The 105,159-nt window shown below is 34.6% G+C and overlaps 4 protein-coding genes across 7 annotated transcripts; 3 read left to right on the top strand and 1 right to left on the bottom strand.

Annotated features, from left to right (window-relative positions):
- The first annotated feature begins 6,670 nt into the window (after positions 1 to 6,670).
- LOC121407092 (copine-8-like) lies at positions 6,671 to 35,696 on the top strand. Of its 4 annotated transcripts, none has more exons than XM_041598021.1 (18): positions 6,671 to 6,690; positions 8,399 to 8,600; positions 10,128 to 10,168; positions 14,291 to 14,337; positions 14,832 to 14,935; positions 16,055 to 16,094; positions 17,637 to 17,710; positions 18,548 to 18,608; positions 21,081 to 21,184; positions 21,795 to 21,941; positions 25,046 to 25,121; positions 25,874 to 26,036; positions 26,618 to 26,799; positions 28,211 to 28,338; positions 30,592 to 30,694; positions 32,760 to 32,817; positions 34,377 to 34,450; positions 35,207 to 35,696. In XM_041598021.1, the coding sequence occupies exons 2-18, from the start codon at positions 8,512 to 8,514 to the stop codon at positions 35,405 to 35,407; spliced, it is 1,692 nt and encodes a 563-aa protein (XP_041453955.1). In that variant the 5' UTR covers positions 6,671 to 6,690; positions 8,399 to 8,511; the 3' UTR covers positions 35,408 to 35,696. The 4 variants fall into 4 exon arrangements, with proteins under 4 accessions (XP_041453955.1, XP_041453952.1, XP_041453953.1 ...); XM_041598018.1 differs by lacking the exons at positions 6,671 to 6,690; positions 10,128 to 10,168 and adding exons at positions 6,700 to 7,002; positions 10,983 to 11,023; XM_041598019.1 differs by lacking the exon at positions 6,671 to 6,690 and adding an exon at positions 6,700 to 7,002.
- Positions 35,697 to 44,090: 8,394 nt separating this feature from the next.
- On the bottom strand, positions 44,091 to 52,426 carry LOC121407091 (cytochrome b-245 light chain-like). Its single transcript, XM_041598017.1, has 5 exons — positions 51,916 to 52,426; positions 48,622 to 48,688; positions 47,093 to 47,167; positions 46,282 to 46,365; positions 44,091 to 45,555 (listed from the first exon to the last, which is right to left on the bottom strand). Exons 1-5 carry the CDS (start codon positions 51,986 to 51,988, stop codon positions 45,309 to 45,311), a joined length of 546 nt encoding a protein of 181 aa, XP_041453951.1. The 5' UTR covers positions 51,989 to 52,426; the 3' UTR covers positions 44,091 to 45,308.
- Positions 52,427 to 60,539: 8,113 nt separating this feature from the next.
- LOC121407090 (translocon-associated protein subunit alpha-like) lies at positions 60,540 to 77,189 on the top strand. Its single transcript, XM_041598016.1, has 9 exons — positions 60,540 to 60,752; positions 62,762 to 62,868; positions 66,369 to 66,519; positions 67,618 to 67,745; positions 68,288 to 68,419; positions 69,799 to 69,878; positions 71,273 to 71,351; positions 72,635 to 72,734; positions 75,506 to 77,189. Exons 1-9 carry the CDS (start codon positions 60,674 to 60,676, stop codon positions 75,574 to 75,576), a joined length of 927 nt encoding a protein of 308 aa, XP_041453950.1. The 5' UTR covers positions 60,540 to 60,673; the 3' UTR covers positions 75,577 to 77,189.
- A 5,521-nt stretch (positions 77,190 to 82,710) lies between these two features.
- Positions 82,711 to 101,321, top strand: LOC121407089 (cysteine and histidine-rich protein 1-like). The gene is made up of 5 exons (XM_041598015.1): positions 82,711 to 82,985; positions 86,662 to 86,900; positions 97,660 to 97,871; positions 98,759 to 98,997; positions 99,996 to 101,321. Exons 1-5 carry the CDS (start codon positions 82,779 to 82,781, stop codon positions 100,146 to 100,148), a joined length of 1,050 nt encoding a protein of 349 aa, XP_041453949.1. The 5' UTR covers positions 82,711 to 82,778; the 3' UTR covers positions 100,149 to 101,321.
- Positions 101,322 to 105,159: the final 3,838 nt, after the last annotated feature.

Here is a 105,159-nt window from a genome sequence, read left to right as displayed (position 1 = left end):
TGTGACGCGGTTTTTCGCTAATAATATTTTGCGAATGTGTAGAACCATATTTTCGCCAATTAAGTTAGTCAAAATGTTGCGTGGCAAATCGTCCCATTGTCTGCGTGATGAGTGGTATACACCAAGTCACGCATTTCACTAACATAGATACACGGGACTGTACATGCATCATGCATGTCGTATAGAAGCAAGTTTGCTTGCGACCAGTTGGGGCTACGAATCTCGCAGTGTCTCAATTGGATCGTTGTCCGTTTCATGATATTTTCCAGCACAAGTACCGAACTGTTAATCCCTTTTAGCCAATCAAAATCAAGCAAAGTTAAGATCTGACAACTTGGCAGACGGTAAGTGTTGATGAATCGCCTTAAAGACGTCGAGAGAATAGGGAGTTTTCGCTTGGCGGTGTACAGAGGATCCAAGAGAGCAAATATGTATTGAAAATGTCCGTCAAATGACTAAGATAGCTGGGAGGTCTTTTTAATCAACAAGAACAACAGTGTCGTCCTATAATTCAGAGTTGACGAAAATTGATTTTGATTCATCAACTTACGACAAAGACGTCTTGGCTGTTCTTTGTCATGGATATTTGACAATACATTTCCCTGTTCTGGAACCCTCCGTGCATCGCTGAACAAAAACCCTTTAATGTCTCTGCACCATGACGCCGAGCTGTGCAAAGAATATTGGATAGCATAATTGGCCAAACTGTTTTATTTTCATACAAAAATTGCCTTCCAGTCAGTTTCTCGATTTATTTTAGCACTATTGTTCTACTATCGCTTCGGAAATGAAGTTTTTCAGTGGGTTTTTTCCTCGAATCTACCTTTTTTTTTATTAATGCACCATGATTAGTTAATGTGACGTAATAACAGGTAAGATTGCATTGATGATTCCCCGGAAAGTGATAACCTCTATTGGTGCCAAGGTTTTATACTGTTCTTATTTTAGATGCTTGCTCTTGATTTAATGGTTATTATCAAAGAAATGATTTTGTTAGGGAAAAATGAAATCATCTTGAAACCTTAGATTTAGGGAGGAAATATTTTTTTTCATGACTTTGCAATTGTTAGTCTGTCGCTATGACTGGCTGTCATGGATATTTTCATCGTATCATTTCTACTTTTCTTCTTTTTACATCTGTAAAGCTTTCATTTGAAGTAACTCTTGATGCAATTTCATATTTTATCCGTAATTTTTGAAGGTGCACAAATATAATATGATTCCATAAATTATGCAACCGGTAAATGTGCGATATCATATGCACATATCGGTGAATATGTATATATCTTAGTTGATAGCAAAATTTGCTGAAAATGAAAATTAAGTAATATTTGGTCATTGTTTGATTATCTATACTAATGAATTTAAATTGATGTTTTATGACTGAAATATTGTTTTATTGTGCCTTGCCACCTTGCTTGTAGTTTGTGTTATGTGAACCACCGTTGATTCATTGTTATTTAATGTTCCATGAATGTATATTACGAATCAAAATAAATATTGGGAAGTGAAAGGTCACTCGAATCTTATCGATATTTGTCTTTTTGTGTCGTAGATTATTTTGGTATGAGAGTACTATTAATTTCAGATGTAACGATAGCGCAAAAGGATACCAACTAGCGATGACACAGTCTAGCTCAATCTAGTGAAAATCAAATAGATATCTGGCGTAATGAGCCAAAATCTTTGATATGGCGTATCGTGTAAAATCAATTTTCAAAACTTGCACGCGAGCAAGCAAAAATTTCGACCTTTTCATTACAAAAATCGATGTTTGTAATCGATTTTGACATAATGCTCAGAAAATAAAAGGCCTTATCTACTCCCTTTTGTCTATTCTTTTTGGGGACCTGAAAAAAATTGTAAAAAATATCAAAAGGACACTTATGAGAATTTCTATCTAAACATGGAAAGTTTCTTGTTAAAAAGATACTCTTTAATAATTAGAATATTCATTTGTATTTTGAAAAAGTTATATCTATTAGCCTTCTGATATGGTATCTAAATTTAATTGCATATTTTTTGGAGTGTACCGTACAACAGCTCGTGTCATTTCATTTTCTTTTTGGAAGTTTAGAAAGAACTCTAAATGGTAGTAAGTTCCCCAGAAATAATCAAAATTATTGATGAAATATTGAGCACAATAAGAGAGAGGGGGAGTGGGGTGGATCATAACAGTATGATGAGATATAATTTTGAAAGTAACTAGAAAGGCGACAAAGCATTGTGTCCCCCAAGCTCATATTCGGAGTGACGCTAAGTCTGCAATCACTGACGCATCATATTTGACACTTTCGCCAACAACAGGTCTAGAGTCAAGACTAGACGCGAAAGGCTCTGTGTGTGTCACTACTTAGACTGCATTATGCACTATGCGAATTGCGAAAACCCAAGGGTCTGAGCTTGCAGACTAAGTGACACCCCTATACACTCCGCCAAACCTATTTTCTCACGTTATTCCAAAAAATGTGAAAAATGTTCAGAGGTAATAGAATGGGGCTTTCCCTTCAATTTACCATAAGACGCAATGTAAACTTGATTCACAATGTAATTGTTCTCTAGCCTTTAGTTAATTTTCTTTTCGCTTAAGATTGGCGAATCTTTATGAAAGGGAAAAAATAGATAAAATGAAGAGGAATAAATTATATTTGAGTGTGTGTGTTTTAATCTAGCAATGCAGATTCGACTGTCATGGAAATGGCACAAAATCGTTGGTAGTTATTTAATAATATAGACAATAAAGGGGTTGAGCCCAACTGCTTGCTGTTCCACCCCCTCACTATCTTTCTTCCTTCCTCTTAAACATCGGGTTACACATGCTCGCTAAGAAAAATATATGATCATATATGATCATATTTGGACCTCATCACGTGTATACTGGTGCAGATCAATGTTAAACGGAGTGCATTTCAAAGAGCAATTTTACCTTAGGCCTTTATCTTTCTGAAAGGAAGCATCCTTAAAGGTCAAGTCCACCTCAGAAAAATGTTGATTTGAATCAATAGAGAAAAATCAGACAAGCACAATGCTGAAGATTTCATCAAAATCGGATGTAAAATAAGAAAGTTATGACATTTCAAAGTTTTGCTTATTTTTAACAAAATAGTTATATGAATGAGCCAGTTACATCCAAATGAGAGAATTGATGATGTCACTCACTCACTATTTCTTTTGTTTTTTATTGTTTGAATTATACAATATTTCAATTTTTACGAATTTGATGATTAGGACCTCCTTGCCTGAAGCACAAAATGTTAAAATAATGGAATTCTACGTGTTCAGGGAGGAATGAAACTTCATTTCACATGACAATGACGAGAAAATAAAAATATTTCATATTTCAAACAATAAAAAAAACAAAAGAAATATTGAGTGAATGACATCATGGACTCTCTCATTTGGATGTAGCTGGCTCGTTCATATAACTGTTTTTGTGAAATGAAGTGAAATTTTGAAATGTCATAACTTTCTTATTTTACATCCGATTTTGATGAAATTTTCATTGTTATACTTGTTGAATTTTTCTCTTTTTATTCAAATCAAGTTTTTGTTGGGGTGGACTTGTCCTTTAAAGTTGCCCCTATCAAGGTGCCTTTGTTGTTGTTGTTGTTCCTACAGTGTATTCTTATGAAGTTCGAGGCCCTATATACTTTTATTGTCCAATCGTGAAAACCGTTACTAAATTGTTTCGGTAAGATCATTTTAAAAAGTAATATGAGAAAACATTTGAATTATAATTCGCTACTGATGTTTATCAGCAGTACTTTCGTTCGTTTCCTCTTTCCTCCTGTCCTTTTTCCTTCCTGTCTTCCTGCCTTCCTAATTCTTCCCTCCCTCCCACCCTCTATTCCTTCCTTCCTCCCCCTCCCTCCCTCCTCCCTCCCTACCCCTCTCTCTCTCTCTTCCTTTCTTTTTTTTTCTTTCTTTCTCCCTTTCTATTTGGGGGCATCGTGGTCTAGTAATTAAGACTCTCGGCTTTCAATCTGAAGGATTCGGGTTCGATTCCAAGCCATGGTGTGTTTTCCTACAGCAAGAAATTTACCCACATTGTGCTGCACTCAACCCTGGTGAGGTAAATGGGTACCGGCAGGAAGTAATTCCTCAAAAAGCTGCGCGCACCGAAATTGGTAGAAAAAAATCAAGAAAAAAATAATAAAAATGTAGTAAAGGTTTGAGAAAATCTGTCAAATATAATAAGAAAGTTATCTTGAATTTCCTTTTTTTTTCATATTGAATGCATAAATTTTAATTTTCATGATGACTAAAAATGTTATGCTTTCAGGAACTATAGTGTGAAATAATTTGCCTGTTGATATATTAAACCCCATTTTCATTTTTCTGAAAATATACATGGGAAGCTGCTCGCATCTGACGTCACAAATCAAACAAATAACTTTTTAAATTTTCGATGGATTTCCTGAAAACTTCAACAATATTTTTTTATAATTTTTCTGCTATTTTACAATGAACTTGTTGTCAGTGTGAACTTCCCCTTTAAAGGTCAAGTCCACCCCAGAAGAATGTTGACTTGAATCAATACAGAAAAATCAAACAAGCATGTCGACATAATAAGATTATTATGTCGACATGGCAAGATAAAGTATCTCACCAAGTCGTCAAGTCGATGGCACTTTAAAGGCTCCGTTCATTCTAAATACCTTATTTTATCATGAAAATAAATATAATAAAGCGAGCGCGATGGTTCGATCTGAAAAAGGGTTGATTTAAGCTCTGTTTTCAAGCACTTTTTATGAGAATTGTGAGGTGGATATTGATCACAATTAAAAAGAGCTGATATGTTTTATCATTAATTTGAGTTTTGACATATTTCTCTTCCTTAGCGCGATATGAAACTTGTCGATATTCTATTCTGAAAAAAGGGACAATCTTATTATTACATCAATATCTTATATCCTAATCATAAAAAATAAGCAATAATGAGAGCGAGCAATCTGTTAATATTGAGAGCCTGAAAACTGGACATGTAAAGCACTTTTGTATTTGTAAATGAGATACATTATATATATTTCTAATAATCAAAATTTTTGAGAAACTGCCATGAAATGGGGATTTTAACTTTGTTATAATAATGATACATAACTCACCAATCAAAACGCGGGCGTGCTGCGATAGGTGATACGTTTTAAACATCTGACCTGAATAAGGATATTTTGAGAACTTTATGGAATGTAGGACAATAATAGGTACCTGACAAATCAGAACATTTTTTTTAAATCAATTTGTTAATCAAACAAAATAATGAAAGTTCAATTTCCAAGCTGAAATATGTTTTGTATATTAACTTCAAAATATATTTTAAGCTCCATACTGAGCAAGATATGTAAACCACCAATGCGAGTGCGAAGCGCGAGCGAAAATTTTATTTAGTGACATGAAAGATTTTCAAAAATTATTTTTAAAGTCTTCCCCCCCGGCCTCATCTTATCTTATTTACCCGTCTTCCTCCTCTTAAATTTATATTTCTCCTTCTTTTTCCCCTAAGTTTTTTCTTTCTTTCCCCCTTTTTTTGCTCCGTCAGTAGGGAGGGGAGCGCCCCCCCCCCTGGATCCGCCTAAGTATATTAGAGACCCCATAAAGACCATTCTTCACTGTCTCAAATGGGTGAAAGAAACACGGAAGTAAAGAAGAGAGAGATGAGAAATTGAGTAAATCTGAAAAAAAAGGAAGAGACGTCTGAGTCGTGAAAACATATTACACATATCGTTGAAAGATAGAAAGACAGGGGGGAAAAGAGGTTTCCCCTAGCTCCCAAATGATCAGTTTTGGTAATTTGACAAGGAAAAAAAGGGGGGGGGGTAACACAAAATGTTGATCGATCATTAATTATCCAGTACCTGAATTCCAGGGGGCGCTGCCTATGTAATATATATGCAGCATCCCCTGGGAAAATCTTGGGGGTGATGAAGCACCCCACTTCTAGACCCCCCCCCCAGGGATGGAAATCTCTCCCAAATGGGAAGGGGGACAAGGGGCTGGAAAATTTGACAAGCAAAAAAAAAAAATTATCATCCCAAAAGTATAAGGTCATATCTTGTCTTAAAATACATGTTTTATTTCAATTTTGAATGATGTATTTCTTACCATCATAAAAGACCACAAATAGTAGGGGGACATTTGATATTGTGTCCCCTCTATTATTTTGAGTAGGGGGACACGGTCCCCCTGTCTCCCTGGGATTTCCACCCATCCCCGCCCCCCCCCCCCCCCCGCTACTAAAAAAAACTGCACCGCCTTGAATTGGGATTCAAATGTTAGAAAACTGTATTCGATGCACATGAACTGTCTGCCCTTTTCTGTCTGTCGGCCTGACCTGACCCAATAACAGTAACAAATTTTGATGGGTTGAAAATTTAACTCGTTGAGTAAACTCTGTGATTGAACTATAGCCACACCCTTTTTGTGTATGTGTATGAGAAGCTTGTTATTACATATTTGATAGTAAATTTATTGTAATAGTTGTTTACATTTAACCCACTTCCCACGAAAGTGTCAGGCAGTTTTATTTAAAAAATGAAATATAAATATTTAGATGTGATGTATCAAGTTAACCTTGAAGCATTTGTAACTGGATGTTATTTACTGATAAAATATTTCTTAATATATTTTTTAAATCGTGGAGCGTGTCGTAATTTAATGTTTACAGTGGATGACCCAAGCCAAAAAAAAAAGGTGAGGAAAGGTTGCCAAATATTGTTGATAATCAATTTGTTAGTAGATCCACCGCTGTGTATGTCCCATTTACAAACTTGATAGCTTTCAATGTTTTCTACAAGGTGTAATGTATGTTTTGAAACCAGGACTGTCGTCATATTAACAATTTGTCGATGTTTGTCGACGACTCGGCGGTGTCGCTTTGCGCTTTGCTCTGACTACCCAAACGTGGAAGTGAACGAATGGGACTTTAAAATAAAGAATCCCCGTCTCTGTGCGTTGTTGGCGTTTTTAAGACAGTTTTGAAACTTGAGCTGAGTGATTTTAGAGGTAAGACATTCAGATTTTGATGTTGCAGTATGATTGAAGACGTCTGATCTTACATCCAAACGTTTAATAAGTATCAAATGATTCCAATCAATCCAGGGCAGGAGTCGGGCAGAAAATTTGGATGAGTGGAATGGAAGATTTCTTGGAGTTAAAAATAGCAAATGAGTCATGAATGGAAATCAACAATATTGCACGTTGCATGCAGGATGCATTTGGATGTGAGGCTAGTTCAGTGGATTTGCATTTCAACTTGGTAGCTACTCCTGTACTGAGTAAAGCCTTTGTAATAAAACCAAAGCCAAAGGTAGAGTATTAGAATTATAATTTACTGAGTTTTCAGATCCAAGTTTTTTAGAACTGATCTAGATATTCTAGGCCTACATCACTCATCAGTGTATGTACCATGTTCAAGTCAGTTGAGTGTATGTAGTCTATTTGTATCTAGTGAGTGATTAGACCAAAGGCTTCGGTCTGTGTTATGTTGGTTGTTCAACTGAACTCTGTTGGCTTCATTCACCAAATACAGAGACTGAAGTTCTAGCGCGATTTGGACAGGGGACTCAATGGCCATATGTTTACATACACGTACCAGGTATATTAAGTTTGGATATAACAGGGACTTGAAGTTGCGCGACAGCTGAGGTAAGTCTCTGTTTTGGTTCCTTTTAATTTGCCCTGTTTTTTGGCAATTAATGCCAAGAGGGAATATTAATTTGCATTTCAGTCGCGTTAATTTTCAAAAGTTTGATTCAATAAAGACGGGGGATTTTGCATTGTAAGTCCCCTAATGGTGGCTGCACGATAGCGAGCCATCTGTGTACGAGGAGAAATTAAAAAAATAAATGTTTAAAAACTCCTTGAAACAGACGGCTGTCAGCTGTCTCATGAGTGATTGTAATATTACCAGCTGGCCTTGTATTACCGAACGGGCGCATCATACGCATCAGAAAATAATTTTAAATGCTCCAAATTTTGCATAATCCTTCCAAAGGGAACTTGAATAGGAAGATGATGAAATTTGCAAAATGGTCAAAAATACATTATCAAAGTCTTTATATTTTCAATACAATAAAATAAGAGCTCACCAGTGATTTTGTTGTTTCTCAACTTTTTCCATAGAAAACACACTTTTAGTAATATACCTTTTTCAAGGGACCAAAATATTTCGCATGCGGAGAGGGGTATGATTGGAAGCTGATATCGTAAAAAATGAAAAACAATTTGTCAAATTTTTTACATATTTATATTCTGTAGGTATTTGTGTATTTATGGTGAAAATTTTGTGAATATTATGAGGATGATGTGTTTGATATGATTGAATTTATGAAAAGTGTTCGGTAATACAATCCACTACCATTCTTTTATTGAATTGTTCCCATTTTCTTTCTAATGACAGATATTTAATAAGAAGTTAGGGCTGAGCTACTGACTTTACCCTCTCTTTAGTCTAAGCCAATAGCAGAATCTTTATTTGACTGTGTATCAACAACGGGACACACGAATTGGGATATGGCTAACGTGGGAGACGCTAATTTCATGATGATGGACCCGGAACAGAGTATTCCTGCCACAAAGGTCGAGTTGACAGTTTCTGCGAGGTAAATACAAGATTGTTTTTGTCTTATACTTGTATAGAGGTATGCAAGGATGATAATCAACATGGAACATTATTTGGTTTGATTTTAAGACACAAGATGAAAACATTCTCTCTCTGGAATTCAACAAAGATACAGATAAAATAGCACTAGAATGACTGTAATCTGATTATCATCATTATAACATTATTGATATTATTTTCAAATAATTTATGATGTACAGACCTTCTTTGTAATATATTTCTAGATAATGGCATCTTTTTTCTGACAAATGACCAGTCTGAATATAAAACATATTCTGGGTATGTTTGTACCAGTTCTATACTTTGCATGTACATGTATATCACGGAGTCCATGTGCAGTTAGTTAGTTTGAATAAAATTAATCAAGAAATTACAAATTGTTTTCAATACAATCATTTTTGCCATGCATTCAAGAGGCAAAAAGCTTCAGTCTCGTACCTTCAGTTTTTCTGCTGATCTACATTGGCTCCATGGGGATGGTAGACATTTTGTATCATCAGTATCAAACATTTTGAAATAAATCCAGAGAAAGATGATTATTGTGAACAAAGCCTTACACTCTTACTTTCTTATTGTGGTACTGTTTGTAACACACATTTTTCTAAATCCTGTACATTATAGTCAAATGAATGATGATTTTTCCACCCTAACCCCTCTCCTTCCCCTCCCCGACCTCCTCCACTTTCCCGAATAAAAGAGATGAATGAAAAATATATGAATAAAATCATGTGATGAAAAAATGCTTATATTGCATTCTGGACTTGGTAGGTTGTGCCATTGAATTTATAAACTCTTCAAACGCTGAGATAGCTAATTGAAACACACAAGATTAAACAAGTTCAGTTTTCTCAAGCTAGTCAGAGTCGAGGTAGTTTGTCTCCTTTTCTCTTTGACCCTCTTCTCAGTATGCTTTCTTGAACTGGTTTTTAAACAAGCTTAGGAAACCAGTTTAGAAGATCACTTTGCTAGCATCCTTACCACCATCTCCTGAGCTGGTTTTTCAGAAGCACTTCACGAAAAGCAGTCTTGTTGCTACGGGAACGCTCTCAGTGTGCTTGAATGTTTTACACAAAATTTGAAAAACGTAGCGTAGACATTCTACTAACAGTGTACCCTGAATAGTGCGCCCAACACGTGCAAAGTTTGATTCCTAGGCTTACTAAGCAAAGCGATCTTGAAAACCTCATCGGGAGGTGGTTTTCCAAACTGTTTTGGATGACCCCTTTACATCGCATCCAAAACTGCTTCAAGTGTTTCCATTACATGTTAAACTTCCACTAAACTGGTTTCAATTAGAATGCAGATAAGAGCAGGGTATTTCTTGTTCCCAAAGTATGACAAAGTTATGATAACAGTCACAGTCAGTCAGTCTGTGAAACTAACACCAAAGCAACCAATATTCTATTCAATGACGTACCATTGGTTGGTTTGGTGTTGGCTTCTATGGTGCGACAGAAACATTACTTAGTTGATTTGTGAGAAACGTTGATTCATTTGTTTGTGACAGGAAAATACTTGACCTAGATGTAATCACCCAATCTGATCCTGGTAAGAAACATTGTCTGTGGAACATCATAGCCTATTTCTTGACTAAGGAATGTATTTACACTTAACATATTCTTAATGTTTTGTTATGGCACTTAAATGTGACTTTGATTTATATTGATTTGAAAATGTTGAATCATACATGAAATTTAATTTCATGGAATTCATTGAAATACTGTCATATTATTTGCCATATCAAAGAACGTACGGTAATGATAGCTGAACAATTTTTTTTTAAGAAGTGATTGATAGATTCTTAAGTCTGGAAATAGGCTGTGATTAATAAATGTGTCTGACAGTTCACATTGCATTAATCTCTTTAAACCATTAACATGATGGCTGATTCACTATCATCATTACTAAATCATTATCACAATTTTCTCCCCTCAGGTTGCACATTTAATGACAAGAACATTTAGTTGCCCGTAATTCCTTTGCTTAAACCACAATACCATGATTAATTTTCCTTAAAACAAAATGATTTAGATTTCCTCCTTATTGGAAGTATTTATATTATTTTCTGTAGTTTCATAAAAAAAATGTTCTTTCTATTATCGTTTTTCCAATAATGCTTTTTGCATTCTTGAATGGTATCAGACTAAAACTGTTTTGTAACTTTTTTCGTGAAAGAAACTGAATTGAAACCAGTGAATCAGCAATCATGATAATCTCCTCTCTCTTTACCTGTCCTACTCATGTGATACCACAAGAGACTTCTGCAATGATTAAAGGGATTCATCTTCATTATTCATAATACAAAATTCATACATCTATCTTATTTTTCCCTTTCTTTTTCATATTTGTTGTTGTCTTTCAGAAAAATCCTGGATATGGACATTTTTTCCAAAAGTGACCCACGTAAGGAAAATACACATGTACATGTAATTATGGAGTACGCCATGTGATTTTTTTATAAAATTGAAGCAAACCAATATTTTTGTCAAAAGAGCACTATTATTGAATCTACAATAAAACTATAACCAGTTGGTATTTCAAGGTGGCATACAAAACACGCTAGCAGAATGAAAATTTAAATGAATAGCATTGGGAAATTACTTTAAAATGGATTGATAAATTTCAGATGATTATACTGCTTTTTATACACTATTTTGTAAATATGTTTGGATTCAGTGGCATGGTTTTTAAGAAATTAGCAAGGACTTACTAACATTTATACCATTAATAACTTTTGCATGCATTAATGCTTGCATTTGATAGCTTTAATCTCTTGTGCGATGTGTACATATTTTGAAAGTTAATTTTAATGAGTTGCAAGTTTTTTTTCTGAAGGGGTGTCTTGGGAAAATGAATTAGAAAATTGAAATGAATGAGATCATTGTCAAATATTGACAAGCGAAAATCATTATTGTCCTCTTTGTGTATTAAAGTAGAGAATGGAAATATTTTTACCCCACCCCCCCCCCCCTTCAAAAAGCCCCAAAATATGATTTTGATGTTACACAAACCTTCTTTTTATTTAAATATTAATTTGATGGTACTTTTACTCCAAACTAAACAAATTGTGCTCATTTAATGAGAGAATTCTCATGAAATTAATTTGAGTAATGTACTGGTTATTATAATGAATAGAACAGTACATTTGGTTGTGATTTTGTTAGGCATAGCTGGACTTTGTATTGTTTGCTTTTATCTTGAGTAAATATACTTGACATCTTATACAATCATGTGTCTACTTTTTATTTCATTTGACAAGAAGACATAGAAAAGGTGTTTGGGGAATTGTACACTATATCATTTCATAGCTTTCCATTCACTGTTACTGGCACCTTCTGGTAATAGTATTTTCAATGAATAAACGAGTCTTAAGTAGTAAATTTTAAATGTTCATTTGAAGAAAAAAAATCAGCAGTTACATCACAATATTTGCTATAAAAAATATATTCAGCTTAACATGAATAGGTAACTTAGATATAGGGCCCATGAATTGTAGAATAATTCACTCATCGTTCACAGGAATTTATCACAGTAGTAGGCCTATGCCTAAATAGTAAGGAACAATCATTCAGCAAGTATATACATGTAGTCCTTTATTCAAAACTATTTTAAAATGAAGCAGCATGAATCCTAATATCCAGCATAATTCGTCAACTTTCTTATACCTTCTTTCTACACATGTTTATGTAGATCCTGATCTTTCTTGTGGTGTGTACAATTTTTATTCTATTGTCATGAAAATAGGTATTTGGGTGAATGATGAATGAAAAGTGAATTATTGGTATTCTCAGCTGCCTGATAATGCATGATTTTATTGAATGAAGATTATGCAAAAAAGACATACGGGATTTACATGTGAGTTGTTTGGGTTATGATTATTGGATCGCCTCACATTAGAAATTATATCAATAGCTGTTTTAGTTTCAAATCTTTTTTGCCCCCACCCCCAAAAAGAAAAGCAACAAGATGTATTCAAAAATTTACTGAAAAACAATGAAAAAAAATGTAAATAAGTCGGTAACATTTTTTTCAATGATATATAAAAAGAATCAGCAAATTATGGTATCAAGAAACAAATTTTACAAACAAAATTTAAAAATTTTTAAACAAAATTTAATCTATGAAACAGGCAGTTGTACATTTTCATAATTTGATTAATTACAGCGCCTTTCCATGATAATTTCTTATCCATGATTACAAAATGTTAATGAAATCTCCATTATTGGTTTATGATCTAAACTGACACCTTTTTTCAGGTTTTTTCTGAAAGTGCATCTCTATTTTCTCATACTTTCCAATTACATATATTTCTGATCATCTTTTTTTTGTTCTCTTTGCTAAAACATTAACATTGCCTTTCATTTGCTTTCTTTCATTTTGTCAAGTAATTATCATTTCAAACTAATTTGCATCCTGCACTTACATGTCTCTCTCTTTTTTTTTAGCATGATGACAAATATTGCAAAGTTTTGTCATGTGTATCTCTCAAACTTTTTCCTCTTTTCTTGAATATTTTAACACAATATTTGAATGTTAATCATATATGTCATTGCATTTGTTGCATTTTAATTGAAAGATTAATGCCATTTAAATTTGGAATATATATTTGGTAAATACTGTACTTTATTCCACATTTTTAATTTATCATAAAATGAAATGTATTTTGAAATATGTTGCATTAGAGATTTTGTATAAAAACTACATGTGCATTCATTAAATTGATGAATATTATAATCAAAACATCTCAAGTCAAAATATTTTTCCTAAAATAATACTTTTTGGTATTTTCTGAAATGGGAAGGTTACAGAAAGGTAGAGGGAGAGAGAGTACAGAACTCCTATCTCACATTCAGATTTATTTCTATCAAAGATTCAATAAATGAAAATATCACAGTTCATTTTAAAGAAATGAATAGTAGAATAATAGTCTGATATAATCCATATTATTAATGAATCTATACCAAAATATTACACTAGCTTGAGTGGCTTTATACCATTTCTGTCCGTTCTTGCAATTTACAATGAAAACACATAATTCACCAGCATGACCTGATGGTTTGAAAGATGGTACTCGGCAAAGAATGAGTGTTTTAGGTCTATCTTTATCACTGCCCACCCTTTTGAAAAATGAAAAAAAAAACATCAACCATGTCCATTTAACCTCATGTAAATTCCATGCTTATTCCATTATCGTTCCTCTGTCTCGGTTATAAAATTCATTTCTGAGAACAATAGAAATTTGAATGTAGAAAGCATAGCATAGTAGTAAACAAATCAAGCCAACACTAAGCTGTAAAAAGAAAGTGCTCAAGCTATCATTATTATGAGATCTTTTCTGAATCCTGAACAAAAAGTTTAATGTTTGGTTTGAGTTCATATAGGCTATAGCTATATACATGTACAACATTATTCTTCATTTGATGAACAAAGCACTCTAATTGGTTATTCATTTGCAAGTGTTCTTGATTTGAAATTTCCTGTCATTTTGAAAACTTGTGATGAGCAAAACCTCAATCTTGACCATGTACATGTACTTGCTTTTTGTGTGCGTGTTTGCCTTTCTCCATATTTATGTACATGTTATATTTAAATTATTCACCATGCTTTTCATTTGCATATTAATTTTTAAATGAAATTGTCAACCAATCTATGATATTTGTATTTCAACAGTATGTGTCCTCTTCATGAAAGCTCTTGGATCAAATGAATATCGAGAGGTAAGTATCATTTGATAACCAAATTTTTATACATGGTCATTACAAAATATGGCGCACATTGGTATTTTCATAATTATCTGTTTTTAGTATTTTTGAATAATATTATAGACCTGTATAACTGCTTCTGATAATAATACTTTCTTAAGAATATCCTTTAAGTCTCAAAGTGATAATTCATTGTTATATCACAGATAAGGTCCAAAATAATACACAATACAAGTTGCACATCAGTGCTCACAGTTGGAATTTAGGGATTACATAATTTTTTAAACCCCAAAATGCATTCAGGATTGATGTCTTATAGTTATATATATACTTCAGATGTTACTCGATTTTACGATATAGCAAGGAGAACATATCTAACCAATTAGAAACCTTATTCCAAATGGTTGATCTTGATAAAACAAATCATCAAAATTTGAAATAATATGCATTATCACCTTATATTGAGCTATTTAAATGTTATAACATTCACCCTTTGTTGTATTGCTTAGTATGGCCGTTCAGAAGTGATCATGAATACTCTAAACCCTGACTTTGTCAAGAAGTTCACCATGGATTATTTCTTTGAAGAGGTTCAACACCTGAAGTTTGAATTGTGAGTAAATTCTACTGAGCACTACTTTTCATCATGTTAAAGGTCAAATCCACCTCAGAAAAATGTTGATCTTAATCAACAGCCTATCAGACAAGCATAATGCTGACAATTTCGTCAAAATCCGATGTAATATAAGAAAGTTATGTCATTTTAAAGTTTAGCTACCGGTAGTTTTTTCACAAAATAGTTATGAACAAGCAAATGAGAGAATCTATGATGTCCCTCACTCACTATTTCTTTTGCTTTTTATTGTTTGAATTATACATTATTATTTCAATTTTTACAGATTTGACAATAAGGACAAACAATGGTAATTCCATATATTCAGGGAGGAATAAAACTTTGTTTCACAGGACAATGGGGAGAAAATTAGAATATCTCATATTTCATATCATAAAATAAAGAAGAAATAGTGAGTCATGTCATCAGTTCCCTCATTTGCATACCGACCGGGATGTGCATAGAACTGTTTTGTGAAATTAAGCGAAACTTTATAAAATTGTCATAACTATCTTATTTTACATCTGATTTTGATGAAATTTTCAGCACTATGCTTGTTGGATTTTCCTATTTTATTCAAATTAACTTGTACTTCCTCATTTCATGCTATCAATAAGTCCAAGAGAGAATAATATATGTTTTGATTAGATGCTTTGTGTGTTTGTAGTCATTGATCATCATTGCACGCATCCAAGATTATTGCACGCATCCAAGATTATTCTGTATGTAGATACTTGCCACACTCTGTCGATATCAAGACTGAAACCTCAAATGTAGGCATGGATCATTTTAGATCCTTCAGGAAATGGGTCCCCTCTCTTCCTCTCACCCCCTCCCCTCTCTCTCTCTCTCTCTATCTCTCTATCTGCTACATGTATCGCTACCCCATTGCATAATAGTTATTGTAATTGCTATCCAATGGTAATTACTATTACGGTAAGCGTGCTCAGTAGCCAGTCAAAAGTTTTTTAAATGTACCATAATAGACAACTTTTATGCAAGGGCCCAGATAAATAGCATAAAAGAGCTCATTGAAAAGTGATTCATCATAATTTTTCCTTGATTTATTTCTAACTCATTTTTTTAAATTTTCTATTTCTTTTGTAAATTTCTTTACAGGTACGATGTTGACTCTAAGAGCCATGATCTAAAGAAACATGTAAATATTCAGTTTCACAGAATTTTATAGCATAAAATGAGAAAGTAAATTCTTGTATCAGTAGAAAAGTTAGATTGAAAAAAATTATCACATAGTATTCACAAGGAATTATCATTATGTTATTTTATTTACCGTACTGGGGGGCTTTAATGGGTAGTTGACAATTTTGCTTTGATAAAAAGAAAAAAAAATGAGAAAAGATATTGGTGAAGGTTTGATGAAAATTGGTTTCGCACTAATGGATCATAAAACAATGGTTCGGATGACCACAACGACGTGTGTTGTAGCATTATCACACAGTCTTTAGAGTGCTAACTTTGCCATTGTTATTTTGTAACATTATAAGTACAGGTCTTTTCAATGTTCTATTAAATGCAAGGCCATTTTACAATAGGACACATTTCTTTAAAGGTCAAGTCCACCCCAGAAAATTATTGATTTGAATCGATAGAGAAAAATCAAACAAACATAATGCTGTGAATTTCATGGAAATCTGATGTAAAATAGGAAAGTTTTGACAATTTTATAGTTCGCTTATTTTTCACAAAAAACAGTTGAATGCCCAACTCAGCGAAATGCAAATGAGAGAGTCGATGATGTCCTTCACTCAATATTTCTTTTGTTTTTTATTGTTTGAATTATGCAATATTTCAATTTTTACAGATTTGACAATTAAGACCAACTTGACTTAAATATAAGCATGTTCAGGGAGGAATAAAATTTTGTTTCACATGGCAATGAGGAGAAAATTCGAATTTTTCATATTTCATATAATAAAATACAAAAGAAATAGTCAGTGGGTGACATGATCAGTCTGCCAATTTGCATACTGACCAGGATGTGAATATACATGTAACTGTTCTGTGAAATTTTCGATAGTAATGGGGATAATTGCCATGGTGCGATCACAAGGTCACCCTTTTCCAACGCGACCGCATCGGAGGGGGTGTGTTCGGTTGCCATGACGATTATCCGCCTTTTTCAGGACGGGCGCTCGTAAATATAGTGCAGATTATTTTCGGAGTTTTTGAACGCAATTTTCATTGAATTATCCGCATTATTCTTAGGCGGCTAATTGGAGGATTGGGTTTATGAAAGTGGTATTAGATCAGAATCAGAATATTTTCCCTCATGATCATAATTCTTTCCCTCAGCGCTGCGCACTTCAGAACATATAATCTATCTCTGAGGTAACATCAAAACCCAGAATATAAGAAATGTGATCCTCACAGCTATGGTCAAGTGATGGCGTATTGACCTATCACTGATTCGAATCTACATAACCTATGTTATATAAAGTAAAGAATCGGAATAGTGATAAATCCATTTTGGGGGATTTTGCTGAAGATAAGACAGACTATTGATATACTAGTAGCACAAATTGGGATAGAAATAAGATAAAAAAAAGTCTTCTAGTCCATTGAGAGTGGCATTAAGGTCAATCACCCTCATGAACTTCAATGGCATTGGAGTCTTTTGAGCCCTGAAAATAGAATGATTGTATAACTTATAAAATCTGAATAAATCTCCTGATTCTGACAGGACTTTTTAGGAAAGATGGAATGCACTATGGGTGAGATAATGGGAAGCGGTGGAAGACTTACCAGACCTCTCAAGTAAGTTCAACTCATTTTCATTTCATTTATTTTATTTCCAACAAAATACATATCAGAAAAATACTGTTTGATCAAAAGAATGAAGTCAATGCAATAACAAGATATGTGATAGGATTTTTTTTATTTGAAAATAGAGGGTCCCTCTAAAGAGCAATAGCTTGTATTTTGTGGGCCCCTCAAAATTGATACAGATGTGCTGGCAAGAATTGTCAAAAATGTTACGTTCTAAATTATGTAAATTCCAGTTTTCGTACCAATCAAAATGAATGCTAACACCCCCCAAAAAAAGAAAATTAATAAATATCAAGAAAAAAATATGATGATGCTTTCTCCTTGGCACCTATTTGGAATTCTAGTTTAAGTTAGTCCAGGGTCAAAATTTGTGTTAGAAATTATGGGAAACTGGAAAAGTTTGGTTGCGATTGTTTGTTTCTTATGTTTCCCAATGCATTAATTTTGAAGAATACAAGTTTAGGTTAGATTTTTGATAATTATGAATGATTTGAGTGTCAAACGAAGCTGATTAATTGGACTTGTAATGTTACAGAGATTCTGCTACAGTGGGCTATCCATATTCAACGCACAAATTTTATACCAGAGTTCAATTCAAAACCCAAGTTGCAATACGTGACCTCGAATTTAGTAACAACAAAAAGTGTGGTAATCACTCATGTAATGTAAACAACAAAAACATCTGAAAAGATTAATTCTGGAGAAGAATACGAGTCATTATCTTTATCAACTGATCTTCTTCTCTGAAACTGACGATATAGTGTCTTTATCGAGCAATTCTTTGTTATATTTTTGTTGAATTTCTTCCTTATTTTGCTGTGATAGAGGACCAAGGAAAGATTGTGGGAAGATCATTGTTAGAGGAGAGGAGATGAGCCAATGTAGGGTAAGAAATTTTAAAATTATGAATTATTTGCACCTTCAAAATTGATGAAATCAAATTCAAATCTTTATACGGTATGATGATGATGGTGATAATGATGAGATGGAGAAAGTGTGTCATTTATTAATACATGTAATAAAAAAAAAACTACAATACATGTGCAATAGTAAGAAAATAAGCATTCGTTATTCATATCTCCAGAATATTTCCAGGGGGCCGTTTCATAAAGCTATTGTTAAGTTAAGACCGACTTTAAGAACAACTGGTGATCATTTCTTACGCGCTTAACAATCGCCAATGAATATACCATTTACCACAAGAAAGGATCACTAGTCGTTCTTAAAAGTCACTCTTAACTTACGAACAGCTTTATGAAACACCCACCTGGTTTTTAAAAGATATATTCCCATAATGATTTTGTTGTTCAATTCAAAGATGTATGTTCTAGTTCAGTGCGGACATTAACCTGTGTGGTGCATGATAAATTATTCAAACAATCTCTACCTATGGATTTCAAGCATTCTCTGTTAAAATGAAATGTCATTAAAGGGGAAGATCACCCTGACAAAAAAGTTTATTGTAAAAATAGCAAAAAAAAATAATAAAAAGGGGTATGGTCGAAGGTTTGAGAAATATCCATCAAAGAATAAAAAAGTTATTAGAATTTTAATTATTTAGTTTGTGATATTATATGCAAGCAGCTTTCCTACATATTGTATGGCAAAATATTAATGAAATGTAATTTTCTCAGAAAATTGAATATAATTTTCAGTGTACATTTGGTATATCAATAGACAAATCATTTCACAACCATTTTTAAAAGGAAAACAAAATAAGCCATCATGAACCATTTAGAAAATGAAATTTATGCATTTTATATTATATAACATATGGGGCAGCTGCTCGTTAATGACGTCACAAATCCAAAACTTAAAATTTAATAGATTTTCTCAAACCTTCACTAATATTTTTTTTTATTTTTCTGCTATATGTTACAACAAACTTTTCATCAGGGTGAACTTTCCCTTTAACGATACTTGTGGCATTAACAATGTACTTTTACACCACTACTCATCCATGTCATGCCTATTTCCACTTAAACCACAATCCTGTGGGCTTATCTCTATGCATAATGTAGAGCTCTACTTATGATCAATTCAAAGATACAATATCTTTGTTTACTTGGTATAAAAAGTACACAATTGCGTGTTTGCATAATAGGCAACCATGCTAAATGCCAACTTGATAATATAAAGCAAACAATAAGCTATAATTTATGAATAAATTCTGTCGTGAAGACATTTGATATTGCTTACCATTTCATTCTTTACATTAAATGAAACACAAAATATTGTTTCTGTTGAAGAGAAAAAGCTGTCTCTTTTGACACATCCATACACAGTCTAATTTACCCAATAGGAAATTTGTTTAGTTTTTAAAACTACTACATGTAGATTTGTTTTGCAATGTGGAGGGGAGGGAAGGGAAGGGGATGTAATTTGTAATATAGCATTGACATTATATCCAATTTAAAAAAAAACTCACTTTAATCCTTAAACCTCAAGTCTTATTTCAATGATCCAAGTCAAACCAAAATATAGGTGGGTATCGAATGGTTAAACTTAACCCTAAAAGACTGGGCTATTTTGATGCCTAAGGAGACGGGGGGAGGGGGGTGCTGATCCCCCTTATGATCAATAGCTGTCAGTCGCGTGATTTCAACGAAAATTGGCAACCCATGGCATAATCTACAGAATTATAATAATCAAATTCTATGTAAAATCTCATTTGTAATTAATCATGCTAATTTATTCCAGAAATTTATTAGTTTGTACACAAATTCACGTTGTTAGGTCTGCATGAACTTATAAAATGTTGCACAATTCCCGAAACGCATTGCCGGGGGTTGCAATTTTGGTCTCAAAAGTCGCGCAAGGCTTTTACTTTAAACCAGTCTTATTATGGTTAAGGGTGTTCCACAGTTCGAATTAAATCTATGTCATTTTCACCATATAGTGCACAGAATTACTCTACCACCGAAATATTCCTCATATGCAAAGAGTAACGTGTGTGTTCATTTCTTGATTTTTGGCCATCGAGCTTTGAAGTTCACCAAATTGAAAGTTCTCAAATTTCTTGTGTCCTGGTCATAGTTAATGAGAACAATTAATGAATGCATTTCACATGGTTATCTACCTATCTGCATTTGCACTTGAATGTGTGTGTGTGTGAGACAAAATTTCTTATATTAGTAATTTTGCTTCCCACAATAACATCAATTGGTCAACCACTATTCAAACTATAACTTCCAAGTGGTACCAAAGTAGGCTAAAATTCATTATTTGGTGTGTGTTTTTCTTCCTCAACTGGAATTTACCTTTGTTAAACACCCCAAAACTCTGTTTTTGTTTTTTATTTTGTCCCTTTGTTTGAATTTTTTTCCCAATTATACCCTATTTGATTTGTTTTAAACAGGACCTGATGACACTTCATTTCAAAGGAGAACATCTAGACAAGAAAGATGTGTTTGGAAAGTCTGATCCATTCCTTCTATTCTATCGCTCAAATGAGGATGGAACGTAAGTTTGTCTTAATGACATTGTATGACAGTCATGAGATGGTTTTGAAGCCATCACAGGCTAAACGTAAACTATACCCCACATTGTTTACAGTTTGCATTGATGCTGATGATCAATAGTTTTGATGATAGTGGCATTAACAGTGTGATGGATAGTGTTAGTGATGATGATGATGATGATGATGATGATGATGGTGATGATGATGATGATGATGATGATGATGATGATGATGATGATGATGATGGTGGTGATGATGATGATGATGATGATGATGATGATGATGATGATGATGATGATGATGAAGATGATGATGATGATGATGATGATGATGGTGATGATGATGATGATGACAACGATGATGATGATGATGATGATGGTGATGATGATGAAGAGCATGATGATGAGAATTAAAAGATGAAAAAATATAAAAGATAATACTGTTATTTAAAGCTACATTTAATGCTGATAAATAACAGTATTATCTTTTTGTTGTTTTTCATCATTTCATTCTTATTCTCATCATAATCGTCGTCATCATCATCAACATTTTCATCATTGTCATCACCTTTTAACACAATTCCTTTTCAACTTTTAATCTTTCGTTGAATAGATTCACTGTCTGTCACAAGACCGAAGTGATTAAGAAGACGTTAGACCCGGTATGGAAGCCATTCAGTGTCATGCTAAGATCTTTTTGTAACGGTGATTATGATAGAACACTCAAGGTTGAATGCTATGACTGGGACAGAGATGGAGGGTAAGGCCATTATATCTCTCATCAGTTCTTAAAATCTGTTAAATCAATCAGTTGGTTCACAGTGTACTATATTATTAAAGGGTCAAGTCCACCCCCAAAAATGTTGATTTGAATCAATAGAGAAAAATCAAATAAGAATAATGCTGAAAAATTTGATGTAGAATAAGAAAGTTATGACATTTGAATCTTTCGCTTATTTTTCACAAAGCAGTTATACACAACTCAGTGATATGCAAATGAGAGAGTCAGTGATGTCCCTCACTCACTATTTTCTTTTTTATTGTTTGAATTATACAATGTATTAATTTTTACAGATTTGACAATAATGACCAACTTGACTAAACAAAAAAAATGTTAAAACAATGGTAGTTCCACATGTTCAGGGAGGAATAAAACCTATTTCACATGACAGGAGAAAATTTGAATATTTCAAATAATGAACTACAAAAAGAAAAATAAGTGAGTCAATTCAATTCAATTCAATTTATTATTTTTCATTTTCAACAGAAGAACAAAGTAATGTGATCAAAATAGTTACAATGAACTTATACAGATAAAATAAATTCAGGCATGTACAGTATTTGATATTTATCTATAAAACGAAGTAAAGCAAAACAGAATATATATAAGCAGCTATCATAACCATTTTAAAATAAAAATTCTGTGAAAATGGAGGGATCCACTAAAAAGCAGTGCTTGTATTTTGTGGACCCCTCTAAATAATTATTTTAGAATTGCCTACGAAGACAGACAAGTTTACAAAACAGAGAACAGCAGAACAAAGAACAAGAAACAATCAAACAATTGAAGCACACACAAAGGATATGAAAATAAAAATGAAAAGAGATAAAGAAAGATAACAGAGATAATACAGCAGGACTTCAACGCGCGGATAATTATACCAAAAAAAAATAATAATAATAAGTTAAGGAGGCATGAAATGGTGAATTTCATGATATAATTATTTAAAACTGAGTAAATGATGACCTGTATGATTTCAGAAAATTATTTTTAAGTTTCATTTTAAAAGAACAAAGGTATGGGCTTCTAATTATATCTTCACTAAGGGAGTTCCAGAATCTCGGGCCATCGTATATAAATGTTTTTTTAGCTAATAATGTTCTTAAAAGAGGTAAATGAAACTCATTAGACTGTCTTGTAGGGTAATGATGAATTGAACGATTTTGAGGGAACATTGAATCAAATACGTGAGGAAGTGAATTGTTATTATATTTATACATAAATTGGCCTAAGTGAAACAGATATAGATCATTTATTTTTAGCAGCTTGTTTTCGGCAAACAATGGATCTGTATGTGAAAGAAATGAAGAATGGTTAATTATACGGAGAGACTTCTTTTGTAATAAAAGAAGTCTGTTTAATAAAACTTGGTGGGTATTGCCCCAAACAAGAATGCCGTAGTTCAAATACGGTAAGATTAAAGAAGAATAAAGCATTAATAAGGTTTGTGGAGGAAAATGAAATTTCAGTTTATTTATTATGCCGATGTTGCGTGAAATCGCTCTGCAAATATTTTCAATGTGATATTTCCACGAAAGTTTATTATCGACAGTTATGCCTAAGAACTTTATGAACGAAACAACTTCTAAAGGGGTATCATCAAACATAATGTTTGCCGGCAGTGTGTCTATAGTATTACTAAATAACATGTATTTGGTTTTTTTTAGATTAAGGGATAGTTTGTTAGCTCTTATCCACTGAGTAACCTTTTCTAGCTCAGAATTTACTATATCTAGTAGTGTTTTTGGATTTTTATGAGAATAAAAAAGATTTGAATCGTCGGCAAAAAATATGAACGAAAGAATATCGGATGAATTACAAAAATCATTAATATAAATGATAAATAATAAAGGACCTAACAGACTGCCCTGTGGGACTCCGCAATTTATATTTTGCATATTGGATGTATAGCCATTTAATGTTACGTACTGACGTCTATTGGATAAGTAACTCCTGAACCACTCCAAGGCCTTCCCACGCACCCCATGGTGAGCGAGTTTATGTAATAATATATTGTGATTGATTGTGTCGAAGGCCTTGGAGAAGTCCAGGAAGATACCAACCATGTGTGAAGAGTTGTCGAGAGCATGTGCCACTTTGTCAATGAAATTTAATAAGGCATGTTCAGTATTATGTTTTTTTCTAAAACCAAACTGGTAATCGGAGAAAATATTGTGTGCTTTCAAAAAGTTAATAGTTCTATTGTAAACGACCTTTTCTAAAATTTTTGACATGGAGGATAGTAAGGAAATAGGTCTGTAATTATTGACATTAAGCTTATCATCTTTTTTGAAAAGAGGTATTATTTTACCTATTTTCATGTTGTCGGGGACTTGACCATTTTGCAAGTGATATCATCAGTCCCCTCATTTGAATGAAACTTAAAATGTCATAACTTTCTTATTTTACATCAAATTTTGATGAAATTTTCAGCATTATTACATTTTATATTATTTCAATGTATTTTATTTTCAATTTAACTTTTTGGGGGTGGACTTGCCCTATAAATACGTTTATCAGTAGTCTTGTGCAAATTATGTTGGACATTCTCTCTGCCAGATTATATTTAGCTGTAAATGGCGTTGGTATTTATTTCTTTACTAAATACTACATACTGACAGTCTAAGATATACGCAATATATGCAAATGTGAGGTCAAGTTTTTTGAAAGAAACTTTTGTAATTGTATCTGCATTCTAACTACAGTTCGAAGGCTTGATGTAGAGTGCATTGATTGGGAGATAAATTACTAATCTATTATCATTTTACTGCTGTACATATGCGTCAGTTCTTTGTTTGGTAATGTATTAATGAATAAGTTCTGCAGGAATTCAAGTAAATTTAATGATTCATATGTGATTGTAACCATACAAGCTGTAATGTGCCAACTGGTTAAACATGAATCAGATTTGGAATCTCAATATAAGCCAAAATATGTATTCAAAGAGAGTTGAAATTTCAAGGAATAACAGGTAAAATTATCCTTCATTTGATATTTGCGGCAGGAATTCTTCAGAAGAGAACAAGAGAAATTGTACAAGATTTTTTTTTCATATATTTTACCCTTTATTTATGCCGTTTCAGACATGATCTCATTGGAGTCTTTGAGACAACTGTAAGAGAACTATCAAGGGGACCAGGTCATTCTAATGTATACCATGTAAGTACAATTTCTGTATTTTTGATAAGTATTTATTTTTATGTTGTGGGTTTTTTCCTCCCATAGACATTAGATATACCATCGTGGTCTCATGGTTTTGATACTAAACTGTCAATCAGAGTGAAATTGGTTCAAATCCCAGCCATGGCGTGTTTTCTTTAAGCAAGCAATTTACCCACATTGTGCTGCACTCAACCCAGGTGAGGTGACTGGGTACCCGGCAGGATTAATTCCTTGCATGCACTGAGCACTGGAAATTTCAGCCCAAACTGATACGGGTTGAATAATAAGAGTGCATCTCGGAAGAGATTATAATCAGATGGCACTATACATGTATCAATTCCTGTTGTTGTTATTGTCATCATTATTCATTCATTCTTGGTCAGCACTTAGTGACAAGGGGTGATAAAATCGATCCCTTTTTCAAATTTGACAGACATTTAAGTTAAAGGGGAAAAAAATTTAACAGGAGATGGGGCAATTTAGCCCCCAAAATACTCAAAAGAGCCCTTGTAATAAAAGAAAAGAAGGGAGACCTGGAAACCCCCATTCATTGTAATGTTAAAGCTTATCCAATGTAGCAGATTTAGGCTGTAAAATGTGAAAAGTAGCCCACGAATATAACAGAATATCTTGGTGCCACTCACTATGTTATCATTACTGTCATTGAAAGTTGACCTCCATGGTAGGTGATCTTGCAGTGACATTGATGTATATGAATAACTTCAAGTTATGTCATATTTTCACTGCAGCTCATCCATCCTAAGAAGCAGAAGAAGAAGAAAAACTACAAGAACTCGGGTCTGATCTTCCTAACAGCAGCCAAAATTGAGCCTCAATTCACCTTCCTTGATTACATTCAAGGAGGATGCCAGCTAAACTTCACTGTAGCCATAGACTTCACCGCCTCAAATGGTAAGCTAATGTGCAAAATGCATCCATTCATGCAGTGCTTTTGATCATCTGTAGTCCCATGCATTGTTTTTTAAGTTTGCATCTTTCACAGGATCAGGTTTGTCTTTACCCTTGGTGAAGTTACAGCTGTTGTTGTGTATTGCAGTGAAGGTTTTCGTGCTCACTATCATCTTAAGTCAGTCCATGAAGAAAAAGTAATATCCTTAGAGAAAAGCACAATAACCGCCAGTATCATATTACAAGCCAGTCTAGTGATGTTAAAGATATAAAACATGAAAAACAATATTATAGCGCAATAGTTGCATATATGTTCTTCCTAACTTCATTACGCTATCTGGAGAGAAAAAGAATATTTGAATATGGAACAAAAATCTGTTATCAGGAAGATGGAGTCTTCTTGGTCTCGATCATCAATCTTTTGAAATGTATAATTTTCTCAGTCATTCATATTTAACAGTTGATTAGTAACCCACTCATTTGTTCGTAACATGAAATTCTGCATGGTGTCTTAGATGTGTTTGTAGTTGAACACCTCACTAACTATACCTGCATTTTGTTTGCACCTTCATTACATCTTGTAGGTGACCCTCGGACACCTAACTCCTTGCATTACATGAACCCTTATCAACCAAATCATTACCTGAGAGCATTGCGAGCGGTAGGGACAGTCATACAGGATTATGATGCTGATAAACTCTTCCCTGCCTTGGGTTTTGGGGCTAGATTGCCTCCTGCCGGGGTTGTATCCCATGAATTCTTCCTGGTAAGTTCATTCTTGGTTTCTGCGATACTACAAGTACTTGCTATTTTGTTCATCTGCTGTACTGTTTTGTGGTTCATTTGTCTTCTCTGTTTATGTTCATCTTCTTGGAATTCCTGTTACACCACTTTTTTTTTTTTTAAGCCATGTAGAATTCCCAAGTTTTCCGTTCCTTCCTCTTCATTGGTTGAATTGTAACTGCCTCATTTTTTAATTTCATTTTTTCTAAAATGCCTTGTCACATCTTGCCATCTAAAGAGACTACCTCAATTAGACAAAACATTGGATTTTTAGACATTGTTCTTCATTTGCATCTAAGTTCAAAGTTGAACTTTCCTCATTTTGGAACTTTGTGATATCATATAAATGATTGTTTATGGATGTGTAATTGAATGGGGGTATGTGGCAGGCCTTCATTAACCATTTTCTTCTCTTTTCTAGCAAATATCCAGAATTCTGAACTATTCACAACTTCTTTCCTATGTCAAAATAATTTTTGTTTTGTATTGTGTTTGATTTTATTTTTTCCAACTGATTCAATTTGTAGAACCTCATATTTATGATTTATTTTGTTTACTATTTTTTTACCATTCGTTTACCATTTACCATATGACAATTATATGGTTTTTAGTAGCTTAAAAATGTGTGATCAGGCCTGGAAATGATGCCAAAGTTTGGTCTGTAGATGGGTTTATTTGTTTTTATGAATGTCTTATTGTGCGTACAGATATATTTCTAGCCCAGTAATCAGATACTGGCTTGCCATCATACACTCTCTGGGGAATCCAGCAATACACATTTGACACATTGGTGGAAGATTGTATTATTGGATAAGATCAATATTCTTCAAAATTATAATAATACACAGTTCTTGTATAGCACATATTACATTATGATGTCTCTATGCACTTCCAATGAATTTGATTTTGATTTGATATCTCTTTATTGAAATCACAATAAAGGAAAGAAATTTACAAAGTCAATACAAACATAATAAAAATTAAGATAGGCCCAGGTCATGACGCATAACTGTCGATGCAAGGCAGTAGTGTAAAACTTAATGTACAATTTCGATGTAACAGGTACCTAACATAGACATAACATATTTAAGCACTAATATAATGACAAGACTTATACAAAACAGGATGAGCACAAATAAAAGTTAAAAGTAGCCTTGCTAGCGGAGAAAAGTTGCATGATTGGCAAAGGATAAGATGTCCCTTTTTCTCTCCGCCAACCAAAAAAAAAAATGTCATTACCCTGTCTTTAGCACAGCAGCCATTATACAACACCATAGCATATCAAGGAATGAATCCTGCTGGTTGCCTGATTACCTCATCCGTGTTGACTGCAGCACAGCATCATAGTTTATTATCATTCAAACCTACACTATTCTTTAAATTTCTTGTTTTAGAATGGCAGTCAGGATAACCCATATTGTGCTGGGATTGAGGGAGTAATAGATGCATACCAGAAAGCATTACATACGGTTCAACTCTATGGTCCTACCAACTTTGCACCAATCATCAACCATGTTGCAAGGTAAATGAGGAAATTCATTATGCACGGTGATGTGATTTTTTTTTCACATGACATGAATCTATCATATGAACAGAAAATTACAGAGAGAATTTTTGTAAATTCACAAATTTTGATATCTTCTGTTGCAAAGTACTGTACAGGCCAAAATGTTGGGACCACCCTCAGATTCAAAAGAAAATCATACAAAACACTGCATTCTGCATTCATTCAAATGTATTGATACTGAATGGGCTATGGTAGATCCATCATATCACACAAGCATGTTTCCAACCAATTTCGATTGCACTTCTGTGAACCCAAGTCAGTTTTCATGATATATTCAAATTTATGCAAACCTTTAAAATTTTAAAGGATGCATCATATTTTGAATAGATTTCAAGAAAAGGTTGTTTTTGACAACCTGAAAGCTTGTTAAGGCGCTGTCACACCTTGGTGTTTTAGACAGCGTATGCCCGACGTATCAAAATTTCTCTAAAACGTCGGCATACGCTGAACTTTGATTTTTTTTTTCAACTCTGGGCGTATACTTCGCGTATTCATAACGAGTTGGACGTATACATAACATATTAGTAACTTATATCGAACGCTTCGTTAACTTATAAGTAACACATTCCAACGAATGCTTAGCGTATTGCTGACGTACACAACTTATGCCCTACGATAGCCTAACTTACGCATAGCGTGCGGCAGCGTATCGCTGACGAACACGTGTCGTAGCCTATAAAAAGGCTGCCGCTCGACTATTCAAATCATAACCGCACGATACATCACCGTATCAACACCACCGCCATGCCGAAGAAAACTCCTGTGAACCCCACCTTTATATACCAATTCCTATAAACGTTGTCAATACGCCATTATACGGTAGCTGTAAGTTATAAACACGTTCAGTAAGTTTTGTGGTCGTCCGGAGCACGTCTTCATACGTCAATATATGTTGGAGTTAAGTTACACATACGTTCAAAGCACGTTACTCATAGGTTAGAAGTAAGTTTTAGGGTACGCCGAACATTATCTCGACGTACATCGACTTATGAGTAACTTACGAGTAACGTGTGTCAACGTGTATGCGGGACGTATGAGGCATACGCTGGCATACGTCGAAAAATTTTGTGCTTGCACAAAATTTTTCGACGACCTCGCCGTATGACGACGTATACCAGCGTGTTTTAGCGTACTCTTAACGTATGCAAAACTTACCCGTAACGTATTCGACGTACGCCAGCGTATTCGCCAAATTCCTCATACGTCGGGCATACGCTGTCTAAAACGCCAAGGTGTGACAGCGCCTTAAGAGGCTTGTCTGACATAGCAACACATAATAAATATGTTAACCTGCAGACAGTCTTGAAAGGGAGGTTTGCAAGACACATTATTTGCACGTGTTGGATTTTTGCCTTGCCATGGTTACGGCATATACACTTTGAATGACGTGGCTGAGGCAAGGTTGTGATTTTCATGCATACTCTAAGAATTGAACATTTAAAGGTCACATCCTCCCCAGAAAAAAAGTTGATTTAAATCAATAGAGAAAAAAAGACAAAGCTCTGAAAATGTAATCAAAATCAGATGTAAAATAAAGTTCTAACATTTTACAGTTTTGTGTACATAACTCAGTGATATGCAAATGAGACAGTTGTTGATTTCCCTCACTATTCCTTTTTGTTTTATTCTTTGTTTGAACTATACAAATATTTCAATATTTTCAATATTTTTACAGGTTTGACAATAAGGACCCTCTTTTTTTAACAACAAAACAATGATAATTCCATAAGTTCAGGAGGAGTGAAACTGTGTTTCACATGACAATGAGGAGAATATTATAATATTTCATATTCCATGTCATGAAAAAGAAAAGAAAATAGTGAGTGGATGATGTCATTGGTCTCCTCATTTGCATACCGACTAGGGCCTTTTAACACAAAGGTTAGTGATTAATCACAACACAACGGCCTGTCAAGATCATCGTTGCATGTGCATTTTGCTCAGGAACCAATCAGAATTGTTCTTTCAAATTAACAATTAATTGCTAAGCTTTGTGTTATGGGGAGCCCTGTGGATGTTAATAAAATTGTTTTGTGAAATTAAGCAAAAATTAAAAAGATCGTAACTTTCTTATTTCATATCTAATGTTTATAAAATTATCAGTGGTATGCTTGTTTGATTTATTATCTTTTTAATCAACTAACATTTTGTTGGGGCGGACTTGTCCTTTAACCTATAGATGATTTCTTCTCTTCTTCCATTTCATAGATTTGCTGCTGCTAAAAGAGATGGGTCAGAATACTTCATTCTTCTCATCATTACTGATGGTATCATCACAGATATGGAGAAAACAAAACAAGCTATTGTCAACGTAAGACTTCTAATTCTCCTTCATACATGTACAAATTTCCTCACCGCCCTAACCATTGCCTCTGGTATACTTCTCTTCTTCATCCTGCCTCATTCCTAATCCCTCTCTCTCCACTCGCAATAATCCTCTCCAAACTCACTTCCGAGGGTCCAACCACCTTTCATGTTTTCATTTCTCCCGTTGGCTTCACCACCTCTTCCCGACTGACTCTCAACTCAACAGCCTCTGACTTCTAATCTCACTCATTCATGATTCTCTCCATTTACTCTTTCCAGACTCTATCTTTTTCACTAAAATTCAACTTTCTTTCTTTTCCTCTCATATATCTTCCCCTTCAACATCTCTTCCAATCTTTTTGATTGCCTTTACCATCTTTATACACCTGGGGGCCATTTCATAAAGCTGTTTGTAAGTTAAGAGCAATGCTAAGAATGACTGTTGATCCTTTCTTACACGTTTAACAATCGCCAATGGATATACCATTTACCACAAGAAAGGATCACCAGTCGTTCTTAAAGTCGCTCTTAACTTACGAACAGCTTTATGAAATGCCCGCCAGGTGGGTGTTTCATAAAGCTACATTTCCAGTTTCCAGTTTCATTACGCATGACTGGAACATATTCTTAGGTCATAAATCAATTGCATAGGGATGTCACATAGTACAAGATAGGATCACCAGTCATGCGTAAAGTCATTCATAATTTACAAACAGCTTTATGAAACACCCGCTTTGATTGGGTTCTCTTTTAGCTCACTCAAACCCTTCTCAGCTTCTTCCTTCATAGTCATCACAACCTCGTTCTTTGCTCACATCTTTATCCTCTTATACCTCACCATATATTCTTCCATACCAGTACCATATTCTCTTTCAATTCTTGGATTGTGACAATTGAGTATAGCTTAAAGTTTAACCCTAATTCTCCCGGGGGGGGGGGGCATAATGGCCCCCCCTCAACAATTTTCGCGATATATCTGCTGCGCGAAATTTTTCACCTCGCAGCTCACTGACTTTTTACATTCAAGTCTCGCGCAAATTTTGAGACCAAATTTGTGACGCCCGGGTACGCGGTTACGACATTACGCAACATTATGCAAGTGCATGTCAGACCCAAAATTGCTCATAAACGTGATTTCATGTACAAATCCAATGCAAATTGCGTATTTAGCCAAAATTCATAAATGTATCATTATTTCTACTTTTACTGATTAAACTTAATTAATTTTGCCTTGTTTATGATCAGAATTATGTCTGGAACAATTTCCATTGAAAAACAATAAAAAACAAAGAAATACATAAGAAATTCATAAAACAATAAAATACATAAGAAATTTATTTCCAAACCAAAGTTTTTTTGAATTACGATTGTTAAGAATGCTACAAAGAAAATTTTTACCAAAAATTAGCATTCTAGGAGCTTTATTTAGTGAATTAGAGCAAAAAGTATGATTTATGCATAAATTAGCATAATTAATTCATATAAAATAAAATCTCATTATTTTGGAAAATTTTACCATACAGCCTTGTAGATTACATCGCACACTACCAGCGTGCAAATTTTTGCGTCGCTCGCGCGATCGGCGGCCGAGATCTTAAGGGGGGGCCATAATGGCCCCCCCCCCGGAATGACAAGAATCAAAATACCCCGGGAGATTTAGGGTTAAAATATTATTAATTGGCTATTGGGATATTGTTAATGACAATTATCTTGGTCTCAAATCATTTTAATGCCTCAATCAAATTTGATTTCCTTTTTATTCACTGAAATATGAGTGGAACCATAGTAAAATGTATTACAATACAAATCATAACTTGACGGCAACATTAAACAGTCTGTGTGCATTTTCAGGAGGGATTGTTGTTCTGGGATGTTTTTTTTTAGTTTCTTAATATCATTTGAGGTTTTGACATCTACATATCATCACCTCTCAGAGCACTGCTAATAGTTTATAAATGACATCTGAATAGTTTTGTCAACCATATGAATAATTCTATCTTGCTGACATAAGTCTTTTCTCATATTTTCACCTTCTAATACCATTTTCTTTTCTGAATATCCTTCCATAGGCTGCTACACTACCCTTGTCTATCATCATTGTTGGAGTCGGAAAAGAGGACTTTTCAAGTGAGTTTCCACATCAGCTGTTTTAAATCTGGGCCCTGTTGTACAAAGAGTTACGATTGATCCGATCAATCATAACTCTATGGAAATCCATTAGTGTCATAATATTTTTTACAAAAATTTTGCACTATGTCCTTTTTATGCAAAGAGAAGCGCAGTGAATTTTCAAGAAAACAATGAATATACATCAAATCTAGAAAATACTTTGAACAAACATGCATTATAAATGTTGACGTTGCTGGCCGTCCATAGTTGCGATTGATCAGATCAATCGTAACTCCTTGTACAACAGGGCCCTGGTCTTATTATTGATTGTCATGTAGTCTTTTTTGGGGAGGAGGTAATCTAAGTCATGTAATGTTTTGCTGTCATTGGTTTAGCTTCTCTTGAAAAACTTTCATTTATTTTGTAAAATAATCCTCATGTAGATTTATAAATTAAGTGATAATTACATTCTCTGCTTTTCAGTTTTACACTGAGTGAATTGCCCCTACAAAGGCTGTGTAAACTTGTCAAATCCTGAATAAAACAAAAATATTCATTTTCGGAAAGTGTTTGATGCTTGCTGTGTCAATAAAATTCAAAGAAGGGCAAAAAAGTTCTTGTTAGTTTACCTGTACTTTGGAATATCTATAATCAGGTATTTGCTGACCAATTATATTTTTTATTCTTCTGTTGTATAAAAATCAAGTTTATGTCAACGCAAGTAATTTCGGTGGGGTTAGAAGAAAGAATTATGAAGTCGGAAGTTTTAAGTGCATTTATTTAATTTCATTTCATTCATCCGTGTTTCTGAATTCTTGAAACAGTGTAAAAAAATGATATTATGATATTTATATTAGATATATAAGCTTAACTGGCCAGAGCTCAAAGCATGCTTGGTTCAAAGGTAGACTTAGCTTGATACATGTTGCAAGGTGAATCAAGAACATTCAGGAATAAGAAAAAAAAGTGATGGTCAAGGGACTTGGGTACATGGTTGTCTAGTGATTCTGACTCTTGTCTTTCACTCAGAGGGTTGTGGGTTTGAATCCAGCCATGGATTTTTTCCAGCAAAATTTATACCCAGATTTTGCTGCAGTCAACCCAGGTGGGGTGAAGATACCTGACAGGATTTATTCCTTAAACATAATGGCCTGTATACTGAAGTCAGGTTTAATTTAAACTCTGGTTTTAAGTTGTGGTTTAACTATGAAAAGCCAGTTGTTAAATAAATATCTAACAGTAGAGGTTCAATGTATCAGCTCATTTGACTCCCAAAACATTATAAACTGACTGGGAAGGATAAGTACATGTATGACAGTTGTCTTCACCATTAAAAAAATAATAAAGAGCACAGTAAACATGAGAAGCATTCACTGCAAACAAAATTTAGAAACGTTTGGCTTCCCATAATATTAGCACAGAGTTAATAGTCTAAGTTAAACCTCACTTCAAAATACAGGCCAATTAGTGCTTGAAGCAGCCAGGGTAAAGTCAAAAGTGCACCTTAGAAAAGATTATTTCTAGATTTCACTTTATATATTCCTCTTATTTATCCTCATTGTTTTGCCTTTTACTAGAAATGGAGGAGTTGGATGGTGATGATGTAAGATTATCATTCCAAGGAAGACAAGCCGCGAGGGATATTGTACAGGTGGGTCAATAACACTAAAATCATAAACTGACAATGGATATAGGGCTGTATAAGATGATGGATTCTTGCATGCATCATTGATTTGATCAGTCATCATGACTTTTTGTTGAGAGTTGTCACCAGGGAAATTTCAGTGCTGGAAATTTGGTAACCTATGCCTTGCCACTTTGGATCATGGTAACCAAAACTTTTTTGTTTTCAGGGGTTCAACATCAAATTTGTAATTGTTTTGTCTTTTTTTTGTCAGACACCAACAGTGGGAGATTTAGTGCCAGGTGGGCAGGTATGATATTGCAGGTTGATAGAACAGGTTGGAAATTTTGAGTGGTTAGAGGGTATGACCAGTGCCAACCACAGAAGTAACAATCCAGCTGATGTAGTTTGTTTACAAATGGAGGGATCATGTTCGATGCTGATGATTTGTAGTGATAGTGGCTTTCCATTGTCAATATTGATTTTAATTAATCACAGCCTCTTTATGAAACAGAGCCATGAAATGATATTAAAAGAAACGTATGTTAGCCTTAATCGCCTGTTTCCCCCATGAAACCATTTTTCAGCATTATCTTTTCACACAATTAGTAGTTCAGTATCATGAGGCCAAAAATTTAAACAAAAAAATGATACTTGTTTGTGGTGTTGAGCTGTGAAACAGATTATTGTTCAAGCTATGGAGAAAAAAAATATGAATAAGTTCTTTCTTTGCCATCTCATTCTTTCTTGTTCACTGTCTCATTTCTCCTAACATCTTTGCAGTTTGTTCCCTTCCGTGACTTTGAAAACTCGGACAACATCGTAATGAGCCAGGCTCAACTTGCCAAGGAAGTCCTGGCTGAGATTCCAGACCAGCTTGTCTCCTACATGAAGTCAGCAAAGATCCATCCAAAGCCTCGAAGGGCATCCATTGCTTCCACCATGTCATCTGTCTCTGCATCAGCGCCCCAACATGGGTATTGATGAAACTTGGGGGAAAATAATCATCCTGAGGTGATGACTTTGGAAGATTGATGAAATCTTGGTTGAGGTTTAATTCATGCTGTTATGGCAAATACCATGCTTCTAGTTTGAATTGGATTGGTGATGTGTAACCGCGGAAGGTGACCAGAAGCAGAGCAACTGAGGATTAGCACAGAGGTATGGTCTCAGATGTGAATCATGTGAGAGAGAGATTGGAGTTCCACAAGGAAAGTTTTTTCACCTGTTGTGTTTTGTATGCCATCAAGGCATTTATGCAAATATCACTGATTATGTGAAAAAGGATAACTCATAGTGGGCTAGGAGTGCCTTGCACGACCATGTTAGTGTAATTTTAATATCAATGCTATTTAGAGCACAATAATTGGTTTGTCTTTCAGCTGGTGTATTAAAATTTTGTTCATTTCAAGTTCTGTAGGACTCACAAGTTAATGAATGATTACCTATGCCAAGTTGTGTATTCATCATTTGTATTATGATTGTGTTTGTATGTTATGGGGAAGATGACCATAACAGTAATTAAATGATAAGAATTTAACAGAAGAAATCGGAGAGGCTGACATTATGAATAGCATTGAAGGATCAAGTATTTGTTTAGTGAAATATGCATAGAATCCATGTAGTGCATGATATTTTATATAGACATTTTTAGTACTCATGATATAGATATACTGTATAGATTTTATGTAAATAAACTAAATATATTTTGAGGTTGTGGAGGGGATACTGTACAATATCTCTTTTGAGCATTTTCACTTTCATTTGCAGCATTATTCCTAAGAACACCTAACTGTCAAATGTGCTCATAAAAAGATATGTGTGACAATTTTAGAGGGCATGGTTTCTTAACTTTATCTGAGTTTCATTACTAAAGATTACTACTAGTATATATGAAAGTGTCAGATTTTCAAACTTTAGATATATATGTGCATATATAGTGAACTGCTTTCCTGATTTCCATTTAACAGAAAAAGAAGGTTCCATGATGAGAGCATTGACGAGGCATGTACATGTACAATGTAGCCTATGAAAGAATTCCAATCATTCACTGGTTGTGAAATATTCAAATGAATTTGTGATCAAGTTTACATTTCCTTCCACCATTGTGGCAAGACTCTGTAACCTGTACAGAGATGCCAAGTTCAAAGACCAGCTATGCGTGATATTTTCTGTGAATCTGAGTGAGATCACAGACATTGTGTACAATGTATATGGGGATAGGCTGTGATAGTTGCGTGAGACAGAGATTTGAGGGGATGAACAAGAGTCCAAAATGCTCGAGTCTCACGCATAATGCGTGAGACTCATTTACTTTTTTTTCCGAAAGATTTTTACTTTCCAGAATTGTCTACTTTCTTTCAAAGCCTTAGATTGATTTACATTTCCTTCCATTCCAAAAAAAGTTTTTATACATGATCAAATGATATATCTTTCATATTTTTGATGTGCCTTTATACAGTGCATATCAAATGAAAGTTTACATTTAGAAATAATCCTGTGAAATTGAATATGCTGAAGCCTTTTCCACATTTAAACATTGGTACACATCTCTTTCAGCAAATTACAATATTAATGTCAAAAAATCTTTCCGCTAGAGTGAGCATCACTTACTTTTGAAAAGTTTTTGGAAAATGATTTGCACAGAACATAGAAATAGTTATAGAATAAAAGTAGATTTTAATCATGAAAAACACATAGACTTCAGCTAGTAAAATTGATTTGAAGATATCTTTTAGATTCTTCTTGTTTTTTTCCTTGCTCAAAACACTTCATCAAGTGCCACTGTACCCCTCCCCTCCCCCCCACACACACCGAAGCCATCATGATGATATCGGAGCTGTGATTCACATGAAATGGCTTAGGCTTGATTTTCCTTCTGTTAATTGATATAAATTATCGTGCTTGGGGAAATTGTGGAAAAACAAGTATTAAAAAGTTATTTTTTCGTGAAAAAATATTGGAGATATCTGAAATAAACTTTTATTAACATTCAGTTATGTTCTCAGATCCAGCTGGTACAAAAGGGTGAAGGATTGTGTTTACCTAGGGTTAAAATGTTAATTTGGGTGCCAAAGTTGTTACAAAATGCCCAAATGTATCTGTTTTATTTCAATTTGCTAAAAATGCAAAAGAAATGTACCACACAATCAGTTTTTTTTTTTTTTCTTTGAAACTGCATGAAAATGTGCATTTCTGCACAAACCGATTTCTGCGAGCTTTACAAAAATGGACAGAGTCACTCAAGTGTAACATTTTGTCAAAAATTTTACTTTCATTTGATAGATGAGACCGATACCCAAGAATATATGTGAAAACATTGTCCCCTTGTTGTATATTTTTTTATTCCCAGGACTTTTTCAAAGTGTAAACTTTTTATTGATACACACTTTAGAAGTACAACCTTTTGCTTGCTATTAGTGTGTGAATATATTCCATGATTTGATGAAGAAAAAAACAACTGGTTGGTTAATATCTTAGAAAATGTGCACATTGTTCACAGCAAGAAAATACCTCAACAGTTGTGAAAATCATGTTTTATACATTTTTTTTTATTGGTCTCCTTCCAATTTTTAATTTCCAAACTTCTTTTTTAACATTTTGTCAAAGATAAGGAGAAAAACTCATGAATAAAAAAAATAGATTGAACTTGAATTTAATTACTTTTTCAGAAAGAGTGACATTCATAGGCCTTGAATGTTTGTTCACATTTAGTAATGACAATTTTGAGTAGTTTGGATAGTTTGCTTGAATATTTGGCGTATGGCTTCTTTATAGGTTGTTTTCAGTCAATCAGGATATCTTGGGAAAACTATTTACCCTCTGTGTTAAATGGAGCAATGAAAATGTTTAGTATATTATGCCTACTTAAGGAAAGGTTTAGATACTTATTATGAAAAATGAAAGAGGAAAAGATGTTGCATGTAGTTTTTGTGTATTTGATATGAAATCAAGGTATCTCGGTTACTTATTTTTCTCTTAGTTTAGAATTTGCAGGAATTGGAAAATATGTTAAAGCCATATTAAAATATTGTATGAATAAAGGTCATTACTACCATCATTTTCACATTGTAAAAATATATATTCAGACATTCAACTACCACAAAGGCTAGATGTTATGATATTGTGTAGTATATTGGTCACAATTTGATTATATTCAATTATTTGTATAATTATTTTTATTCAAAATGACTAATGTGTGTGGTGTAAGGGTATTATTAGTGGTCTTAATTAAATCACTTCAGAATTTATATTTTGTATTACAGTATGTTGTATATGTATTATAGTTAGGGAATTGATTTATGTATGTATATTTGTAGATGACTCATATTTTTAGTATTTTTTTGTAAAATGTCTTTCATTCTTTCTAGATATGTGATTTAATGTGGATGGATCAGGCTTGCATTTTAACAAGTAAGGTATTAACTCATAAATTGTGTGTATAGTAAATATCATTTTATGATGTGAAATCTGTATATCAATCTGCATTATTGGAATATCAGTTATTGCCAATGCAAAGATTTCTTTCATATTACTTGCTGAGTTTCTATGTGTCATGCATCTGTATTGCATGTGGTTCTGTGTCATACCAAGTGTCATATATTACTTCATCACAACTTAATAAAATAATGCAGCATTCCATTGCACCTGACTTCAAAACCCTATATGCCGGTAGAGGGAGGCAAATGTCAATTATACCCCTTTCATAGTAAGAGCCGAAGTGGAGTTAGTCCGGAGTCCAGGAGGAGTTACTCCATTTTGGAGGGCAATATGAAAATTCTGAGATTAGTTCGATCCGGATTCAAAGTGGAGTACTCAACCCACTTCGAGAAGAGGGTTACAAACGGAGTTACTCCGCACTGGAAATGCGGTATGCGCTTATCGCTATGATCTCGCCACACGTATGGCGCGAACTCGCTTGGAAACCATGGCAACGACTGCGGATACACCGCTGCGGTGCTTGCCAATATGAAAGGGGGTTTAAAGTCGGTCCGCAGTACAAGCAGATCAACTCAACCCGGAGTTACTCCGGATCAACTCCACTTCGCCTTCACTATGAAAGCGGTATTAGTGTCCTTCCACACAGTACAAAATATACCAAACACATCAAAATAATGTTTGTACCACTTAACAGTTTCTCAGACATTCAATAATCAATTGTTTAGGAGCCAGCAATGAATCTTGTTGAGGTGATTATGGCTTAGTTCCACGTGAGCCAAGCCTATAAAAATGTTCATCACTCATATCTTTTGGTGCTACAGCAGGGGGAAAATGTGATTTAAAATCATAGGGAAGGGGTTACTCTGGGCTAAAAATATTTGTATCTGAATAAATAGAGTAAAATTAGCAGAGCAAAATGCTGAAAATTTATGAAAATCTGATAACAAAGTTATTGAATTTCGAAATTTGGCAATACTTTGTGAAAACAGTTATATGCATGTCATGAATATTCATTAGGTGGGCTAATGATGTCACATCCCCACTTTTTTTCCTTTGGTTATAACATGAAGTCATAATAGTTTCATTATTTCATATGTGCATGAATGATGTGTCTCCCGTGTAATGAAATAAGTTGCAGCAATGAATATCTAATTCACTTAATCAGCTGTCAATCAATTTGAGTAAACTTAATTTAATAAAATAGAATATAAAAGAACAAGTGGGGATATGACATCATCACTTTGCTCATTGAATATTCATGAAACATGCCTAGAAATATTTCACCGGAATAACACAAAATTTATATTGTCATAACTTTGTTATTCCCTGTCTGATTTTAATCAAATGTTCAGTGTTTAGTCTGATTTTTCTTTATTTGTTCAAATCATATTATTTTCAGCCTGGGGAGCATTTCATGAAAGGATTTTATCCAACAAGTCTTGTTTTATCCGACAATTACCATAGTAACAGTACCTGTCAGCCAATCAGAATCAGGGAAAGTTGTCAGATCTGACAACTTGTCGGACAAAAATGTTGATGAAACACCCCCCAGATGTATCCTTTTAATAGCTACTCTTGTGCAAATGGATAATTGAACACATAATTTTTTATAACCATACATTGTTCTCTTGTGATTTCTCTAAGTTTTTATTTATTTTAAGCAAAAACGTAAAGTGAGAATAAGACTTGATTTACTATTATTGTTTACTATTATTCATTAACCAATGAATTATATGCTTCCATGTGATTGAAAAATTGTTTGCATTAGCTGCGAACTTTTATTAATTAACCAAAAGAAACCAATGTACAATTAGTGTTTATGCAACTTTGTATCTTTACTACTTTTCTGCACTTCCATCGAAGAGTGGATACCATGTGCGAAAGCACCCTAAACAAGTATTTTCCATTTTCTGAAAATGCACCCTTGAACAAGTATTGGCATGTGAAACCCTACCTTTAACAAGTATTGGAAACAAAACGATACTCTTGGCAAGTATTCCCTGAATTGAACTCTAAACAAGTACAGCGATATTTTAGTTGTTATGTCGCGGACGTCAGTCTTCGGCTTTACCTTTACCTACATCATTGGGTTTAGTATGGCCCCACCTCCCACTGCAAACCTTGCGCAAATCATACTCTGAACAGGTAGTGTTGCCGGTTGGGGCAAAAGGACAACCTTAAAATTTAACATTTTATCCTTTTTTATTCCCTTGCCAATTTGACCCCAAGCCCGTAGCTTTCCTAGCAAAATAGATACCTTTTTTCATTATTTTTGTGTTTTTGACACCCTTCTTACGTTACATGCGTAACGTGCCCTATCTTGAAAAAGACATCCTTTTTATGTGTTTTTTGGTCACGCATAGTATCCACTCGTCAATGTAAGTGCCCCCCCACCCCCAGGGGATGTTATCTTATATTTTGTGCTAAATTTCACCTATGCTAAAGCTTGTATTCACTGCAGTTGACTCTGTTATCTAACATGTGTTATTCTTTATGATGATTTTTTTCATTTGATTTTAATGTGCATCTTCTACTTATTTTGTTTAGAATTTATTTTTCTGGAAATTAATATTTAGTTCTTTGTATTGGTTAAAATGAATGTGATTGATTTCAAATCTGATTTTGGATTGGTCATTATATTTACAATGATATTGGATCAGGGATATTAACAGGTCTGTTTTCATAAAGCTCATTAATTATCTGTGCAAGTAACCGGCTAATATAAGCTACTGAAATGACACCATTTGAAAGGCTGAGAGCATGTTTATCATGGAACACTCATACTTTCTTTTAAATTAATATTAACATTTTATGAAAGGGGGCCCATAACACAAAGCTTAGCAATCCATCGTAGAACATTATTCTACAATTAATTGCACAGACTACAATGTACAATTATTTGTAAAAATCAAGCATGCGATCAATCGCTAACCTTTGTGTTACCGGACCCAGATCAGTGAATCTATAGAATGTCAGTAATGTAAAACAATTTGCCGAGCCTTATACTCAGACCAATGCCTGGGAACCATAGTCTTCACCTTTTTCTTTAATTTTTTTACAAATTTTTTGACAGGATTGTTTAATTTTAACTACGCATAGAAACTCTACTTATGTAATGTATTATGCATCATTCAAATATAATTATTTTTACTGCATGCCTAACAATGATGAATAAAAATCGTGTTTTACTAAAATGAATTGTTTTTAATGTTTCTTTTCTGTTCTTAATAACATCTGACTAAATGATATAAGGTTGTATCATGATCTACATGTAGGTTGGAAATAAAGAATACAGTCCAAATGGCAAGTTCTGAAAGTAGATGTATAATGTAAAAGCATATTTGCAAGTTCAAACAAACTGGATAATCATTAAGAAAGTTGATGGATAGGTGAAATGTTATTTAGATAAGCTTCTGGGAATTGTTTCATAAAATCCACTATTAACAAAAAACAAACACATAAATGCATGGAACTAGTATACAACACACCAGCCTATAGCCCCTTTTACACCCGTGTACATGAAAACAATACACTTTGTTCATGGCCATGTAAGTGTATGCTTCAGAAGTTGCAAAAAAGGAAAGAAGCCTCAATCTTGGCCAATGCTCTTGAGATATCCCAGTAGAGACCAAAAGCCATCATAAAGGTCCGTGTAAGGACCCTGTAAAATCTGTGTCTACTCAAGCAGATCTGTAGTGCTACCTTGTCTACCCTTGTACATGTAGAAACTGCACTTTTCAGTATACTTCCATGTAAATACCCAGTTAAATCCGTATTCACGCCGACAATGCTACAAAAATATCAATTTGGTACCCCATGTCACCACAGACTGAGATCAGAGTTGCATCCTTTTAGGAATGAAAGGGTTTCAACAGTCTCATTTTGCCTGGTATTTCCCCCAGGAATTCCCTTTCTTATAAACTCATACAATGATCTGCATGTTTCAATGAAATTGAAACTCTCTTCCTCTCTCTTTTCCTCACCGTTTGCCCGTCTCTCAATTTCTCTTTATCCCCCCCCCTCTGTCTGTCCTAAGTTTTCTCTGTCTCGTCTCTTTTTTTTCCCATTTTCCTTTTATTTTCAATCCCCACCTTCCACATATACCAATTTTTTTGCAATCTTATTTACTCTGAACCACAAATAAATTCGTACTAGTACACACAAATAAAATTCATGTGTAATTTTTTTATTTCTACTGAAGGATCTTATCATAGGCAATCTTTCAAAAAATTGTTAAATTGATATCATCTGACTGAATAATGCCACTTATTCAAGATTACGGGAGTGCAATTATTTAAAAAAAACATGTAAATGACAATTTCATATGCATTCTGAAAAAAAAATTAGTTTAGTGTAGGCTTTAATAACCCTGTCCAGTGAGGACACTATAACTTGATTAAATTTTCTTCTGAAGACAATGAAAAATATATAACCATAACATTTTCAAAAAGATTTGAATCATTGAAATTTTAGACCATTTACACAAAATTAATTTAACATACCTTTTTTCCCTGCACCAATCTTAATTATGCTGTATTAGTCTTTACAGAAGGAATATTTACATATTACTTTTTATCATCTTATGTTAGAAAGAGAAAACTTTGAATTTGTCTCATGTATATTATTACCTTGCACCACATTGTGCTAACAGCCTAACATTATAATTCAGAAGTAACTAAAAACAAAATTAAAAGTGAATAAACAAATTGTTTTTTCTTCTTCTTAATAAACAATTTATTATTACTATTTACCCAAAAGTTGATTTTCTTGTAAATGAGTCTGCTGTCACCTAGCATAATGATTGCATGTAATTTCCAATTTCCTAGTTTTCTCCCAAGTCGTTGAAAATTTCAAGCATTACTTGTTAGCGAAAAAAAATCTTATTTTGTCACATTATTTAACACACCTTTCCCAAGAAATATTTTTGAAAAACCCATTTATTAAGGTTTATATAAATTGATGTTTCCATGATATAAATCTTGTTAATTCTTTAATATACTATTATGCAATTTATTCAATGTTATGTGATTTCCTTTATGCTTTTTAGTAAACATACTCTTGATATCTGATCTTTTTTCTTAAAAAAAAAAGAAATTGTACCTGATCAACATGACAATAGAGACGGTTGATCATCATTACACCATTTTGTCAATTGTTAGGACAGTTAAGTTTGAAATAATGATATGTACCTTCATTTCATATGATACAATAAATCATTGCATTTGTCTCTTAAATGGACCAGCCATTAAATAAAACAAACAGAATGTAAAGCAAATTCATATTGAAAATATAAAAAAAGGATTTAAAATGAAAGCACTTATGGTAAACTTCTTATCATGAATGTACATATTACATGTCTGTCTTTGGTTCTTTGTTAGAAAAATATCAGTTCTGTTGATGGTGCATAATCAGTACATGGACTTTTTATTATCATAGTAATTAAGGAGGATACACACAAAACTATGCATATTCCAACAAAAGGAGAATGAACAATAAGACGATTATCAATCATTTTCTTTCATAAAATATAAAATCTACTTTGTACATTTTACAAATTTTTTCCACAATCTATGTCTCCTTGTGGTAAAAATTATACACTGTAATAAAAGTACATTATTTCCCATTACTGCATTCCTATATACCCTCTTAACTTTTCTTCCGTTAGAAAAGATTTTCTGAAAATTCATGTTTAACCCTAAAAGAAATGGCCTATTTGAGATGTATTAAGAACAGGGGGGGTATGATGCACGGCTCCTTCCCCACTGAGCTTGGCTGCTATTTGTAAAATCATGCTGAAATTCTGCATGCATACTTTTTTCAACATACATTACAATCTTGACAAAATACAAAAATTGCAAAAGTACTTATTGTATCATCATTTTTAATAAACTAAGCAAATTTATTTATGAAAAACATTATTTGCATATTCAACACCCAATAATTTGTAAGAATTTCTTCTCTTTTTCCAGATGTTATGTTTGTCACAACATTTTGCCACACTATCCTTGTCTCTTCCGAAATGATCGCACTAATTGTTGAGGAGGGGCATGACTGCCCCCAGACCTATTAGGGTTAAGATCCTATTCATATAAAAATTGTTAATAAATTCTTTAAGATAGCATAAAGAGAATTAATTAAAAGAAGTTAAAAAGTAGAACTTAATAATAGTAGGGCAGGCCCTAATTGATGGTGACATAATTTCAATAATGGACAAAAGTAAATTGAAATAATAAAATGAAAACTTGTAAATTTTACATAATGATAAATGAACAACAATATCATCGAGCACATCCAATACAAAATGGTATATGAAATATTACATACTAAATACAAAGGCAGAAAAAAAAAATCATACTTAAAGATGAGTGCGAGTCATTTGGTGAGAGATATATGAGAAGAATCAGAAAGCAATTTTCGGTTTTATACAGGTAGCTGAGTAGCTCCTCTACTGTGCAGGGATCTGTTCAAGAGGAACCTCGGTGAAGCCTTCATTGGGGGCTCCCTGTGGTGGTGGGCGTGGTGGAGGGTTTTCTGGAGGTCTGTTAGTAAGAGTCTTAGCTCTCTGGACTTTGGCCTTGCTTGCTTGCCAGCTCTCACCGCCAAGAGCAGCCTTGAAGTAGATGAGAGATGCAATAAAGAGACAGATGCCTCCAAGGAGAGTAGGGAACTGGAAAATGCATGGAACACTCATCCTGTATTAGAAATATACAAAATACCTCATTAGTATCCACACAATGGGTGATTTCAAGTACGGTGTTGACCTTTTGGTGTTGGTGTTAGGTCAATTTTTACACCATTATAACACCAAACATAAAATGAAGATGGTCCTAAAAAGTAAGTCACTAGTTTTTGAGGTGTTAATAATGTGAACTGGATCGGTTTTGCAAACTCTGAATAAGTTTTGGAGCCAGGGGAAGCAATCCAAATGTCAACACCAACACCAAGGCCAACACCGGACTTGAAATCACCCAATGACTATTTCAAAATTGTGTTGCCTTTAAAACATTCTTCATTTATTTCGTTCTGGAGGAGACACTTTATAATTGAGAGGATACACGTTGCAAAAAATATGCAATTTCGAAAGTCTTAAAACCCTCTGCTAATGATGCCTTATTGACCCTACCCCAAAAAATGTTTCATTCTGACCAGCTTGTGTAGCCAAATCATGCACGAGCAGCACCATATCCAGATGACAATACTGTACAGCAACGTCCATATGAGATCATGTGTATACACAGTCAGCCCTTTTTATTACCTTCTAAAAATATTCAATTTCACTTGGTTTAAATGGAATAGAATTGGATGCATCAAACTTGTGTACAGTTCTGAAAGAGTCTTGTGTATTTCTACAAGTTAAAAAGCAGAAGAAAAAAAAATCATTTTCAATACCTATTGAGCTGAATCTGCATTATACTTACAGGAGATACAAGATGAATCTGATGAAATAATTGGTTGTAACTGGAGATAAGGTTAGCAAAACAGGATGAAAGATGGTCTGAAATCTATACAATATAATGCAGAATAGGAAGTAGAGTTAAACACAACCTCAAGTCTTCATCAAGCATGCACTGTCACTCTGCCAGCACATTGCCCAGAAATTCCACTTTAGCTTTACTTGACAAGTTACTATATCTGGATTATTTTTACAACTACATGTACAAGGTACCGAGTACATGTATCATCGAGTCAAAACACAATGAAGTTTCTAATTAGCCATTTCTACCAGATGAAGAGGGGATGATAAGGGAGAGTGAGAAGAGGGGGGAGAGGGAAGATGGAGAATGGTAGGAGTGGAGAAAGAAGGGAAGGGAGTGAGAGAAGGAAGAACAGAAGATAGAAAGGGGATGGGGAACTTCGTCAGGAGGTGGGAGCCAGGAGGATGGAGCAAGGAGGGAACAAGGAAGAGGGAGCCACGGGGAGACGGGAGGAGAGAGGTGGGGAAGAAAGGATAAGAAGGGAAGAAAAGGGAGTGGAGAAGACTAGTTGATAAATTTTGCCCACAACTACATACCTGTATGTATATCAATTAGTAAAATACTTTAACAAGCTGTTATGTATTTTATGTTCTTTTTCAGTAAAAACTATAAGTAATCTTCAAATATATTCCTTCTTGGTTATTGTAAAAGAAATGTATATTATTGTCCTTTGTGACCTGTCTGAGCCTTTGGAATGAACACATCTACTAAAAATAACATATTAAGAATGCTTTATTTCTAGAATCATATTTACCTTCTTTCAACTGTACTTCCCTTTCTCCTCATTCCTCTAGGGTATTCAATAATGATAACAAGTACACTGGCAACTCTGATATTAATTAGTCAAGGATCAGTAGAATTTAACGAAAAAAAAATCACAAAATGATTGTGACCACACTCCTAAAAATGCAGATTATGCAGGCAAAAATTTTTCAACAAATTTTTTCACAAAATTAGAAAAGAAAATTTTTTTAGAATAATTTATTAATCCAATGTGTGAAATATTTTCCTGCAACTAACATTTAAAACCTGTGATATATATATTGCAATGTCTGTTCGTTTGGATTCGATTAGAGTGAAAATTAGGAAAAGGAGTTCACAAACCCATGTTGTATAGTGGTTAAAGGCACATTTAATTTATATAAAAAAATACAATATAATTATAAAGCCTGAAATGGGAGGTTGTCAGAGCCTGATGCTAGGCATTTGCCTAAAGAATTGCATCTTTACAGTAATAAAACTTAAATCAATTTCAAGCTACATGTATCCAAGATTATGCTCATAAATGTCATTTCACTGACCCCAATGGCCTTGGAAATTATTTGTCATTTTCTTATTTTTCATAATTATGCTGTAATATGAATGTTTAGGATATGCAGTTAGTTTAAAATTAGAAGAGACTTTCCCTAAAAATGACAAAATCTACAATAATGACACAGGAATAGGATCATTAAAGGTGTACTAGTGGTAAAATTTACACGAGCCCAAAACAAACTTGATATTTTTTTAAGATACACCATTCATTTCCTAATAATACCTCCATTTATCATTAAAATCTATATTTCCCACTATTAATAAATACCTTTTTTATCAAATTTTCTTTATTTTTGTTTTAAAATTTGGAAAAAACGCACACAAACCCATGCTTTGATAATAATTGTGCAAAATATCTCTACGTGCAAACATTCATTTACCCAATGGACAATGTAAATTTTATTTGATCTCATTTCCTCAAACCAATATCAAAATAGCCCAATCATTTCCTGACATCAGTGACAGGGCATTGGTGTATATAGTGTATCACTGTATCCAGTAGGCATTTTATACACCTTTGACCCCGGTAATCACAGAACCAGGAAATAATGTTCCACTTTTACAAAAGAAAATGAGTCGTCTTCATGGCATCTTTACCAAACATTATATTTTTTCTTCTCTGCTGTCAGAGGTTTCAGTATCACAGAATTACCAGGAAGTTGTGTATCACATGCATGTACTGTAAAAGGTTTCAATATCGATTATTGGTAGAATTAACACATTTGGTGGAAATTCAGAATTTTTATCCCCAAATTACACTAAAATATCATTAATTTCAAGGATGATTGACTGGATCCCATATTTATATTTCTGAAAGAATTAAAAACAAGAGTGTCACAAAGGCAAGCATGAAAATAAGCAATGATGCAACTGTGTTTTGAACTAATCAAATGTAATTATTTCTGTTTTTACGTCACAGCTATTACAAGAGAAGGTGAACTTTACATGTATATCAGTAAGAAAGGATACATGGTGTAGTAGGCAAATGCTGCTCCATCAAATCCAAACACTCCAACTATTCCACCCATCAGCATAACTGAAATTGAAAAAAAAAACATGAGAAATGTTTTTGGATGCCATGTTACTCCAATAATACTCTACATATTCAACAGATTATCAGTTACAATAATATTGAATTATAAGGTTCTGAAATATAATGTTCGGTTCCATAATGTGCTTTTGCCTGTACCAGGGGCCGCGGAACAGGGGGGGGGCAAAACCATGTACAAAAACGTAAAAGTGACCATATGATTGTGATTTTTAGCATGCTCAGCGCCCCACTTTGAAAACCGTTCCGCTGCCCCTGTGTACCAAGCAATTCAGCTCATGTGCAATTTTGATCAGAGTAATGTGCTATCAAGAGCCTATATGCATCATACTGGCATGAAATATATGACTGCAATGGCAAAGGGTTTATGTGTGCTACATGTAGTTCAAACATTAACAACTGATAAGAAGTGTTTCATGCAGCTCCTGCATCATACTTTTCATATTTTTTCAGTTGAAAAGGGGCATGAAATTTACCAATGCTTCTCTTTGCTTGTCCAATACTTTTTTAATTACAGATTTAATAAGAAATCATTATAAAGACACAACACAATGAATAGAACTGAACTTGATGAAGTCTGGGAGTGCACTGATTCATTAAGATGGCTTCTTTGCCTCAGTTAAACTATTATATATCAACCAATGAAAATAAAAATGGAGAAGAAAATTGAAAGTGTAGGAGTCTAATTTATAAAAATAACCAATAAGAGATAGTGGATAGAAATTAATAACATGTTGGGAGGATTATGTAAGGATGTAGAACAAAAGAATCAGATGTAAGAATATAATGAACAAGCACATCTGAATAGGAAAAGAATGACAAAAGAAGCAGATTGAAAGTCAAAAGGGAATTATGACAGCAGAAGCATCGAGAATGTAAACAAAGCTGAACTACACATAACAAAGCTGGAACTGTATAAATATCTTTACTATAAAAGAAAATCAAATGTCAAAATAACAGACAGCAAACTGTTGCTGTGATTCCATTTTGTGATTTAGGGTACTACTAATAAGATACGAGTTCCAACCTTGACAATTTATATGACTGGTTCTGGTTTACAGGTTAACAAATTGGGCAAACTTTGTTACTATGGCTTAGTTTATGCCCACTGCCGAGCCACCACAAAATCTGCAGGACCATTTTATAGTCAAGTTTCTTGTTTTTATCGTTGAAATTTACTACTGTCAGGCAAAATATAAACGGTATAGATTTATCAAATTATAAAACATTTAATATCAGCCATTCAGACAGTGTGGGCCGAGTGTGACAACCAACCATGAGCAATTGTCGGCAGAATATGTGTTGAATGGCCTTTGTACCTCTGCTCTATAGAAATTCTATACCTTGGCATTGGCATTTCTTTATATTTTTTTCATATCTTAAGTACCGCTTAGTAGGCTTCTTTGAGGCCGATTTGATGAATGCTGGGTAAAGTGCTCTAGCTAGATTTTAGTGCCTGGCAAATCAAAATAGAGAACGTGTACGCTTTGTCTGATGATATTTATTCTCCCTTGTCACTATATCACTGAAATTACACTTCCCTGGTGGACCCTGAGGCCCCATTTCTCAAGATTACAGTTTTTAAATTTCGAAAAGCTTTTGCATGTCATACATGTAGTCTACCACATGTGATGCCACATCATTACGAAAGAAGTTATTACGGGATCAGAGGTCTTCTTATACTTCTTCCTCTGCTGATCCCAGAGATCTAAAGCTGGTTGCTGCATTGTTGAATAAATACAGTTATTAGAGCACAAAACAGTTCCTCCCTCTGAGTTGATGATTAAAGACACTCATTCTATGAACAAGGTTATATCTTGTTCTCTGTTACTCCTCCCTGTGTGGTGAAATAAGGTTGGCAATGTTTGGCTTATTTTCTCTTTTTCTTTGGGACAAATGCCTGATTTTTTTTTAAATAAATTGAAACTGTATGGAAATTAGTAATTTTTGGTCACAAAGTGATATTTTAATGATTTCTTAAATTGTGTACTGTGTTCAGCAATGGCATACCATAGTCCACTGTAGATTCCCCACAGGCAGGATGGTAATGAACCCTTGGGTGGATTAAATATCCAAGAAAGAGAGAAAGGAGAGATGTGGATTTTGTGCAGGAAGAGTTAGTCTTGAGGACGCAATGATGTTTTTTGACAAACTGACATATACTTCTTCAATGATGAAGAAGTGTCAATTTGTCAAAAAACATCATCATTGCATCCTCAAGACTAAGGAAGAGTCACTTGTTCACTGCTACCACCCTGCCTGTGGTGAATCTACAGGTAGGACTATGGTATGCCAATGTTGTACAGAGCACACACTTCAAAAAATCATTGATTAAAATATAACTTTTGTGACCAAAATTACTAATTTTCATTCAGTTGCAATTTATTTGGCATTAGTAACTTGGGAATAATTTTTGTATTCACCAGAGTGCTCAAAAAATTGAATTTTGGGCATATTTTTGTGTACGCCCTCTATTGGTGGAAAGTAATATGGCAAGAAAATTTTCATTTTTTGATCTCAATTTTTAATTAAGAAAAAAATGATTTAAAGAATCAAATTGAAATAAGAGCCAAGTAGTATGAATAATGGGTGTAATGAAAAATGTCAGTGTAAAAAATCAAGCATTTGCCCCAAAGAAAAAGAGAAAATAAGCCAAACATTGCCACCCTTATTTTGCCACACATGGAGATATAACTGAGAACAAGGTTATATTATAACCTTGTTCATTGAATGAGTGGGAAGAGTAAGACTTTTATAGTGGTCAGCTTGTATTATATAGAGGCCGACGATAGTATTGGACAGACAGGTAATAAATATAATAAAAGTTATAAATATTCAGTCATGTTTTCTTCCAAGACCTTGGAAAAGAGTGCTTCATGTTCATGAACTGGTTAGCAGACAAGCTCAGCTCACTTTCTCTGATTTAGCCAAGAAGTTCAGTTTATGACGGTGTTGAGAAACTGGCCCTTGGCATGGCATGCCTCTTAAAACAAACAATCCCCTGCCCAAGGTCAACTAACAATATAATCACTGACATTACTGTGTAAGGAAATAAGTATTTTTCATTTTTTTTTGTTACAAACGTAATATTTTAAAGAATTTTTAAAAGGTGTGTGTTCAGGATGCCAGTGTTCATGGTGTTTGCAGTGAACAAGTGACCGGCTAAATCTAGAATTGGGTCTAAAAAAAAGTTACACTCTACTTTAATAACTTACCAACTGCACTGACGAATGCATGCTCATTCGCCCACATCGCCCATTCGTTGGTCATCATCTTCTCCTCCGGCATAGTTGTGATCAAATTAATTCAATTTACTCCGATTAAAGAAACTCCAAGACCTGCGGGTATTCTGCAGTAAAAGCCAAGGTTGCTAAGCCTAAGTCTAGACTTTCACCATCAGCGAGCTTCAAGCTTGGGTAAAGCAAATATTTGGTATTGACTTATTTGAGTTAATCAGTCAGTATCTGCACTGTGCACAACCAAAAAAAATGACTGGAAAATTACTGTGTCAGCTCAGCTAGCTTTAGCCGGGGCACGTTCGCAGAATGGGGAGAGTTTCGAACATAGAGTTAAATACGTTTAGGTTTATATAACTCTATATGGTTTCGAAGCGCACACAATAATATTGCTCCTGTATGTCCCGGTATGTGCATCGTAGCATGCCAATGAGAACAATACAAAAAGGTGGGAACAATACAGGCAATCTGCAGCAAATGCCCATGTAATGTTATTTCCGCATTCCAACCACGAGAAAGATGGCGCACTTTAAAAATAAACAGGGGATTCCCCCAATAAATTTGGAATCTCCGAAGACAATGGGCGTGGCCGTGACTTCAATTTCATACTGAGCTAAAAAATTACCGTTTCATGAACGACATGAGAAAAAAGAAAAGGCGAGGGAGAAAGAGGGTGAAAAGGAGAAAGAGTGAGAAATTGAGAGGTTGACCGTAGTTAAGAGGAAAATTATGGCGAAAGCAGTAGGTTTTTGTAAACGTAAAAAATATATTAATTATATTGTTTCGGATCGAGAGAGTGGGATAATGGGATGAAGTCACTTGCGCCAAAAGCGGAAGAAGATAAAGGCATATACCCCCAACCCCCAAGGGGAGGGGGGACATGAGAAACAAATTTAAGAGCTCTAAAACACGAAATCTCAGCATGAAAATAGGCTTAAATCTCAATGGTCATTGCGGTCCCTAATAACATGCACCGCGTAATGTACGTCAGTTAGGCATGCCTTTGTGGCGGATCCAGCTTTTGCCAATAGGAGCATGGAGACCGAAAATATTTTTTATATGATTTTCCAAGATCGACTGCTATAAAAGCCGATGTTTGTTGCTAATGCGGGTGGAGTCCTAACTAAAAAAAAAGATGGCCATAGTACAGGCATCTTAACTCAATTGTTAAAAACCAAAAAATGTATGTCACAAAATATGAGCGGGAATTTTTTTTTTTTTTTTTTGGGGGGGGGGTCATTTAGACCTAAAACGGGATATTTCAGCTCAATTTGTAATCATTAACGTACATAGCCTGAAGGGGACGCTAAGCGAGCACGTAGCGTGAGCTGAAAATTATCATATTTGTAATTTGCGACTTTTGCAATCATGAACAAGATAAATATCTCGCTGAAAAAATAAAATGCAAACTACAGTGCGTCCCTCAAAAAGTATTACATTTTTCAAATGGCTGCCAAATAAAATACTAGTATATAAAAAAAAACATTTTTTTTCATAATTTTATGAAACATAATTTGCTCAGGGCCTTTGTCTTCATTGATCCCGGTGATCGCGTTGTCTGTTTAATGAGATATATAACCCTGGTGTACTAAAACCTCGATCCCGTTCAAGTCAATATACACCAAATATATTTCCTCACACTTCGAGTTATTATTGTAGTGACATATGCTTTTTTATGACTACTTAAGTGATTGCCCCATTTTAAGGTCTTAATATAAAAGATTTCCTGTCCGTGCTTACGTTCGCATTAGTGGATTGGTGAGATATATCCGCTCTCCATGAATCCCTACAATCGGTCCTTAAAATGTCCCTTTTTCTGATCTGAATATCAAAAACTTTCAGCTCGCGTTTCGCGCTCGCATCATTTGGTTAGTGAAATACGTATAGTCTTCGTGAATTCCTACAAACAATCCTTAGAATGCCACTCTTCAGGTCTGAATTTCCTAAGTTTTCAGCTCGCTTTGCGCTCGCAATATTTTATTAGTGAGATGCGTATGTTAATCATGATTACAATGACTACATGTGCTTCTTGGGTTTAGATGTAATTCTGACAAAATCAGCAAGCGCATGGCACTCGCGTTAGATGTCTGTGGTGAGATATGTATACTCCTAATGGATTCCTAAAATATAGTAATTAAAATCTCCCTGTTTGGGTGCAATATATACGAAAATTTCAGCTTGTACTTTGCGCTCGCAATGTTTAGTGATACTCCAGTGATTACAAAAATTGATTATAATGTCCCTTTTAGGTCTGAATATTAAAAAATTTCAGCTCGTGCTTCGCGCTCGCATCATTCAAATGGCTTCCATTTAATGGCACTGTCCTTAAAATGTCATTTTAGGTCGTTTTACCTGGCAACTGAGCGCGCTTCGCGCGTTCATTAAGTGACTCAAATTTTTTGCTGGTCCCTCCCCCCAATGCCATGACCCACGGTACGCCACTGACTGCGCCTCTCGTTGTTTTTTTTTTACTCTTCACGCTACTGCCGCAAAGAATCATGTTAACTGTGTCATACAGACCACACAAAAAAGGGATGGAAGTAGAGAAGAGTGAAATATATCATTCTTTGGATACCATGTCAAAATCTATCACAAAATTTGATTTTTTTTATTAAAAATGTCAAAAAAATTTTCTTCGCTCGCTAAACGATAAATTCTGCCTGATACGTATGTCTTGCCTTCTCAAAATCGTCGCCTCATTACACCATTACGCCTGTTCATAATGATATGACCGGGAAATTTTTGGCTCTTGACCCCTCCCCTCCGGCCACCTAACCCTGTTACGCCGCTGCTAAGTGCCTTTTTTTTTTACTTTGCCCACCAAATGAAAATACGTTCCGCCGCCCCTGCTTTAGCTGTCCCGTATAGCCAAGGTGGAGGGTTCCCTGAACCTCAGTACCTCGATCGCCATTTGATAACAGCAAAATAAAGAAGGAAATGAAAGAAAAGAAAAGAAAAGAGAGGGACAAGGGAGAGAGAGGGGCGAAAAGGAAGAAAATGAAGAAAGAGACAAAGGGAGGGGAATTATTGAAAAATAAGAAAAAAAATCAGGTCATTAAATAACCATGACGAAAATCTCTCGTTTGAGGGCTGTATACCCCATTTTTCCTTATCAACAAATATCTTCTCCCAGTAATACAAATCCTATTGCCCTCAAGAGATTAAATTTAAGTATAGAAACACCTGTTTCTTGACCTCGGTCCGCGAAGATATTTCACCCCAGCATCTACGGTCACAGCAGGGGGCCACACACGATGGATTGCAATGTGTGTAGTTCCGGCGAGCGCATGGCCATGGATGTATACACGCGTTGATAGAAAGTTTTTTCTTTCTTTCTTTCCTTCTTTCTTTCTTTCTTTCTTTCTTTCTTTCTTTCTCTCTCTCTCTCCCTTCCTTCCTTTCTTTTTTCTTTCTTTCTTTCTCTCTCTCTTCCTTCCTTTCTTTCTTTCTTTCTTTCTTCCTTTCTTTCCTTCTTTCTCTCTGTCTGGCTGTCTAATTCTTTTATTTCTAGACTTATTTTCTTCCTTCCTTTCTTTCCTTCTTTCTCTCTGTCTGGCTGTCTAATTCTTTTCTTTCTAGACTTATTTTCTTCATCCACCCCCTTTTGATCTACACCTCTAAAGAACGTGCATTTGCCAATCATATCTGTAGTAAGGCCTATGAATGTCCTTTTCTCAAAGCTGAGGTGTAGGCCTATACATAGAACATTAAAATACAAAGACCAGCATTATGAATCACAATGTTTGGATAGCATTTCAATGTTCTATTCATATCTATTCAGAACGTTTTCTAATTCACATGCGTTATTAGCAGGTGATCTTCTTTATCTCCCATTATTGTTCTTATTTTGTAGGCCTATAGCCTGTGTATACGGTAAACCTCCCTCTGAAATACCTTTCTTGGTTTCATGTTTTCTTTCAGATTTGTTTCCACCAAGGCGTGCCGGAACACTTTCAGTTTTTTTTTTTTTTTTTTTGGGGGGGGCAAAATCCCGAAGGGGGCACAATATTTTTGAAAGCGTGAGATACGGAAGCGATCGAGCGGGAGAGGGTGTGGTTGAGGGTGTAAGAATTGAGTGTAAAAGTTGCGTTTCTAAGAGCATTCAAAAATAAATTTCTTGAGAATTAAACAGTCTTGGGGTTCTTTTTGATCCTGTTTCCTCCCTTCTGACCCAGACTGGTGTTTCTTCATGATCAGGGTCGTAGTTCCAGCAAATTACGAGCCTTATTGCAAACTCTATTGTTTTAAACCAATGTAATATAGACCTTTTAAAGACTTTAAGATGACAAACATGCATGACCGTATGCATCCGGGGGCCACCGATCGAGAGGGCAAAATTCACCCAAAGTGTGCACGAAATCTTTCAATTTTATTCTAGAAAATGCAAAAGCTAGCTCCCCCATCACCATGGGCGGAAATCCCAGGGGGACAGGGGGGACGCGTCCCCCTACCATTTTGGAAAGGGGTACATAATATCAAATGTCCCCCTACTATTTGTGCTCTTTTATTATGGAAAAAATACATAATTTCAAATCGAAATTATATCCTCGAATTTCGAAATATATATAAACAGATAGTTTTTGTTAAGAACTTGGTTAGGAAAAGAAAAGGCATACCGGCCCAACTATTCTCCAACTCTCATCTAGCCCTATATACCAGCCAAAGAGTGATGACATTGATGACATCGATGGCCATTGTCAATTTCATAACTAATAAAAATGATGAAAAAAGAAAATCGCCTCTGAATTTAGTGCATAGACGGTTAGACGAGAATGTTCCATACCCAGTAAAATCATACCTTTGTTAATCCAATTCACTTTCCCTTTATTCCAAATTTACTTGGAATATACTGAGAATATTTTCATTGTTTGCGTACTCAGTACATAGAATAGTTTTCATGAGTTATGATTAATCCTTCACAATGAACTTTAACTATGCTTTATCCCCCAAATTTGTTTTTAAACACTCTATTAACGAGACTTATACTCCATTTTTACACAAAATTCCTGCCGTGGGAGGGGTCATCATAGGTAGATCAAGGGGCGAAGCGGCGGAAGGTGAGGCGAAAAATAAGAAGAAAGATAGGACCGGGAAGAAAGTTGAATGATGGAAGGGAGGTGAATAATTGGGAAAAAAGAAAACTTTCAGGACATGTTATAAAAATAATAAAATCGCTTGCGCTTTGCATAAATACACAGCCATCTTTTTATTTCAAAACGTGCTTGATTTTTTTCACTTTTTTGGATCGAAATATATAAAATCAAATCATTTATCTAAGAAGATATCCATCTTTTTCATAATTTGTAGGTTTAGATATTAAAGAAAATTAGCTTGCCATTCGGTTTTAGTCTGAAATGTATTCATTAAAAGGTTAAACGTTATCACACTGTAATAAGATGGAAAAGGGGCTTTTCAAAGGTATGTTTCACAGAGGAACTGTTCGTCAAAAGACGCCAGGCTTACTATGATAATGTCATTGCTCCGTCAGGGGCAAAATTGTTCATTTTTGACAATAGAAATGACAATTTTTGGGCATAAAAGTGCCTTCATCGTATACTTTTGTCCTTTAATTATTTAAAAATTTATCATTTTTCTACTTTCAGGGGGGCACATTGGGGGGGGGGCAAAATCTCGTTTTGCCCCCCAAAAAAATTATTGGGGGGGGGCAAGTGCCCCCTGCCCCCCTCGCTTCCGGCGCCCTTGTTAAAGATATATAGAGAGAAATAGAGATGGGGTGGAAATTCCACCCCATCTCTATTTCTCTCTCTCTCTTTCTCCCGACAAAAAGGACAGGGCGCTAATTTTAATCACCTCATATTAGCAGAATGATAAATTTTGAACTAGAAAATAAAACAGACATTTATCACAATCAAATATGGGCATGTTCAAATGGGTCGCTTGATCAAAGATAAAAAAGGACACTGCAAAGGAACTTTCACTATGAAAAGGGGGCTAAGGGGGGGGGCAAAAAAACAACTTTTTTTAAAGTGATTATTCAACAAGATGTACTTGAGGAAGGGGAACATATTAAAAATGGGCACTGAAGGGATCGGGGTTCAACGGGCACGCGGTTTTGTAAACTAAGACACGTGATCGATCTTTCCAACACTCCATCTTCCCAACTCATCAATCGCCTGAACTCGCTCTCCAACGATGAACATTTTGACTTACAAAAAAATTAGCACAACATATCTAAGTTAGACATTTAATGGTGGAAACTAAAAGTATAAACGACCCAAAACAAACGGTGGAATGGATGCAGCGCACATGGGCAGTTTACCGGAGAACCACGAATGGTGCAATAATACGTTTGCGATTAAAAAATAGTTACAGGCATAGTTTGTATTTAAATTATGAATAAGACTTTGGGGTAAAAAAAATAATGATTTCATATTTTTGTGCATATCAGCAGCATGATTATTATACTTTGTATGTTGGTATGCCATTACTTCTATTTTTCGAACGTTGACTGTATCATTGCGCGAGTGAACCCATTTTCTTGCTGGACGGACAGAAACTATGCATGCATCGCGGTCCTTGCATGCTAAGCATACCGTAATTTTTATTCGCTTACTTTCCTTATTTCAAGGTCGATTTTCTTCGTTCGAAATTGAAAATGGACTAGTATTGGATGTCTGAATGTAATATGCCTTTGAAAACGTGATTAATATCGAATACAATAATTTCATTCGGAAGATCCTTCTACAGGCAGACAAGTCTTACGTAATAGCACAGCGTTGTTTATCATTTCGTCCTTGGCTCAACGCTCATTTAGCTGGCCCGTGGTGGTAAAATCGAGACAAGGGGATTACCTGGCCAAGATGGGTTTATCGGGGTTGGAAAAGTTTCCAAACGCGAATCGGGGTATAAAACCGCAGTTTGCAGTCCGAAGTGAGGTCGAGAATCAAACGGGACATTTTCGTAATGGCCAAAATATCACTCGCGCTTCGCGCTATCATTGCCTTAATTGGCCTTGTGTGAGAAAATAATTTGATCAAGATATGATAACACGGGACTTAAAATATCAACATGCACAAATTATTCTGCTCGCGATTCGAGTTTCATTTTGAACAACGAAATTACAAAATTTGCTTGAAATGATCCGTCTTCGATCCAAATCGCCTAAGTGTTACATTTTGGCGCTTCGCACTCGTGTACAAATATTGTTGTGCTTGAAGGGCTTGAACTCCAAGGTATAGGAATTAATATCCAAAGTTTTCACCTCGGCGACCTCGCGTTTCGCGCCGGCGCATCAATTGATGTTTGTTTGTTTATTTGTTTTTTTATACTCATTCTTATCATGGTTCCAGCTTGGGTAAAGAAAAAAGGGAAAGAAAAACAAGACAAAGAATAAAAAAGAACAGAAAAAAACATAAGTGGAAAAAAGAACGAAAAGGAGAAAAAAAAGAAAAGAAAAGAGGAAAATGAAATAGAATAGAACAGAATGAAGCCGGGAAAGAAGCAATTCTTCCTTTCAATGGAAAAAAGCTCCAAAAAGCAATTAAAAGAAAATAAGTATTTATTAAAAGTCAATGTATAACATCATATCTCCAACGGTTTAGAAATAAAACAGATCAAAGAAATTGAAATATAAACACTAATTGAAATTATTTGAAAAAGGGATTATGTCAATAATAAAAAGGCAGAATAAACGACATTGAATAGACAACAGTATATTTAAAATGAATATACCTATGAAGCAAGAACCTCGAGAATGAATGACTTCAAAATCTTAAAAAGTCATTTCTTGACTGGTTGCCACTTGCCAGCCAAACCAAACAAGAAGAAGAAGAAGCGGCCGATGGGCCGGGGGAAATTCGCCTTCTCCTACTTTGAGATAGCTGGATCCGCCCCTTAATTGACTACTGACAGGACAAGGTACGGGCGTGATCAAAAACTAGAAAAGGTACACTTTTAATAATTCAGAACCCCCATCGAAAAAATCCTACGGGGCCTGCAGCCATGGAACGATTTTTTTGACCGAGGGACGTAGCTGATGCTGTAAATTAAAAAAAAAGAGAGAGGAGGGGTTTTCAGTTCAAAATGGAAAAAAAAATTGGTCCCGAGAAATTTTAAAAGCAACAATTAAGGGAGAAGAAGTAAAAAAAAATGTTTTCACTACAAAATGATGGATATCAGATTGGTCCAGAGAAATTTGAAAAGCAAAGAAAGGGGCTTTCACTATTCATTTCTCGCTTTTTCCACATCTTCCAGAATACCTGGGAGCTGGGGATGCTGCAGAAAAATACATGTAGGCCCTAGCTAAGTAGGTCCATGCCCTAACACACGCAGCACCCCCAAGGAATTTTTTTTATGCTTTAGCACACCCATCAGGCCAGCATCTCCGCTTCCCAATGCCATGGAAGTGTTTAGGGGTCCAAAATACCCCCAAAACATATAGCACATTAATTTTGATTCTCAAGAAAGGGAAAATTTACGTGTCACTTTCATGTGTTATTATTTTGCTTGCTTGAGGTTGAAGAGAGAATAATTTCGCTGCTTCCTTTGTTGCCGCCGTTTGTATGCATATCTATCGTTCGCGATTTGCCACGTACACATTCGATCTGTGTGCCAACAATGCATTAAATATGAGCTAAAATCGAAAGAAGTAGCAGCGAAACATGTGTAAATCTACCTTTTGAACTCATCTTCGCTTAGAAAATTTGGCGACGGTGAAGTAGGCTCCCCAAATCTCTCTTCATCCTCCTTATTTCGAGGTCAAGCTAGAAAAGGCATCATGATGAGGATGCTTTCAAGATTTCTACTTTTACTTTTGCTGGTTCTGCCATCCACACTGCTGTTCACAACCAATAATGGTAAGGATAAAGATCAAAACTAACGCTCTGGATTCAGGATTCACGAATTATCAACATATTGCAACTGCATGTCTGCTAGTGCTACTGCTAGATCTACATGTAATTTAGAATAGAATCTCCCCAAATCTAATCTAGGCCCCGACTAGATCTAATTCAAATTTCGAGATAGCGGTCCCCAAGTCTGCGCACAGTAACAGTTTGAGTAACTAGATTAACATAGGCCTATCTTTTTTTCACAAAATTTTACACTGTTTACATTACAGTTACAGTTGATGTTCCTAGGGCTAGGCTTAATCCTAGGCCTAGATAGAAAACTTGAACGAAAAATATGATTTTCTCGATCGGGGAAAACCTTGGGCAGTTATTTTCAGATTGACAGTAGAGGCGCACGGCCAATATTGGAGACTGTCTCCAATGTGGGAGATCATCTCCAAATATCAGAGACTTGTAAAGAATTTGGAGTCCAATTTCCTTTGTTTACATTTGCTGCAAAAGGATTACCTTGGCGGCAAATAAAAATGTGATAAGCAGATTCCTCATGAAAAATTACCCCTTTTCACCATCTACTTTAAAAATTCACCATCTACTTTTGTTTTGATAAGGATTTTTGTTGTCAATCACACACAAAACAAATGGGCTTCTGACCTCAGTGAGTCAAAATTTTGGGTGGAAAAAATCATGCTTTTGTTGGTGTTGTTCCTTTTGTCCTTTTGCAAAGCAAGTCTCCAATGTGGGAGATTGTCTCCCCTATTGGAAAGAGTCTCCCATATTGGCTGTGCGCCTCTACTGATTGAACAAAAAAGTGTGCTTGCGTTATTGTGATCCGAGTCCCCGGTGACCCGGATCCACGGACAATTTTTCACAACGTAAAATATGTCCTTCCTATCTCCACTCACGCGTAGCCAGGCGGCTTCGTGAGAGTAATGGGATCAAAAAGGGGTTTATTGTAAAAATCAAAGGAAAAAAATATGAGAAAGTAAAATAGCTCAATTTCTTACCCTTCACCCGTATTTCACTCCGTGTCCATCCTCCGGTTATCCTCAAAATTGGTGATTTTGGGCTAGTATCAAATTCCTCACACGTATTATTCACGGCCGATTTAAAAACATTATATGCGATCGGTCGCAGGCCAAACAGCCGTTTGTCATTTGAAAAAGTGTCAGAGTCAGTTGTTATTGTGTCAATGGGAAAACGTGTGGTGGAAGGAAGTCCCCGCTCAGTGAGAAGCCTCGCACCGTTTCGCATCGCAAACAATAGATTTCTTTTGAAAATCTTCAGTGGATTCCATTGAAAGATATTTGAGGTGTGTCTCAAGTTTGTCCCCAGTGACTTGGATGATGAGAAGTCCATGGTGCCCCATGTCTGCATACATATACATACACTTCAGGTATTTTGCACCCATGGATGGGTGCATTACTGTCGCCGTGTACAGGAAAATTGAAGGCACAGCGCATGCAAAATTGCAACAAACTCGCGCGAATTACACAAGAAAATTTGTAAAACCAAGCACTTCTAAGAAACTTAACGAACGATGTGAAGTCTATTCCCCCTAATATGATGAATATCCCTCAAATAGCGTCATTTACGCGTTGATATCTTCTCGTTGACAAAATAAGTAGCGAGCTTGCGATTTCCCTAATTTTTTGTTGAATGAATGTGCGATTTATCTTCATATCAAAGACACTACAAGGGAAAGACTAGGCACAAAAACTATTTGATCCAAAGTCAAGTTTCATTGCCAATCTGTGAAGTTCAACTAAATGCTGTTTTAATCAGCGGCGCACACCAATACCTAAAATTGACATCGGCAAAAATATTGGAATGGAAAGTTGTTGTTTATCTCAAAATTTTTGTTTTTTTTTATCTGGACATGATTTAAAGTGTTTTGAGGTTTTAAGGAGTTAAAATATATTTACCTATTATTATGGACTCCCGTTCTCCAAAAAGAAATATAAACTTGATGTATCTTGAAATAAAACAGACAACTGTTACTTTTATTTTATTACTAGGTGCCCTGGCTGCCAAAGATCAGAGAGAAGCTCGAGACAACCTTGAAGACATCTTGGATGGGGAGGAGATAGAGGAAGAGGAGGAGGAAGATGAAGAAGATGGACAGGTATGATATGATCTGGGTAATGTACAGTGTATACAAAGGATTATACAATTGGTTATAATCAAGTTGATAATAATAATAATATAGGTATATTTACCTAGGGAAGCCACTTCAGTTCTGAAAACTGTTCTCCCAGCGGACCCTGCTATTGTTATTATTATAATGAATAAATAAAAGAAAATATCAATATGGATATTATGTTACTTCCTCCTGATAGGTTTGACCAGGTTCATGAAGTTTAGTAGGTGTTTAAAAAAATGACATTGTACTGTTTAACTTACAACAGAGATCATAGTGAAATCATTTCTTGAAATGATCCAACATTGTGCAAAAAAGTTCAATCACCTTTGATTTATATGGAGACCTTATAAATATCATTTAAAGAAATTGCATTGCCTGTTCAATGATGTAAAGCTGGAAGGCATTTGGTCTGAACTATCCCTCTCTTGACTTCAATGAAGGAGTGTTTGTCTCTGTCCTTGTACTATTAATGTTGATGGTCATTGAGTTTTTCATGCTGTCTTCATTAATTTACTAGGTTTAGAGTTCATCCCTGAGCTGTAGTCACAAGACATTAATGGACATGGTGGTTCTGCATGCTCTATCTGATAAACACAGAGTACTTCTGTGGAGATTAGTTATTGTAGGCATCCATCATTGTCCAGTCTGTGACAAGCCCCTTCTTTGTGGCAAGATAGGGAAAGTATGATTTCAGATAACCAGAGGCTGAGAACACCTTTGTACATAATAAGTATCCCATGTGATATATACTCCCATCTCCAAATGAAATAGTGAAATTGCCATGTCTCTCAAAGCTAGTATTCTATTAATGTAAGAGCTATTAACTTTGTGTACATAATTTTTCAGAATCGTGGAGTCTGATATTTTTGCAGGTTGAATTTTCGATCGGAAGACCAAACACTTCTGCATCATTTCAGAGAAGCCAAAATGGTGCAAAAATTATATATATGTACATGTAGGCTTACTCCTCAAAGCCCTCATGCTGATATGTATGTTAGTCATTGTCCAGTCTGTTTCAAAATGTTAGTTTTTGTTCAACTTGCTCTCATTTCTTTATTTCATCAATCAAGTCCATAATTGGGACATGTTATCATTAGGTAATACCACATGTGTGTCGTATTGTCGATGGGATCAAGGTCATCTACATGTACGCTGTATGGGTCTCAAGGTCAAATGATACATGTATGGGGTCATGTCCATCATTTTTTTCTTTATTTCTGCATCAATTAAGTTCAAAGTTCCTTAGGCGGTACCACATGTGCATAGCTGACGATGGTAGGGTCAAAAGATCATATTGTATATTTCATTGATCGCGAAATCAGTTAAGAGTCTAGTCATGTGACTCCTGAATATAAATAAGGATACAAGTACATGTAGCTGCCCCATGTACCTGTATACATAGAGGCAATCAGGTGACAAAATCAATTTATTTCATGGAAAATACATTGGGATATCACAAAAATAATTTGGGCTCTGATCTTGTTTGAGAAATAAAAAAGTGAAATTCTAACTTGCTTTTTGAATTACTATTTTTTCACCCTTAGTTTTCATACATATATACATGTAGGTGAATATCTTGGGTTTTTCACCACACAGCATGTTTTCAATACCGTAACTAAGCTTTGCTGTTGGGGATATAGGCGCCAGTTCCTAAATGTGTCAATATTTTCGCATATGAAATTTGGGGCCGTTAGCAATTCGCAAAGTCCGCGAAAATAACAGCTTCTACAGTATATGATTATTTCTTAAGAAATAATTTACCAAGCAAGTATTCTGAGGTATAAGCTCATTGTCCTTTATTTTGCCATTTTGTGGCTTTTGATCCTTAAACCAATTGATAATTGATATGAGGAGCTATAGCCTCTCTGATTGAACCAATCTCTTAATTATTGACATGTGCTTTTACGGTAGGCCTGGGACTTTCGGGTTTTTTTCTTTTCGGGTACCCGTGGTAATTTTCGGGCGGGTACCCGGGTACCCGAAAATCATGTCGCTCGAAATATGACTGGTGGAAAACCCCATAGGTGACGTCATCATCAAGCAAATGCGATGTAAGCCAATTTATGAATGAAAATATAGTAAGCATGCGCATTGCAAGCCTCAGCCCCACGCAGTATTCCGTCAAAACGAGTCTGCAATACTCTGTCACCTCGTACCAAAATCGACCTCGAAATCCACTTTTCTATATTTCATATGAATTATAAAAGGTATTCTCAGAGGATCTGTTTTCCCACCGATACCGCACTGGTAAGCAAATTGTTATTACTTCTTGTTTTTCCGACAAAATCTTACAAAGTAGTATCGATATTACATCGTGTTCGTGAGTTTGTAGAATCTATCGCTACGTGAACAAAGTCAATTGATTTCCGGGTTTCGGAGCGTCAAATGCGCCAGCCAATCACGATCGTGTTACCATTTTCGGTTTATGATGAACTGAAAATGGTATCAAGAACGTGATTGGCTGGCGCCTCGTATGCTCCGAAACCCGGAAATCAATTGACTTTGTTCACGTATATAGCGATGGATTCTACAAACTCACAAACACGATGCAACATCGACGCTACTTCGTAAGATTTTGACGGAAAAGCAAGAAGTAATAAAATTTCCTTACTTGCGTGGTATCGGTGAGAAAACAGATCCTCTGAGAATACCTTTCATAATTCATATGAAATAAAGAAAAGTGGAATTCTAGGTCGATTTTGGTACGAGGTGACAGAGTATTGCAGACTTGTTTTGACGGAATACTGCGTGGGGCTGAGGCTTGCAATGCGCATGCTTATCTATATTTTCATTCATAAATTAGCTTGCGTCCCAGTGGCTGGATGACGTCACTGCGCTGCAAAAGAAACATGGCGACGATTGAACGATCTCAGTCACATCATCAACACTTGAAAAACTAGTATATTTAAGGATATTTCGAGGGTAATTGGTGAGATTCAAAATGAGACTTGTGTACTTTTGTGATGAGTTTACAATCATGTCTTACACTACGCAATACAAATCAAATGTACGTTATACTGGTGAGCAATTTTCGGGTATCGGGTATTGATTTTTCTACCCGGGTACCCGACGCTTCCGGGCGGGACCCGGGTACCCGGGTTTTAGTCCCAGCCCTATTTTACGGTAAACATTATTGAAGCTAGCCTGTGTAAAAATATTGTTCATTTTGACTGAGTGGAAATTTTGCAGTGCCCTTGTAAAGTTTAATCAGTTTCTTTTGGAACCCAGATTGCATTATCTTGTAAAATAGCCTTAAAAACAGACATACTGAAGCTTTTCGACATGCACTCATCGGAGTAAAATTGCATGAATGACCAGAACGCTAGAGCGAAACACTTCATACATAGAACCGAAAGAGACAATGGATGTTAAACAGCAAGCTGTGTTTGGCTGTCAAGGTAAACAAATTATTTTATGTCTTGAAAAAATATTTACTGACAGTACTCCCATATATGATTAGGTTACTATTTTCACCATATTAGGTTGAGACAGAAGAAGATGTAGAAGAAGAGGAAGGGACAGCAGTAGAAGCAGGAGAAGGGGAAGAGGAGGAGGATGAAGAGGAAGAGCCCCCACTGAAGGCATCACCAGATGCTGACACAACCTTTCTTTTCACTACAAATTCAGAGAAAGGTAAGATTTTGATCCTTCTCTTTGATTCTTCATCTAGAGTATTAACATTGGGGGAAATGGAAAAACCCATAGCTGCCAACTCTACCACCTTTGTTGGTAGTCTACTGCTTTTCTAGCATTCTCACCACTTTCCATTTTTTTTACTCTTCTTACAGTAGAACCTACTGCTTTTTCAATACTCTAGTAATAGCCAAACTATATATTTACCAGGTTTTACAAAAAAAATATGTGACTACAGTAATGCTCCCCAAACTCTTAAGATATATACTTTGGATCATGATACATATTTCTATATCACTGTGCTCGGTGTTAACACTAATTTGCATATTGGTAATACCACAATGTGGGCATGGTGGGAGGCGGGGTATGGTGGGAGTCGCAGAAGGGGCATGGCTAATATAGTCAAGATTTTTATACTAGAGACAAAGAATATGTCAAAATTCATGCACATTACATTGTTTCATATGAAATTTCTAGACAGTTTACTTTGCATTAAAAAAGCCAGCATGACAAATATACGGCATTTAATTGAGATTTTTGCGGGTTAAAAGCATATGACCATTGGCATAAATCCTGAAATTGGAGGCTGAATATTTCATCATGTGGGGGCTTAGTGGTCTAGATGTTATGATCCGTCTTTTAATTTGAAAGGACCAACAAGACTTTTAGGTATGCCAAATTATCTATGCTTTGGAAAAGCTGTGGAAAAAACACTCCATGAAATATTGCTTACATGATAATTCTGGCCAGAAGCAATCAAGAAGTCCTTAAAAAATAGACCATATGGCACATATACTTGACTTTTAATGAGGTTACAAAATATTGGTTGGAGAGATCACAATACAAAGGATGACATTTATGGAGATATTCCACCCATCTCCACCACCATAATTAAATGTAGTGTGAGATTTGCTGGACACTGTTTCCGTAGTGAGAAGGAAATTATTTCTGATGTACTTTTGTTGCGTCACCCTCATATAACCACAGGACGGAGACCTTAAGTTTTGTTCATATGTAGGGATACAAATAATCATTTGTTACATGATTTACCATCAATTACTTGTAATCATAAAATGATATATTTCTGTATCTCTGTAGAAATCCCAGTGACAATCCCATTACAAGTCTTGGTTGGATTTACAAACAATGGCCAACTTGATTTCACAATTGACAGTCTACATGCATCTCTACGGTATCCACAGGACTTCTCATTTTACATGTATAATGTAAGTTTAATTGAAATTGCACAATTAAGCCAAAGTCAAAAATATTTTTCTGTACAACTTCTAATGCAGAAAATGTGTACAGATTTTTATCCTTATTCAAAACACACTGTTTGTTTGTTTTTATTTGTAAAATGTAGCACTTTAGACCATGTGAAATATTTCATTTATTTTCCTCTACACATTTGATATTTAAGTAACTTTGGTCTATGATTAACTGTGCATAAGTCGACCTTCTATGAGTCAAAGTAAATTTTGAGACAAGATTATGCAAGACACATGTTATTTACCTTTGTTTTTAAGTCAAATTTCTCCCAAGTCAAAGAGATTACTGTGGTTCAAAGAGACTCGACTTAAACAGAGTCTGTATTTGTAAGTAAATATTCTATTGCTTTTTCCCTCACTCGTTTACATTTGTTTTTATCTAACATTTTTTTAAAGACGTTTCTTCTCTAAAAATCCATCTGGCCATATAGTGAAATGTCAGGTGAAAATGAATGATATTAAGGAAATGATGCTTCATATCTTTTTATTTTGCTTACCAGTTCACAGAGAAAGAATACAACACAGTAGTAGAACCCAACAAAGAAGCAACATTTGAGTATTCATTCCAAGCAGGAGAGGTCTTTGCTGCACGTCAGTTTGGATTTGTTGTTGAGCTCGCATACAAAGATTCAGTAAGTTTCAATTAAACTTTGTTGATTTTCAATCATGCATTTACTTGTTTGATACAGAAAAAAGGTGTTGGGTAACATCATACATCACCTTTTACCATACTCGCCAAACCCAAAAAGTGAAATGTAATAAAAGTTCATACATGATATAATGTGAAAGTGATCGAGTTGCCCGTTCAATGATGTAAAGCTGGAAGGCATTTGGTCTGAACTATCCCTCTCTTGACTTCAATGAAGGTGTGTTTGTCTCTGTCCTTGTACTATTAAAGGAGAATGAAACCATTGGAACAAGATAGCTTGTGTCAAAACAGAAAAATCAAAGAAACAGATCAACAAAAATTTGAGAAAAATCGGACAAATAATGAGAAAGTTATGAGCATTTGAATATTGCGATCACTATTGCTATGGAGATAGCAAATTGGCAATGCGACAAAGATGTGTGATGTCACTGATGAACAACTCTCCCCATTACTTTAGTATATATTTCACTTGAATTGCCTCTTTTATCACATCTATCCATAGATCATGTGTTCTTTCTAAATGAGGGCATGTAATACATATTTTTTAAGAATACATAATGGATAAAGAGTTTGTATCATCGTAAGAAAAAGCAAAAAGAGACATTTTTAGGGTATTTTATAGTCCACCAAAGGGAAAGTTGTTCATCAGTGACATCACACATCCTTGTCGCATTGCCAATAGGAGGATCTCCATAGCATTAGTGATTGCAATATTCAAATGCTCATAACTTTCTCATTATTTGTCCGATTTTTCTCAAACTTTCTTTATTTTTATTCTTTGATTTTTCTGTTTCTACACAAGCCTATTTGTTCCAAAGGTTTCATTCCCCTTTAATGTTGACTAGCATTGAGTTTTTCATGCCATCTTCATTAATTTACTAGGTTTAGAGTTCATCCCTGAGCTGTAGTCACAAGACATTAATGGACATGATGGTTCTGCATGCTCTTTCTGATAAACATAGAGTACTTCTGTGGAGATTAGTTATTGTAGGCATCCATCATTGTCCAGTCTGTGACAAGCCCCTTCTTTGTGGCAAGATAGGGAAAGTATGATTTCAGATAACCAGAGGCTGAGAACACCTTTTTACATGTTAGTTTTCATTTCATGTGAGAGGGCTTTGAAAAAATTATATTTTTGTTCCATTGCCAGTGACAAAATGGATTATAATTTTAACTATAAAATTAGTGTGAACTACGAGTTATGAAATTTTTAAGTTTCGTTTAATTTCACAAAATAGTTATATGCATAACTTTCTTATTTTACATCCGATTTTTGATGTAATTTTCAGCATTATTCTTGTCTGATTTTCCTGAGGTGGACTTGACCTTTAATATACTGGTCATCTTTTTTTATCAATGCAGGAAGGAAACCTTTTTTCAGATGCTGTTTTCAACGACACAGTTTCTCTTATTGAATTAGATGAAGGTCTAGACACAGAAACGTAAGTAATTTTTCATTATGCGTTCAATATTTTTGTTTCAGACTTTCAATGTTAAAAATCAATTTCAAATGTTATTTCAATGAAAATAAAACAATACAAGTAGGATCAGCATTTCATATTTCTTTGTTTTCTTTTTTCAAATTGATATCTCTGTTAAGTTGCCAGTAAGATTATAGGAACTCAACGGAGAAGACACCGTGAAATCTTGAAAGACAAAGTTCTGGCATGACTTTCATCCTTGTGGTTTTTATTCAAGATAGGAAGTCATATTAGTTTCATTCACATTTTATATCACAAAGTGAAGATTTTGTTGTTTAGTGAAAGTTCAGTGCATGACAACTAGCGATCAGCATTTTCATGTTGCAAATATTTTCACAGAAGACCCTTATTATATAAAGAAAATTTCTTTACTTTATATTTTTTCTATATAATATGACATTTATTCCAAGAGTATGTTCAGATATGCCACATATATTCCTTGATTTTTTTTTCCTGTATGAGGCATTTTGGAGACAAGATACAGATATATTTTGTCAGTCTAATTGATAAACTCAACCCAGAATATGTCACAATGGCCCAGCCAGGGTTCAGCTGCATGACTAGGGACCATAATATTCATACATCACGACTCTTCAAATTTGTCAGTTTGTGCCTTTGTAGTAAATTATTGGTCCATAATATATGTATGTGTACCCATTTCATCAAACCCAAGCACAAGTCTTGTGTACATATGTAAGTGTATGTGCGCCCCTGCGCTGTATACACTTATGTCGCAATCAGCCAGGGCTAGGATTACTTCATAAAGTTAATGAATAACATGAATAAGTAGCAGAAGTAACATCCAACATTATATTATTTTGTACTGATCTTTCATATCACCTTTGGATGTTTTTCATGTCATGCAGGGCCTCCTAATATAACAGTATTGTAACTACTGATGGGGCTACCCTGTTAAATAAAGACAAAATAAATAAAAAATCTGAAGTAGCAACAGATAAACAGACATACACACCATACGATGTAGGTAATAATAATATTGAATGGCTTTAATTTGTGGGAGATTCCAGATTTTACTTTCCTCAGTAGACCCGTATTGTTCTCATCAAGACTCGGGCAATTACTTCAGGAACTATGTGGTATTTCCCTCAAAGCCAGTCAATAAATAATTATCCTGTACTTCAAACATACCTTGAAAACCTACCTATTCTAATATCCCAATCACACAGACCAATACTTCCACTTCCTAGTAATTTGTTTTTATAGTATCTCCTATGATTTTATACCAGGCAGGCATCTCAAAGTACTTTGTATTTCATATAAATATCAACTATTAATGTTTGAAAAAAAAGAAATGATTTGAGTTGTAATTGTTATGTGATTATTTTTCATTACAGATTTTTCCTGTATGTGTTCTTAGCAGCATTGATTGTTCTAGCTTTTGTTGTAATACAACAAATCATGGCATCCTTTGGGGTAAGTTCCAGAAAAGGGATTGGTATTCACATTTCTTTTAATGTCAGGACCTGTTTTACATATAACTCAAGTTCTATAAAGTCTACAGCAATGAAACTTTCCAAGCTATTGCCTTTTTAATTCAGCCTTGTAAAAAGCAATGATTAACCCTTGAATTCTGAATTATTTATTTTTTATTTCATTTATTTATTTATTATTTTTTGGGGGGTGGGGTTGTGACTCATACCCTGAATTATTTGCTCATATCGACCTCATTCACAAATTCCCACGATCCGAGCCCCATCATAATTTTCGCCCCACAAATACCCGGCCTGGCTGAATTTGTTTAGCTTCTTTTAGACCTAGTCTACGAACAAAATATCTTTAGTCGTAGTGTCTGTCTTATCTTCAAAGTCACTGGTTTGATTGAAATAAGACTTACCAATAGCTTCGCCCCTAGTCAGCAGGTGTCATGCCATGTATTAGACTAGAGCTTGTTTCACCACACATGTCACACGAGCCTCCTCTGTAGAGTGGTATATTTTGGCCTTTTTGAATGGCCTGAATGAAGTTTGACAGAGACCTAGTAAACTTTTCCTGTTTGGTCATTGGTCTGGTAAAAAATGTTAGTTTTGTTCAACTTTCTCCCATTTCTTTATTTTTACTTCAATGAAGTAGAACTTTTTACATATGATCCTTGGATTATACCACATGCGAACCCGTAAGGATGATGGGGTCAAAGGTCATTTAGTCATCCTATCTTGAAGTTTTTGTTAACATGCTCTCATTTCTTTATTTCTGCATCAAATTATGATCACACTTTGTTAAAATGATCTTTAGGTATTGTGTTGTTGAAGAAGGTTGGGTCAAAAGGTCAAGTTTTTGTTCGACTTGGTGTCATTTCTTTATTTCTGCATCAATGAAGTTCATATTGGTGCATCTGATCCTTGGGTAATACCCTTATAAGAATAATGGGGTCAAAGGTCATAGATATGAGGTTATGTCCATCTTTTTTTTTTAAAGTTTTTGTTAACTTGCTCTCATTTCTTTATTTCAGCATCAATTATGATCACACTTAGACAAATGTTCCTTGGGTAATACCTAGAAATCCTATATCACATTCTTTTCATTTTCTAGTACAGAGGAATGTTTTGTTATACCATTTGAGGGCTAGAATAAAGGGTTTGTGATAGGATACTTAATTAAAACTTGAGAGATATGTTATTATTCATTTCTGCATTAATTCCCTTTCTAGCTAATGTTTTGACTGATTTTAACATCAAATTTCACATTTTTCTCCATAGAAAAAGAAGAAGCCATCAAAACAAGTTGTTGAAACTGGAACGTCTAACCACACAGATGTAGATTATGACTGGATTCCAAAAGAAAATATTGCAGTTACAAGTAAGTTGGAAAATTATTTCTAACATGTTCAGAGGTCCAAGGTGCAGGGCAATTCCATAAAATATATATACATCTGACCCTCAAAAAGTGTAAGAATGCTGAAAGGGTTTGTCTCTTGTTTTCTTTTCATGTGAAAAGTGTTAATGCTCCTTTATGATATTATATCTTTAGCAGTTCACAAAATAAAGTAATAATGGAGGAAAATGGGGGTTATATTGATCGTTTTTTTTAATTGCCTTGCGTTAAAGTGTTCATTAACATGAGCTAAATGTAAGGCTTGTAGTGTAAAAATACCAGTGCGAAAGTTTCAACGTATCATATTTACAGGAACTATTTTAAAACTTTGGAGATGTAAACCAAAGTTTGAAAATGAATGAGGGTTTGGTTCCATTGACTACGTTTATAGAGTGAATTTGTAATACAACACATAAACTCTGGATGAACCCAGCATGACCTACGTATAGTGTGCAAGCTTTGAAATAAGCAGCTGCAGGCCGGGGGCAATTTTTTTTTTAATTGCCCCCGGCTCACGGACTTTTTACAGGAACCGCGGGCAATAAAAAAAAATTAATATAACGGTGAACCACACTCTAAATTTGTTTACAGTTAGCGCAGCTCCTGCAATTTTTTAATTAGTACATGAATAGCATGCTACATGTAAGTAATTAATAGGCTTATTCAAACATCTAAGAAATCAGATTTAAATGTTTAAGTGTGTTTTGACACCCTCACTCCACATCCCCTTTACAACCACACACACATGGGCTTATTTATTTCTCATCTTTAATGAACCACAAACAATGAACCCCCCTCCCCCCCAAAAAAAAAAAATCTAAATAAATGAATAAAATATACATATTTCAAAGAGAGAGAGATGGAGAAAGAGAATTCAGATCAAATAATAATAAATTTAGAAAAAAAATTAAGGTTTTTTTCATGGTTAGAATCACATCACGGGTGTGGGTGAGTGTTTGTGTGTGATTGTTACTGTGAGGTGCACTTGGATTGCATATAAATTATGTTAAAAAATGAAGAAATTAAATTAATATCTAACTCAGTCTATTCAAATTCCAGCACATAGCCACAGGCTACATGATGTATTGTAGGTTCATGTACCTTAAGTTTTTCACAAGTTATTTGAAAACGCAGATCTCCACACAAAATGCCTTTCATTCTGGGAGAGTCTAAATTTGGTGAAAATGTATTCATTAATAACTTAAATATTCATCACAATGAAGAAATCATGGAGGTTTTTGACACTTTTCAAAAATTAACATGAAATCTAAACTGTATCTGAAACAGAAAATCACCATCACTTTGGCCATTACTGATAGAATTCTCACCCAGAGCTCTGGCAGAGAACATTAGCTCAAACTGGCTAACTAACAGCATACAAGTACCACACTCAAGTGCACGGCGTCCTATTTATTTTTTTTAGATGGAGCCTTGTTTGATGATTTATTGTCAGATATTTACCCCTCACCAAGAAAGAAATTAAAAAGCTATAATTCACAACTTTAAGCTAAGTGATTTTCATTAAGGCTCCGTTTTGACAAGCAAAGTCGGCGACTGTGAGGATAAAAGACTCTCACATCGTATGTAATGTTAACGGGGATTTATCTCCTGTGCAATTCGAATTACTATATCACAGAATTGTGAAATCCCGAATGGAAATTTGTGCATTAGAAATTGCACATGGTGAAGTAGGGAAAAACTGTTACCGCTACTGGAAGCACGCGCGTGCATGTATTACAGAAAAAAAGACGGACGTAGCTCACTTTTTATGATACTGAAAAAAACATGCACTTGGCAATTTAAAACTTTGCTTATCGTAAATTGAAAGTTACTTGATTTCAGTCGGCTTTTCAGATATTTAAATTACATGTATGATATGGCTTCACTGCTCACTCAAGGTGGGCGCAATTACCTGGAAAATATTTGCGCCCGGTCGTCAAAATTTTGATGATTTTGGGGCTCTATGGGCGCAGTTGCATGGCTTATGAGCGCGAATTTGTGCTCAGCGCCTGCTTGTTTCAAGGCTTGATAGTGTGTACAATGTACACTAAATGTACAGTGTAGCTAATAAAAAAAAGTGTGTGCATAGGATTTACAGACAACAGGAGGCAGCCAACAGACTTTTTTTGAATTTCAGAAAAACTGGGCATAAGCTAATAATACGTCTCAGAGACATTTCTCAAAATCAAGACTAATAGTTGCTACTTGTGTCTATTTTCATCCTATATTGTGATGTGTTTCATTGTCTTTGAGGAAAAATACAAGCATTCATACACATCTTGCATCCTAGTTTGAGAATTTTTAAAAATCATGTGTGCTCATAATTGAGTGCAATAATCCCCTTAACCATTTGCAAGTTGACCCAAACCATAACAAATTGGCTTACTTTAAATTTAAACTATTATAAGAAAAACGTAAATGTAAATTCAAAAAATTATGGAAGAAAAAAGAGGAAAATAATTAAACCACTTTGAAAAAAAAGCTATGTTTGGTTGTGGAGATATTTTTTTCTAACTTATTTTTCAGTTAAACATGGTAACAGAATTATCAGAAAATTTATCAGGTATTTCGGTATCCATGATTATCTGTTTGTCAATATTTGTTCATTTAGGTTTTATTACCACAAATCCATAGTGTTACAAAACTATGATGTACATGTAATAACATAATTACACTGAACAAAATATACATGCATATGAAGTATCATGTGGTATTGCCAATCTTTTATTTTTCTTTATTTTTTCCATTCCTTACAGAAAAAACACCATCACCACGCAGATCTCCAAGGAGGCGCACAAAGAGATCAACAGGATCAGGAGACGAGTAAACAAAAATCAATAATGTAGATTACAAATTAGGAAAACCTTAGACAACTATTGAATAATTGCCAGACACTCGCATGAACCTATCGATTCAAATTCATAAAGGAGGTTCATTATAGAACATGGGAACCATTTCATGAAGCTTGTCAGCACTGACAAGTTGTCATTCTCTTACAGTTCCTAATGGTTACCATAGTAACAGGCAGAAACCAGTTCTTTCTCCGCCAATCAGAACCAATGATTTAGCTGAAATTGTCGCAGCTGACAATTTAGCAATTGATGACAACTTTTATTGTTTTTTGGCTCAGAATCACAATGGTCGTACTGTTACTTTGGTAAATCCAACATGCCCTTTCATGAATTGCTCCCTTGATTTACTTACCTGTAGGTATCCTGTAAGCTTGGGCAATACGAGCTTACATTGTCCCTATTTCAGTAAGCTTAGCAATGTGGGGACCTCCTTTGTGAATTCTGGCCATCAAAGTAGCATTCCACACATATTAGAATCCTACAAGATTGATCAAACTGGATCATCACAAGTAATAATAGTATTTGAAGGTTTGAACATCTTGCTAAATGACTTAATTAAACTGTTTTTGTAAAATATAATACAAAGCTGTTTATATGTGTTGTATGTTTTACTGTCATTTTGTAATTAAGTGTGTGGACTCATATGTGCATATGTGTATCCTTATGCATTGACTTGCTTTCAGAGAACCAATGAATGAACCATGATGGTCATATGCAGTAATCTTTCAGTGTTGTAATCATGACTTTTTCTTACAATTTTCCCCAAACTTCTCATTAAAATCTAATGTCTTGATTACACCACTGATTGTACATAAAAGAGTTATGATAAGGAACCCTGGACATAAAACCTTGCTCTCTTATTGTCTTGTAAGTTCTGCTTTCCATGATGGGATTTTAATACAAAGATTTCCTAAGAGTTTTTTTCCTCTTTGTCTCTAGCATATTTTGGACATGTTGTTGGAATGCTTTCTTTCTTATTATGTAGTTATGTCTTTTTGAATGTTAGATATTCAGATATCCTTTCTTTTGGTGGTGATGGGTAGAGATCATCAAAGAATTCAATACTATTGCAATATGCATTTGAAATATGCAAAGCTATTCATTTTTTTTCTTGGCTCAACAAGTGCATAATTATGTGATAAAACGGAAATTGTCATTGATGTATAAGTAAATTTCAATATTGCAAATGTGAATTTGGCACAATTAGTATTTTGCAATTACCTGTATTTGAATTCCATTATGTGTGTTATCCATGTTGGTAATTCTTTATTTCCAAGGAGCTCAGAGCTCATTAAAAGTCCCCTGACATGGAAATGAATGATATCTTCTGTAAGTATGTGTGAGTTTTTGCTTGAACACCAAACCAAACCATTACCTGTTTGGTTTAAATGTGCATCATATGATTTCATTAGTTTGCAGTGTACTAAGCACCACCTCCTTAAAAATCCACTATTTTACTTTTTGCTTCTTTTATATCACAGGAGGCAGCAATAAGCATAACAATACACAATGATATGCAACTTGCCATATCTGTGTACTTACAATGGCATCATAAGTCTTTAAAAAATACCACCTCACAACTTGTGTGATATGGTATTGTATGAAGACTTGTGATGCCATTGTAAGTACATGTATGTAGTTGCATAGCTTTGTGTATTGTGCTTTTCCTGCCTCCTGTGACATCACAAGAGGCAACAAATTTAGTGGATTTTAAGGAGGCTGGGCTTAGCATACTGCAAATAAATGCAAGAAAAATGAAATAAAAAGTATTGAAATAATACAATGTACAAATAGAAACCCAACATGTAATGAGTTGAAGTAACGACCCATACACATAAATTGCAGATATCTTGCATTTGCTTGTCAGGCAAAACCTGATTTGTAATGATTACATGTAAGTGTACTGATTTTCTTGATTGAAATGTGAGTGATGCTATGAAATAACACTCAAACCTATCTGTTCTTTTTCTTTTGTAAATACTTATGTACATCTCTTATATTTTTTTTCTTTGAATTCATTCCTTTATAGTCCACTCCAGATAGATATAGTTGTGAAGGAATTCTATCTTGCCTTAGAGCAGATGTCTAAATTATATTTTTTGTGATATAAATTCAATAAAAGGCCTGAGCAAAACTAATATATCTTTTTTTAAACAAAAAAAAAAGGTGAGGAGTACCATGTTCACGTTTACATGTATTAAATTATTGATACGGATATTTAGCAGTATTACCAGTGTTTAGGGTTCTCGTAGTGTTTCCTCATAGATATTGTAGAACATTTTGGACATAGATAAGTGAGAGTATGATCTCTAGTGGAGCTCTCTCTGCCGAACATTTGTTTCTTGAATTTTCTTTCTTTAGATTTGACAACGGGGAATCGTGCAAAGTAATAACACATTTTTTGTAAGCCCCACAAACTATGAAGGCAGAGGGAATTGAAACTCAACTGCCATCGGAATTATACATTCAAGATAGTTCAAAGACAACTGCTTGTATTTCATATAAAGTGTATGAAGGAGAATAGATATCTTTCTCTCTGGTCAAACCAAAACAGAATCTATGTAACTTAATGAGTTCATATTCAACTTCCCTGTGCATTGAAGAGGGTCTAAGGCATGTGATGTATTACCATACAGTGTAGAATGAGTTTCATATGATTAAACCATATGGTGTGTTTGATAAAACAATCAAATTTCTTATAGTAAATAAAACAAAATGAACTAACCATTTTTTTTATTGATCTTTTGAATTCTGGTTCTGTATGCTAAAATTTCAGTAGTCATATTGGGGATGTTGATTGTATTGTGGAGTTGATCTTGGGTACACAGTTCTAGGTTTGTGGATCAGTAATACCTTGGTCACATTTGTTCTACGGCGAGTCGAAAACAGCCGTTGGGTACCAGCTTACATATAGGTGGTTTTAGTAAAAATGAATACAATGGCTGTTTTCGACGCGCCGTACGGCCGCCGTAGAACAAAATGTGACCAAGGTATAATGATACAGTTAGGTTGTGAACAAATTGTATGATGCCTTTATACCCCTTTCATAAACCCAATTATGCGGCTAATAGCAGCATAATTTGGTCGTAAAATTGGAGGAGGACAAGAGTTATCCGCATTATTTTGATGCTGCTATTATCCGCATAATAGCAGCATCGGGACAAGATTTTGAGTTTATGAACGCATTTCCAAATAATGCGGATAATTGCCATGGTGCGGTCACAAGGTCACCCTTTTCCAACACAACCGCATCGGAGGGGGCGTGTCCAGTTGTCATGGCGATTATCCGCCTTTTTCAGGACGGGCGCTCGTAAAAATAATGCGGCTTATTTTCGGAGTTTATGAACGCAATTTTTATTGAATTATCCGCATTACTCTTATACCCCTTTCATAAACCCCATTAAAATGAATTAGGCGGCTAATAGCAGCATAATTTGGTCGTAAAATTGGAGGAGGACAAGAGTTATCCGCATTACTCTGATGCTGCTATTATCCGCATAATAGCAGCATCGGGACAAGATTTTGAGTTTATGAACGCATTTCCAAATTATGCGGATAATTGCCATGGTGCGGTCACAAGGTCACCCTTTTCCAACACAACCGCATCGGAGGGGGCGTGTCCAGTTGTCATGGCGATTATCCCCCTTTTTCAGGACGGGCGCTCGTAAAAATAATGCGGCTTATTTTCGGAGTTTATGAACGCAATTTTTATTGAATTATCCGCATTACTCTTAGGCGGCTAATTGGAGGATAGGTTTATGAAAAGGGTATTAGGCGGCTAATTGGAGGATAGGTTTATGAAAAGGGTATTAGATAAGTCTAAGCTCTTCCTTACAGGGTCTGTTTTGGGCAATGGTCAATAATGTAGGCCAGCTTCTAAGGCATGAATTTTGACTGCATTTAAGAATCCATCTAAATTAGTTTATTTAGAATTCATTTCAGGTGAAGAATTTTATTATTTACACCTGTTAAGTTATCATTGCTCGTTGATGATGGTGGTGGCGGTGATGATGATGATAATGTGTGTGATGGTGGTGGTGATGTTGGCTGTGATGATGATGCTGCCTGTGATCAATGAGATAAGTTCAAGCCATTGAAGAGAGCAATACACATGAATATAAAAAAGGAAATTCAAAAGAATATTATTGAAGGAAAGGTGCACGAAAGGTACTCCGAATTTGAATTGCTTGAGCGAAGTAAAACTATTTTGTATGAACATAGAGCTATTGGTATGAATATTGAAAAATATAAATTTACAGTTTGAACATTCCTCCAACAATGAAAATTATATTTAAAATTCAATTTCTTGAAGAGAATGTATGTGCGTCAAATAAAAAAAATAAAATGTGTAATGATACTCGTAGACGGGCGGATCCAGCTTTCACCAGTGGGGGGGGGGTGCCTGATTTTTTTATCCATTTTTTCCCCGATCGGCCGCTCAAAATGTATTTGAATTTGTTTGTTCCTTTGAAGGGGCATTCCTAACAGTCACTTCTTGGATTTATTCTTAGTTTCATTCTTATAAAATAACATAAATATGCAATAATTCTATATTCCCTATTTAAATAGAGAGAGCGCGATTTTTAAAAATTTACTGCGAGCGCGAAACGCGTGCAGAAATATGTTCTGGCCTGATCAAAAAGGGACCTGTTAGGACTGTTTGCAGTATATTTCAAGAATTGAATAATGCGAGCGCGAGCTGAAGATTTTTGACATTCCGATCTAACAATTAACCTTCTGAGTACTTTTTGTGATCATGAAGGGGGTAGGTATAACCCCACCAATTGATGCGAGCGCGAAGCGCTACAAGCGGAAAAAATGAGATTTCAGACCTGAAAACGGGAACTTTGTAAATCATGAACAAAATGGGTACTTTGGTATCTTCTATATTAATAATGCAAACACGAAGCGTGAGCAGAAAATTATGGATATTCTGATCTGTAACTGGATAATTTAAGCACGTTTTAAATCAGTATAATGATTAAAAAGCTGCCTTTCTCAATAAACATGCTATCGCGTGTTTTATGCATGGCGTGTTTTGGGTTTAGACCTAGAATCTGGGCACTCTGAATACATGTTTTATCATGAAAATCAATAATGCGAGTGCGAAGCGCGATCGAGCTGATGATAATATTTTTTATCATTATTTTGACCTATGACCGGAAATTCTAAGGATTTTGTCATGAATTGAAAATGATGACTATCTTTCCAGTCCTCTTCCTAAGCGCGAGATGAAGACAGTGAAGATATTCTGAAAGGGGGGGGGGCAATTTATGAAAAATCTTATTTTAAAGCCTAATGAGAGCGTGAAATTTATTGATATGAAGGCCCTAAAAACTGGGCATTCAATTACTAGTAAGCACTTTTGTCATTATGAATAGGATGCATGGGTTAATATATTTTTATCAATTATTGTGAGGGCTATTTGCGAGTCGATTTTTTTTTATATAAACTGTCATGAAAAGGGGATTTTAAGAATTAATATAGACTACCCGTAGACCGTATACTCACCAATCAAAATGCAAGCGCACGTACAGCATTGTACAGCGCGAGCTGAGTATGCGTTTTGACAACTAGACCTCTGATGAGGCCGGTACTCTGACAAATCAAATAATGAGAGCGCGCAGCGCCAGCTGAATTAAAGTGTTGATATTCAGACCATAAAACGGACATTTTACATAGCACTTAAAAAAAATGAATTTGTAAATCAAACAAAACAACGAAAGCCCGATGTCCGACCTGACAAATGTTTTGTATATTTTTCTTCAAAACTTGATATTTTAACCTCCATGTCAGCCCAATGAGCAAGATATGTATCTCATCGAATAGGCAATGCAGGCGCAAAGCGCGAGCGAAAATTTTACACAGTGACATGAAATTTATATATATTTTTAATTTCCAAGTCTTCCCCTCACCTCTGTTAAGGCTCGTCAACCTCCTCTTGTTTTACCTCTTCTTTTATCTCCTTTCTTTCCCCTTCTTTTTTCCTTTCTCCGGCCCCCTTTTTTTAGCTTGACCAATGGGGGGGGGGGTCTGAATTCAAATTCACTATGAACCTCTCCCATTGACCGAGCTAAAAAATAAAACACAAAAAACAGGTGTATACTTGTAGAAGACAACGATATGGATGCAACATAAATCCCAAACGGAAAATATTATTCAGTCTTATAAATAAAACAAATAATAATTGTATTCTTTATCATTGAAAATAATGCAAAATGATGGGCTCAATCATTTTACCCCATCCTATAGGTTTATGAACCTGGAGATGTTTGTTTTTCACAATCTTCATTGTTGGTGTTGGTAGACAAAGTACACACATAGGAAGGATAGACATATATCCACTATTTTGACCCATGACTTCAGTGATCATCAAAGATCAATATTTACTTTTTCATTGTTCTCTTTACTCCGTGCTTGCCTTACTAACCCTGATAGCTACAATATCATACAGATACATACACCATTGGTTATGACCCCCATACGAAAATGCTTGAATTGACATTTAAGTAGTAGTCCTATAAAAAGGAAATGAATTTGTGGAATAGGCCATGCTAATGTTTTTGTTTGGTTGGTTTAGTTTTTTTTTCTTTCCTTTCTTTTTTTCCTTTTCTTTTCTTAGTCTTTTCTTTTCTTTTCTCCGCTTTTCTCTCTCCTCTCTTTTCTCCACTTTCCTAGCTCTCTTCTCTCTTCCCGCTTCTGCATGTTATATAATAATCATTATTCATTTATTTTTGCATATTTGGAATATTTAGCCTAGCTGCAAAACTAACTGCAAATTTGGTGACATGGATTTAATATTAACTGGAACGTTACGCTCTTCTCCATTGAAAACAACAGATATAAAATATTTTTTGAGGGTTTAGCTCGAGCTCCACGTCAGTGCCATCATTTTGACCGCTACGTTGATACGCTCGTTTATTTTTATTCACCCCTTTTGTACTTGTGGATCGGTCTGTAGGGCGTGGTGAGTAAACGGATAAGAAATTTGATTGGACAATACCAGGTTGACAACATGGCATAACGAATGGCGATTGGTCGCCCGTGACCCAGTTCTACGAGACCGTTCTATTACGTACGACATTGGATTGCACGGAGGGAATTATTAGATGCGATGGGGAGAGACGATTTAGTGTAAATTGAAAAGTGCGAGAGAAAGGTCGTCCCCCGTACAACAATGGCTGAAATTGCAGAGCAAATTCCTCATCTACCAAGTTCGTCTGTTAATGTTATCGGAGAAAGTTCCGAATGTGACGAACCGATGAAGAAAAAACCAAGGCTAGAGAAACCACCAGAACTCGAGGAAGAAAATCTGGAAGATAGACTGAACGAAATTTTGTGTTGCACCGTCTGTTTGGATCTGCCAACATTCACAATATATCAGGTTAGTTTACAACTCCCGCACTCAAAGCATACAGTGATGAAACCAAAACAATCGAAACCTCTGGCACAGAATAACAATAATATTCGAGATTTGCGGATGTAATTTTGCGAATTCCGTTATTGTGTCGTGTATTCGATATTTGTCAAACATTAGCAATTGTGTGTATGGTGTTGTTTTTGTTAATTTAAGATATTTTTAATATATTCCAAAGGTACCCTCAGTTCGTGTACCGTAGATTTGTCCTGTGTTGATGTCGGTACGGAACATGATAAAGGGCACACGTTACATGACGCAACCATTTTGTTTACATCTGCTTGGAAGTGTATTGTTCTGGCACTGCAGCGCTGGCTGGCGACGTGGCCGTGTACTGCCCTGGAATTAGTGGGCGTGACCCGTGTGTAGAATGACTAGATCTGTGGCATTAACTGTGTTAAAAGATAGTACTTAGTATGCCTATCTTAGATAGGCATACTAAGTAGTATTGGACATTATTTTTTGTCCATCAAATCTATTGTATAATGTGATTGGCATCACAATTGCATTGCTATTTTGAGCTTATAATATCACAATCATATTTTCAGCTCCAGTCGACCAGTGTCATCAGACAGTAGAGGAGGCATTATTGACTGTAAATAATCCTTTGAAGTATGGGTAGGCACTTTTCCAAACTACCCCCTCCCTAAATGTGCCAGTTGTGAAGCACACTATATTAAACTGAAGGTGGTTAATACTCCTGCCCTATGCTGTTACCATGGTAATAGAGTTTCCAAACATAAAATGAATCTTTACCAAAATATGTGTGCCAAACTTCTTACACAGTAAAAACTGGGGAAGTAGCTTTGATCTGCAATGAATTTTCCCGGCTTTCTTACCATAATATAACCATGGCATCACAATTTCTGACAAATGCGAAAAGTGTGCCTTTCATCTCTAGCTCTAGACCATTGTATGTACCAAATTTTATGAGCACAGATCTGACAATGAAGTAGTTCAATATATGTTTACAGATTATGCTGTTACCATGGCAATGCAGTTAAAAAAATGATTTTGATAGGAATTTTGAAGTTTAAATGCTAATTTGCATCAAAACAATTTAATATCATTGGTCCTTTGTACAGGTTGCTAGTGAAAATATGTTTCCTAGCAACTGTTGCTATACATATACTGTATGAAATATCATTTTGGCACCTCCCCTGAAAATGTTTAAAATGTTATTTTGATAAGTTTCAGGCTTTTGTCACAATCAACACTTTTTCACCAATCGCCTAGACTATTTGTGGTCAAATTTTCACAAGTCAGCAAGACCAGACATGAGTCAGTGTTAATGCCCAGTTCAGAGGGTAAAAAACGGGTTTTACTGCAGATACATGTAGGCTTAACCATAGAGCTATTACAGAGCTCCATGGTTTAACAGTTATACTAGCCTATTATGTAGGCGGAGGCTGCAGTTATTGTCTTTGCTGTTATGCTGAACGCAAGAGGTACGGCTGATCTGGCAAAGACTATGCATTTGTGGATGCAAAGCATCCACTTTCGCAGCCACAAATGTGTAGTCGCGCCAGATCAGACGTATCTCTTGTGTTCAGCATAACAGCAAAGACAATAACTGCATCCTCTGCCTAGATTATAGGCTACAGTTTATATACATGTATTATGTATTTGTCTTGGCAGTTTTAAACATTGAGTTATTTCACAACATTTTGACAGTCAAGAACTTTTCTACAATGAAGATAGAGTGAGCCTTTATTTCAGCAGGTCTATAATTTACCTACATGAACCTTGATTTAAAAAGAAATATTTCTCCCTTAATCTCTCTAAATTCCTGTGCACTATAGTTTGGCACAAATTGCAAATAAAGGGATTCAGTGGTCAGCTATCTACTTGTCAAATAACAATGCTTTTCTTTACAATAGTACGTCCAATTTCTTGAAAGCCTGTTAAAAGTAAATTCACCTGATTAGACAGTGCACGTAATGCACATATTTTGGGATACAACCTCCACTTGCACAGACTGGAATTCTTGAAGCACTTGGTATGAATTGGGGATTTAGAATTTCTTTTATTATACACATTCTTTGCATTCCATGGAAGTAAACAAAATAGTTCAGGGTTTTCTGTCCTCCCTGTGAATTACAGATATATGTATGACCCTGAAAATTGTGTGCATACATGTAGGTCTACACCCTACTGATGGGGCGATAATCTTTAGTTATTGCTATATTTTTACTGAGGTGTATTACATGAACAGTGGTCAGATAGAAAGCTCTTTATTACTCATCATCAGCTCAAAGTAGGGTATCATTTGTCTTTGTCAAAAGAGAAAAAGCTCAGAAGAAATGACTGCATAGCAATAAATGCTTGCGCCCATACTGTTTAGAGCGTATTGTTTAAATGCAAAAAGGCCACAATGTTTGTGTCCTTTTGCTTTGAAATTCATGTGTTTGCCTATAGATACCACAATATTAAAAAAAAGTAACGTCATATGCATTCCTTTTTTCCTCAGTCATAACCACATTATAAGTCTTGAAATTAAAAAGAAAAGGCAAATATCACTAAATTCAATGACGTTACGACATGAAATGGATTGCATTTGTAAAATAGCAAAAACATTTGCTACTTTTTTATACGCCCGTCCTAGATGGGACGTATTATGATATCATGCTCGGTGTCTCTGTGTCTGTCTGTCCGTCGATCCGTCCGTTTAACTTTTCCTTGTAAACGCGATAACTTCAGTTTGACTTAACCTAGGATCATATAACTTGGTGTGTATGATACTAGCATGGATCCCAGGAAGCTTAATGATTTTGAGGCCAAAAGGTCAAAGGTCGCAGTGACAAAACTTTTGTCTTACCCTTCTGAAGTCCTTATAAATGCGATAACCTCAGTCTAACTTAACTTAGGCTCATATAATTAAATGAGTATAATACTAGCACGCATCCCAGGAAGTCTATTAAATTTTTAAGGTCAAAGGTCAAGGTCATGCTGACATTTTTTCATCTTGCCCTTCGGAAGTCCTTGTAAACGCGATGACCTTATTGTAATTTAACCTAGGCTCATATAATTTGGTGTGTATGATACTAGCATGGATCCCAGGAAGTGTTAAGTTCAAAAGGTCAATGGTCAAGATCACACTGACATTTTTCATTTTGCCCTTCTGCATTCCTTGTAGACGCGATAACGTCAGTTTAACTTAACCTGGGCTCATATAAGTTGGTGTGTATGATACTAGCATGGATACTAGGAATCTTATCGATTTTGTCATCAAAAGGTCAAGGTCACACTGACATGTTTTTCATCTTACCCTTCTGAAGTCTATGTTAACGCGATAACTTTAGTTGAACTTAACCTATAGGCTCATGTAATTTGGTGTGTATGATACTAGCATACATGTAGATCTCAGCAATTCTATTGATTTTGAGGTCAGAAGGTCAAAGGTGAAGTCGCACTTTTCTTTCTTGACCATTACTCAATTTTATGTGTTACACTACAGGCAGGTATATTATGTGCTTGTGTTAGTGACACTCTTGTTTTATAATGGGCTGATTGTATTATGGCTGGTAGAATTACTGTTTGAAGAGACAGTTACATGTATAATATTAAGGAAGTGATAGCTAATATGATGTCATCCTTTTATTTAGTTGATGAAAAATCTACATTTATTTTCTTTTGCATACAGTGTAACAATGGACATTTGATGTGTGCTGGTTGCTTCACCCATCTGCTAGCAGACTCAAGACTAAAAGACGAGCAGCCAACATGTCCCAACTGCCGTTGCGAGATCAGCAAAAACCTCTGCAGCCGTAACTTGGCTGTGGAGAAGGCCGTCAGTGAGCTTCCAGCCAGCTGCCGATACTGCACGCGTAAGCTTCCACGATACTTGCTGGACCAGCACGAAAGACAAGGCTGTACAGAAAGGTAACCAGCTCCGTCTGCGGGGCATAGGAATAGGGAGTAAGTATCAACCCCCAGTAGGGATGTAGGTCGCGGTAGTCGGGGGTTTAGTTAAGGCCGTAGAGTAAGGACATTTGCTAGGATAGGCTAGGCTAGGGCATGAATTACCAAGAATGTCCTCAAGTTTTATTCAATGTGATGTTGTTTCAATTGCTCACGCAGCTCTTTCTTCGGGATCCCCAACCATTGTCCTAGCTCCGACCAAGTGGTGGCAGTACATGTCAGCTACATGTTTTTCGTGCCCCTGATGTGCAAACGTTTGCAAGGTTTGGTAACGGGTAAGTATGGTGTACTCCTCGTACACTCCTCATGTTGGAAACATGGCTTCCAGTGCACCTTGCCTTTGAATGCTGCTTTTTCCTCTCTCACTAAACTTAATCTTACAAAAAAAAAAAATCAGTATCTATGAGCAAGTCATCGTTGCAGTTCCAACTCTCTGGTTTGGCAGTGTTTAAAAGAAAAATAATCAAAAGGAATATCAGAAAATGATTTTTAGTCTTTTTTGGAAAGCCCTTGATGAATTTGAGTAATTATTATATTCATTGATGGGTAATTTAGGGAATACATTGATATATTTTCATATAGCTTTAAGTAGCTCTGTCCTATAACATTACTTGATCACAAATAAAATGTTTAATTTCATTATACAGCTGTGAGTATTTTTCTGTCAAATCAGCATTTTCTGAATATATGATGGGTTTTTTTAATCTCTTCATATATATTTTTTTAGTAAATACACAATACTCACAATTGATTGTCACTGATATTTCTTCAATTTACTATTTAGAAGCTTGAGAGAAGAAATTCAGTAAATTGGTCAGATTTACATACCTTAAATGTTGCTGGTTTGGAGACAAAATTGTAACATTAATTTTGTGATCAGGCATAGATCTCTGGATATACTTTTTTGGGGGAAAGAGGATAGAAAATTTTGATTACTGTAATAAAGAAATTAAGTTATTGCAAAAAAAAATCTTGTATTCATTATCCAAGAAAAGGGGAATTTAAAATGCCAACCACAACATTTTTATTTAAGCCTAAAATGAACTTTTGACAAAACAAAATAAAAATTATGACTTTTGATAATAATATTTAAAAAATGTTACCTTTACCTGTACAGCTCTATGACAGGGAAGTATAGGGAACCTTGTCAGAAGTTAAAGCTATGTCTCTCAGCCAGGATCCCATTGTCAAGGCACTATAAATCATTCAAAGTGGCCTTTGCCACATTCCTCATTTTTGAAAAATGAATCAATGTGAGGATTAGAATGATATTTGTTGGATTCTTGCATGAAAGACAAGGTTCTGACTTTCTGTAAGGCGCCTCTATATGTGGTAAACCATGGTGGTCATAAACCCTCTCTTGTTTATATCAAGGAGGGCTTGCTCAGATACTGTAATGAAGTAAAACAAAAAATCGGTAACAATTCTCATGAAACAATCCTTGTACAGACATTCAACTACCAAGTGAAAGCATTATGCATGTTGGCTGAGCTCTATTTGGAAATTGATTCTATTATAGTCTTGGGGAATTTGAATTAAGACAAAACAGCGTCAGGCAGATAGACTCCCTTACAGCAAATTAATTTGATTGCCATGGCCTTGGAGAAAACATGCACAGTGTGATGGGGAAAAAAGAGACAATTTCTTTATTAGTTGTATGTCTATTCAAATAACATGGCTCAAAGTAGGAGATAACATATGAACTTTGATACCAAAATAGCCATTCTTTTTGCCTGCCAATTCAGGTATAATTCTGCTAAATATCATGTGCCTACTGTAGTAATATTTTGAAAATTGTAATGCTATCAAGGCTAGATATTAAACATAAATGTCAATAGATTCATTGCTTTAATGGATATGACAATGAAAAAATGTGATTCCATATGATGTCTCTTCAGTCATCAAGCAGTTATTTGGCTTTGCTTTCTATTAGGGCTAAACCATATGATAAATTCATTTTTTTTTTAATTAGTACGAAACTCAGAATTTTCATATTTTATGAGCTTTTTTCATCTAGAATGATTAAAGAAAGGATATGCTCCACACCCCTTATTTGTAATTGATTTTTTTTTCTATGTGCACTGGCTTTTTTATCAAATATTGAATTTGAAAGTACTTTGTTGGAGCATAAAAGTGTTCTGTCAAGGGCCACTGTGCCTGATGCAATTGGTGTATTTAACATGTGATATTGCCATATAGTGAAAGAGTTCACTCATGTGAAACTATAACATTCAATAGAGGCTTTATGATGTGTCAAATATATGTTTTCTGCATCCTGCATATATCAGGTCCATAAATGTATTCTTTGTGCTTCAGAACCATAAATTTTAAATTTTATGAGGAAAAGGGTATCAATATTCTTTCATGATTGAAATTTTGTGCAGCTAGCTGTTCAACTGATCTTTCTTAACAAATATCCAACTTACATGTCAATGAAAATTATTTTATTCATTTTATTTATTTTTATTTACCCTGTCAATGAAAATTGTCAGTGCACCTTATAAATCGTAATAAGCGTAATTATTGTCCAAACAAAGAAATAACACGAAAATTGATTATCATATTACATTCTTAAAAAAGATGTACATGTATATCAGAGTTTTGGGTTGTATGAAAACTTCAATAAAATTGAATTTTCTTAATATTTTTTTATATTCCTTGTTAAATTTTTTGAAATTTTAATGACAGCAAACCGTTCGATTTCTGAAGAGAACAAAATTTTGACTACTATTTTACACAAAATGTGAACTTGATAAATGGTTTTAGGAAAAATTCAGTCACATGCAGCTTTCCTAACACACACACACCACAATATTAAGTTTGGTAGTATGTTTGAACAAACTTTCCCTTCTTTGTTTCACTTTTCATTCTTTTATTAGTAACAAGCATTGTGTGTGAAGTAAAGTGGTTTGAAAATATGGTACGCCAGATTTTTCAGATATCTCAACTCTGTAAAAATGTTACCAAGACTTGCAGCAAACAAAGTTCACCATGATGTGTGGGAGCCCTGTTTTCAAGGAGGAAAGAAGTCTCTTCCTTTGTTGCAGACTAAAAATTAAAGTGAGCGTCATCGCATGCTTCCTGTCTCAATTTTTTTTTTAATGCGCTCGCTGGATTTGGACCATGTTCTTCTTAGCATCAATGGAGCGTTGTGGCTCAGCAATTCTTGATTTTATTATTATTATTGATTTTTCTTGTACCTTCTTTATTCTGTGGGTTACAGAAAAGCAAAGGATCCAGTATTAGCAGGAGACTAAATGTAGCGCAATATATACCCATTTGCAGTTGATGAAAAATCTGTTTTCGGCAGAGGTGATCTTTATCAATTATTATGTACCTGTGCATACAAAATGGCCTAGAGGGAAAAATTGAAACCAATTATCATGCTCTCTCTACATTCCACTCCACCCCACTGATAACAAACTATGTGTAAGGTCATGTCATGCGTACATGTTATCCTAATACTCAAAAATTTTATCTTGAAAATTGACATTTTGTGGCACCTTTTGTCAAAATGGTATATCACAATGTTCATTTTTAAATCCACAAATAATTTTGAACCCCATATCCTTTATATAATTTTCCCTTCAGAAATAATTATTGACAAGAAAAAAAATACAAGAACGTCCTCATAACAAGATAACAGTGACCCTAGCATACATGTACATCTGATCTGACATGTAATTATGTGCATGGACTGGAATACTAATTAGGTACATGTACACAAGTTACAAATATGGGCTGGTTGAAAAAATAGTGTTGGCTGGCATGACGTGACTTTTAGTTGACCTCGATCATGTGAGCAGATTTTTGTTTCATGGTTTTACGTCATTGCCTGCAAAATTCGAGGCTATCAGGATTACTGATCTTTTTATTGAACTGAAAAGTGGGTAGGGCTTGGCCAGATACAAACTTTTGGTAAAAAACAAGTGAATGATTGTAGAAGGGGCGTATCCATGAATTCAGAAAAAGGTTGCCCAATGCTACATTTACATTTAATAAGCTGCATAAAACATGGCCCGTGTATTATGGGCCATAAATTTGCCTTGTTTATCCTGATTTTCCTTGTACAAATTTTTACAACACCTGGGGCCCGTTGCCAAAAGAGTTGCAACCAAATGCAATTCAAAAAATCTTGCACAATTTGATTTTCAGCCAATGAAGCACCTGTATTTGGGATGTGCGCATGATATTTTAACTTGCATTTAAACGCAACTCTTTCTGCAATTCAGGCCCCTGGACCCCACCATGGGCCCAAAAGTGGGCCAATGGAGGCTTGGTGTGTATGGGGCAAGTGCTCCACTCACTACGCTTCACAATTTACCCAGCTATAAAAATTTCTGTGGTGTCATTCCTGTTGTCTCTAAAAATTGTTGAGGTGCAATTTTTAACAAAATAAAACAAAAACATCACTTTTGAATAGTGACAGATGCTTACATATTTTTTTAACAAGGACAATAAATTGAAAATGAAAATAAAATGAAAGAAAAGGGGGTTATCATGTGGGTGGAAAAAGTGGAATTTTGAGATGTGCATTGGACAAACTATATTCTCACCTACATACATGTACATGTACATCAATCCTTTGGTTTGTTGAGAGCCTGAAAGGGCTGAAACTGAGAATCCTACCCCCTCTTACCAAAAGCAGTTGTTTCACCTCTCCTTTTTTTTACCAATGATAATTATGTTTTGGAAATATGTATGAACAGAGGGGGAGTTCTCACTGTGGATTCTGTGCATTCTTTATGAACCTACATGTACATGTATATTGGTTAGTCAATTTATGTTAAACGTACATAAGCCCAATTGACATTCCATCCTGCCCAATTGATTACCTCCAAAATATCAACAGGGACGAGCATGGTAGCTCAACCATAATAAGAAAGGTCACATTCATTACACTAAGTGCTGCAGATACAGCTTCCAGTGCAGATGGGTATATATTGATGCTTGAACTCGGGCAAAGCAACGACATATACTGGATTGGGAAAAAAAGAAATTGTTGTAGATGCACGCTTGTCTTCCCTTGGCCTTCAAACATCTCATTTGGCAAGGAGAGAAGGGATGTAGTATGCAACATCAGCAGCAGTGTATCTTCTTTAGGCTGTATGAAACTGATACTTTCCCTTCACACATGTCATATTTGAGATGCCTCTCTCTCTCTCTCTCCCTCTCTCCTGGTAATCTGCGTCTTTTAAAGGGCAAGTCTATCCCTACAAAAATTTGATATGAATTAAAAAAGAAAAATCAAACAAGCATAGTGCGAGAAAATAATCAATCAAAGTCAGATATTACATGGCAATTTGAAGTTCTGCTTAATTTAGGAAAATAGTTATATGTACAGTACACATACTGGTTGGTATGCAAATGAGGAAACTGCTAGCATCACCCACTCACTTTTTAGGGGGTATTTTATTGTATGAAATATGAAACATCTTCATTTTACCGCAATGTCTTGTGAAAAAGGGTTTGAATCATCCTATTGTGATACAGGGAAGATGCTTCTGAATTGTAAAATCTGAAATAAAAATGATATATTCCAAATAAAAAATACAAAACAGTATTGAGTATGTGACATCATTGGCTCTCATTTGCGTATCACGGGGTAGCACATAAATATTTTGTGAAAAATAAAGGAACTTTAAAAAAAATCATAACACTCATATTCAACAGCCAATATTGATGATTTTTCAGCACCATGTTTGTTTGATTTGTCTCTATTTAATCAAGTCTACTTTTTGTTGGGGTAAACTTGCCCTTTAAGCAGTGCCATGCATGATGACCAGTGGAAGATCGAGAAGTGCTTTATTGCAGAGATGCCCCCGCCTCCTTTTTTAAAAACTTTTTATCAAAAGGACTGGAACAGATGTCCACAGGAACATGCAGACACATTTCCTGATTTTAATTGGAACTGTCTGGAGTTGACAGAACAAAATTGCCATTCTACATTATTTTCATTCTTCACTGAATAATTATCTTTATTAAGATTATTTATTTAATTGGTTGGATACCGGTAGTTCTACAATTAAATGTTCAGTACTACCTGAAATACATTAAGCAAGCTTCCATTGAGACATTAATATTATTCTTTTTGTTTATTTTACATTTATTTTAGATTAACAGAGAATTTGCTGGTAATCGTCTTGAACAAAAGAATGGTCATTTACAAATATTTTTTTTATATGATTGAGGAAATTATATGCAAAATGATTTTCCTATTCAAAAACATTTTTCCTTTTACACCTAACTCTGTGTCATGAAATATTTCATCTTTATTGTTTAGAAGTCATTAAAATCAAATATAAATTTTCTCTTTTTTTCTTCACAATGATTCTGCAGCATGTAAAATATTGCCCAATTAGTCCATTCAAACAGTATACAATGACCATAAGAGAGAATCCTTCCATTATTAAATCTTTATTTGTTTAAAATATGGAGATGGTTTCATATTTTATGATAAATGGGGATTTTGTAATGGGAAGATTTTAAAAAATGCTTTATTTTTTAAATCACATTGTTGAGTGTGAAGGAAGAATTGTTGGGGTTTTTCTTTTTGTATATAATTGTCAATCATGAATGATATTTCAGTTGCCCTTTTTTTATTTGATGACTACCAGCATTTTTCTGTGAAATTGCTGAAAAAGCTCAAAGGAAACTCTTATCATCATAAAGCTTTTTTCATTTTGCTTTGTGTGTGTGTTTCAAATATATGTAAACATTTATTTTGAGAAATAATGTTAAGAATGCTGTGATCATATTTTTATGCAAAATTATACCATATTCGATGTTACCCACGATCATAGGGCAATCATAAATAAGGTTTTATTGTATTTTGTGCCAGTCGTGTATACAGAGAAAAAGTGTAGGACAGTGTAAATGAATGTGATTTTTATTAGGATTGCTATTCCAAACTTTGTATAACACAATAATTAAAATGATAAAAAATGAACTAGAAAAAAAGGAGAAAAAAATGAAAAGAAAAAGAAATTAAGATTGAATATAGCTCAAAATATGGGGAATTAAAGAGAAGATGAAAAACTTGTGGGTACTCTGTTGATTGGTGATTTTGTGTCAAAATATGATTACATGCATTCTTTTATCTGATATAGTGCTATTCATGAATGCAAACTAGTTCTTAGATTGTAGACTGTACTCTATACATTCATAAATTTCTTTGGTTAAACAAAGAATGAGTATGTATGGTGAATCATACAGGTATGATAGAAAGAAATAGTGTTACTGAAATTGGCATAAATACGCACTGAAACTGAAACATACTGACTTACACATACTGAAACAATATTACACCAACCATACATAAATATCATAAGAGAAGTAAATTAAATGAATTCATTCATATTGCACTTCAATTTGATGAAATAATTGCCAAAAAATGTATAAATTAGTAGAAAATCATATTGGATAATAAAGTTCAAAAATATAATTGAAGTAAATGTCATAATTTACTGGGGGGGGGGGGGGACAGTTTGCCTTGCCAAATCATTCCCTAAATTCCTGAAAAACAAATTATTTTGGGTATTCATTTTCTTTAAGTATGGCCTCAAATTCACTTTACTACAAAAATATAAACATTCATGATTGAAAAACAGCTTTGCTTCTTTTTATAGTAAAATGAACATATAAAGCGTATAATGCAAAGTGAAAAATTGAATAATATACAATGTGAAATAAGAACTAGGTGGCCTTTGAAATGATGAAAGTATAGCCCCCTCCCCCTTCAAAATCAAAATAGCTTTGAAAATTAGCCCTTATACATTCATAAATCTCAATAAACTATTTAATAGTTGTCATACAGAATATGATATTTGCAAAATAATTAAAAGATTTTGATATAATATATCAATCTCTAATGAGTTATCCTGAGACTTAAAATATGGTATACACTAGAAATCTGTTTACATTTCAAATGAAATCATTAGTTCAGTAAGAGATGTAATTAATATCTTTCATCAGTGAGCGAGCCCACAAGTAGTGAAATAATATTTCATCACCATGCCTATTATTATTGCACATCATAGTAAAAGCACTGCTGTGCTATGGGGAAGTGATGGAAATTAAACTGTACCCATGAAGTTCCTATGGAGGTAACATCAGTGAGTAATGATAGCCAGACGGGAAATATGAGCGCTCTGACACAATTAAAGGGAAATATTAAACCAGCCTTGGCAACTTTAGAATAGTGCTCAATTGAAGTCGGGGCATATTATAAGAGAAAATTTACTCACAAATCCTTTCTGATATTAGGATATAAGGTTATATTGATAAAATACCCATCCACACCCCCTTATTAATATAAGGCTAATTAATTCCAATTTTAAAGGGAGGAGTATAAAGCCACATCCATTGCCAGAATTTGAGTTCAAAGTAATTTTCAAACTCAAGACATGTGGTAGAAACAACCAAGATCGCACATAAAACATATTCTCTGAAGAATTGTAAATCCATGTGAAAAGAGATGTTTTCATATATTTTCCTGGATGAATCAGAATTTACAACTGTTTGATTTCAAATACTGGTTGATGCTCGCCATGAATATTGCAAACGTTGCAATATACAAGCTTTCTACCCTGATAATCAGATGTGCATTGATCTCCATACATACTAAATAATGTACAAAATGTACTACCATGGCTCAATAGATATACAGTACCAGTACTAGAAACAGCACCCATATGCATTAAGCTAGTAGAGATTTTTTTTCTTGTTTTCCTTTTTTTTTTTGGGGGGGGGCTTGTTATGAATTTCACACACAGATTTCATAACTGCTATTATTAGTTATTAAATCAATAATTTCACAGTTTTTATATAATTTTTTACACAGCTAATCTGTACTGTGGTGAAAACTACTGTACAAGTTTATTTTCTGGCCAGCGATACACCGTCTGTTTTCTATTGAGAATAGAAAAACAAAACAAATAATGGAATATACATAGGAATTATGCTAGGTAAATTCTCAATTATTACTCAGTTCGCTTTATCATGGTTTGATATTTTATAATGTAATCACTGGTGCATAATCACTGATTACACCAAAATACAAGCAAAAATATTCATAATTAGAAAAAAATGTTATTATGCTGTAAATCGTTCGTGCAGAATCTTTGTAGTCATTTATTTGGATTTTTTTATAAAGATATCCACATGTACATACATGTACCTGTACATGTAGCTAGGATCTTTATGTAGAGTATCTGCTAATAAGGATGGGCTGAGTGGATTTCCAATAATCCTATTTGAATTCCTCCCCTTCTATTCCCCAAAGAATTTCTCTCTGGTATTTTCAGATTACTTTTTTTACACAAGACATAGATCCCTACACATGTACACATTTAAAGGCACACAAATTCATTTATGATTTCATTTGACAAAACTAAAATTCATAGGGCTCCATGAATGTACACATACACAAATGTAGTATTATCCTGATTTGGGAATAATTTTAACTCTCACTCTTTTCTTTCTCTCCCCTTTCTCTCTGTTCCTCCATTGCTCCCTCTCCTTCCAACTTTCCCTTTCTTACTCTTCTTCCTCCATCTCTCCCTTCTCTCTCTCTCAATTCTCTGTACTATCTCTCATCAGCAGACTAAATCGGTTTTTGTCTGGGTCTGTGCCGGAAAAAATGGGGGAAAATCATATCCTCAAACTTTGACACAATTTAACCAACAAAAAAGACATAGTAATATCTTTAAATTTCAGATGAAATAAAACATATCCATACATCTTCTGAGTTTCTGTAATGGAAATCATTTATATAAGAAAATATAGTTCATGAAAGTTATCATCTCATAATTTTTCCCTTCTGAAATTGCCTTCCAATATCAATATGATATTTATTTGAAAACAACCTTGTTTGATTTCTGATATACTTGAGATATATGGATTTGTCTTATTCTTCTACGTCAACTTAAATGTTCTAAATGTAGCAGATAATACACAAATAAATCACTTTGTACCAATTTAAATTTTAAAGGAAACAATATGAAAAAAAGGAAAACATATTATTGCTAGGGCAAGAAACCTTGTATTTCAAACTTAAGAGAATTTTTTTTTAATGACATGATAACCTGTCAAGTGATTTCAGTTCCAAATTCAAGATTTCTATCTGAAGAAATTAAGCCACTGAGCCTATTATTGAGATATAAGGTTTAGTTGTCAAAACAGAATATTGAAATAAAAAAACCCTGATCATATCAGGAAGTACTGATAACAAGAGTAATAATAATGATAGTTATAATGAAAGTATCATATATATCAACATGCATTAATATCATTATTTCACAGAAAATACTTTTTAAAAAAAATATACAATGTCATATTCTACATCTGGGCCCTGTAACATCAAATTTAGTAATTGATTATAGCACTGATTTATATAATTGATTGCATTGATTCTCATGTGTGATCAATCATAAAAATTAGAACTATGATCAATTACCAAACTTGATGTTACATGCCTCAGGTATATATACTAGTGTTCCTGAAGGAAAGGTAAGTGATGTTGATTGTTATTTCCTTTTATATCATTGGAGAAAACTTAGTACTGTTTCATATTGATTGTTCAAGGCAAAATTAATCATATACAAGCATCTAATTTCAATTTTCTCCCATTTTCTCCCCCTTTTCCTCCCATTCTTTTCCTCTGTTACTTGTTTTCTTTGCTATGTTGTAATGAATCGTTGACTAAAATGCATATGAACAGGGTAACTAAGTGTAAGTACTATCAGATTGGTTGTTCCTGGCAAGGACCGCACCATGGTTTGGAGGGGCATGAAGAGGGGTGTGTCTATCCCAATAAGACTGGCAGTGAGGTACTGGAGGCCATCCAACAGAAGGAATCTGGGAGGGATGAGGATACAAAGGTCCTGAGGAATGTTGTCAAGCTCTTGTCCTATGAGAAGATCACTTTCAATGGTAAGAATCAGAAAATGCTTGGGGGCGTATTCACTTATATGCTTTGGTAAACCAACCAGGGGGCCGTTTCATAAAGCTGCTCGTTAGTTAAGAGCAACTTAAGAACGACTGGTGAACTTTTCTTACATGATAAACCATCCCCAATGAATATACCATTTACCACAAGAAAGGTTCACCAGTCATTCTTTAAGTCGCTCTTAGCGTACGAACAGCTTTATGAAAAACCCAACAGGTTCCTTAAAAATAATTCTACTGCATTGGCATTTCACTACACAGACATGTGAATAGTCATTGAACTTCCCTTTCCTTTGCAGTACATGCTAAAGACACGTCGGCAAAACCCACTCCACACCAAAGTATTATGGCTGATGACATACCCTCGGTTGATTTGGAGTCAGTTTTCGTTGATGTGACTTTAACATGAAGTTGTTCATAAAGACATATGTGAACAAGCCTTGAAAGTTAATTTTTGTTATTTGATCCAACTCTATACCTCAGATCACCATTCAAACCCCAATATCCCTTTGGATAATGTATGCAGACATTATACAGTGCATTTGCAGAAGAAATGTCATAGTGCATCCTTCTGAAGTTCAATATGTAAAAAAAAATTGGTTGCATATTTCAGTTAATGCCTCTGTTCTTATCCCATCCTATCTTTCCAATTTCCTTTTCCCCATTTACAAGTTAAACTTCTAAGAGAGTAATATACATTATGGCATAGCAAAGCAGGCATTGTAGAAATTATACTTGCTGATTTTGAATTTAAAAATCCACCAAAAATTCAAAGAAATTATGAAAGATGATTTCAAAAGGAATTTTTAATTCGGGGCATTATCCAATTTGATTAATCTTTCAAATTTTATGTTATGATTTGTGATTGGTAGATTTGCAGTTGAGGCCATACCGTACAGATGATTTCATCACCAAGCTGTACTACGAAACGAGTCGTTTCTCTGCCCTCAACCAGCAATGGGTAGTCAAAGCCAGGGTTAACGATGACGAGAGGAATCCATCTCATACACTAGAGCGTCGTATCGCTTTCCAACTCTCTCTTAAGAGCCGCATCACCTCCAACCTTGTCATGCAGTTTATGATCCTCAATGGGCCTTTCAGTGATGCTAAGGTGAGCATTCTCACAGAGATTCAACTGTCTTATTTTGCTTAAAAGTTATTATTATGGTGACTTTGCCATCCAACTTCCATGATATCCTTGATTTTAATTTGATGTTCATCATTGTAACATTGGATGGCAAAGTTACCATAGCAGAAACTTTCATGCAACTGGAAGGCATACATGGTCTTGTTGCATAGGACTTGTTAATGATAACATGTTTGAAATCAACAAATTTCAGCTAGGGTAGGGTTTGAGTAGCATACATGTACATGTAGAACATGGCCCCATCTTACAAAGAGATACGATTGATCCGATCAATCGTAACTATGGAAATCCATCAGTGTCATAATTTTTTTCTGTGAAAATTTGCACAAAGTCCTTTGTATACAAAGAGAAGTGCAATGAATTTTCAAGAAAACAATGAATGCATGAATATACATCATAGCTAAAAAATATTTTGAACAAACATGCATACATGTATGCTGACCGTCCATAGTTGCGATTGATCAGATCGTCGTAAATCTTTTACCATTCACAAGAGAAGTTCTTTGAAGAGGATCCGTGAAAGCCACAGTTTGATTGTTCTCCTGTTACAGGCTGTGAAATTGTCTCATTTAAACCTCTCAAGTGCTCATTCATGTAGGATTGTGAAACCGGACTTAACAAGCACTGCATTTAACTGACTTGAACTTCCATAATTTAATTTGTCATAAAAAGAATAAGAAATCATTTCCTTTTAGCCTCAGTCAATAACCAACAATAAACTTTGATTTTGATGAACAACAACACAGATGTATAAAAAAATATCTGTTTTCTCTGTTTATAAATGATTCAACACTCGTATTGCAACATGTAGTAATGGTTGTTCATATATCTCCTAAATATATCCTACTTCGAGATAAAAGTAGAGCTTGATAAATGTACCTTTTAGTATGTTATTTGCACAATTGTTAGATTTATGCAGATGATTGTTATAGATGTCTTGTTTCTGTCCTCTCTCATGACAGATTGAGCCGCATGTATATCGCTTTGAATTCACCCCAGAGAAGACGGATAGTCCGTACAATAACATCCCCCTTATTGACTCGGCAGAATGCAACAAAATCCTGGCATCCAAGACTATCAACGTCAGAGTTATCATGTTCCAAATACCAAAATAAAGAGCGGACAGGACCAACAACTAAAATCACAAAAAAATTCATCTTTGAGAAATGCTTGCTAGAGAGCATGATTTGCACAAAGTTATCATTCACAGTAGAAACAACCATCTTAAATAGATCCCCCCTTTCAAAAGAGAAATTGAATTATTTTCCTCATGAAATAAGATGTGTACATGAAATATCAAGTAGTGCCTGCTAATAAAAAATGTTGCAAGATAAAAAAAAATTATGCAAGAGAGAATCACAAGCTAAAGTAAATAAAAAAGAAATTATTCCTACCACAAAAATGTATGATCATTTTTCCATAGATTTTACAATAACCCGACATGAAATCACATCGTAAATAACTATTCCTCTAAGCATTCATGGCAAACTTTTATGTGTTGGTTCTGGCTCTAATGTGTAATAAAACGCAAATGGACTTGTACATAGACTGTATATTATACTGCACTGTGCTGGCATGATGTAAATACATTATACAGGTGAGGAGGTGTAATTTTGTAAGAAAACAAAGTGTATTTTTATGAGGAAATATATTGATGCACTCAGTGTGAACTCAGGCCTAAAATTTTTGTAGGAAGTATAGCAGTGTCATCCATTTGATGGAATAAAGAGATGTAGAAAATAGTCAGCAAAAATACATTTTCCTTTTTCCATTTACAGTAGTTTGAAAAAGTAGATCCCAAGCTATAGAATGGTTTATAACCTGTCAAAATTGATCAACTTATGATCATACTTCCTTTAATCAGAGTTTTAGAGGGCTCCACAGGACAGGGGAAAAGAGGAATTCAAGTTTGAGACTCATTCTTGCATGGGATGTGTTGAAACTAACAACAGTCCATGAAAGTATAGCCTTTAAAGAAATGCTGGTTTCTTGTTTTGGGTTTGATTTTATGGCTCCGTATTTGCATATTAGGTAGATGAATTGTTACCTTTTTCCGATGAGCTGATTTTCCTATATTTTTATTTTCTTAATCCCAAATTTATATTTTAAACTTCTTAAAGGAATTCTTATAAATTTTAACTGGATGGTCATAATATATTTCACCTACATAATATTATGATTGAAAAAGTAACCCTCATGGTTCTTTTGTCTCTTTTCACTATTAGTTGGGTGTCAACAATGAGGAAGAGAAAATTGCAGTTGTAAAGTAACATTTTGCAAAAAATATAATAGAAAAAGAAAGGAAATAAAACAGCTGTAAAATAGTGAGCTTAGATAGCCCCTAAAATATAGTTGGTATTGATATACTGGCTTATTCATCATTATGATAGTAGATTATTCCTGCATGATTTTCTTTACTACTTATAACATCAGTACAAGAAATATAATTCGAAATTAAACCGAACAATAGGGACAATATTGAGGTGCATTGTAAATAAGACAGATAATGATCTGCTCAACTCAAATTAGATCAATTAAACAATATTTCTTCTTGAACCTATTGGATGTATAATGCTTTTTACAGATATATGTTTGTAATAGAATATTGTGTGTATGTACATACAGACATGTCCTTCCCAATTATTGTACATTTTTCTTGTTAATATTACTAACTAAATATTTATTGCATCATAAATGATTTAAAGTCTATATGTAGCAAATTAGAAAGATATAGCAATACAGAGTATAATGTTTTGTGTTCAGTGTACTAGTGATCGTAATGTCCAGTGGGTGTATGTTTTCAAAATACTAAAACATAAGTTTAACATGTAAATTATTTTGACAGGCTTTTAAATTTCAAATATTAAATCAGACCATGTAGAAACAGGACTCAAATTTATCAAGAATGAACATATTTTATACTTTCTGCTGGTAGCAACGTAATCCATTAATATTCAAATTATATAGCCTGCAAAATCTGAAGTAATGTTTGTATTATGATTTAAAAGACTGGATTATTGGGTGATTTGCAATTTAATACTTCAGATTGAAAGGTATTCTTTGAACGTATGGGCATTATATAGAAACTGGAACAGTGAATGTATATTGAAAATATTTGACATTAGTAGATGCTAAAAGGGTAAGATCATTCTAAATTCAGCGAGGATTTATCTTATCCGTTGCCCCTTGCTGCCTCTATTTGATTACATAATCAGAAATATTTTAATCTCCCTAATCCACTTCAGGGAAAAAGGATTAGAGTTGTACATGAGAGTCATTACAGTCTGACTATTATAATGATTTGATATTATATAATATGATAATTATTTAACCCAATTTAGATTGAAAAATTATTATTCTCACAGACCCATACATAGAGACTTACCATTTGCCCAAGTTGATTTGGTTTAGGCCTGCATTGAAACACTTTTTTGCATTTTAGAAAGAAAAAAATCATTTTATTTATTTATGCACACCTGATCATTACTATATTATATTGACTTATTATTCTTAAAGATTTTTTTTGATGAAAATAGTATTAGAAGAAAATGTACATACATATAATTTATTAATATATCATTTATGCCAAATAGAACTTCATTATAATGTATGAATATTCATGTTTTATCAGGGTAATTCTGCAGAATAGAAATTTGTTAACTTGTAATATGGATGACATTGTGTTCAATGCGTTGCATACAGGGGTATCAGAGAAATGTAGGCTTTGTAAAGCAATCATTAATTTGGCAGCATTTAAAACTTAACACATGATTCCAGGAAACAGATTAACCACAGGAAGTGTGACTCACCACCAAGTTTGCATAATTTTGACTAAAAAAAAAATGTTTTTCTACAAATCCCAGACGACCTTTGAAAGAGTTTATTAATACCACCCAAGCTATGGTTTTGTCTTTTACAAAATGGATGTAAAGTTTGAATAATGTGGTCTAGTGTAAGACTGATATGATTGGTGAATATGCTGCTTTTAGTCATTAGACACAAAACAACTTCTTGCCATGTACTGTATGATATTCCAGCATAGAAATATTTTGTGTGGTAGACGTTTTAAATGCTGTTTTACTCTTTCTGTACTCCATGATCCTTTGTTGCTATATACAAGTATAGAACATAACTTGATCTTTAACAAACCCTCAATTTAATGGAACATTCTAAGGGGTTCAGATAATTTTAGCATTCTCTCCTTTTAAATGTATATTTACATTTATTAATAATATGAAAGATATATACGAAAATTGGCATTATGTTACATATTAAAAGTATATTTTCTAATGTAGATTTTTAAGTGCTATAGGTTGCTGGATAAAAGTAAAAACTCTAAACAGAAATATATAATAAATGATCTATACAATATGATGGAACTATCTGTTTCATTCACCTTTTACATTTTGAGTTATTTTGCTCTCAGAACTATTTATCAAACCATGAAGTTCTAATACTTTACTAATGCTTGATAAATCAGAATATTGAAAAATAGTTACAAACAGGAAATGTTCTTAGTTCACAATTAATATGAAAAGGGAGCAAATTATATTTGGAGCTTGGTAATGCAAAACTTCCATGTAAATGATGTACATCCCTAGGATTGACAGGATTGTTACTTGCCTGAAAGACATTCATCAAGTACATATTTCTTTTATGAATCTTGAAAGGCGTGGTATGCATATCATGCTCATTTTAATAAGCATAATATGAAATGATGTCCCAAAGCTTTGTGCTTACATGATAATGAGTATAGAGAACCGTATTCTGTATCATTACTTGTCAATAAAGTATATTGCATTATCTCATAATGTGAATAATCTCATATTCTGTATTCAATTTTTTTGGATGTGTTTTAGGGAGGGAGATAAGTTTGAAGAGAGGGAGAGAGAGAGAGAGAGAGGAGAGAAAGAAAAAAAAACATTTAGCCATTGTGAGATCTCTACAGTAAAATAGACATAAGTATGCTAATTACATGATTATGCTAATTTAGACAAATGCTCAAAGTTGCCCAGGTGGCAACCAAGCGTAACTTTCTTGAAACCCATCTAGAACAAAAATAAACCCCAAAACCTTGTACTTACCAACTTTTCCAGGTCATGTACATGGCCTATGGGGCTGTCTACTGGACTAATTCAGTCTATATTGTTACAACAATCTATTTTAGTCTGGTATCAAACAGAAAATTTTTAACCATCACGACTTCTAGGATGCAGAGCGCTGCCCTACAAATGTCCTTTTGTGGCAGACTGTTCCCTTAATTACTAAGGTTAAAATGACAAAAGAAAAGGGTTCCTATAACTCTTAAAACGGTTCATCATTCCACTAAAAACTCAACAGGTGGTCTTCTCCAAAAAAGTGACTTCTTTTCATCCTCACTTCCAAAGGGAGCCGGTATACTCTCCACATGGACTGGGGGCAACCTTTTTTTTTGGGGGGGAGGGTTAAAGTATTTTTTTTTTATTGCTTCTTTCAGTGAACACAAACTGGTTTCATGAATTTCACAACTTCATCAATGATACATCATAACTTATTAAATTATACATCAAGGTACATGAAAAGAAGCAATAAAAAAAATCCCCCCCCCACACACAAAATAAATCCTTGTCCTTTCATAGTGGAATTGAGGCACGTTCGATATTTCAGCCCCCCCCCCCCCCCCGATCCATGCAAGGTCATTACTTCATCATACTATCACATGAAAGTTCTCCAGATTAAAAGATAAAGCCCCATCCTACCCCCCCAAAAAAAAAAATGTCATTTCTCTTTTTATATGACTCGATCCTGGGATACCTGGGAGAATGATGTTTCTTTCCTTGTTATTTTTTGCCGCAGCAAAAATTGGTTCACTTTCTGGAGCAGAACAGAAACTGCATTGACGAGGACCCAATTATTACAGGGGAACTCGAGCCTGATATTATTATGTCTCAAGAAATAGAGTAAATTTCAATGAGCGAAACGTTGAAAATTTCATCGAAATCTGATAATAATGAAGTTGAATTTTAAAGTTAGGCAATATTTTGCGAAAACAGTTAAGTCATACACTTAATCACGCCTATGCAATAAACTAAGTGGTCTAATCATATCACTTTCCCTTTTTTTCTCCAATCATTACATGAAATCCTA

The sequence above is a fragment of the Lytechinus variegatus genome, chromosome 2 (assembly GCF_018143015.1).
Source record: "Lytechinus variegatus isolate NC3 chromosome 2, Lvar_3.0, whole genome shotgun sequence".
Classification (NCBI taxonomy): domain Eukaryota; kingdom Metazoa; phylum Echinodermata; class Echinoidea; order Temnopleuroida; family Toxopneustidae; genus Lytechinus; species Lytechinus variegatus.
This window is presented reverse-complemented; position numbering and strand designations above follow the sequence as displayed.

Excerpts from the sequence above, each read along its gene's own strand:
- LOC121407092 (XM_041598021.1), top strand. The coding sequence starts at position 8,512 with ATGGCTAACGTGGGAGACGCTAATTTCATGATGATGGACCCGGAACAG. Across the intron at positions 21,185-21,794 it reads CGCTCAAATGAGGATGGAAC|ATTCACTGTCTGTCACAAGA; the intron begins GTAAGTTTGTCT and ends TTCGTTGAATAG. Across the intron at positions 26,037-26,617 it reads AGACTTCACCGCCTCAAATG|GTGACCCTCGGACACCTAAC; the intron begins GTAAGCTAATGT and ends TACATCTTGTAG.
- LOC121407091 (XM_041598017.1), bottom strand. The coding sequence starts at position 51,988 with ATGCCGGAGGAGAAGATGATGACCAACGAATGGGCGATGTGGGCGAAT. Across the intron at positions 47,168-48,621 it reads GCATTTGCCTACTACACCAT|AGTTGCCAGTGTACTTGTTA; the intron begins GTATCCTTTCTT and ends AATTAATATCAG. Across the intron at positions 45,556-46,281 it reads AGATTCATCTTGTATCTCCT|GATGAGTGTTCCATGCATTT; the intron begins GTAAGTATAATG and ends TTTCTAATACAG.
- LOC121407090 (XM_041598016.1), top strand. The coding sequence starts at position 60,674 with ATGATGAGGATGCTTTCAAGATTTCTACTTTTACTTTTGCTGGTTCTG. Across the intron at positions 60,753-62,761 it reads GCTGTTCACAACCAATAATG|GTGCCCTGGCTGCCAAAGAT; the intron begins GTAAGGATAAAG and ends TTTTATTACTAG. Across the intron at positions 67,746-68,287 it reads TCTCATTTTACATGTATAAT|TTCACAGAGAAAGAATACAA; the intron begins GTAAGTTTAATT and ends TTTGCTTACCAG.
- LOC121407089 (XM_041598015.1), top strand. The coding sequence starts at position 82,779 with ATGGCTGAAATTGCAGAGCAAATTCCTCATCTACCAAGTTCGTCTGTT. Across the intron at positions 97,872-98,758 it reads TGAGAAGATCACTTTCAATG|ATTTGCAGTTGAGGCCATAC; the intron begins GTAAGAATCAGA and ends TGTGATTGGTAG. Across the intron at positions 98,998-99,995 it reads GGCCTTTCAGTGATGCTAAG|ATTGAGCCGCATGTATATCG; the intron begins GTGAGCATTCTC and ends CTCTCATGACAG.